This window comes from Cryptomeria japonica, chromosome 8 (assembly GCF_030272615.1).
Source record: "Cryptomeria japonica chromosome 8, Sugi_1.0, whole genome shotgun sequence".
In the NCBI taxonomy this organism is placed as follows: Eukaryota; Viridiplantae; Streptophyta; class Pinopsida; order Cupressales; family Cupressaceae; genus Cryptomeria; species Cryptomeria japonica.
The window spans coordinates 92,555,304-92,699,482 of NC_081412.1; the positions used below are offsets into that span (position 1 = coordinate 92,555,304).

Here is a 144,179-nt window from a genome sequence, read left to right on the forward strand (position 1 = left end):
TAGAGTTTGACTTGAAAAGTTGGAAACACTAAATCTACATGGTCTAATCAAGAAGAAAATAGATCGATCCTTCATTTTTGCTAATGTTTTACTAATGTGGTCAACCATGATTGGAATACAATCAAATTGTGATAAAGCCTCTCCTTTAACTTCAATGATAGTAATATTGTAACAGCATAGACTATCCTAGTATAATATTCTAGGTGTAATATAATATTATACCAACAAGGTTCACAAAAAATATAATGAAAAATAAACCATCTTATATTAATATTTAAATAAATAAAACAATTACTTAACAATTAACCCAATCAAATGAGTTAGGACTAGAAATATCAAATATTATCATTAAGTGCAAAAAAATCAAGTAAATTAAAAGTGATACTTGGCTCAAAATTATTTGATTGAAAATATATTGTTATAGATGTTTGAAACTAATTTGTCAAAGTGTTACAATTTAAGGCTTTCTCTGATGAAGATCTTAGATTTTTCAAAGTGATAGTTCTTCACTCATATTTACTTACATAAGAGTAGTTATAATTGATGTATTGACCTAAATTATAACTCGTAAATCTAAATTGGTATGATTTAGATTGTTAAAATTTGCTTACTATGGTTTTTGATATTTGAATTGTTCTAAGTATTGACAACATGTAGGAACAACTTTGAGAAACTGTTGAATTATAAGGGCCATTTCTCCTTTGTTATAGCTTTTTTAGACCAACTTTATCATTTCTAGTGAAAAACCTAAGACAACTACTAGTCATCTAATGTACCTATGATGATGTCATAAGTAGAGAATGCCCAATACATTCTTCTTTAAGATCTTTGATATAAATGCTCTCTTCAATGTCTTTAAATACAAGTAAGCATATAAATCAACACAAATGTGCAATATATTAAATCACAATAACAAATAGGAGGGGTTCAACAAGATTGAAATTGACTTTGACTTTTAAAAAAATTAGGGTTCATATCTGTGAATGTGAAAGTGGTTTGGACCAAGTTTGCATAATCAAATATGATCAATACTAATAAAAAAATGAATTTAGAAATTACAAACGTATATATAGAAAGGGTAATAATACAATCAAAATATTATAAATAAAATTTATACAAAAATAGCACTTATCATACTTATTAGTACTTGTCTTTAAGCTAGTACTATTGCAATTAGTTTAGTTTAATTGACTATTAAGAAAAAAATATTTGAACAACCAATTAGAAATGATTATTTATGTATTTTTAAAAACAATTCATTTTCCTAAAGCTTATATGCAATTTTTTAAGTTTATAAATTGTAAACATTAATTCTTGACAATTTGATTGGCTAAAACAATTTGGGTCTTATAGGGATCCACTACTATTAAGCAAATGTTTAGGCATTGTTTTAAGACTTAATATATAGATAAATTAAATGTGCAACTTTTATTAATACAAAAAATTGGGAAAAAATAAATGGCATGGTAATTTTTATTACGGGACAAGCACGAGGTTAATATAATCATATTAAATTGGATTACATAGTTATAAATATAATAATTTTAAATTTTAAAATAATAATTAACAAATTAATATTAGATCTTATATATAAATAATTTTATATAAGATATAATTTCAACTTTTTAATTTAAAATTATTATAATTTATCATTATAGGTATTTTGATCAATTAGATTATAACTCTAGATTTATTTATTTTTTTCCAATTTATAATTATTTAAAAATTTTAACATAAATAATTACTAATTAAGATTATTATAATCAAAATAATCAATTATAATTTTAAGTTAATATAATACTTAAATTAAATTATAATTTCTTATTATTATAATTATGAGTAAAGTTAAAATTAAGATTAGATAATAATTATGGTGTAACTATTCAATAATTAAATTATAATAGTGACAATTGCTATATAACAAACGATGACGCAAAGGACGTTTAGGGTTTCATCCATGGCAGAATGGTTGTGTGAACCGGCCTTTAGGTTGGGTTTGAGTGCACTAGATCGAAAGAATGTTGGCTTGGAGACCCCCAGTCTAGACTTGGGAGGATCAATAAAAAAAATCGCTTGAACAAAGATACCTTCAAGCAACCTAGACAACATTCATAGGAGGGAAATCCTCACTCAAAATGGGGCTATGCCAAAATATTTGCACGTCTTGACCCTCTATCCCAAAACATAGATTAAAAGATATGAAAACCAAGAGAGAAGACTACAATAGAGGATGATGCTAAGGTAAGTATCAAAACCAAAGGGAATAAGGTTGTTTCATTAGGTATAGAAAATATTGAATGGAAGGATTTCATTAAGCTTCTTTGAGAGAAAGCATTTGTCATGAAATGGGCGCATGAATGATCGACTTTTCTTAGGGTTAGAAAATGGTGTGATAAAAACTGGGGCACTAATTTTGAACTTAAAACCCTACCGAATGGTTTTACTTAGTAATATGTGACAATGCAAGAGCAAAAAATGGATTCTAAACAATGGGTCGTTCTTAATGGGGAGATGGGGTTTTATATTAAAAATTGGGAATCTAATTTCAACCCACTAAAATCTACCATTGAGGAGGTTGCAATATGGATTTGAATTTACAAGCTCCCAATGGAATATTGGCAATTAGATATTTACAAGATAATAGGTAAAAAGCAAGACAAATTTTAAAAAGCATATGAAGCAGTTGAATGGAAATATTTTAGCATGTATGCCAAGATATGTATTATCTGGAGACCTTTCCTCCCTTTTCCTAAAGAAGTTTAAATATTATTCAATGAAGGGGCCTGGAGACAACAAATTGAAGTGGAAGAAGAAGTTGAGCATTGCAAAGTTTGTAAAGAAGCAGGCCACTCAACGTCAAAGTGTGTGAAGATAAGGAAAGGGAAAGAAATAGTGACAAAAATAATGGCCAATAAAATTATTAGCATCATGGATGAACAAAGGAAGGATCATTCGAACGTTCAATGCGAGAAAAATATGGAAGAAGAGCTTGCAAATGCTAAGAAATTAGTTCCTTCTCTTCTAGAAGAAGCAAAGTTTTGTGCGGTAGAAATAGAGAAGACAAATAAAGATGCTATGATTGTTCAAGCCAATGAAGAAAGGGAGATGTTGAGGATGGTTGTTACATCAAAAGTAGATCCAATAGTTTAAAATTCTTGCATCCTAAGCCCCATGAGAGATATATCGGTATCCCCTACTAATCTCAATCACTAAAAATAGATTAAGAGCATAGAGTATATATTAGAGACTCCCGTAGTAAAAGGAAAGGGAGGGGCTGGCAGTGAACATTTAGATGATGAAGATAGCTTGGATCTGTATGATGAGGAGGACATTTTGGAGAAGAGAACGGTTAGTCAAACCTTATTCACCACTAAAAAATAAAGGTGGGAGAAAGAAAATCAAGGGGAAGGAAATCAAACAAATTCAAACTGGAACTTGCAGGAAGTGAAAAAGGGTAAAGGAAACGAAGATTTGGGAAGGGATTTGACCTTTCTGATGATCGATGAAGGCTTTGTCTTATAATGTTAGGGGTTGTAATTATTTTAACAAAAGGTGTTGGTGCATGAGCACCTCATGACAAAGAGGATAAGAGAAATAAAGGCTAAAGGTCACACGTGGGAATGTGACCTTTCAATCTATGTGATAGGGTAGTCTTGTTTGTTTGATTTTTGTAATAAACCCCACCTTGTCACCCAATGACATGAATTTGGCAAATTGATAAGTCACCATGAGCATATGGGCGTAGGGGTATTTAGTTGAGTATTTTATAGGTGTTTATGTGTTGGAGATGTCTTAGGAAGGTTTATGACATGTTGAAACATCTCTAGGTAGGTGGATTTAACATGTGTCAAAAGTTGCTCAACATGACAACTTTTAATGACAACTTTTGGTTGCAAATAGCAACTTCCTTCCAACAGTCACCTCAATTCAAAAGGTGGTTGATAACCATTGAGGAAGGTATAAAATTTAATTCCCAATCATCATCAGGGAGAGAGGAAGACTTTGTAAACATTTTTGGCATTATTGAAGTAATACAGTTCTAAGAATTTCCTACAATTCTATTATTCTGCACGGTGTACGGTATTGTAATGACATTTTGGGATTACGAAACTAGTGGGATGTGTTAGAGTGGCCAATAACCTTTCATATGCATCAGTTCTGATGGCTTAATCCACTAGGACAAGAGAGAAACCTGCAAATTTCTAGAAGTAGTCTAGATTTGACAGTTTTGCCTAGGGTTTTGCAAAGAAATGGCCTTACCTTGCTGATCCTTCATTGGCGGTTCACGAATTTGGAGGGGATGAAAGTATGGCCAATGTATTTTAGGATTTTGAAGGCCTTTTTCAGGTTAAGATCGGTTAGAGGTGAGGGTTTGATGCATTAAGGTGGGCAACTCCATGTGGCCACCGTGTATGTGTAAGCAAACAGGTCTCACATCAGGGGTTAGAAGTCTGATCATGGCCTAAGACTTAGGAATTGGTGTATTTTCCATGTCCTAAGAGTGTTCCTTGATTTGGTTTGGTGATTTAAGGTCTGTGTCTACACACTCCTTTGTAAAATAGGCCTAATTGGGGTTATTAGGTCCCCTAACCAAGTAGGTTTGGATTCTTGTGTTCCCTACCAGTCAGAACCCTTAGGATATGTTTTGTAACTATAAAAAGGGTATCCAAATATGGTGTTTTTTGTCTGGGTATTTTGGAGAAATAAGGCGTTAAGTGTGGAAAATCGGTCTGGCAGAGCTACTAGAATTAGTAGGCCTTGTTGCAGCAGTTACCCCAAACCGGTAGAAGGAACCTAAATTAATGATTGAAGGGGGTCTCCCTGGTGTAAGGGAATTAAAACCAAATCTTGAATAGCTATCATTACATTAGGGAAGAGGCCAAACCATTGTTGGCCATAGGAGCCTCTTGAAGACCTTATGAGATGCTTAATGAAAGAGACCTTGTGAGGAAGTCTTTTTGGAAGAAAGGGATGTGGGACTTGTCAAAATGATATTCCTTGACCCCTTGTAGTGTTTTGTGATTGCTAGGGTCCCTAGTGTGCTCTTGGATTAGGGGAACCTATCCTATGCCTATACCATGGCTCTGCATCAGATTGGTATCAGAGCATAGGAGGAATCCTTTTGGGAAGAAGAATAGTACATGTCAACAAAAATATCAGAGGGTGAGGTTAGAAGAGTGCCTCCAAAAATGACAAATGTGGAACTTGCTAGGATGGTGCAAGAGAACAAAGAAGAGAATGATCGGCTTAGAAAGTTGATTGAGAACTTGGAGGGCAAACTAGAGAGAGGAGGACCCAATGGCTCGGAGGAAGTGGGAGAAGAAAAGGAGAACCCACAAGGGCAGGAAGTTCCTGCAGAGCATAGGTACCTGGTCAGTGCCTTGAAGTCTGTGGAGAGGAGAACCATGGACCAGAAATCAAACCTTCTTATTTTCAGTGGGAAGATGGATGTTGATGGAGTGATGGACTGGATAGAGTCCTTGAACAACTTCTTTGAATGTGAAGACATTGCTTACAACCAGAAGATTGAGATTGCCAAGTCAAAAATGCAGGGAGCAACCCTGACATCGTGGAATTTTGTGCAAGGAGAAAGAGTAGAAGAGGGAAGAGGAATGATCACCTCTTGGAAGTGATTGTAGAGATCAAGGGATTATATGTACCTGAGGACTATGAAGTCCAATTACACAAGAGAAGGCAGAATCTCAGATAGAAAGAGATGGATGTGTGTGCTTATACTAAAGAATTTCAGAAATTGAGTATAAAGTCTAAGAAGGTGGAAGATAAAAGTGAAAGAGTGGCAAGGTATCTAAATGGCCTAAGGTGGAATATACAAGAAGAGTTGAACCTCTTGTGCCCTGACACTGTTCATAAATGCTATCAACTAGCATTAAAGGCAAAGGAGAAGCTCAAAATAAGACAAGAGCATAGTAGTAGAGGAAGGGGTAAGCAACCAAGAGGAAGGACCAACTTCAGAGGAAGAGGATCAAATTTTGAGTTTCAAGGAGAGAACAGTCAAGACTCGTGAAGAAATGACATCAACAACAAAGGCAACTTCAGAGGGAGAAGGCCTAATTTCAAAGGTAGATCATCAGGAAGAGGAGCAGGACCAATAAAATGTTTTAACTGTAACCAAGAGGGACACATTACCAACAGATGCTCGGAGAAGATGGGGTCTAGTTCCCAAGGAGAAAGGAGAGCCAATCTAACCCAAGAATCAGATTACCAAGGCAATAGTAAACCTGATTCATACGGTTATCCAGAGACCGGAGAGACACTAATGTTGAGAAGAACCCTCTCAAAGGTACCAACACCTATGGAGCCACCTCAGAGGAAGTCTATCTTCCACACCACTTGCCAATCAAGAGGAAAGGTATGTAAAGTTTTGATTGACTCAAGATCTATTGAGATTTTCGTGTCAATAGAAATGGTAGAGAAGTTGAAATTGAGGAGGATACCCCATCCATACCCCTATAAGGTGTCTTGGCTCACAAAGGGGCAACAAACACTTGTAGAGGAGCAGTCATGGGTAGAATTCCAGATAGGTGCATACAAAGATAAGATTTTGTTTGATGTTGTTAACATGGATGCTTTTCACCTCTTGTTTGGAAGACCATGGCAGCATGACCTCAAAGCACACCATTATGGATTTAGGAATACCTACTCCATCACAAAGAATGGCAAGGCCATAGAGCTACTGCCCCTAACTGAAAATAATGAAGAGCAGAAAGAAATTGAGTCCAAAGTGATGATGATGGAGGGAAAACCATTCCTCAAGGAGATAAAGATGGAGGAAGGGATATGCTTTGCATTGCTTCCAATACCAACCTCAAGGGAGAAGCCTGCTGCAGATGATAGGGTAGAAGGAAAGGACAAGGATCTCAGTCTAGAAGTGAAGGAGATCATTGGCAGATACCAAGGAATAGTTGCAAATGGAGTGCCAAGGAGTTTGCCACCAATGAGAGAGATCAGTCACTGCATTGACTTGATCCCAGGGGCCACATTACCTACCAAAGCTGCATACAAACTCACACCACAACAAAATGAGGAGATGGCAAGGCAGATTCGAGAGTTGCTAGAGTCTGTCCTGATTGGAAAGAGCCTTAGCCCATGTGCAGTCCCTACAGTTTTGGCACCCAAAAAGGATGGAATATGGAGGCTTTGTACTGACTCAAGAGCCCTCAACAAGATCACCACGAGGTATAGATTTCCAATGCCTAGAATAGAGGATTTGCTTGATTGTTTGGGGGGGTGCAAAATATTTCTCTAAAATTGATTTAAAGAGTGGATACCACCAAATTAGAATTAGGTTTGGTGATGAGTGGAAAACAACCTTCAAAACAAATAAAGGGTTGTATGAGTGGAAGGTTATGCCACTTGGTTTGTCTAACGCCCCAAGTACATTCATGAGACTCATGAATGAAGTTTTGAAAGAATTCACGGGGAAGTTTGTAATAGTGTATTTGGATGACATCCTAGTATTTAGTAGGACAAAGGAAGAACACTTGAGACATCTAGACATGGTTTTGAAAAAGTTGAGTGAAGAGGAATTGATGATCAATATGGAGAAGTGTTTGTTCATGCAGGAAGAACTCATCTACCTTGGATTTGTGATCTCCAAAGGTCACTTGAAGATGGATCAGGATAAGGTAAATGCAATTCTTTATTGGCCTACTCCTAAGATTATTGGTGAAGTTAGAAGTTTTCATGGATTAGCCATATTTTATAGAAATTTCATAAGAGGTTTTAGTCAGATAAGGTAGCCCAACAACCGGTACTTGCCTTACCTGATTTTAACAAAGTGTTTCAGATTGAATGTGATGCCAGTCATGTGGCCATAGGAGTAGTCATAATCCAAGAAGGCAGACCTATAGCATTCTTTAGTGAAAAGCTCAATGAGGCAAAAAGAAAATATTCTTCTTATGACCTAGAAATGTATGCACTAATTCAAGCTTTGAAAAAATGGAGGCACTATCTGTTACCAAAGGAATTTGTTGTCTATACTGACAACCAAGCCTTGAGTTTCATTAATAGCCAAGAAAAGTTAATCCATAGGCATATGAAGTGGGTAGAATCCCTACAAGCCTATACCTTTTCCACAAAACACAATAAAGGAGTAGCCAACAAAGTGGTTGATGCACTGAGTATGAGAGTGTTAACCATATCTGAAATCCAATTAGAAAGCATTGAGATTGATGCAATGAAAGATATGTATGCTGCAGATGAGGACTTTAAGGAGATCTACAAGGTACACATTGAACTTGGTGAAAGGTATCATGTGGAATTTTCTGATTTTCTAATCCAAGATGGACTTCTTTTCAAAGGTGGCAATTGTGCATACCAAAGTGCTCAATGAGGACTAATATCATCAAGGAAAAGCATAGTGGGGCTATGGCAGGTCATTTTGGCTTGGACAAGACACTTGAATTGTTAAGGAGGCAATACTTTTGGCCCAAATTGTAGGTTGATGTAAGAAAGTTTGTAGATGCATGCACCATTTGCTAAAAGGCAAGAGGAAGAAGCACCAATGTTGGTCTTTATCAACCCTTACCCATTCCCTCAAGACCTTGGGAAAGTGTGTCAATGGACTTTGTAATGGGTTTACCTAGGACCCAAAATGGGTTTGACAGTGTATTTGTGGTAGTGGATAGGTTTAGCAAAATGACACATTTCTTGCCATGTAAGTCCACTAGTGATGCATCATATATAGCAGATTTGTTTTTCAGAGAAGTAGCAAGGATTCATGGACTCCCATTGAACATAGTGTCTAACAGGGATGTCAAACTTGTTGGCCATTTTTGGAGAACTTTATGGAGGAAACTTGGCACCAACCTGTCCTTCTCATCAGCCTATCATCCACAAATGGATGGGCAGACAGAAGTAGTAAATTGATCATTAGGGAATTTGTTGAGATGTCTTACAAGACAACATGGTGAAAAGTGAGATTCAATCTTACCTCAAGCTGAGTTTGCCTACAATGACACTGTAAACAGAAGCATAGTGAAGTCACCATTTCAGATTGTGTGTGGATTGCATCCAAGAGGGGTATTGGACTCGAGAACACTGCCCCATACGGATCCCATAAGTGCGGATGGTGAGAGGTTTGCTAAAGCCATAAAGGAAGTTCATGAGCAGGTCAAAATACAACTTCAAAAGTCATCAGAAAAATACAAAGAACATGCAGATCAAAAAAGGAGAGAGGTACAATTTCAGATTGGAGATTTGGTTTGGGAAAATTTGAAGAAGGAGAGGTTGCCCAAAGGCAAACATACTAAGCTCATGCAAAGGAAAGTAGGACCATGTCAAATCTTGAAGAAGTTTGGCAACAATACCTATGAAATTCAATTACCACTGACTCTTGGCATATCTCCCATTTTTAATGTTTGTGATCTAACTCCTTTTAGAGGTGATTCTAATGCAGGTAACTCACATCAAGTCCTAGAAGATGTAGCAGATATAGGCATTCCCAAACATGAGCCACCTAGACTTGAGAAAGTATTGGACACCAAGATTGTAAAGAAGACCAAGAACAATGAGTACAAACAATACTTGGTCAAATGGAAAGGAAAACTAGACTATGAAGCCATTTGGTTGGATGAAGATCAGATCAAGAAGCACGACAGTACATTACATGACCTCATCTCAAGTGGACTTGAGATTCATTCACCCTAGGAGTATGGTGCAGGAGAACCTCATGACTAAGAGGATAAGAGTAATAAAGACTAAAGGTCACACATGGGAATTTGGCCTTTCAATCTATGTGATAGGGTAGTCTTGTTTGTTTTATTTTTGTAATAAACCCCACCTTGTCACCCAATGACATGGATTTGGCAAATTGATAAGCCACCACGGGCATATGGGCCTAGGGGTATTTAGTTGAGTATTTTATAGGTGTTTATGTGTTGGAGATGTCTTAGGAAGGTTTAGGACATGTTGAAACATCTCTAGGTAGGCGGATTTAACATGTGTCAAAAGTTGCTCAACATGACAACTTTTGTTAACTTTTAATGACAACTTTTGGTTGCAAATAACAATTTCCTTCCAACAGTCACCTTAGTTCAAAAGGTGGTTGATAACTGTTGAGAAAGGTATAAAATTTCATTCCCAATCATCATTGGGGAGAGAGGAATACTTTGTAAATATTTTTGGCATCATTGAAGTAATACAATTATGAGAAATTCCTGTAATTCTGTTATTCTGCACGGTGTACGGTATTGTACAGACATTTTGGGATTAGGAAACTAGTGGGATGTGTTAGAGTGGCCAATAACCTTTCATTTACATCAATTCTGAGGTCTTAATCCACTAGGACAAGAGAGAAACCTGCAAATTTCTGGAAGTGGTCTAGATTTGACAGTTTTGCCTAGGGTTTTGCAAAGAAATGGCCTTACCTTGTTGATCCTTCATTGGCGGTTCACGGATTTGGAGGGGATGCAAGTATGGACAATTTATTTTAGTATTTTTAAGGCCTTTTTTAGGTTAATATCAGTTGGAGGCAAGGTTTTGATGCATTAAGGTGGGCAACTCCATGTGGCCACTGTGTATGTGTAAGCAAACGGGTCTCACATCAGGGGTTAGAGGTCTGATCATGGCCTAAGACTTAGGAATTAGTGTATTTTCCATGTCCTAAGAGTGTTACTTGAGTTTTTTTGGTGAGTTAAGGTCTGTTTCTACACACTCCTTTGTAAAATAGGCCTAATTAGGGCTATTAGGTCCCCTAACCAAGTAGGTTTGGATTCTTGTGTTCCCTACCGGTCAGAACCCTTACGATATGTTTTGTAACTCTAAAAAGGGCATCCAAATCTTGGATTTTTTGTCTAGGTATTTTGGAGAAACAAGGAGTTAAGTGTGGAAAACCGGTTTGGCAGGGCTACTAGGACTAGTAGGCCTTGTTGCAGCAGTTACCCCAAACTGGTAGAAGGAACCTAAATTAATGATTGAAGGGGGTCTCCCTGGCCTAAGGGACTCCAAGCCAAAGCTTGGATAGCTATTTTTGCATTGGGGAAGGGACCAAACCATTGTTGGCCATAGGATCCTTAGGAGCCTCTTGAAGACCTTATGAGATGCTCAATGAAAGAGACCTTGTGAGGAAGTCTTTTTGGAAGAAAGGGATGTGGGACTTGTCAAACTGATATTCCTTGACTCCTTTTAGTTTTTTGTGATTTATAGGGTCCTTGGTGTGCTCTTGGATTAGGGGAACCTATCCTATGCCTATACTAGGGCTCTGCATCAGGTGTTTGATCAAGCAATATTTTAATTAGGCATGCTCAGATGTTATTTTGCTCCAAGAAAATAAAATTAATGAGGAAGAGATAAACATTTTTCTCAAGAAATGGAAATAGTAGAATGGTTGCTTTGTGGTTCAAGCTTCAGGAGCTTCAAACACACTTGATTTTATATGGATTCCTCTAAAGGTTTATGTATAAGTGGTGCAAAATAAAAGTTGGTAGTTGGTTAAGGTTAACTCAGAGAAAGGTGGGTTGTTCTTCATCAATATTTAAGGCCCAACAAGTTTGAGATAGAAAAGATAAGTGTGAGGTTAGTTTTCAAGTGTCATTTAAAATGTGGGAGATGCCCTAATGATAGTTGGGTGTGATTTTAATGCCACTTTAGAAAGGACAAAAAAGAAAGGTGGTCAACGTCAAATTGGTGTACAATTCAATAATAATGGTTTAAAGAAAGTGCATACAAAGAATGAAACATTCACATGGACAAATCAAAGGAAAAGATTCTTAAATGTTATTGAAAAATTGGATTTATTTTTCGTTGTTGGAATATGGGCTGAAAGCCCCTTTGTCTTTGAGTTTGCTATCCTTCCATTCTTGGGGTATGACCATTACCCTATTTTGTTGATTATACAAAATAATTTTGTTCCTATTAGATGTCCATTTTAATTTGAAGCAATGTGACCAAGGAATGAAGAGATCAAAAATCTCAATGACACTTGGTCAAACTGTGCCCTACCTTTGGATGGCAATAAGTCTTTTCAATTCTCTAAGAAGTTAATATTTATCAATAATAACTTGACGAAATAGAATCAACTTCATTTTAAGAACATCTTCACAGAAAAACTAAGGATTGAAGAGGAATTAGAGTAGCTGTATGAGAATGTGATCGGTCAAGGTATGTCAAAACTGGAATTCAATTATTAAAAGAGCCCGAATAGTCAAAATTCAAAAATCTTAGTGAGGAAATATATTGGCATCAGAAATCAAGGGAATGTTTGCTAAGAGAGGGCGATAGAAACACAAAATTCTTTCACAATTCAGTGAAAGCAAGAAGATTACGAAATATAATTTTTGAGATGAAATTTTTTGTAGGGGTTCCTTTCATAGACAAATAGGACATTAACAAGATAACTATTAGATTCTCTAAGGATCTATTTAATTCAGAAGTGAAGTGGAGGCGGATAGTAACAATGAGGTCCTTGACATCATTCCCAGTGTTCTAATTGAGCAACAAAATATAATGCTTCATAACCCAATTCAATTGGAGGAAGTTAGAATTGTCATTTTTTAATAGAAAGGGATCAAGCTCTAGGTCCAGACAGCTTCCCCACTTATTTTTTTCCAATTTTTTTGGGAGACTATTAGGGATGATTTTTGGGATGTAGTTGAGGAATCTTGAGTAGAATCTTATATGGCTAGGGATTTGAATAATAATTTTATCACACTCACACCCAAGAAATTGGAAGTGAAATCCTTTGAAGGCTTTAGGTTGATTTATTTATGTAATATTGTGTATAAGGTGATTTTGAAAGTTATGGTAAAAAGATTGAAAAGGGTTTTAAGCAACATTATTGCGGAGGAGCATAGTTGCTTCGTCCTGCAAAGGTCTATTGTAGAAGGAACTATAATAGAACATGAAGCAATTCATTCAATAAGGTGAGCTAAAATAGATTGAATATTGGTGAAATTAGACATTCACAAGGCATATGACCAAGTGGACAAAACTTTCCTTTTGAAAGTTTTAGAACGTTTTGGGTTTTTTGTAGGTTGGATTTCATGGGTTAGGAGCTATATTTGCACTCCAATATTTTCCATCATGGTGAATGGGAGTTTGCAAAGCTTTTTTAATTGATCCCAGGGGCTAAGGCAAGACGACCTTTTATCTCCATTGTTGTTCATAATTATGGTTGAAGCACTTGGGAGATATATTAAGAAGTTGAGTCAAGAAGGGAAATGAAATGGTGAGAATATTGCTTCGGGAATGGAGGCTACAACTCATCAACAATTTGCTGATGGCATGCTCTTGATGGATGAATCGACTTTTAGAGAAGCTCAATGTATTAAAGCAACCTTAGAAAAATATTGTAGGCTATTGGGTCAGAATATTAATTGGCACAAATTAGAGGTCTTTTTCTTCAACACCAAACTAGATAAGCAAGAGAATTAGTTAGAATCCTTAGCATCAAACTTGGCAAGCTCCTTGGTGGAATTTTGGGAATACCTTTTTTTTTTTTTTTTTTTTCAGGAGCTTGTCACAAAAAAACTTTGGACTAAACTAGTGGAGCCTAAGTAGAATGGAAGGGCGAAAGATCAAAGGACTGACTTTTGTTGGTTACATCATGATGCTTAAATTTGTTATTTCTATGATTCCAATCTATTCTATGTTGCGTCTTAGAATACTAACCAAGAATATAACAATTTGTAATAGGTTACAAGATGGGTATTCACTAATTTAGCTATGTAAACGAGGAATCAACCCTATTTTCAACCCTAGTTACATTAAAAGGGATGAAATCAATAGATTCAATCCCAAATATTTGTAGAGGATTGAATGCTAATTGACTTCTATTCCTTCTTTGATTGAGTTGAAAATGAACTATGGAAATGCAAGATCTAGGGCTAATGATGTAGAATTGATAAGAATTAGTATGCACAAGCAGTATTAGATCAAATATGCAAACACAATGTATATATTTGGAAATAGGAAGTAGGGAAGAACCTATGCTTGAAATCCGGGCTTGAAAATTTCAGACAATATTGTTTGGGGCAACCTTGTCTAGGAGCTTGGACGTGGACAACATAAGTCTTTTCAAAATCAAGATGTTGTTTTGAGTGTTTCCTAAAGTTTAGTCATAAAAGTGTCAGACAATTTTGCTTGGGGTGACCTTGTCCTCCAATTTATGTGTGTCTTAGTTTGCTCTTTCCGAATTTATATTTGCTAACTCTAGATCCTACTGCTTGCACATACAAGGGAGATAAGTTTTGTTGTTGATAGGGGTTGTGAGAGTTGAGAAATACAACACCACATGAGCCCAAATGATCTCTGCAAGCTGAAATAAACCTGTTACAAGGAGAAGTAAGGAAGCAACATAGAAAAACCAAATACACAGAAAAATGCTCAAAAAGGATGAGAGCTCCGTATTCATAAAAAAGTGTAATGTGATAATGATACAAAGAAAAAGAATCCAACCTCTAATAGGTCAAGAAACCCTAAAATGGAAAATCCTAGGCTTGCACATAATAATTAATAAAATAATTAATTATTATGCACCCGATGTTAGCTTAAGTGTAAAAGAGATAAATGGGAACTTAATTAATTAAACAAATACCGTTTAATTAATCAAGTAAAGACCTGATTACTCTAACACCCCCCCTTAACCTAGACTTAGGGAGAAGCCAAAACCTAGAACAACTAATGAAAGCAGGAAAGTTGGGTCCCGACAACAAGGCCTGATCAGGTACCCAAATACAATGAAATCTCTATGAAACGGAGAAAAAAGAGAAAGCCCAGTGGGAAAAAACTCCTCTCCAAAAAGAGATAAAAGAACATGCTGAAAGAAATAGGAAGGAAGGAAGGCCTCATAAAGACCCCCCAAGAACAACTTCCTTCACCCCAATCATAGAGCGCAACTGAAGATAGTGCGGTGATGCAAAAGGTTTCATGAAGATGTCTGCAACTTGCTCGACAGTGGGAATGTACTCCAAAATGAGAGAACCATCCTGAATCAACTGGCAGATGAAATGCACGTGAAGCTCAATGTGCTTTGTCTGCTAATGCTCTACCAGGTTGCGAGAAATGTGAATAGCACTCTAATTGTCACACCAAAGAATAGTGGGACTATTAGGAGGAAAACCAAACTCAGCCATCAACTGTCGAATCCATAAAATCTCCTGATTGGCAAGCATAGTAGCTCGATACTCAGCCTCTGTAGATGATAATACATGAGAAGTCTGCTTCTTGCAAGACCATGTGATAGGACTAGAGCCAAGATAGAAAACAAAGCCAGAAGTAGACTTTCGATCAGTGACATCACCAGCCCAATCGGAGTCAGTGTAGCCAACAATGTGAGTTTCCCCTGATGTGTAGTGAATGCCATGAGAAATAGAGCCCCGAATGTACCACAAAATATGTTTGGCAGCTTGTCAATGACTCTCACGAGGATCATGGGAGAATCGAGAGACAAGGCCAACCGCAAAGGAAAGATCAGGATGAGTGTGTGTCAAGTACAACAAATTGCCAACCAACTGCCTATAAAGTGTAGAATCTACTGAAGGAGTGGAGAAAGTGGTAATCAAAACAACCTTTGACTAAAAAGGAGTGGGACCAAGCTTGCAATCAAGCATGCCAAAGCGCTGAAGCATGTCAAGAGCATACTTCTGCTGGTAAATGAAGATCCCATCAGAAGACTGAATCACCTGAAGACCAAGAAAATAGTGCAGAAGACCGAGATCTGTCATCTCAAACTGGTCCATCAAAGCTCACTGAACATGTTGAATCGTAGAGGATGAGCTATCTGTGATGAGGAGATCATCAACATATAGCACACGAATCAGGATCTCACCCTCAAGAAGCTAAATATACACTATGTGATTATAATGACAAGGTGTGAAACTAGTGGAGATCAAGAAGGAGTCCATCTTCTCATACTAAGCCCGAGGGGCCTATTTGAGACCATACAATGAACGTCGAAGCCTGCAAACCAAAGAAATGTCTTGCACAAATCCTTGAGGCTGCTCCATATAGATTTCCTTCTGTAGGTTTCCATGCAAGAAAGCACTCTTCACATCCATCTGAAAAACGGGCCATCCCCTAGAAGTTGCAAGAGATAGTACAAAGTGAATAGAGTTCATCTTGGCGACAGGGGCAAATGTCTCGGAGTAACCAATACCCTCAACCTGCGGGAAACCCTTCACAACAAGATGTGCTTTGTACTTATCAATCAAACCATCAACAACATACTTAGTGCAATACAACCAACGACACCGAACCATCTTTCTGCCCTCAGAAAGAGGACAAAGATCCCAAGTATTATTCCTCATCAAAGAAGAATACTCCTCCTCCATAGCATAATCCCACTCATGGTGTCCTGTAGCCTCTGAAGACTTCTGAGGATCATCTGAAATGGCATGACTCAAAAGACTAGAACCCATAGTATGAGAATGGGTGCGACGAGTATCTGAAGGATCACTGACCATAGATCCTGTCGCCTCAATAGTAAAGCGAGCCCACTTGGGCATCTGAGGTGGAGCAGGCGGAGGTGGAGATGGTGGATCATCAACAACATCATCAGAATCATCCTCAAAATAATCTTGAAGAGATGCAGTGGGAGGAGTGGGAAGAGGGGTAGACACTAGAGACAGGGTATCCACTGTGGGAAGGTGCTCATCAAACTGAACATACCGTCGAAACAGGACCTCTCTGGAATCAAGATCAAACAACTTGTATGCCTTAACATCCTCATAGTAGCCAACAAAAATGAGGGGTCAAATCTTCCACTCCATTGCTTTCCTCTGAGCATCGAGAATAAATGCCCATGCCTCAATGCCAAATACTCGAAAAAAATAAACATCAGGCTTGTCATGAAACCAAGCCTCCTCAGGAGTCATATGTCAAATCGCCTTGTGAGGCATTCGATTCTGAATGTAGTTGGCACAATTAAATGCCTCAGCCCAAAAAGACGAATCCATGGACCTGGACTGAATCATACAATTCGCCATCTCCCGTAAAGTTTCGTTCTTTCACTCAGCGACACCATTCTATTGAGGGGTGTAGGGAACAGTAAACTAATGCTACAAACCATGCTTAGTGCAAAAATATTTGAAAGCCTGATTCACATACTCCCCCCCATTATCTGTACGTATCCACCGAATAGAACAATCAGCCTGCTTCTCTACAAATGTCTTGAAGATTCTAAATGAATCAAGGACATCCGACTTGTACTTAAGAAAGTACACCCATGTGCATCTGGAGAAGTCGTCAATAAAAGTGAGTACATACTTGGCCCCAGAAAAAGAAGGAGTAGGTAATGACATGAGGTCATTGTGAATCAACTCCAAAGGTGACAAAGCATGAGGGGCTCTTCCCTTCAGAAAGGGATCTCGGTGATGCTTGCCAAGCACACAACCATGACAAACACCATCAGTGCAAGAAATATGTGGGAGCCCAAGAACAAGTGCCCGTGTACTCATCTGCTGAAGATATATGTAATTGACATGGGCCAAGCGCTCATGCCAAAGCTTACTCATTGAATTTGTATGTGCTATAAGAGAAGAACCTGCACCCGCAGGGGCTCAAATCCATCAAATCTGTAAAGATGAGATGCAGTATCAACACTCCCAGTAGCCACAACCAAATCAGAGTCATGGAGGTCCTGAATAACCATATCATGTGGTGAGAACTCAACTGTCTTACCAGAGCCAGAATGGAAAATTTGATAAATGGACAGGAGGTTCGTCGAGATGTCAAGAATAATCAGAACATCTTGTAGAGTACCCCCATCCAAAGAGACAAAACCTGAACCCAAGACTGAAAGCTGAATTGGGTCACCCACTGCAATCTGTGAAGTACCACAAGAGGCAAGAGAAGTAACCAACTGTTGAGTGTGAGTTATATGGTGAGAAGCGCTAGAATGTAAAATCCAAGTGGACCCATAGGTCGAAGCTCAAACAGTGAGAGCATGACCTTTCCCCATGGAAGGAGAAGAGGCATGAGGTGAGGAGATGTGATGTTGCTGCATGGCTTCCATTAAAGCCTCTAATCGTTTCCAACATCGGGAAATTGGATGTCCTTCCTTGCCACAAAAACTGCAAGTATCTCCTGATTTCTTCTTAGTCTTGGAGGAAGACTCACCAGACTGTGAAGATTTCTCATGTTTCAGAGGAAATGGTGGTTTAGAATCAAACTTAGGAGGTGGCTTGGAGGAATGCTCACTACCTGCAGAATTCTTCTTTGGCTTCGGTTTCTGCTTTTTCTTCTCCTTAGAGGACTGAGCAACCGATGCTTTGTTCTTGGATCCTGAGAGCGTGTCCAGTTGAGAAAGGTGAGACTGCTCACGAGACAAATGCTCACAAAACACATCAAAGGTAGGCATGGTGAAATGAGCACCCAAGCCATCCATGGTGGAGTAGAAAGTAGAGGCAAAGAACTGAAAAGGACCCGAAGCTTCGAAAGGATCAAGTGAATGCACTCTGTGTTTGTCTTGGTCTTTCCACACCCCTGGAGAACAGATCTAGTAGTCTTGAATTTGTTCAAAAAATCCTCAATGGTGGGAAAGGAATCAGGTGACAAGGAAACCAGCTCTGCCTCAATTTGTAATGCCTGGATCTCATTAAATCGCTCGAAGAGAGTCTCAAACTTCAACCACATAGCATTAGGAGTGAGCAACTCATCAAAGTGAAACAAAAGACTATCAGAAACATGTAAAGAGAGCAAACCCATGGCTTCATCCATCTCATTTTTGTGCTGTAGAAGCTCATAAGGATACTGCAACAGAGGCTGAACCTCATCCAAATAAGACCACAAACCTCGTGCCTTAAGAAGCCACGTCATGCGAGGCTTCCAGGTGTGATAGTTGTGTGATTTCAACAACTCAACTGAAGAATCTGCCATGAAACTCTGCACCTGTACCTACTTGTGTGTTTTTTTTATTATGTGATCTTTCAAAATAGATAGAAGATGCAGAAGGGTTTGTTTGTTTTGAGAGTTTTGGTGTTCTAGATTTTTGATATAAATGACAAAAAGCAAAAAAAAACACCCCCACAAGAGATAAATGCAAACCCTAGTACATACTGATGAGAAGGAAGTAGTGCATAAGCAAAAAAAATTCAAACTAAAATCTCATGTACTTGATGAAACATCTAATAAAAAAGATCACATATTTGAATATAGCATGCTGATAGCTTTCCAACGCCTATTCGTTTTTGAAAAACGGACTCCGTTTGCCCATTCTACGGCCCCAAAAGTGCATAAAAGAGACCCCACTTTGACTGGAAAAAAGTAGAGTAAAAAAATAAAATTAGAAAAAAATTCCGATACCACGAGGTCCAGCTCAAAACCAGCTTTCCGATGCCTATTTGTTTTCGAAAAACGGACTCCGTTTGCCCATTCTACGGCCCCAAAAGTGCATAAAAGAGACCCCACTTTGATTGAAAAAAAAAGAGTAAAACAACAAAATTGGAAAAAAATTGCAATACCACGAGGTCCAGCTCGGAACCAGCTTTTCGATGCCTATTTGTTTTCGAAAAAATGACTCCGTATGCTCAAGATATGATGAAAAAACCAACCCCCCCTTCAAAGGCAAGAGAGAGGGGCAACGATGGCTTAGTGGCAGGGCCGAGCGAAGGTGGCACTTCGGTGGTGGAGTGGTGGCGAGGCGGCCATGGGAACGAGAGCCGATGGGGACCGGCGGGCGGGGCCCGCTTCGACAGGGCCAGCAGGGGTCGGACTATTAGGCCGATGGCCAGACTGTCAGCACGGCGGGGACCAAACAAACCCCAAAATTTTGATTTTTTTGTAAAAAACTTTGCTGAGTTTTTTTAATATTGTTTTTTTGATTTTTTTTGCAAAAAATCAAATTTCTGTTTGCATGTCGTAAAAAGGCATAATTTTTTTTTCTCAAACTACATGTCAAGGATGTATGACCTGATACAGAAAAAAATATACCTCCAGAGGCTCAGGTGTTGAAATTGGTAAAGTTTTATATGACCATAGGGGTTTTTGGGCCTTCTGAGCATGATGGTGAGGTCTGTTTAGGCCCAAAGTGCTCAGAAAAAAGGCCTATCCCTGGGTGCACACAAAAACTTCTGAAAAACCCCAGATCTGCTTCCAATGCAAAATAATCAAAACAAGAACAGGTAGTTGTAGATCTGAAGCTCTGATACCATGTGAGAGTTGAGAAATACAACACCATAGGAGCCCAAATGATTTCTTCAAGCTAAAATAAACCTGTTACAAGGAGAAGCAATAGAGAAAAATCAAATACACAGAAAAATGCTGAAAAAGGATGAGAGCTTTGTATTCACAAAAAAGTGTAATGTGATAATGATACAAAGAAAAATAATCCAACCTCTAATAAGTCAAGAAACCCTAAAAGGGAAAACCCTAGGCTTGCACATAATAATTAATAAAAGAATTAATTATTATGCACCTAATGTTAGCTTAAGTGTAAAAGAGATAAAGGGGAACTTAATTAATTAAACAAATATCGTTTAATTAATCAAGTAAAGACCCAATTACTCTAGCAGGGGTTTTCCTAGGTTAAATCTCGGGTTTGGAATTAACACTATAATTGAATTGAAATTGAAAGGAAAATGACGAAGTAAAATTAACCCTATAATTGAATTGAAATTGAAAGGAAAATGATGAAGTAAAATATTGAATATCATACATTAAGCTTGTTGAAGTTGATGATGCAATGATCTTTGAATGTGATCACAAGTGTTGATGCAATAACATGACATGGAATGACAAGACATAAACAAATCAATCATGAAAACATGCTTGCACAAAGATTATTGTAAGTTGTTTCCCATAATGCTCAGATATAAAGAATGGTTGAAGGATATGTTGGGATGAAATGTTACCTTGATGCTTGATGGATGTGAGTGGGTTATAACGAATGTGGATGGATTATAGTGAAAATGGATCTATGAAAATGAATGAAAGAATTCTCTTATACATGATTATCAAGGTATTTCTCAAATTAGGGGAACCTCCAATGGTCATATTGATGCATCGAGATCAAGAATCAATTGGTGGGAACTAGACATTGACATATTTAAATTTGGGCCTAATTTTGAGGGACAAGGGTGCCCCACACACCTTATCCACCCAAAATAGGGTGAATAAGTTGTGGATTAGTCTAGGGTAGAGGTTCAGATCACCATGTAGACATAAGACATCAATTTTGTAGTATAAAGGCTAGAAATAGGCTTGGATAAGAGCTAGGAGAAAATGCACTAAGGCAAGGGCACAAAAAGTAGTGTTTAATATTATACGAGATTACAATTTACCATACTACACAATCATTAAACAAAAATGATGATTTTTTTTTGGAATGGAAGTCACAAACAAGACAAGATTCCTTTACTGACATGGGACAAGATCTATCAACCAAAAAAGGCTGGGGGTGATGGACTTAGGAATTGGAATCGAATGAATGAAGCAATGGGCACTAAGCTCGTATGAAATATTTTTGGTAAACTTGGTAAAAAAAGGGGCAAATTTTTTAAAGAATAAGCATTTGGATTGTCAAAGTAAGGAGCACGTTCTCATAATAAAAAAAGTGTCAAAAGGGTCGACAATACAAAATTTCATGTTATCTTGTAGACTAGTGATAACTGATCATATAACATGACAACTAGGCAATGGAGAATCTATGAAGTTTTGGGATGATTCCTGGGAAGGTTTTTTCTCTTTAAAGGGGGATGCAAGGTTGAGAGAATTAATAATAGGTCACCAAATCTAGTTGGGGCAACAAGGTGGTATATTTTTCTAGAAAGAGAAGTGGTGAATCGACATTAAAAATGGAGCTAGAAATTTACAATCACTAAATCTAAACAGAGAGAAAAAGACTTCTTCAAAGATATCCTTAAGGTCACAAAGGTGGTACTAACATGGGAGAAATATGAATTAATTTGGTGTGGGTCAAAATAAGGTAGACACTCTATCAAAATTGGTTACAAATTGCTAGAGTCAGTGTGAAAAAAAGAAGGTTGGCCAAATCAGTTATTCTAGAACAAGAATTGTCTTTCTAAGGCAAGTTCATATGCATGGTTGGCACTGAGAGGATATATACTTACAAGGGAAAGACTTAAAAGGATTGGATTTCAAGGACCTTTTAGATGCATGTTGTGTACAAAGAAAATGAAGAAACTTTGGATCACTTATTCTTACATTGTGATTTACCAATCAATGCTAGAAATTCATTCTTCAAAAGTTTGGTTGGCATATTCCTTGCTCTACTTCTTTAAAGGCGATGCTAAAGGGGTGAAAAATGGATAATAAGAAATCATCTTTCTCCAATATTTGGCAGGTTAGCCCTTTAGTACTGGTTTGGGAAATTTGGAAGGAGAGAAAACATTGATTTTTTCAGGAGAAGGAAGCTAAGCTAGAGTATATGTTCATAAGAATCGAGAATGTAATTTCAGAATGAGTCAATATTTTAGTAGCGAGACAAAATCTAGCTAAATTTTTATTTGTCAATTAGATAGTCTAATTTAGAAGTAGTGGACATTGCTTAAAATCCCACATGTTAATGGGCATTCATGGGTTCATCCATCCTCTTGTAAAGAAGGCAATGTTGATTGGATAAAACTGGAGGAATGATGGGTTAAAATTAATTTTGATGGAACATCAAAAGGCAATCCCAGGCCCTCAGGGGTGAGTTGTGTGGCTTGGGACTAGACAGGTAATATTTTGGCAATTAGAGCTCAAAAACTTGAGGACGAAACAAATAATGAAACAAAGGTTAAAGTGACATTGCTTGCCATAAACTTGTTGAGCAAATTATTGATCCTAAAAATTCACTTGGAAGGGGACTCCCAAATCATTGTCAATGCAATAATAAATGGAGAGGATCAAGTGTGAAAAATCAACAAATACATTAAACTAATTAAAGCTAAATTATCCTCTTTTAATGATTTCAAAATCTCCCATACATATTTGTCGTAATGGGGTACTAGACACATTATCGAAATGGGAAACTACATTTAATTCTTGTAATGAATGTGAAGTATGAGAGGATTTTTAAGGTATTAGTTTTGATGAAGAGTTAGTATGGTGTGTCAATGAAAGTTAGAGGAAATTTGAGCAATTGATCATGACGAGAGATTTAAGATAGGTGAAGCATGCTATGGGTACTACTTGGAGGTTGCGTTGGTGGTGGACATTATTATTTTCACTCGTTGTTGTTAGCAGTGAGCAAGTGAGGTGCACAAAGGATATGAAGACAAATCTCACTCTTTGGAAGAAGAAGCAACAACTCGCTTTCTTGGGAAAGATTTATGACGAGAGGCTAATTTTTTTTTTTCTTTATAGACAACCCCATTTTCTTTCAAATAGTTAAGATGTTACTTACGGATGAATTTATGGTGGCAAAAAAAAGGATGAATGTAGATGTAAGGTCCATGGTTTTGGCCTAGTGTCTTGAATTTGGAGGTGAAGACGACGTTCAATGGATAATGAACTCGTTCATGAAGGGGCAAAGGTGTTATGGGTTGGAAGCTTTCATTGACATAGCCATTTAGAGAGAGGGGTTTAAAGCCAGAGGTGGAGATTGGCTTCGTGTTGCGGAATTCACACCATTGCGACCTTTTCTACTGTAGAGTGCGTCGACTGAAAAGGAAGGTAGGAGAGCTCAAGCTCAGGCAGGGTGGTGCCATATCAAGGAATATTTGTAGGAACGAGAGGTGAAGCTAAGGACGAAGAACAATTTCAAGCAAGTGCAATGTAAAAAAAAGGTGGAAATTCAACAAGAACAATTACTATAAAGTGTAGTAAGGGAAGACATTATAAGCATTTTAATATATTGTTAATAGTATAGTCTTTTGTTTATATTTAGATACATATATTGTATATTCTGTCTAGTGGGCTGTTTAGACAAATTCTCAGTAATTAGAGACACATTTTTTGTATAAACGAGGAATCTAGGAATGATAGAAATCATATGCATATTAATAATAATCAACCATAATTTTGATTTTTATATTAATTTTGAGAAACAATATAAGACTATATATCCCACCTTCATCCAAAAAAAAATAATAACAATTTTTATTACATAAAACAATCTTAATTAAAAATGAATGCAAAACACACATATAATTTTGGACGGTATGTGTTTATCCTTACACCACCAACACCACTTATATACGGCCTTGTATGTTAATTCTACCATGATTATCCAAATCAATTCCTCATTTAATAATAATAAAAAAAAGGTCTACCACTCAAAGCCTTGGAAGGTAAAAAAATAACTATCAACCACTTCAATTACTCTCTGTTTAGAACTTAAAAAAAATAAAAATGAAATACCCACATGGAAATCATCGAAGTAGGTGGACAATTTTCAATGCTTCTCCACTTTGGTTTTTCCGAGGAGGATTGGGACTACCTCTCATTTTGCTGGGGAAAATAACTTTCACTGAAAAATAAAAAATATCAAACATTGCAGTCGCAGCAAAGATGGCATTAATGGCTTCTTCATCTCTGCCCGCTTTGAGCAAAACTAATGGTAATTATTTTCTTGTAGCATTTCTGTCCAATTTCTCGAATTAGTTTTTGTTTCGGCACTTATGCAGTTTATCCATTCTCAAAAGGTTGTAGGATTTGTTTATACTGTAAGGGGCTTCAAATGCAATAATTTGGAAGATCTTAGGTTTTGTTTTTTCAAGAATTGGTTGATAAGGATTTGGATCCACTTCTGGTAGTTTAAAGGGATGTCGCGACAGTTTCTACCGTCGTTTTAGGAATAATACAAAAAATTAAAAACTCCTTTCTCTCCGGGGCGACCGCGTTGGTTCTGTTTAAAGAATAGTGTTTCTTTCACCTTTTCTTAGAATTACCATGGTATCTGACATCTTTCAAACGGATTCTTAGTGTGCTCCTATAATGCAAGAAATCTGGTTTTTTGGTTTTATTGTATCGTTTGAAGTCAAAATCTGATTGGGTTGGAAATAATACCCGAAGATGAGGAATTGCGTAACTTTATAGAGTACATCTATGTTACACCATATTGACCTTGAGAAAGTCCAATCTCATAAACATATACTTTAAGTGACGAAACTATTGATTTTTTTATCAATCACAGGTCTCACTCCAATGAAAGCTCTAATTGTAGGGTCATTAGGGTCACTTGAGGAATTTCTCCCTCATTTGAACTCAGGCATTCTAATAAGCAACATCAGCAGATCCTTAAGGTGTACAAGATCAAAATCACTAACATGCTACCCACATTTGTGATTCTTGTAGTCAATTTAATTATAATATTGCGACTGAAAGAGGCTATGAAGAATATGCCATACGCTAAGGTTAGTCGACCAGAATGAGTCATTTTGGCTTCGCTTGCGAGTTGGGGTGATTCTGGATGAGTCTGGAAAATCTCACAGTTCCACTGAAAGTTTTTGCTATGTTTTATATTCATTAATTTTCTGAGTTTCGCTAAGTATGAACTTATGAGTGGTTTTCTTAGTTTTAGCTCAAAAGGGGTCTGCCAAGTCTGAGCTCAAATGAGATTTGCGGACTCTAAGACTGAGTGTCAACAGTATGGAACTTTTAATCCACCTGAGACTTTCTACCATACGTATTTTTAGTCTTCTTTTCAGTTAGTTGTTTTCCAAGCTTCAATTCAAGTTCGGACGGTTCAATTCTGCAGGGGTTTTATTCTCGTGGGCTTTTCTAGGTGGCCAACAGGACAATAGTGTGATTTTGTTGAACCCTATGTTAATTATGCTTAGAAAATAACTCGAACTGTCGTTATTTAACTCTCACACATGAATTTGAATAAAGGACTTAATAACCATGTTTGGTTGGTGTTTTTCTGGACAATTCATTACATTTGAGTTATTTGTTATTTGTCTTCGAAAAGTAGGGGAGTAAAATTGTTTGCCGTCATATTTTGGATTTTTATTGCTTAGTGTTAGTAATTCTTTATAATTCAGCACAGAATGTAGTAAATTTGGACTTTTATCATTTTGACATTTTCATTACAACCTGTTATCGCTCTTCTATGTAGTATCATGTTGGCCGTGTATATGTAATTTTATTTTGCATCACCAACAAAATCCCTGAATAGAAGGAATCACCTTTTTATTTTATTTGAACACTTCGAAAATCATTTGTAAGCAATTTAATTTCCTAGAGTAGTTAAAGTGGGGTTTTCTATCATTAGGTTGCAATTTGGTGTTTTCCACACCTTTGGTTTATCAGGAAACTGTTTCATCTGTGTTTGACTCCAGGGTGCCCTGATCACCTTAAAACCAACCTCTGTAGATCCCCATGCAAACTTCCATACTTTGGCCCTGCTAAATAGTCATCATTTCAGAGTGTTTCAATTTACATAGTTGATTTGACTATTGAATGGGAATAGTGGGTTAGTAAGCTGAAATTACCAATTAATATTTTTTCATGATCGAACTTGGATCATGATTTTAGCAAGAATCTCAATTTTTGGATCAAATTGCAGGGAGTCAACATATAATGTCCTCTCTTTTGATGCCCTAGTTTTTGCCCTAAAATCACAATTCCAAGTAAAATAAGGAATGAAATAGAGAGACCATTTACCAATTAGATCCCGATTGAGACCCCTTAAACGAGTTAGATATAAAATCAATCATTCCTGCTAGGGTTAGGGACATTATCTTAATCATTATAATATACATGTGGGATTTCTTTAAGGTTCTGCCCTAACAACCCATCATCATTATGGAGTACCAGTTGGGAGATCATACAAGGTGCCTCGAGTTGTTCCGTCCAGCCCAGGAGCACTAAATGACAACCATCATTTGGCCTCCCAGCCCCACTTGGGGTGTCTCTACCGGAATAGCCTCCTAGCTACTTGCCTTCCTCATATGCATTATCTCCCCTCCATAATGGAATGGCGGATTGGATACAAGCTTTATAAGAATCTTCATCATCATTAATTATGCACACACACACAAACATAGTAATGATAGAAATATATAAATATATAATTTAACAATAATATGTTAATTACATCCATTTCTACATGGACGACAAAATAGCAAATCAGTAAGATCACGGTTCATGCATTATGCATCGGACCCAAACAGTTATATAATACAGTGGGACTGTATGCTGAATATTATTTATTTATTCAGATTCCTACTTCACTGATCTCTTCTTATTTAAATCTGCATATACTTCTTTCAATCATGATTTGCTATAATAAGTCTTGCTCAATATCTGCCCTAGATCTGCCTTAATTCTGTATTATGTCCTTAACGATTTTCACAAAATGATTTTATATCTTTCCCAAGAGGGTCAATTCCCTAGGGACATTTCTTTTCATTAATAAATATGACCCAAAATAGGTTCCATTACTTACTAGATGTTTGTTGCTGCCATTTAAAGATCACTGCTTTTGGTAGTTACCTCCCTAAACAAATTGCCACCTTTTTTCTATATGATAATTGCTGCTTTTCTTATAACAATAATCTCTGCTGCGAACATAGGAGTTAATCAAGTCTTATAGAAGTTAACTACTTCTCTTACCATAGAAGTTAGTTGCTGTTATAGAATTAAGTTAATCACTGCTCTTGACACGTTAATTGTTGTCTTCTATATCTAATACTTGTCTTGGACGATTATATATATGAATATCTTTGAATATCCACATTGTTTGTCAGCCCTAATTTAAACTTCTATATTGTTTGTCTTATCAAAACCCTAGGCCGGCTTCTTGAAGAAATTATTCCAGGTCGGCTCTAAGCTTAGTACTATGTTAGGTATTTAAACCCTACTTAGGCCGGGCATGATACAACGATTTTTCAGAAGCCTTTATTGTAGACGTGATGTCAAAATACATATGCTCTAATATGAAAAAATACTTACTGAGGCCTCTTATATCATTGAGTAGTGTACAAAATTATAAGTTTAATCTGCTTGGATGCATTATTTCCTCCCGTTCTATCATTGATTTAATTTTTTGAGCCTTGTTCTTGGAAGGGCAAAACAAGCTAAATTAAACATTTGGTGTGCTGCCCAAATTCTTTATGATAGTTGTGAATTTAAACTTGGCGTGCTACTCAAATCCTTTCAACAATTGTCAGTTTGCCTGCCTGAAAAAAGGATTCGAACAAGCAGTTTTTTAATTTTTCTCTTAAACTAACACTCACTTTGGAAGGTTATACCTAGGCATCTAATAGTTTGGCTTGGCTTAACAGTTAATTTTCTTCCAATATCTGTTTATCTGGACAAGTAATTTGTGACTGGCAGTACTGAAAGATTCAGTATTTTTGATGCTGATTACTGTATCAAAGACTTTGATGAAGATACCTAACCTGGAGTGAGTTTTGTGCTCAGTGCTGAACCATCTGTCAAGTGCCCGTCAAGAAGTTACCATCCTTTACAAGAGAGAGTTCTTGGATTTGTCCTTAAGTCTGTCTGGCTTTAAGTTTCAGTAGGTACCCAAGGCACAATTGCATTGACTGCTAAGACATACAAAGAACCAATAGAATCTTTAGTGTATGAGTCTTTATAGTTGAATGGTCTCTCAGAGGTTGCTGCTAATACCAATTTTTTTGAATTGTGAGAGAAAATAGCCATAATCTTCGTTGAACACTGCTCAAATTATTAATACTATCACATATCCAGTATGAAATCTGATTCTATCCTGTTATAGGCTTTATTGTCTCCAGAAACAAAGGCTTTTTATCTTTTCCTAGGCCCATTCTATGATCCCAGGCTTTTTAGTGAGGTTTTTAAACACAGATCCTGTCTGCTTCAATATCAACATATTCAAATCTAAGTTGCCGAATCAGGTACCTGGGTACAAAATGCTAGTATGGCAAAATCTTTTTGGGGGGTTGGGTACATTCTTACAAAAATTAAATTATGTGTGTGTGTGCACGCGTGCTGCTAAAAAACAGAATTAAGTTTAGAATGTCATATATCAATACATATGCTAAACAAAATGTTAAATCCATTATAAATGATAACCAATAACAGTTAGAATATCAAAACAGTTAGATGATTGTCAGTTCTGAGTTGACTAATCAGCACCATATGGGTCATCATCAATATCAAGATTGTCATCAACATTAATATTAGATGATGGAACCCCATTGTCACTTGTACTAAAAATATGCTGGCTACTCAACTCCTCAACAACTGAAGATTGTGCAACGATAGAAAGATCCAAGTCAGCATGCTCCGGGTCTACATCCCACAACTTTGTTGCCCCTTGCTTGTACTCATCACTTTTGTCCGTAAGAAGGCACAAGTTGGAATGCACGTAGACTGGATACTCTGCTTTGCTTGATACCAATCGATTGCGCTTTATTGAGTGGATGAAGGAGTATGTACTCCAATTCTGTTCAGCTGAAGAAGAACTAGCAACCTATTGAAGCAAAGGGAGATCTCGTTAGAGTCTTTAAATTAAAAATTTTGTAAATCAAACTTCCAACTTTGAAAATAGTAATTTTTAAATGACAACCAAATTTAGGGGGTGGTTAAAACTAAAAATTCATAACCTTGTGATAAAACTTTGATAGCGAGAATTTGGAGGTGTGGCGATTTGTAGCCATTGAGGTACCACCAAGAGTGAGCATCCTTCTTATTCTTGTTCATGAAGAGCAGCATGATTGTGACCAATGGAGGCTGCAAAATCAGCAAATTCACTTGAAACTGCATCTTCCATTTCAATATCAGGGTAAAGTTTAGTAAGAGCTTTCCTAAACCCTTCACCAACTTCGGTATCATGATATGGTGGCACCCTTGTTGGCATAGCAAGAATCTCTTCACTATAATATTTTGGAGTCAATGAGAAGGCAAGAAGTTGGATTTGGGTGGTCATTTTGTTCCATTGCTCAACACAAATTGATTGCACCTCATTGAATAAGGTTTCTTCAGGGTCTTGCTCTTTTGCAATTATGATGAATTTTATTTTCTCAATCATTGAGTCTATCTCATCATAAACCTCCCCCAAACATGGCTTATCCATGTTAGTATAGTGGATCAAACTGAGGATGGGCTCAATGAAACTAAGAAGATATTCCACACGATCCCACCAAGCGTCATCTAGAATCTTTGAAGCAAAAGAACTCTGCTAGGGATTTTGCCTTTTGTCTATGTACTTTGGTTTTCTAGTGTTGCTTTTCCTTGCATCATACCACATTTATTGCAGGACCTTCAGTTTTAAATGGCCTCGGCCAACTTCCACCTGATTGTTTCTACTAGTTGATGGTTTGGTGACTATGAACAATGGCTCGTCGAAGCAAGCATCCTTGAAAATTTTTGTTGAAAGTCTTTCACGAGGTATGCCTTCTAAGACCCCTGCGGATGTGGTTTACTCCAGATTTTGTTTTTTCATGTCAATGGTTAGACCAGCATATTGTTATTGGCTATTTTGTTGTGAGGTCCTGTTGACGTGTATTTTATACACAATCATACACAGAATAAAATACCAATAGGCATCTTATCCTCTCTTGAGAAAATAGTCTCTAACTGCTGAAGATCTGCAAAAAAAGGATCAGTTAGGTAGACTCCAAGGTTCTTTTAGTAGGGTCTCTATGTGTGGACAAGCTTTTTTAGTGGTATGATGTGATTTGCTGTTTCCTCCAAGGGGTCTTACGCATTCTAAAGCTCGAAGATTTTACTAAACTAAAAGGAACTTTCAAAAAATAGCAAAAAGATAGGGTTTAAAGAGGTCTAATCTAGCCTAACCCTATGAATGACTTAGTATGGACGAGACTTGGCAAGATTCAACCAACTTCAATTTTGCCATAAGATAACAACTCAATTGAAATTAGTGCGATCTTCTAAGGTAATATAATGGTATTCAATGCATCAAAGATCAAGGACACTACTACGAAGGTACATATCCAAGACACAATGATAATTGAAGATTAAGGACTCAAAGTGTTCTCCAGTCGACCACTCAAGGCGTTCCTACAATCAGCAAGAAGCTAGTGGTTTGGATTACGAATCCTACCAAATATCAAATCTCACACTTAGTCTTTCAAATTAACAAACTACTTCGATTGAGCACGATTCAAGTGTATCAAACAACCATGAAGATAACTCAAGAAATTTGCAACAAAACACCATAACTTCAATATTTTATTGATTTCCAAGTCATCATGTACAACAATTGCTTGAATTTCTCTCTTCAAGACTCAATCTTGCTACAAAATAAAATTGCTTCTAACTCTAATCTCTCTTACATCAACTATTGACTATTATCTGACTATCACTCTATTATCTCTTACCCAATGAAATGAAAAATGGGGGTATAAATAGCATCCCCAGTTACAATGAAAGGTCCAGATTGAAAGTAAATCAACGGACAAGATCATGACACCTAAACCCTAATTAGGGTTTGTTACAAATGACCTCCTTTTTACTGAACAATATTAAATACATAGCCAAATATTAAATTCGGCACAAAAACCTAGGAGGTATCAACCAATGAGAAATAAGATGTCATGTCATCTGTAACAACCTTTCATCTAGAATCTTATTCCCTTTCCAATTCTCTTTCTTAGCATATGCAATGAATTTTGTCACGATTCCTTCGATTTCTGTGATTGGAATCTCGGGAAGATTCTTGATACTCTCTTCCAAGTGGATGACCTGATCGAATGCATCTAGAAGAGCTGCGTCCCAAGTAGGTTCAAGTTCCTTCGTTCTATCAATCAGGAGCATGGTGGCAAACATCTGATCATACTGCTCATCTGTAACATCTGCGTCTTTGCGAAAGATGATCTTGATTCTATCCTCAAATTCCTGCATATCCACATCTGTCTCGACCTCGATCCTTCTGCCAAGAATGGTACGAAGTACCTCAAATACTCTGTCCTGGATCGGATTGATCACTTCCTCAACCTGACTACATCTAACACTGATGTCCTCGAAGAGAACACTCTTTATATGGAGTAAGGTTGACCACTGAAATAAACTGTGAGAATCACCTTCCAAGATCCTCTCCTGCGCTAAAATTCTTCTGGATGTATGTCTTATTACTTTCAAGACAGGGATGATAACGTCCTTGGTATGGGCAAATGCAGCTACTGTTACCATCAATCTGTGGATTATCTCAAGAACTTGGATAGCCTGATGAATGATCTTCGTCATCCTTGTAACAAACTCTATGGCCACTGTATGAGATCTATCCATCCAACTACATGTACGCTGGACCAGGTTCCTGAATCTTTCTGCTTCATTGATCGATTGAAGGGGCAATGCCTGCACTGGTGATCTAACTGGATCCTGACGTCCCAAAGGTTCATTGATGTGACTGAAATATGTCCTCCATGCACCGACCTCTCTCTCAAGCTTTCTATTCTTTTCCACTTCTTCTCTAAGCTTGTCCTTCAATGCCTCAAATGTGTCGGTGGCATCATCTAAAGTCTGCTCTGCTGTGGATGGTCCTAACTCAATAGTCTGTATATCATAATCCTCTGCTAGGATCTCACCCTCATATTTATCTGCTGCCAGTGTAGCTATCTGTAGTTTTCTAGATCCAGTCTCATCTCGAATCATCTTGGACATCTTTGTAGCCTTCTTCTTCTCTGTTATCACATGTGAATGTCCAACAAGGCTCTCTAAATCAATTGCATTGTCCTCGTCCTCAACTACGATCACCCTAGTCAATCTTTCCTTCAACCAATCTGGGATATTCGATCTTGTCTCTTGAACTTGAATCTCTTTATGTACTATTTCTTCTTGCCTGGGAGGAGATGTTATTTCATTATCTTCTTCTAAATCATAGTCTTGGAGAGATCCATCCGATGAAACATGCTGTGCCTGTCCTTCCTCCTGCCTGTCATTCTGTACCATCGACTCCATGGACTCTTCCACTCGAATTGTTCTATCCTCTGGTCTGGAAGAAGTACCTGGTGTTTGATCTTTGTTGGCACCTTGCTTTTTCTTGGAAGGCTCTTTCTTTTCTGATCTTTCCTTTCTCTTCGAACCTCTCGGATGGAGATTGCCCTCACTGGCACATCGAAGGTTACCTTCACCTGAATTCCTAGGATTAGGATTGCCTTCACTCACACTTGCTCCACCTTCGTCTGGTTTCTCTTCCAAAGTAAAAGACATAGCTATGCCTTGTTCTCTCAACTTCTGATGCTGAACGTCTACCCATCTGCGAGTACAAGACAAAACTGGTGCCATCAAAGCATCTAAATCCACGACCTCGGGCTCATTCCAATCCAACCTTATTGTTTTGCTTTCTCTATCATAGGAAGACTGGATATGCCTGCCATTGTCCTGAGCTTGGTCGGCCACTCTGTAAATCCTGCATTTCCTGATGAAATCCAAAGGCAATCTAGAATGTATCTTTCGTTTCACTTCAAGATCATCTAGGAGGTTCATCATAAAATCTTCAATTTGATGCTCATGTCTAAATCTTCTACCGATCGTCTCCTCTAAATGTCCATGCGGATCAAAACTCTCTCTCCAAGCAAAAGATGAAAAAGAATACAAGGCTAACTCCTTCTCTGCGTCATCCATGGCTAAGACATTAGGACATACCTCAACTGAATTACCCAAAATAATAGGTACTTGGACTCCATTCTGATGTCTGTGTCTGAATGCCTTCACATATGCTGCCAACAGCCTTGTTACTTCAAGTAACACAATTCTGTCTGTCGGATATCTCGGCAACATGTATGGTGGTAAAGGACATCCATGCACTCTAATGTAAGTAAACTTGGGAAACTGAATGAACCAAGCACCGTACCTCTTGATGAATTCCTGGGCGTCCTGAGATAATCTATTGTGAATCCCTCCTTGCAACGTCCTTGTGATGTTCATCGTGAAGGTATCATTGACTAACTTGTAGTTTTTCCCTGGCGGATGATGCAAGTAGGTATAGGATTCACAAGCTCTGACCTCGTCGGGTCCTCTTCCAATCACTCCTCTGTGAGGTAGTCCTGCGTACTCAACACTCCTGATCAAAGCATAGATGACGTATGAACTCATGTGGAAGGACTTAGTAGCCCTGAGTCTCCTCAACTGTACGTCTAAGCAATGGCTAATTATCCTAGCCCAATGTATTGTACCCTTTCCTTGGACAATCACCTGGATGAAGTAAAACATCCACTTCTCAAAATAGAAGGCATGAGGTGCTCCTGTAACTCTGTTGAGCATAGTAATCAAATCTCTGTACTCCTCCTGGAAATCAATCCTGTGCGGTGTGTTCGGTACCTTGCTTAGACGAGGACGACTCTTAAGTAGCCAGTTCTTATTGATTATGCTTAAGCAAGCATCTGGATCATCATCGTACACTGATCTGGCTCCTTCAATGCTCTTGTATATTATGTCCCTGTGCTCTGGAAGATGGAAAGCTTCACTTATAGCTTCCTCTGAAAGGTACGCCAAAGTGTTTCCCTCATTGGACACAATTGTCCTGGACTGTGGATTGTAGTGACGGGCACACTCGATCATCAACTCGTGGCACTGAATAGCTGGAGGAAAACCGGCCGCCTTGATGATGCCACTCTCTATTATTCTCCGGGCGACAGGTGATGGCTTGCCAATGTAAGGGACCTCTCGAAACTTCTTCGTGCTAAAGTTCCCCAAGTTTGTATCTCCAATGTTGCTCCACTTCGACACGATCTTGGTCTCCACTTCTTCGGTCTTCTGATCTTCTTTCATGAGAGCCGAGCGGCTGGTGGATGCTCCCGTCTTCGGAGTCGCCATACCTACACAACATTTCATTATAAGAACTTGATTTTGCAATAAATAACATAGATTAGAGAGATAAAGTTTTTAGGAAACCTCATGATAAGTCTCTAGAGTTATCATTTCCTAAAAACAAAAGATTGAGCAATGAAATTCAAAATTCAAAACTTCAAAACTTAAAATATGACGATGAATGAATAAAGCAATAAAATCAAATCGCCATACCTCAATAGAGAGCTAGCTCTAGAATGCAAAAAGACAAAAGATCGCTTAGGCAAAATTGATGTATATAAATGATCTTCAAAGTTATCTCCTCAAAAGATCAACTTCGCCACCTTTGGATTGAACGTGATCTTCAAGTTCGCCTTTGATGTGGTCTTCAACTCTTGGCAAATTCACTCAAATGAAGTATCGCACCACCTTTGATGTATTAGCGCCACCTTTGGTTTGAATGGAATTCGCACCCCTTCAAGCACACTTCGCACTATCTTCTTTCTCCTTAATTCGCATGTAGAGGGATAAAAATAATGATGTGAAAATAATAGTTTTCACCCCCCTATATATAGCGCTTGCACCTCAATTCATCCCTTAGGCCGACTTGATAAAATATAGCAATTTTGAACGATTTTTAAATGATTTTTAATTAAATAACAAGGCCGACCTCCATATATGAGCGCTCAAATTCGATTTTTTATTAATTAATTAATTATTAAATGCCTTTCGTTTTAATTTATAAATTTCGATTTTTAAATAAAGGCAAAATAATTAATAAATGATCAACGCCATATTAAATGCTAATTTAAATAGGATTTTCAAATTTATCGAACTTAGCATTTAAGGAAAATTTGAAATGTTTATTTGGCGCCAAAATTATGAAAATGAAAGGGACGTACCTCATCGCCCTGGTCCCTTGGAGAGGGACAGGAGCGATTCATGATTTTTGTCTTGATTCTTGCAACTTCAACGTTCATCTCCTTCCTTTCCATGTTCAATATCGATCATTTTGATGGGTCCTTCGAATTTGATTGCCTTGCATGTGCGCATAAGTGCCTTTGGGTGTTCATCGCCCTGGTCCTTGTCCAAAGGACAGGAGCGATCTCCATGTTTTCACGTAGACCTTGCATTTTTGATCTTCGATCCTTCATTGTAGAGCGAATAACTTCATTGCTTGCTTCTTCTACGCTTGTTCCATTTGTTTTCATGAAGTTGTTCGGACATTTTAGAGGATCATCGCCCTTGTCCCTTGGAGAGGGACAGGAGCGATCCATGTCTTTCTCTTTAATCTTAGCAACTTTAAACTTCGATCTTTGTTGTGATGTCTTCCAAACGCCGTCCTTTACCTTGTCCATCCTTGCCTTGCCTCAACTTTGAAGGAATATGAGTGTTTTTGATGGGATCGCTTTGGTCCTTGTCCAAAGGACAGGAGCGATATGAGCTCTTTAGCATGTTTGACGATGTTTGGACGTTCAAGACTCTTGCACGTGATCTTCAAACGATGTCTCGAACCTTGTATGATCTTGTGGAGTATTTGACTTGGCATGAACTCGAAACAAAACGAAGAGTCCAAGGCAAATCGCCCTGGTCCCTTGGAGAGGGACAGGAGCGATATGGTCCATACGTTCATTTTGGTGATTATTTTACGTTTGAAATCTTCATGCATCACCTCCCTATCATACCATGGACCCTCTAAGATCTTGCAAAATCTTGACCTTACGTAAATCTTGCATGAAGTGGCCAATATACCTAATATCGCTCTGGTCCCTTCCTGAGGGACAGGAGCGAACTTCATCATTTTAAGCTTATTCTTGTTTATTTCAACTTGCAATCATCTTCATTACGTGAAATGATGTCCTTTCGACCCTCTTGGTTGCTCGAAACTTGTTTGTCCTTTGAATTTTATGCCATTATGGAGATATCGCTCTGGGCCCTTCCTGAGGGACAGGAGCGATCTGGGTCTTAGAGTGTAAATCTCTTCATTGTGATGACCTTTAAGTGCTTGTGCTCGATGAAGATGTCTTGAAATGTCTTTGCCACCCTTTGTCTTGACTTGGATCGGTTTTAAACTTGAGTGAGAAGCAACATAACCACTGTATCGCCCTGGTCCCTTGGAGAGGGACAGGAGCGATCCATCTCTTGTGGCCTTCATTTCATTTTGTCAGGTTCCAAATTTATATTCAACGGATTCGTCATGCTCCACTCCATTCATCCATGCCTTGATATCGTCTGCAACTCGGCAAGAAAATTAATTATAACAAAAATCGCTCTGGTCCCTTCCTGAGGGACAGGAGCGAACTGGACATTTTGGGACCCTTGTGGACGTTTAAAAATCTTCAATTCGTATTCAATGAGTTCATCTCACGTTCTTCCTTGCCTTTGGACGTAAACTTGTCTTGATTTTTGCCTGGATTTTGCCCAATGAAGGACATCGCTCTAGTCCTTGGGAGAGGGACAGGAGCTATAAGGTACTTCGCCCTGGTCCCTTGGAGAGGGACAGGAGCGAACTTTGCATTCTGGACCATTCTCCTTTGTGATAGCACTTCAAATTATATTCATTTGGTAAAGCATCTTCCTTTGGACCTCTTCAAATCATCAAGTCAACGAAATCTTGCAAGGACAAGGCAAAATTTGATTTGTAGCTCCGGTCCTTCACTGAGGGACAGGAGCGATTTTTCTCCTAGAGGCGTTTCGGTGGTCATGAAAATCTTCAATTTATATTCAATGGAAAGATCTCGCCGTTCTCCATCACTTCCAATTTGAAATTCGTCTTGACTCTGCAGGAATAGTGAAATATTTGAAAATGAGCTCCCGTCCTTCACTGAGGGACAGGAGCGATTTTGCTCCTACAGGCCAAAATAACATGATTTTTCACATTTTAACACTTCACAAGGCAAAAACAAATCATTTCCAATGCCCAGGACCAAAAATCAAAAAGGTCAAAATTTAGTCAAAATATTCAATCGGACAAAAATTCACACTTCACTCTCAACACTTAGACAAATTTAAGCTCTGCATCAACATTCCAATTGAACATTAAACCATTCTGGCGAATTCATTGCATTCAAAATTTGCATCCTAGAAAAGGAAGCTCAAAAGCTCTCAAAAAAAAACGACTGGATTTTGGCCTGAAAAGACAAAAATAAAAACCCTAAGGCTTGACCCTAAATCCAGACAACTAACCGACTAACAAAATCCTAAAAAACGAAGCAAAAGGCGAGCAAAAAGAGGGGGTCCCCATTTGCGATGGGGCGATGTGTGAAATGGTCACAACAGGTCCCCACCTTGAAAGCATGCTACGAGATTAGGTTGCCAAGACATGTGCTCCTCATGGGGTCCAAAACCTCACTAAGGGGTTTTTTTTTTTTCTTTTTTCTGAAGTTAGCCATGTCCAAGCTATTTTTCAGCATAACTGTTGGTATGTTTGGTTGTCTCTTTTGGTTTTTCAACCTTGGACTCGAAACTTCTTATTCTCAGACGATAAAAAGCTGTGTGTGCCTGCCTAGCTTGAATTCCCTAGTCTCCCTTTGCCATGTTGCCATTTTCTTCCTTGCCATTGCTTCTTGGCTGAGGAAGATTTTTTGTGTTGAGTTAGACTGTTTTTACCATGCTCAACTTCAAAAATGGGTTTGTGTAGGAGTGGATTTATTTTGAGACCTCAAGGGATCGATAGATATTTAGATTGGCAGCCTTCACCATTCTCAGTGAGTGCTCAATCGGAACTTGTCAAACACTTGTTTTGGTGCCAGTCATTGGACCATAAAATTAAGGATTGCCTGCTGGCTGCTCCTAGGATTAAGACCTCCCCATGGGTTCTTGACCCTGTGTATGCTCTTGAGGCTTCTAAACTAGTGGAGAAATGGACTATGGTGACTCACAAGGGGAAGAATGCCTCATCTAGTAGTGTACAAAGCAAACCCTAGGTGTTTGTTGTGCAACTACAACAAGCTGGTTCAGACCCTTCTTCGAAGGGAAAGGAAAGTGTTATTCCCACCACCCTTGATACTCAACGTTTCCAATTGCTTCATGAGGGATGTGATGATGGTGAGAGATATTCCCAAATTGCGTCATCTTATCTGATTCGATCACTTTCACTTATCCTTCTTCATACTTGGGAATTCACTTTATGATGTGTCTCACCTTTCAACCTTGGAATCCTTCACCTTGACTGCTCTTGACCTTGATCATTGTATTGATATAGGAATATCTCCATGGTGTACTAATCTTGAATCTTGGATTTCCGAAGGAAATTAAGATAATTGCAATGTTTCCTCACGTTGAAACATTTGAACTTACCACCTCCTGTATTTTATATTGAAAGTTCGAGGCATAAGTGTGATCTGTTTTACTTCTTGAAGTCTTGACATCCTCAGGTTGCCATGATACAATGAAAGCTTGGAATGCAATGTGCTCCTCATGTTGCAATGCTAACCTTGAATGCTTTGATTCTTCTCCTTGTGTTGATGTGATGAAAGCCTTGAATGTGATCAGTTCCTCATATGAAATATCCCCAAATAGGGGTGCTAAAAAAAATATAAAAAATTCTGCAAACCAGGGCAAAACTGACAAAAGAAAATACCTATACAAACTAGGGCACAAATCTGGAAATTTATTTGCATGTAAATATGTTTATTTCAAACCCAGAATTCTGATCAGATTTCAGATCTGATTTGTGCAGCTAAAAATATAGATATTAGATTATTTCTGAGCTTAGGAAAATACAATAAAAACCCTCATTACTGCCCAGAATTTTCAGAAATGAAATACATTGAATTTCCTTCAACTTTTGAGGAAAAAGTAGAGATAAATATGCAGATTTCAATACCAAAATACCTCAGAGTGGTTCAGAATGATTTCCAAACCCTAGCCGACCCTCAAAGTGGCTCTAGGCTCCCCAAAATGGTCAATGCTGGGTCTTTTTTATGTGCTCCTCAGTAGCTGTCCACAAAGTACTCAGAAATTGATGGTTTGCAGCTGTAGATGATTCCAGATCTGAGTCTTCAGCACTGAGTTTGTCCTCCAATTTGGTCTCCAACCCGATCTATACTTGCAGCTCTGAATGATAGTGAGCTAGGGCTTCACAAACCTGAGGTTATTCTGCCAAAACACACTCTTCTGCCTAGGGTGAACCCATGTGTCACACCAAAAACAGGGATACTCAAGGTTTTAACTCCTCAAGCCAAGTTGCTGTAGCAATACTCAGAATAATTCATCACATAATGCCCTCAAAAATTGAAAAATAAATTGAATGAATGATTCAATAATCGGATAATGTATTCAACAATATACAAGTGTATATATAGAGATTACAAGATGACATTCTAAATTAAGAACAAGTCGTTTAAAGTGAACTACTAAAAAGCTAAACGCTAAATAAAGCTTAAAAGCTAATTAACTAAAAAGCTAAATGACCATTAAACAAGGAACTAAATATAGGTGATTAAAATATAATCAAATATTCTAATAAAAATGAGCCCTTAGGGTGATTTATAACAACTTCTAAAAAGATGAATCGATCTCCACCCTTGATAGTCCATCTCTTAATCCAAGGCTCCAAAATAAAAACCTAAAATGTGCACCAATTAGAACTCTTGAAGCTGGGACCCACCTTGGCTTTTGTCACATGTTTTAATTAAGTCACTTAAGTACATAAAAGAGGGGACAACTTAAGTCCCTTGGTTAGGCATCACTTAAAATTGCCTAAAAAGACGTGCCCAAATTAAAATAACTTAAATTCACTTAAAATAACCTAAGTTCACTTAAGTTGCATCAAAAGACGTGCACTCAACTTAAAATTAGAAATTACAACAAGCCAAGGATTCCATATTTTACCCAATGACGCTTTATGTCCTCTTCCTCTTGGGTAATCCAAGGAAAGGACAGCCAAACTGTTGTTAAGCATTTTGATTTGAGTTGGGGACATTACAGTCAGACCTGCTCCTCCAAATGATTTGCTTGTGCTTGAACTATGCTGGGCGCATTATCTGTGTTGCTGTTACAGTGTTCAGCATCATCATTAAGCCTTACCATCTTCTCTTCCCTTCCTCTTTCATACCTACAAAACAAACAGGTACTGCATCAAACATTTGTGAAAATAATAAACTTTCTCTCAGACCTCCATTTCTCATTTGAAGTGATGAATATTATAATCTCTCTTGAGGTCTGATAATTTTACTGTTTAGGTGTGGTTCCATATTTTTACCCTATAGACTGATAAAATTCGCTTTTGAAGTTGCAAGGGGATGATGAATTATCTCAGGTCTGCGCCTTCAATTATCTGCCTTAAATCAAATTGGATTGATGTTCAAATGAATGAATGATTCAATCCTCTCTCTCTATATGCTTCTTTACCCTTAAATTGACTTTACCTCCTCCAGCCGACTTGAACACTTATTTGTTTGGAATTAAATTAATTGAATGTCCAAATAGGTTGGCTGGCATCAAGCTTCTTTTATTTTGCCTTTTAAACTTTGTATTTCTTCCTTAACGAGGCCAACTTAGGCCTCTTTTCCCCTTGGGCAGGTTTAAGGATGCCTTAGGGATAAGTTGCCAGCGCATTTTGGTAATGCCGAGGATAATGTTTAGGCACTGATTAAAAATTCAAATGGACAGATTTGAAGTCGGCCTTAGGTGATTAGCCTTTTCCTTGTGCAACATCAGGTCGGCTCGGTTAGAGAATCATCACATGAACATGTATAAATAAGAGTCAAGTTCTCCCCTCCAAAATGCAATTTCACCTGATTATTCATTTATTTTGCTCTGGATATCAGAATTAGGCTTGCATCTTCAGGTCTGAGCGAATTTTAATATGCAATAGGACTGACTTTTCAGGTCTGATGCGAATTCCTGATTTGCATTCTAATGTCTTCCCACTTTAAAGTTGTGCATTTTGTGGAGGTGTGGGATTTTTCTGGTTGTGAATTTTTGCAAGCCAAGGACAAGTGTTGCTTTCCATCTTCAAGTCACGGATTTAGGAGGCCCAAGGATAAAATCATGAATTGCATCATACTTCTTCTCATTTTCCTTCCATTCCTCAATTGTTCCTCACCTTCATTCCTTAATCACTTCTCACCCTTCTTTCCTTAACTTGCTTCACTTAGGCATTCATTTGGTCAAACATGGGATATTTCTCTTATCTCCACAGGGTTGTGGATTTGAGCAAGTCAAGGACAAGTGTTGATCTTCCACCCTCAAGTCGTGGATTTGAGAGAGTCATGGATAAAATTATTGCATTCCACCTCAAAGTCATGGATTTTTGCTAGGCGTGGAAAACAGGAGGTCGTGGATTTTTTGACCTCATGGAAAAACTCTATCTCCTCTCCTCCATTCATGGATTAAGTTGATCATACCAGCCTTTTCTTGCCTTCCTCATTAAAGGTACTTTGTTTGCCAATTTTGAAATCTCAAAGGTGGATTTGATTAGTGCAACATTCACTCAACATCACCCTCTTAGCTTGGGCATGGATTCCTTGAGGTTATGGATTTTGCTTGGGCGTGGATTCCTTGAGGTCACTTCCTCTCGAACCCATTGATTTCGCCAAGTGAAAAAGTTGTTGCAAGGTTGATTGAAGGTGATCTTCTCATTAATTAAGCCATTCTAAGCATTAACTCACCAATCTTATGTATCGCCCAACCCTTGGAAAGTTGATCATCTCATCAATTCGCTAAAGTCGTGGATTTGGGCAACTCAAGCACTAGTTGGAGATATCATCCCAAGGTCATGGATTTTGGCTAGGCGTGGACAAACTTGGCACATCATTACAAAGTCATGGATTTCCTCTAGGCGTGGATTTGCCAAGGTCGTGGATTTTGTTCACTTATGGATAAAGTTGATCATCTCCAAGAAGGTCGTGGGTTTTTTGATTAATCATGAAAAAATTCAACTCTTTGCAAGAATTGCATGGATCTTGATGAGTTATAGAGCTTTACTCATACTTTCCTTGACTTTTCCTTTGTTCTCGTGTATCCTTCTTGGAGAGAGGTTTTATCGTGAGTTGCACTCGTGCTCTTTCTCATTCCATCATTCAATCTTGACTTCCTTTCATTCATTCCCATGTCACTTCTTGTCCTCTACTCTCCTGACCTTCATCTATCATTCCTTTTTGATAACACCTCATATACATTTCACTAATTTACTAAGTCAAATGGAGCTAGGGATTTTCAATTTTACCTAGGGTTTATCCATCTAATCTTTGATTAGGTCTTAAGAAAGGGGGTGATGTTTGGCCAAGGACTCATCCTTGGATTTCCTCCTAGAGGAAATCCAAGGAGTCTTGCCACTTCTAGCTTATCTCTCTGGTTCACTTGACATTGTCATACTCTTGACATCATTCCACAACTTGATCATATTTAAGCAACCTTGACAACACCTAAGCAACCCTTTGACAACTTATACTTATGACAACTTTTGGGGCAATTGTGGGCAGCTTAAGATTTCATGATTTTCAACCATGGAATTGGTTGATTGCCCCTTGTCATTCATTCAAGAGAGGTTATTAGCAGATTTGCTTGAGGATTATTCTCTAAACTTCTATTCTCATCATTGAACTTCAAAACTCAACCCAGTCACTGGCAACGTGTGAATGGTATCCTCTTAGAGGCTAAGAGTCTAGAAACTGTTGCTAGAGACCTAAACACTACTCAAGAAGCAAAAAGTGGGGGTCCCCATTTGCAATGGGGCGATGTGTGAAAATGTCACAACACGTCGCCTAGGCCCTAGGCTCTTCATCGCCACTCTAGTAGTAGGAATGGTTTGACTAGACACAACTTTGCCTCACCTCCTCCAAGGGGTGCCACTTCTAGGTGGCCTTCGAGTGGAGTGAGGCCATCGATTGGTAGAGATTGTGTTTGGTTTGCCAGATTCTTCTAAGTGGTTCCCTTGGCCGGCCTTGGCGATTTCTCCGACGCCGAATGAAGATAGAGATAAGAAGGATGAAGAAGATAAAAGTGATGAAGGGTGGTCTATTCTCGATGTCACCCCAAACATGTTGATGTGTGGGGTAAACTAGATTGACTGGGACCCCTCGCCTCCCCCTACTAGTGTTGCCATCACCACTTAGTGTTTTTTATGTTGTTATTGCTAGCTTTTTGGGCTATGCCTGTGTAAGCTCTAGGGTGTGATCTTGTACCCACTCGTCCTTTTTTTGTGAATATGTGTAATTTTAAATGTTAATAGATTTGATACACTTATTCATAAATAAAAAATATTGTTCTTTTGTAATTATTATTTTTTGATTGATTAATTGAGGGTATTGATGAACCTTGGCTGGAATTTGGGCGTTAATCAAGTCGATTAATTGCGGGACTGCAAATGGGACACCTGTTGTGACGTTTTCACACATCGCCCCATTGCAAATGGGGACCCCCCTTCTTTTTAGGCCTTCCCGGTTTTTTGGCTTGCGTTTTTGTGGTCTTTTTGCAGCAGTCTCATCAGTCTCTCTGCTTTGCAAGTGTTTGGGGGTCATATTGATCAAGTCTGCTCTTCGTTTGGGCGAGTTTTATGAAGTCGAGGGCCTGTTTTGTTCCTTTTCAAGGTTTCTGCCTTTTGTCCTTGATTTTAGGGGTTTCTGTTAGGGTTTTGAAGAAACTAAGCATGCAGTTGGAATCGGGACCTTTCAAGGAACCTCCTAGTAAAATTTGAGCCAAAACGGAGCAACTTTCTATTTTTAGAAAGTTCCTATTTTTTAGGGATTATACTGAGTCCCAGATTGGTCTAGTTTTGCCAAAAATCAAACTTACTATTTTTAGTAAGTTTCTATTTTTAGTAAGTGCTTCTGACCTATTTTGCCCAAACCTTGACATTTTGAAACACTTACCATTTGGGAAAATCTATTTTTGGCAGGATCTTCACAGGAAAACACTGAAAGCTGAATATCTCTGAAGATTGAACGTTCCTAAAGACCATTTCTAAATCCGGAAAAGTCAGAAGGCAGACAAGTTGGATAAAAAATGGTTAAGTTTGGAACTCTTATTCCAGAAGAGGAAAGCATGCAAAATCAACCAAGTCCATAAATTCATATCAATCCACCAATGTCATCCTGATCCGAAAATGGCCTGAAATTTGACTAAGTTTGGAAATTTGGAAGATCTTCCAAATCCAGAATTTGCATTATGATTCCTATGGACCTGAAACCACTCTCAAACATCCTGACAATATATATGAAATATAACTTAAAGTATAAGTGGCATCTTCAATATGTCTTTTTCGCATCTTCAATATGTCTTCAATATGTCTTTTTCGCATCTTCAATATGTCTTTTTCTTTTCTTATACTTAAATGTTATATTTCATATATATATCCTGACGAAGAGCCTGAAATGATGGAAAAATCCATGAATCCATGAACATGGTGAAAATGCGCCCAAGACTGGGCTGGGGCGCTAATTTCAAAAATGCATTCACAAGTGGAAAAATCCACTAGTCCATGGACAGGGCCCAAATGCGCCCAAGACTGGATTGGGGCGCTAATTTCAAAAATGCATTCACAAGTGGAAAAATCCACTAGTCCATGGACAGGGCCAAAATGCGCCCAAGATTGGGCTAGGGTGCTGAATTCAAGAAGGCATTCACAAGAGGGAAATCCATGAATCCTTGGCATGGTGAAAATTTCACCCAAGCTAAAAATTGAAATTTTGCCTAAGGCACGAAATCCAAGGAGTCAAGGAGGAATAAAAAGCAGAATTCCCCTTGGGCCAATTTTCGATTATCCTATTTTTAGACACCAAATCCCGACCAAATGTGGAAAATTTTATAGATTCAGAATTGGGGTGAAATTCTGTTAGGGTTTCAAGAAGACCCGAAGCAAATATGAACTAACAATTATATGCAGATTTAAATACAAAAGATAAAGAAATAAAACAGGACACGGATAACACAAAGATTTAACGTGGTTCACCCAGAATGGGTTACGTCCACCATACACAGCTGTCCAATCTTTCTTATTATCCAGCAAAAACAATACATCAACCTTACAATGCCTTAAGCATCCCAGTCGCTTATAACATGCGTTTTTAGGGCAACAAACAAAGTCGGCCTTTTTAGGGTTTTATTACAATGTCGGTTTTCATCAATGAAAAACGGCAAATTTTTTTTTCGGGGGAACCCCTGCTTTTCTTGCAACCCCCCCCGAACCCCTGCCCGGGGCCCAGTCCAGCCCAGCCCCGGACCCCGGCGAGGATATGTGCTGAGTGTACAGTACTTTACTGATCAGTCGCCACATTTCAACAATCTCCCACTTGGAGACCGATACTACACGACACCACTGTACATGCAACATCCGCTGGATAAAACACTAGGACTTGACTGATATAAATTCCACAATTATCAATCAAGAAGACCAACATAAACTGATGAAGAAATCAGCTTCTCCTGTGGAACTGCCTTTGTGAACATATCGGCAGGATTCTCACTTGTGTGAATCTTCTCAAGCCGTAACTGACCCTCCTCCAAAATAGTCCAGATGAAGTGGTACCTGAGCTGAATGTGCTTTGTCCTTGAATGAAAAGTAGAGTTCTTTGCAAGATGAATGGCACTCTGGCTATCAGTATACAATGGGCTATCTTCTTGTGTCTGACCCAATTCCTTTAGAAAACATTGCAACCAAATCATCTCCTTGCTGGCTTCTGTAGCAGCAACATACTCAGCTTCAGTGGTTGAAAGTGCAACAACCTTTTGCAGCCTAGAAATCCAACTGACTGCAGTTCCCCCTATAGTAAAAACATACCCTGTAGTACTCCTCCGTGAATCAATATCACCCGCCAGATCAGAGTCAACAAATCCACTCAGAGCAGCATTAGATCCTTTGAAACATAATGCCTTCGTAGTAGTTCCTTTCAAATACCGAAGAATCCATTTCACAGTATTCCAATGTTCCATACCCGGATTACTCATAAACCTGCTCACAACTCCCACTGCATGTGCAATAGCTGGCCTTGTGCATACCATTGCATACATCAGACTGCCAACAGCTGATGAATACGGGATGTTAGACATTTTATTAACCTCTTCCTGTGCCTTTGGGCACATCTCCTTAGTCAATTTGAAATGACTAGCCAAAGGTGTACTAACTGCTTTTGCATCCTGCATGTTAAATCTTTTCAACACCTTCTTTATATACTCACTTTGGGACAAATTCAAGGTTCTATTTTTCCTGTCCCGTGTAATTCTCATACCGAGAATTTGCTTAGCTCCACCCTAATCCTTCATAGCAAATGACCTGGCTAATTTCTGTTTAAGATCATTTATATGTTGCATGTTAGACCCAGCAACAAGCATGTCATCAACATAAAGCAACAGGATAATATAACTACCATTATCAAATCTCTTAAAATATACACAATGATCAGAATGACATCTATGATAACCGTGTTCAGCCATGAAACTATCAAATTTTAAATACCATTGTCGGGGTGCTTGCTTTAGGCCATACAGACTTTTCTTCAACCTGCACACCAAGTTCTCCTTACCTTTGACCTCATATCCCTGTGGTTGCAACATGTAAATTTCCTCCTCCAAATCTCCATAGAGAAAAGCTGTTTTGACATCTAAATGTTCAAGATGTAAATCATCTGCAGCCACAAGACTAAGTACAGTTCTAATTGAAGTCATTTTTACAACTGGAGAAAATATTTCATCATAATCTATACCCTTTTTCTATGCAAAACCTTTTACCACAAGTCTGGCCTTATATCTTTTCTGACCTCCTTCCTCCTCCTTCAGCCGATAAACCCATTTGTTAGGCAAGGCTCGTTTTTCTGCAGGTAAAGGGACTAAGTCCCAAGTCTTATTTTTCATCAAGGAGTCCATCTCCTCTTTCATGCCTAGCTCCCACTATTGTTTGGTATCTACCTGCATTGCTTCTTCATATTCTTCTGGTTCACCAGAATCCGTTAATAAAATAGAATACAAAGAAGGAGAAAATCTTTCAGGGGGTCTACTTGTCTTCGTAGAACGTCTAACACTTGAAGGAGTTTGTGGGACAATCTGTTGTTGCTGAGCATCAGGTACCTGTGGCATTTCATTTTCAGGAATCTCATCCAACACCACATATTCTTGTTTGCCCTGTTCATGCTTCTTTTCCTGCATCTGTTCTTTATACATAACCTTCTCATTAAATATAACATCTCTACTTCTAATTATTTTCTTATTTTCAAAATCCCATAACCGATAGCCATATTCATCTATCCCATATTCAATGAAGGTACATTTCTGAGATTTAGCATCAAGCTTGGTTCTGTTTTCTTTATCAACATGGACAAATTCGCAACCAAAAGTTTTTAGAAAAGAATAATTTACCTTTTTACCAGTCCATGCCTCCTCTGGAATACCACCATCCAAAGGGGTTGAAGGTCCTCTATTTATCAAATAGACAGCAGTATGTACAGCATCTGCCCAAAAATGTAAGGGCAATCCAGCATGCAATCTCATGCTCCTCGCACGTTCCATGATAGTCCTATTCATTCTCTCTGACACACCATTTTCCTGTGGAGTTCCTGGAACTGTCTTCTGCTTTCGAATCCCATTTAAGGAACAATAATCTTCAAATGTTTTGCTGCAATACTCACTTCCATTATCCGATCTGAGACACTTCAACTTTTTTCCTGTCTCATTCTCAACCAAAGCTTTTCATTTCTTAAAAGTTTCAAAAACATCTGATTTTTGTTTTAGGAAATATACCCATGTTTTTTCTGGTTGAGTCATCAATAAAAATAACATAATAACAAGAGCCACCAAGAGATGATACCTGAGCCGGTCCCCATACATCTGAATGTACAAGCTCTAACTTCTCACTCTTCTTCTCTTTCCCAACCTTGAGAAATCTGACTCTTTTCTGTTTACCATAAACACAGTTTTCACATAACTCTAAATCAATCTTCTTTAGTCCTGGCAATAGATTTTTGGAGTGAAGGATTTTCATCCCTTTCTCACTCATGTGCCCAAGCCTATGGTGCCACATTATTGAATCTGTTCTTGCAACATTTATTGTTGTTGTCCCTGCAGTAACTTTATTTGTAGCAGCTAAAGTAGAGTAAGTGTTACCAGTACACAGATATAATGTGCCTACCTTCGCACCTTTAGCTACTACTAATGATCCTTTAGTGACCTTCCACATACTGTCTGAGAAGGTAACTATGCAACCTTCACTACCTAGTTGCCCTGTAGAAATTAAATTTCTTCTTAAATTAGGAACATGTCTTACCTCCTGCAGAAACCAGTCATTACCATTCTGCAACTTGATCTTTATCTTTCCTTTTCCAACAATTTGACAGGGCTCATCATCACCCAAATATACCTGTCCAAAATCACCTTGAACATAATCTAGAAAATATTTTCTATGGGGTGTAGCATGAAATGAAGCCCCAGAATCTATTACTCAAGAATCATTAACATTATCCAAACATAAGATTAAAGCATCTTGTAAAGTATTACTTGCAATATTAGCTTCCTTACTATCATTTTCATTTAGATGACCAGGCTTTCCGCAGTACCAGCAATCTTTCTTTCCTCTAGATTGAGAGCGTCCTTTCTTTGACTTCCCTCGTGACTTCTCATTCCCAGGGCCTTTTCCTCTTTGCTTTGATCTTCCTCTGTTCTCCACATTCAAAACACTACCTGATGATGTTGAAGTCTCACCTGTGCTTTTCCTTAGCATTTCCTTGCTTAGGATAACACCAACAATATCATCAAATACCAAAGTATTTTTACCAGAGACAGAGTTACTTACAGCCATAACCAAGCTATTCTAGCTTTCTGGCAAAGAACATAAAATCAAGAGAGCCCTAACCTCTTCTGCAAAGGTAATTTTTACCGAAGACAATTGACTAGTAATTGTATTAAATTCATTTAAGTGCTCCGCTACAGATCCTCCCTCACTCATTTTCAAATTAAACAAACGCTTCATAAGAAATACCTTATTCGAAGCTGAGGGTTTCTCATACAACTTAGCCAATGTTGCCATCAAATCTACAGTCGTTTTTGCTTCTGTTATATTGAATGCTATAGACGACGCAAGGCACAATCGAATGGATCCCAGTGCCTTTCTATCTAAAATGTCCCACTCTTCATCTGATATTGTGGTTGGTTTCTTTGCCTTTCCTTCCAATGGCCGCCACAAATCCTTTTGATAGAGGTAATCCTCCATCTGCATTTTCCATAACTGATAATTCTGGCTGTTAAACTTTTCGACCTTGAATTTGGAATCCTCCATTGTTCCCACTCAAATCTGAAAGTCCTGCCAATTTACTGAAAACCTCGCTCTGATACCAATTGTTAGGGTTTCAAGCAGATCTGAAGCAAATATGAACTAACAATTATATGCAGATTTAAATACAAAAGATAAAGAAATAAAACAGGACACAGATAACACAAAGATTTAACGTGGTTCACCCAGAATGGGTTACGTCCACCATACACAGCCGTCGAATCTCTCTTATTATCCAGCAAAAACAGTACATCAACCTTACAATGCTTTAAGCATCCCAGTCGCTTATAACATGCGTTTTTAGGGCAACAAACAAAGTCGGCCTTTTTAGGGTTTTATTACAATGTCGGTTTTCATCAACAAAAAACTGCAAAATAATTTTTCTTGAGGGCTGCCGCCCCCGAACCCCTGCCCGGGGCCCAGCCCGGCCCCGAACCCCGGAGAGGATACGTGCTAAGTGTACAGTACTTTACTGATCAGTCGCCACATTTCAACAAATTCTTCATCCAATGAACCTGGCTCCTAAATTTTAGGAGGATCCCTAAAAAATAGGGATGTTGAAAAAGAGACATGGACAATTCACGAAGTAATGGAAATTCCTTTCTTCAGAACATAATTCCAGGAAAGGTAAAAAATTGACTAAGTGTTGGAAATTCATTCCTTCATGACAGAGTTCCTGAAAAACATGAAAATTTGGTTAAGTGTTGGAAATTCCTTCCTTCACGACAGAATTCCAGGAAAGATGAAAATTTGGCTAAGTATTGGAATCAGGGATGAACTGAACAAGAAATTTCCCCTCCAGGGAAAAATTTGAAAAATCCATTCTCGGGCATCAAATCACATCCAAATTTCAAAAGTTTTACAGATTTGGATTTGTAGGAGAATTTTCTCTCTCCTGGACCGTGGAACCCTAATTTGGAAATTTTCCTAAAAAACAGGAAATGTGCAAAATTGATGAAAAACCTTCTTCAAACAAGGAAAGTTGAGGAGACTTAAAGAAAATTCTTCCTGAATCGAATTTTCCCTCTCCAACAATTCCAGATGTGCAAGATCGGATATACGACGACAGAGTCCATTTGCATGGCGAGGATCTATTGAACGCATGGCAGTATGGTGGTGCATTCATTGCCGGAATATTTGACCAAATGGCAACCTGGTCATTGCATGTTGAATTTATGGCAGATTCCTTTTGCATGCAGCCGCCGCATGTGGAAATGATGGAGCATTTATGACATAATGGGGTGATTTTTGCATGGATGAATATTCAATGCATGTTGGGCGAATTTGAAGGAGGTGGTGCATTTAATGCGCAGTGGATGCTATTTTGGGTACTTTTGAATTAATTGTATATGGGCATGATGGGTTATTAATTGGAGATTCCCACCTTGTTGCATCTTGAGTGGAGAATCTTTTAGGGAAAACGATGCACACGTAAGGACCCTTGGATTACCAGCAATCACATCAGCCAACTGAGTCACGTCCACGCATTGAAGGAACTTTGGAGTCGATTGTTTGAACTTCTTGCAATCTTAGCATGCAATCGTACTTTGATCAAGAGAGAGTGAAGTGACTGTTAGGCAACTTTATTCTGTGTTAGACATTGTCCTAAAAAACACGTCAACAACACCCATCCTTGAAAGTGGAGATCTAAAGTTAAATCTATGAGCATAATGACCTAGTAAGATCATAAAGCTTGCGAGCACATCAACCATGTAAAAGCTTGAACTTGGGTGGGTGTTTAAACAACCCAATACCTTAACCATTGCAATATGGCCTTAATGATAGTTCTTTTATAATTATTTATAACTTTTTCTTTTTGATTGGTGACAAGGAATTTTTCGCTTGGCACATAACTAGGTGAGACCACAAATGGGGGATCTCATCCATGGCATTAACACAACAACAACAATCTAGACCTGCGAGAATGGTAGCCTAGCAGGGACAAAAAGCTCATGAGCACACCAGCCCAGCAAGGTTCAGGCATGAGCATGAATACCTGTGATACTACCGGCATGAATGCCACAACAATTCACAATCCGGGAGCACATTGGATCAGCAAGGGCACATGCCTGCGGTCATGGTAGTCCAGCAGGGATTCGAACCTTGGTGGCAATATCAATGATGCCACAACTTAACCATCACACTGCGGGATGAACTCCCCATAATTATTAATAACAATTATTTTAATAGAAAATTCTATCTATTTTCATCCAAGAGGTTAACTACTTTGTGTTCTCCCCTCTTTTTGAAAGGAAACAAGACTTTTCTTATGCTAATTCAATGAAAGAAGCAATGCAAATAAATTCAGATCTACACAATATTTAATAGAGAAATAACATACAACACAAGTTATACCATAGGAAAACCCTTATAGAAAAATCTAGCCTCCAAATCACACTATGTTTTAATCAACAATAACATGATTACAATACATTAAAAGTTTCGATACACTCAATAGGAGATATAAGAGATCTTCAACATTGTGTTTGAAATCAATTTGGTAGCATTACCATGCTCTGCAATTACCATACAAACTCCACCCCGAACATCTATTAGAAAGGCCAAGACAATCCAAAACCATAGGCCAAACCAAGGGAACTGATTTGGGCTCTCAAATTGGTCTCCTCAAATCCTGATACCCATCATGATGAGTCCACCTTTGGGAATAGCATGTAACTCCTAAGGTCAAATATTCTGCCAACCAAACTTGGGCACTCCAATTTGGTCTATTCAAACCTCTTATAAGATTCTCTCACACATGCTACTATTAGCTGATTAAAGGTGCTCCACCTAGCTCACTATGTAACTCCTTTTACATGTTCTTTCATGCTCTCACATGTGTCACATATTCTATTACGCATCTTACAATGTCATTATGCTTGCACACATCTTACATGACATAGATACTCTCTGACATGTTATAATACAAATGCCAAGTGGGGTAGTGTATCATTTATGGCATCTCAAGATTCCTCCCAAGTGTAGCGGCCTTTTCCATGAGGGCCCAAATATTACAACATATATTAAATGAATACAATGTTACATGGATTTGCAAGGTGTGCAAAACCTAATTGTAGCACTTTTTTCTTTAGCTTCCATGTCTTCTTTTGCATCTCTTTTTAAGGGCCATTTCTACAATCCTGTTATCATTTACTTTTATCCCAATGATCAATCAAGAGTGTGATATGAAATGTTGATGTAAACAAAAAATTACAGTTTTTGCCAGAAGCTCTAATTTATAATGTAATGGAATGTGAAAGCATTCAGTATATTATTGATTTTTATCCAGGTTTAGATTCAACAGTTCTATGGAACAGTTTAATCAGTTTGGAGACATTCAAAAACTAAAACAATAGCCTTTTCTGTTGCATTTCATAGGTGCTGCTATGAAGCCTTCGGTGAAAATTGCTCCTAGACGCTCACCTTCAACTTTAGTGCGGCAGAGAACAGATAAATCTTTTGGACAGACAGGCCACAGAAGTCGAGCTTCTGTGTGTGCTCAATACAAGTAAGGCCTTTTTGGTTTCTGTATGTTGGATTTTTCATCTTGTTTTCATACCAAAATTTATCTTCATAACTTCATATATCATGATGATTCTAAGGATATTAGCTGCTATAGTCTTCTTGATAATAATTAATTCAAGTAGGACATGCCAAATAGAAGAAAGTGGCATTACTTTATACACATTAGAATCAAAGTGAAATGCTGCTCATTGAGACTTATGTATCCGAGTCATATACTAGTTAATTTGAAACAATTTCACTGTTGGGTTTACATTTGGCATATTTGGGGAATAATTACATTTGTTAAATTTTTAATTACGTTATGCATATTTGAGAGTACGTTAATATTTTTAACTTCAACAGCAAATAAAGACTCAAAGTAGCTATTGAGCTTGTGTCAAGTTTTATGTTCTTTTATTTATTTTATAAAATCTACCAAGCAAATCGAACTGAAGTTGACAGAAAACTGGAAATTGTCATCTTGTACATTTATAAATGTGCCAAAAGAAATTAACATTTGTGTACTGAATGATTATAATCATCTCCACATTCCTTTATTTCTGAGTCTGGAAATGCAAATATTTGTGTGGTGTTTTTTCTTGAATTAAATAACTAGAAACAGCAATAGACAAAACCAGGAAAGGATTGAAATTTTTGAACAAACGAAAGAGAATGATGCATGGACCATACTTTTGGCCTGAGGGTTTGTCTAACATTTTTGTTGATGTTTTTTCTTACAACTTTGTTCAAGTATAGCTATCATAGATTTTTTGTTGTTGAACATTTGATGTGATTCACTGTTGTAGACATTTATATGTTTGTAAATGTTTTTTAATGCTATCTGCATGGGCTTGGCCTTATCCAACCAGCACATATTACCATCATTGTAATGTATTTAACCTATACTTGTGAAGAGTGTAAAGTTGGAATCTGATAGTGCTTATTTCTTATGATTTATTCTACCAACCTTCACCATTCACCCTGACATCATCAAGTAGATATGTTGAAATTTTTATAGATCTCTAATTTTTTGAAGTTTTAGATATCTTTAATTGTCAGCTTAGATGCCATGACCAGGGAGGTACATCTTTTCTCAAATTCATCCAGAACTTGCAGCTGGCCTCGTCTGTTGTGGTATGCCACACCTTCAGTTGGATGTGGTAGTTTTTCAGATTCAGCATCTAATATTTGATTTTGTACATTTTAAAGCATATAACATATCTCATAGGCATTTGAACATGGTTTGCCATTATGAAACTCTTGACGATTTTTTTGTTTTAGCTCATTCCATTTATTGACAAGTCCATCCAATATTTTTGCAGATGGATTTTTCTTGCAACTTTCTTCAAGTCCAGTTATCATGGATATTTTTTTTAAGACTTGATAAGATCTGGCTTTTTTTTTTTATAAATATTTTGTATGCGTTCTGCACATGCTCGGCCTTATCCAAACCATGCACAGGCTCACCATTGTAATCATATTGTACATGCCAATAGTAGTGTAAAGTGGTGCTGATTTCCTATGATCACTCATTCAAATCTATGACATCCACCATTGATATCACAAAGTAGATGTATATGGTTTTTTAAATAAATTTATTCTTTTATTGAGCTTATGAGATTTGAAATATTCTTTTGAATAACTTCTCTCTCTATAGTGAAGAAATGCATCAACCCCTGCCAAAAAAACGTATAATAGATCTTTCTAGAATTTCCTAGATTAAGTTCTAGATGGTCGTCTTGTGGGTCTTATATTGTATTTTTCAATTAAGAAAGAAACAATAAAATTATATTTATTAATACATATGATCAATGTAGGTCAATGGGACTTGGAAGAACAATTGAGAGAAAGAAAATGAGGGTAAGAAAAGAAGTTTCAAAAAAAGCTACTTGATAGGAGCTAAACTACCATGAGCACAACATTAAAAGATTCTAGCTAATAAGGGCACCAGGTGTGGTTGATGAATGCCATGAGAAAGGTGTAAAAGATGTCCAATTTACATTCAATATGCAAGTTATATTCTATTATCTAATTCTATGATTACCTTAATGTATATATCTGAATATCTTCTTATTTGTGGCAGGTGAGAGGAGCATTTTATATTTTCTATGTCCTATCTCACGAATGCCACTTGCTATAAGTATACGACAAACAAGGCACGGTCAAGCAATGCCTTGATCGGTCATGACCGATCAAGACATTGCTTGATCGTGTCTTATTGTTAACACTAATAAACTGCATGTTACGTAGATGTTAATCGGTGTGGAGTATAACCGATGATTATCGGTATTTACCAAGCGCTGCCACCGGATAGTATATTGATGGCTGTCAATGCTAACAGCCGATAGTTATCGGTGTGTTAGCCTTGACAACCGATAACTATCGGTGTAGACTAACACACCGATAACTATCGGTGAATAACATAATACTAACCGATAACTATGCATTCGATACATATACTATGTGCACCCCGATATAATATGCAACCCGGTCTAATGCAATCCGATAATAATATATTAATCGGAGTTATCATTATATTAGATCGATATTCATCTAGATATAAGATTCATTAAATAGATGAATATGAGGAAGATGCAAAGTATGGTTTAATCAATAGTTTGATCATATACAAATATATAATGACTATCAAGGATGATTCAATTGCTTGATGGTTTTATCATAGTTATCAATATGATAAATGATTGAATGAGAGACTTCATTTATCTCTTATTCAATCATTTATCTTACCGAAGCTATTATGCATTAACACTCCCTCTTAGCTAGGTAAGATGAATGTAGACAATATATTCAAGCATCATAATCTAATTGATAGTTATTCTTTTAGTCATTCATGGGAATCACACCACTTAAACATTTGGTATGATGTATCACCTATATACGTGATACTAGAGTTCATTATGTCAATCTTGCATTTGACAGGATATCACCCAAGCATGTGATATTAGTATTGCCTAAACACGCAATACTTAAGGATAATCATATGAGAAAGATTTAAATTCTCATCTTATCCAAGTTGTGGTATGTGCATTAACACTTATGTTTTACCACAACACAATCATGGCTTCATTCATGATCCACCAGAGATCCACCATGATAACTCGTTTGGGCATTATAAGATCGTTTGGACAATGCCAACAAAGATATTTAATCAAGGGCCAATCGGTTATACCCATACCGATTTAAATAATATTACTTTGCTTATTAATGCATATAAGGATTGAACGAATAATGTATAAAGCATGGTGATAGTAAATAATCAGTTTACCAAATATGTAAGGCCGATAGGCTATTTACATATTTGGTTTCAGTTAGTCGGCCTGTAGGATTACTATCGACACTATATATATTATGAACACTCCCTCTTAGCTAGGGAAGATAAAGTTACCATATCTATCATCTCGTTTCTTATGATAGTCAGGATTCCTTATGAGGTTTCATAATCTTACTCTACATAGGATTATACCATTCAAATATGAAGTATCACCTAAACACGTGATACAAGGGGTTAGTCATATTGTAATGACATGATATCACCTAAGCACGTGATATCAGTATTGCCTACACGCGCAATACTTAAAGATAATCATATGAAAATAATTAAATTTTCAACATATCCAAGTTGTGATAAGTGCACTAGCATTCTATTTCAAATGTAATATCACAACACAATCATGGCACATCCATGACATACCAGAGATCCAACATGATAACTGGTTTGGACATTATAAGATCGTCACCTTATAATGTCCCCATACAAGTGTTTACTATCTTGAGAGATCGTCACCTCTTAGATATGAACCCAGGGGATAAAATCCAAAAATGTCCTGTCATGACAAAGAAGTTTACACATTAAACATGCAAATATGGATTACAAAGCAAATTACCTTTATATCATACCTAAACCTTTTCTGAAGTGATCAACCTTCACTCTAAAAGAGGTTTGGCTAGAATATCTGCAGTTTGATCTCCAAGGGAAAACCCTCCTACTCGAGGGAGAAACACCCAGCATAAAAATTTCTTCTTTATATATCAAATATGTCTAGCAATAATGCAAGATAGGGGCCCAATATATGTTGCTTCACTCCTTGAAGCAAATTTCACAAGAACAAATCTGATTGGCCTTCTTCACAGGATCGATCTGCTCTAACTAATATATAAACTGCTCTTCACATAAATTGAATGGATCAGAGAATGAGTTTGCATCTTCTATATATATGAGGGAGGCACCCTTTCACAAGGGGTCGGTCCTCAATGACACCATCTGTCTCTTTACAAGGGTGGCCACTACAACATCAACACTCCCTCTTAACTAGGGAGGAATCCTTGTTAATAATATAGTTATGAAATGACATCCACCATGGCTACTCCTAGAGGGTGGAACACGATTCATCACGATACCCAACATGCTGACATTCATCATGGCTATTCCCAGAGGGTGGAACATGGGCCTTCTCCTCAAACTTCTCCCTCACAGAGAAGAGTGTATTAACAAGGGCTTGCTCCTCAAACTTCTCTCTCACAGAGAAGAATGCATTAAGCAAGGACTTGCTCCTCAAACTTCTCTCTCACAGAGAAGGATGAATTAAGCATATCTTCATGATGGTGTGGCTCCCTCTGAGCCTGATATCAACCTTCTGACCTCTTTGTCTAATGTTGCTTTTGATGAAATGTTAGACTCCCTCTGAATCTAATATCAACCATCTGACCTCCTCTTCGAAGAACCAGATCGCAAGGACAAATTGTATGGGTTCTTCTTCTTCGATGAATACTTATCGCCATCAACTCAATCCTATGACTACAAGCATCGAGTTCTTTCTCCCTTGAATGAAATCTCTTATGCTTCTTGGTTTGTCCTTTCTTTATCTCGAAAGATCACCTGCAAAACATGACTTATAGAACTCTGGTATGTACTTAGTAAATTCACCACTAGTAGCATAAACAAGAGCCCCTATGGTCAACATTGCTTCCTCATGGACTGTTGCACTTCTACAGGCAAATACTTGTTTATAGATGGAAATGAGAAATCTCAGAATCTCCACTAAAGTCCCCTCCATATTCTTCTTGAATTCTTCATCACAAATAGTACATCAAAACTCTATAGCCTAAAGAGCAACAAGCTCTTCATCTCTTTTAACTGCTTTTGTTGTGATTCCAAAGAAGTCCTGCATGTAGGGGGTAAGTTTCTCATAGTACGTTGAAGAAATTGAAACAAGATATTCAAATGTACTTGTCCTGTGCGTACACCTACTGATAATGTTGATTCACAAATAACATGCATAATGTAATTGCATGAATTAATAACTACATATGAAATTCATGATCATTAATCAAACATGGATTACTTATCTCTTTGTTTATTAGTCTTCCTTGCAATCCAGCAATTGTTCATTCCTGATTCTTTGCACTTGAAGATTTAGATCTCATTTGATGGTTGCTCTTTGACACACATACATTTAGTTGTTGTGTTCATCTGACATAACCAGGATCTTGTGAGATGTTGAGCCCATATGCCACGCACAAGATACTCAGCAGTATCAATGTGGCATCGATCTTCCTCGATAATCTTCCCAACCATACATTCAAATGAAGACCCTTCTCTGCAAATCTGTACATGCTATAAGAGAGCATCGAATTGGTTTTGTCTATAGTAAGACCGTTGCTTCTTATGTCGCTCTCTGACTGGCAAATATATGAGCATTGTTTCCAATGTTGTGGCGCTAGCGCCAAACAATATTAAAGAGCCACAACATTAAAGATAAACCTTAATGCCCAATTCAATAGATGGAACTACTAATCACAAAAACTTGCTAAGTGTTTCGATACACAGACAATCCATCAGATTTATGTCCGATTGAGATCTTGCCGCCTCCCTTGAACTTTATGTCAATGCATTATCTATTAATTAGACTGATCCAACCCGAGCTTCGCAATCTAATAAATTCATTACTGTCAATATAACATGTCCTGCCCCTTTTTTTTTTTTTTCAACCGACTAGGAGCATGGCCACCGGCTACAACGATTAGAAGCTTGTTTAGAAGATCATAATTTCTGATCTGGTTGTTGCTCTTCCACATTGCTTTGCTTTGCAGTGTCTGTTTGGAACATGGAAGATTATCTCTCCCGTATTTTGATGCTACATACTCTATCATCTTTGTAGCACAACTGTATCTGTAACTGTGTTCATGGGGTGTGTGTACTATGTCATCGCCTCTGCAAAAACCAGCCTGCGATAATATTCATCAACTTATGTTTCATTACTCTATGAATGTGATAGACCTCTTCATGCAACATGTTCAGACCCATCCTCGTACAGAAAGGCACTTGACAAGATAATCTTGTCTCATGGTAGAAATGCCTGACAATTGATCACACAGTCGTTGTTGTCTGATAATAACAAGGCACTGCGAACAAGTGTTCATCCAGAGTGCACTGGTTACTCCCGTGATCTTATGGACATTTAGAGACACATATCTGCCATCAAACTTTGACTTGCAACCTTCCTTATTGCCTTGTTCAATTCACATAGAATCACTCCCTCGTGATTCCATAAAGAACTTGGCTCTTAATGTGCAAACTGTAGTTGATTTCTTGAGAGTAGAGTTGATCTCCTGTAATGGCTAACCCTAAACCACAAAAATGGTTTAGGTAGCACTTATGGTTAGTAAATTAGTATAGATTTACTTTTTAAAATAAAAAACCCTAGCATTTAAGTTTTAACATTAAATTGCTAGGGTTTAACATTATAACCCTAATTGGAAGGTTTTTTAATGTTAAAAAACCCATTTGGGTTTAAAACTTCAAATATAAAGCTACACTTCACAATTAAAAAAAATACTTTAAAATAAAAAAGCAAAGAATACCCTTTTAGGGCTTTACCAAAAATATTGGATACAGATGTGAAGCCATTGAAAATCCTAATTGATTTTCTTTGTCGAACTTCAAATCTCCCTCAAAATTAACTTCTGAAAATTCAAATTTTTACATGCATAAATGAACATCACAAATGAAACAACTAAAATTGATAAATATTTTCTATGAAGTTGAAAAATAATGATTTTTTTATTTTTATTTTTTAGTAAGTTTGTGCAAAATTGTGATTTATGATTTATCATCAATATTTTTCACTATATATTGTGATTTGTCAATTTTTGAAAATTGAATTCAAGTTGCCTTGGATTGTCAAACCTATTGATGATTATTGCAATTTTATCCCAATTTCTTCTTCATTGGGTAATAACATCTAGTGGATTTCTTGGAATGTGGATAAGGATTGATAGTTGTCCCCATAGACCAAGGAACCGTGAATCTACCATGCAAGATCTTATTGTCATGCGATATTTCAATATGGTCAAGTCACTAGAAGAAAGAAAAAAAGTTGGACCATGTTGTAAGACTAGAATGGTAGATGTTCTAATGGAATTTTTTCAGACTACAGGCTGGTATGATACATATGGAGTTGGAGTATTTTCCACACAGGCAAATGAAAGAAAAGGAAGACACCATATCAAATTAGAAAAATTGATTATTTCCAGCTAATGCACCTTGACTAACACACAAATCAAGGCTGGTGTTAATGATTTTACTCTTTATGATCATTGTTCTATCATGCTGGGAACTTTGAAAGCAGTTTGCACCAGAGCTTGTCATACCCACGCTGAAATTCAAATCTAGATTGCAGCATGCGAGCCGCTAAGAAGTCAATGGAAAGTGACACCAATATCATTGATGAGAGAATGCTAATAAAGTAACACTAGTTTTACACTAGCAATTTAAGATAAACATAGTCAAAATAAAATAAAACTATAATTTACGAAGGTAGCAGTTGTGTAAGGTAGCTGTTTTAATGTAATGTCCCCGTTTGGGATTGCCCTAAATCTTGCCCTTGTAAATATCAAAGTCTGCTAATTTTCACCCTTATTATTTCTGACGTTAGATATTGATCCATTGACTTCCTGTCTTCTTTGATCTTATGGACAGTTTCTCCGATTCTCCCTTCTCAATTGAATTAATCTCTTCTTTATATCTTCATTTGTGGGAAGTCACACCTCTTTATAAGAAATGAGTCATCACTCTTCATTGCTGCCCTTTGAGAATAATAAATTATTCTTCAAATTGATCTCCCTTGGATGTCCTCCTCAAACGAGACTTTCTCCTTTTTACATCCTCCAATGTGAGGGAGAGGTCACACCTCTTTATCATGTATGCCCCTTTGGTAAGAGACACACCCTTTCCACCTTTAGCACCCTTTGAAAGAGTGCAACTCTTCATTATTTCTGCATTTTGAAAGGAACACAACCTTTCACATATGGATCTGTAATTCTTATTAATATCAGATCTGCACTTCCGATTCCCCAAATTATCCCCTCAAATGAGGTTCTCTTCTCCCTTTTATATCTCATGTTTAAGGGAGTCACAACTTTTCATTTCATGTCTTTGACCATTTTTAATTTAATTAAAATTTAATTATATTTAATTGTATTCTTTTATAATTTAATTTTAATATTACTATTATCATTTATCATTAAATTGTATTTCATAGTGGGGACATTACAGAGGGTCGAAGCAGAAACTGATTACATTGTTAGGATGATCAATGGCTAGAGATTACAAATCTACAAGGTTGATTTGGCATTTTGGTAATATCAAAAGCATCCTAGCATGTGATTGCTTGAGGACAAGCAATCTTGTGAAGGGCGGACTGTCATGCCCCTAGTGAAATCAAATCTAGATCACAACATGTGAGCTGCTAGGAAATTGATGAAAAGTGATGCCAATATTATTGATGAGATAATGCTAATAGAGTGGCACTAGTTTTATACAGGCAATATAAGATAAATATAGTCAAATTAAAATTAAGCTATAATTCACGAAAGGGTAGTGATTGTGTGAGAATGGTTGTGAATCTTTGAGAAATAAGATACACATGGGAGATCATTCCATGAGAAGAAGGAAGGAATCAATTAATTGGGAATAAATATTATGTGACTTTGCAAGTAAATATTATAGCAAAAGAGGACGAAAACCCTCCAAGGAAATTAAGAGATTTAAGGATGAAATCCTTAATTTCTTGTATTTTTGGATGGAAACCTTTAACTTGTCTAGAAATCAAGGACGTACATTTAAGGAAAAATAGCTACAAATTGGGAGAAGAAACTTACTAGAAAATCAAGATAAGATTATTTTTAGAATTATGTTGAAGAGAAAAATCTGAATATTATATAAAAAATTCATGATTTTGATATAAGTTATATTTATAAATATGTGTGCAATTATCATTTTAGAATTAGAAATATTGTTTTCAGGCAAAAATAAGAAATGTTCTAGAAAGGGACATTACAAAGCTCAATTCAAATTTCAAATCATATTACTCATTCTTGATTTTTCTACAAAGGATATCATAGGACATGCAATGCACAATTACAATTTTTTTTTATATTCTAGATCGTTTACAAATATTTTCCTCATATGAGCATCAACTTGAGACCATTACATGACACTAATATTTGCTCATTTTGAGCAACCACAACCATGACACTAATACTAGCTCATTTTGAGCAACCACACTAGAATCAAACTGTGGAAGACCAAGAGTCCAAATTAGAATCCACTTATTAGAAACCACCATTAGCTCATTTCGAGCAACCACACTAGAATCAACCTGTGGAAGACCAAGAGTCACAAACTAGAATCCACTGATTAGAATCCACCTAGAAGCCAACTGTGGAAGACTAAGAGTCACAACTTTGAATTCCATATTAGATGTCCCTTTGGGATTTGAACTTTGATCTCCACAATGAGAACTCAATGCTTTAACCAATAGAACACAACCCCTTTGACAAACTATATCATTATAAATATGAATGATAGGGTTGAATATAAATGAACTTGACAATATCTTTGTTTAATCCTATCATATGGATTAGGATTGAAATAGGTTGATAATACTTAATTAGGAAATAGAACTAATACAAAAGTAATAACTAAAATAGGAATTGCAAAATATATAGAGATCAACACATTTACAATATATGATGTGGGGAAAACCCTTTTGGGTAAATAATCCTGCAAAGCATCATTCATTTATTAATAAGGAAACTTACAACAAATCTATACATGTATAGACACAACAAGAACTTGGATTTTACAATATCTCCTTCCTTTCCGTACTTTTAGTGGCCTCACAAGATCCTATAGATCTATGTATTATTGAAATGCACACCTCTCATATTTTGTAGACTTGGCTCTTACACATACCCAATGTATATGCAAATCATACAATACATTTTGAATGTTTTCTTTCCTTTTTAAGGTAAACTATAAAGAATGTTGTTGATATATTTTTCAACTGTTCACATAGGATTAGGCGAATTTTTACCAAATAACTAATTAAGGCTAATTAAGTTAATAAACTAATTAAGGTTTATAAAGTAACACATATAATCCACCCCTAATTATTATGACTAATGTCATATTTTATATTATGAGGCTACACTTTATAAGTAAAAAACGTCATTTAGACCCATTTATGTTAAGTGTGGACCCCTAGTAAACATTATGTTCTAATATCCCCCTTAATATTTCTAGGGTGATTGTGTGGTCAATTTGTAAAAAAAGAAGAGACCGAGCTCCTTTATAATGCAAAACTTTTTGACGATGCCATAGGGATAAAATCTATGCCAAGATGAAGATCATCCATTCCAAACTCATGATAAACCTCTTGGCATAATTTAGATTCCATTTTCCTCAAAACAATGCTAAAATAGGTCTGTAAAGTTTCTTATTGGATCCTAAGGTTATTAATAACTAATTAATAACAAAATAATTATTTAAGGTTATTTAAGTTAATTAATAAACCTATTAAGGTTTATAAATTAACACTTTATAATTCACCCCTAATTTATTATGACTAATACCATATTTTATACGATAAGGCTAAACTATATAAGTTAAATCCTTAAAAATGTTATTTAAGCCCATTTATGTTAAGTGTGAACTCCTTGTAAACATTATGTTCTAACATTCCCCCTTAATATTTATAGGGGTTTCATGTTGTCAATTTTTTTAAAAGAAAAAATGAAGTTCCTTAGTAGTGCAAAACTTTTTGACAACCATGCCATAGGGCCATAGGGATAAAGTATATGACAGGATGAAGATCACCACTCTAGATTAGATGATAAATCTCTTGTCATAATTTAGATTCTAGTTTCCTCAAAACAATGCTAAAAGAGGTGCTATAAGGTTTCTTATTGGATCTTGGTCTCCTCAAAATAGCCCCCCAATTCTTGTTACAATACATAATTCCAGTAGCTATTCCTTACAATGCTTGTAGGTCTCACATGTGCATGTAAGTCGTATATACATTGCTTTTTACAAATTGAATTTAGAGGAAGAGATATGACATACCCTTAGGTCTTACACGTGCCAAGTTAGGTATTACATATAATGCATGTAGGTCTTAAAAGTGCCAAGTCAAGCCTCACATACAAAGTTAACCTCTAGGAGTTGTCATTGTCATTGTCATGAATGCTCCCCCCTAATGGCAACTCCTTGAGGCCAAGTGTTGTAATAGAGGAATTGCACAGAGAGTTGGTAAATATATTTGCTATTTGATCATCAAATTGTACCGTTGAGAACTTTTCTCTAATGAAATGTGCATGGATTTCTATGTGCTTTGTAATATGATGTTGAATAGGGTTCATGGCAAGAGCAGTACAACTTTGGCTATTACATAACATGATGCTCAACTAGTAATCTCTCAAGCTACATTGTTCCATTATTGCTTCCATTGTAATTTTGTACTGAATTTTTGTAGACAAAAGAGCCACAATAGACTATTTCTTACCATTTTATGTGATAGCACCTGCACCTATCATGCCCACATTTTACATGTGGACATGAAACACAAACTAACAATTTTTTTCCTTAAAAATTTTAAACATGAACTATTATCATGCTTAACACAATATAATATTGAGCATACTTGTTGATGTTGGTCATGCAACTTTATCATAGGCACATTGCCCAAGAGCGAGGGAAGGAAGCTAATGTGTGTGGGTGTTGTGGAACCCATTCGACACACCCTGTGATGGTGGTTAACCCATAGTTGGACTACTCGCGACTCGGCTCGACTCGCCAAGCCCCTCGGAAAAAAACTCGGCAAAAACTTGACAACTTAAAAACACGCTTAAATTTAATAAAAAATGCATTTTTTTTGGCAAAATTTAGTGAGAAGATGCATCCAATGAGTCAATAAATGATAACACAAAAGAAGCAAGCTGATTCTAGATATATTTAAATGCAAAGTGTCTACAAAATCGCATCCTCATGAGGAATGTTGATGGCTGGAAGCAAAATAGTAAATAGTTTTTGTAAAACCAAAAGTAAATACATCATTACAAATTACAATTACAACTTCCTCTTCTCAGCTCTAGCAAAAAGTAGGGGAGAGGTAGAACTAGAGGGCCTAGTCCTAGAAGTCTGTAGTGGGCGTGACTGTGCCTCCTCGCTCGGTATGGTTGGCTCATCCTCCATCCTGGATGAAGCCATGTCTCCACCTGCTTGTGGCACTGGCATTGACTCCTCATCCTCATCCTCTTCCTCCTCAATGTCATCCAGCGTGAAACCAAATCCACCCCCCTCCTCCTCCATAGCTTGCCTCTCCAAATCAATGATGTCATCCTCGGAAAACAATGGAGGCTGCTCCTGTGATGTCTAATCTTTGTAAGGATCTATATCATCCAAGTCAAGTGGACCACCTACTACTTCCTCTACCTTCCTTACGCGCAATTGAAGATTATATTGCACAAAGACAAGGTCACGGAGGCATTTTTGAGCTAACTTGCTCCTCTTCTTCATGTTGATGGCTTCAAACAAGCTCTAATTGTGCTCACAACTGGATGAACTACAAGGTTGACATAAGATTCTGAGGGCAAATTTTTTGAGATTTGGGGTGTTTCCACCCCAACTTTGCCACCAAGCATCTGCAAATTAAAATTAGGTTGAGTAGCACCCCTCGTCGGGGTCTGAGGGTGAGAAAAAGAGGGGTAGAGAGATAGGTCTAGATCTTGGGGGAGAGAGGAGAGAGTGAGATGGAGTGTGGTAGAGAGGGGGATAGAGGAAGAGTGATAGGGAGGTAGATAGGTCTAAAATTCGAGGCAGATAAAGTGAGTGAGATAGAGAGAGTGAGATAATGTTGATAGGAACATAATGATTACTGAAATTTGACTAAGTCTGAAAAATTAAAAGATCTTCTAAAACCTAGAATTTGCATTATAACTCCTAGAGATCTGAAACCACTCTCAAACATCCTGCCAATATATACATGAAATATAACTTAAAGTATAAGAAAGGAAAAAGACATATTGAAATGCCACATATATTCTGATGAAGAAAATGAAACTGACCTGAAAAAACAAAAATAGATAATTTTTTTGACATGTTTGGGCCTCTTTTTTCAGTCTAGCTGGCGATTTTTTGCTGCAAGTTAAAGTGGTAAAAACTTGCAGAGCTCAAAAACTCGGCGAGTTTTTAAAACTCGCCGAGTACTCTGCGAGTGTTCCAAACCTAATCAGGGTTTGGTGTATCTATGCGAGACACCTCAAGGGAGCCACAATAGACTATTTCTTACCATTTCATGTGATAGCACCTGCACCTATCATGCCCACATTTTACATGTGGACATGAAACACACTAACATTTTTTTCCTCAAAAATTCTAAACACGAACTATTATCATGCTCAACACAATATAATAATGAGCACACTTCTTGATGTTGGTCATGCAACTTTATCATAGGCACATTGGCCAAGAGTGAGGGAAGGAAGTTAATGTGTGTGGGTGTCGCGGAACCCATTTCACACACCTTGTGATGGCGGTTAACCTAATCGGGGTTTGGTGTCCCTATTGGAGACACCTCAAGGGAGGCCCTCGCAAGTATCAATCCCTTTAGGATTATTGCATGGAAGTGGGGTTGTGTAAGAACCTCAAAAGGCCCTCAACTGAGACAACTAGCGTTTTGCTGAACCTGTTGCGTTTCAAGTGTGTTCTTTGCAAATAATGACAGCAAATAGAATTTTGACAATCTTAAGCACAAAAAAACAACTAATGGTATTTGCTGGAAATCAATCTATATTCAACAACACTGATCAAACCCTCATTACATCCGTTCATCATTTATTTAATACTCAAATAAATATAACAAGCAGCTAGAGAAGAACTGATAAATACCAGTATATTCTGTTAAAACCTTTATTTTCCTATTGCTGGTCATGCACAGATTTTATGACAGCAAGCTGCAATTTATTTTAAACTGACCCGAAATACTCGCATGTTAGCCCGATGGAAAGACATTGGCAAGGCGTCCCTTCTGGCATTTGTTTTGGAGTTTTTGGACGACTCCTCAGCAAAAATCGTACCCTTTCAAGGAAGAAAGGTACGGCAGATCAGCAAGCTGTACATGCACAAAACCCCCATCTGTCACACACTTATTTTTGCCTCTGTTCTGACTCTGCGGCTGCAATCAATCTTTTGCATAAAAATTAATAAACCCCTTTCCAATCTGTCCAATCTTGGTTTCTGGATGAAACCAACTGAAAGAGCAAGATCAGCTGATATTTCACAACCTCTGATGCTGGTGCACAAGAATCCCACGTTTTCCTGTACCGATACCTCTGATCATTGCAGAAGAATCTTCTGCTGAAACCTTAGGCCAAAACTCCTCTCAGAGCTCCAAACAAAAATATCAAAACTTAGCATAATGAAAAAGAAGACCTAAAATCTTCTTTAATCTTCTCCATTTAGGGTTGGCGCGATTCCCAAGAAAGGTGCAACTTGGCCTTTAATGATGTTTTAACTTTTATTATTTATTTTTGACTATTGAAGTGTCAAAAATAAATCATCTTCCATTTAATATAAAAACTGGCCCCATCTGATGAGAAATAGACCCTCACTTAAGTTATAACTTAAAGTGACTTTTTTAAAAACATTAAAACATTAAAGTTCGCCATTTAATATTTAATTAAAAATAATTAAATATTAATATCTCTCTAAGTATTCATCAGAAATGCGTACCGTCTGAACTGGAGACTGCCAAACCATAATCTGTCCTTGCCCAACCTACTGGCTATAAATAGCAGGGCTGCTAAAAATAGAAAGTATCTCAAACGGAGTCCTGGAGACCTCAAACGAAGACCAGACCTGGAGTGCTTGCTCTGAAGGTGGTGAATCAAACTCTGGAGGACCCTCTACCCAACCTCATCAACCTACGAGGGTCAGTGATAGGCTAATCTACTCAGCTGACATATGTCAACTAGAAGGGGACATCACAGTCTATCAAGTCGCCAAGACAAGACCTAACTCCTAGAGTTAACTAAATCTAGCTAGGCTATTCACATTTAATAAATGTTTATTCCAATGTGACTAACGCCAATCTTACATTAAATTAAAACCTCTAACTAAGAAATCAAACTTAACACATTGAATTGCTCTTATATAATTAATCTAAGTTGCCGGTTTGGATTCTGGTTTGAGATTCGGGTTCGCAAATTTGTTCATTTTGTTTTGGGGGTGGGTTCGGGTTCGTCCATACAAAAACATAGAGAAATAAAAAAATAAAAATATATACATATATGCAGCAGCAAGTAAATAGCAAAATACACTACTATATATATTAATGTTGTAGTCTTTTAGTCCAAATGGCAAATAACATAGCAAAAATGCCAAAATACACCACCATATCAATGTTTATGTTCAAAAATAATAATGTCAATATTAACAATCAGCCATCAGTGAACAAATGAGATAGGTTTTACCTATTTGACCTTTTTAGTGGTCTAATTTAGGGTTGGAGGGTCGAATAGACTAAATTAGGCAAAAAAAAAACTTAAAAAAAGTTATAAAAAATGTCTTTTTCACCCAGATTCTTCCCGGGTTCTGCCGCTGGCACTGAAATTCGTCCAAAATACGTCAAAATTCGGCCAAGGTTCCTTTGAGAGAATTTCTTGGGCCAAACGAACCTTGATAGATTTTGGGGAGAATTTGTAACAGACCAGTATTTGGTGCGAACCGAACCAGGACCCGTGGGAATTTTTGCAGAATCTGGCAACTTAGTAATTAATCAATAACTTTCAAAAACTAATCCGAAAATAACTAGTTTAACCCTTAATTCAAGTAAGGAGTAATTCAATGATACCCTTTTTCCCTAACATTTTAATTGATTAAATAAAATAGGATTAATTACGAACTTTGTCCAAAACCTATTTGATTATTTTTCTCCAAGGATTGATTTAATTAATTGAAAGAGTGACTTTTAAATCACAAACGTTCACCCAAATGAAATCAAAGATACATGTTTTTTGAAAATTAATTACATTGACTTTTAAGTCACAACTTTAAGGGTCCTGGACTCATGGTCCTGCCACCATGGTCTAATTTGCCATTTGATTATAATTAGTTCGATAAATTAAATCTTAACAGGTTCAAGACTTCTCATGAGTTGTGTATAGAATCTCATCCATTGGATTTTTATATTCACATTTTCATTTCAAGCATTAAAGAAAAACCCTATTCCATAAAGAATCGAAACAAAAGAACTCTTCTTTCCTTCCTTGCCATCACTTTGAGAGGGTGAAGAAGGTCATGAATCCACAAGGGTTTGAGGAAGCCTCCAAGATGATGTATGTACCGTTCAATTATTTTCTTGCTTCTTGCTTTTCTTTTGATATCCTTTTGGATACTGTATATATAAATGTCTTCTCTTAAACTAATCTATATAAATAAATTTCCACACAGAGAGAGAGAGAGAGAGAGAGAGAGAGAGAGAGAGATTTGAGGGGTCGTGCATATTTGAGGGGTCATTGGCACGATTGTTGTGGCTGGGTCAAAACCCCATAGAGTCGTATAAATAACATAGACATTCCTTTTCATTACAACGTAGACATAATCAGAGTCAAAATAAATATATGTATATAAATCAAATATACATTCATGACATAGGAATCAAATGAAAATAACACAGACATTCCTTTTCATTACAATACCCTTAGATAATTGAATCTTTTCCAATCCTAATTGAATAACATAGAATTAGTATGATTTAAAGGATACCTTCATAACATAAGAATTTAATGGAATAATTCCTTGAAGATTATCACCATCATATGCAATTACTTTTAATTACTTTAATCCTAACATCATTGTCTAATATAGTATATCAGAAGGGTCATAAGCCCATACCTAAACGTCCAATGTCTAGGTGTATCAAAATATTAATTGGTCCATTAGAGCACAATGGCACGTAATTTCAACACACTAAGGTGGGCCTGACAGCACAATTCATCAATATAATTTGGCTAACTAGCAATAATGGAACCCACCAAAGGTGAAAGCAGTTACAATAGTTACACGGAAGGTTGGGCCTTGCAACACGTATTTAAAGATATAGCTAGAGGTGGATTTCTTATCATTGAATCACTAGCATAGTCAGCATTATATTAACCAAATAAATTAGCATTTTTTGTGCAGAAATAATAAAAACCATAATTTAATGTTCCTTTGATCTACCTTAATATTAATTCAGCCATTTTCCAATAGTCCACATATGGATCTTGCATGAATCTAGATGCATAATTAGTGCATTGATAATGCTAGGTCTAGATATAGAAAGAAAAATGAAAATGTTTTACTAATTGTTTATGCGAAGTAGGATGGATCTTTTCACATGTGTGATATCCCCAACCCAAGGAGGGCAGCCTTGATGACCATTTTTAAGTAGTTAGGAAATAATAAATGTACATAGAACGAATATGAAGAAAACATCACACTATTCCAATTTCATGTGGACAAAAGACAAATAAATAATGGATAGATCATAGATGAGTTATCCATCCCGGCATAGAGACTTGCAAGCATTTAAGGCATACACAGCTAACCTTCAATCAAAGATGTATCCAAGAATATGAAATGGTAAGATCTGAATCAGATATTTATAAGGTGATCCAATGACATCATCAACACCACAAGCAGAAAGATCCGATAAATCATGAAGATGATCAGAACTAGACTATCCCTTGAAGGAAGGCTCAATGCCTTGTTTGGGCAAATCATCAACATCCGTTCAGAGTGCATATAACAAAGATAACTATGATCATTAGAATCGATGATAATCAGATCAAATGAATAATATAAACGGTATTTCAAGCAGAAAATTGAACCCATAAATATCAAGTGATTTCGTCTACCAAAATACAAGAAGATCGATCGTCATTAAGGCAGACGCTTAACTGATCAAAATGATTCATCAAATTGTGACTAATGACAGCAATTAGTTAAAGAATAACAAACAACCATTTAGGATGAAAGATCATTAAGAATCCTGCCATCCTTATTTGTGCCCAAAAAACAAGTTATGGTCGACTTTGTTGGTCAAATCTCTATGTGCCCAGCAATGTAATATGAACGCAGCGGGTTTATTAGATAAAACGTGGCAGCCATAATTTCTGGAAAAGTATCGATTGTATTTGTTATAATAAGCCAGTGATTATACAACGATTAGTTTGAAGCGATTTATTTTAAGAGAAGTTGCCTTGTTTAATGATGCGATTTGTAAAAGGTGAGAGGTGCGATCACAAGAGAGCAATTGTAATTAGTTCAGAATAGAAACAAAGAACAGAAAGAGTCATAACTCTTTGAAAGATCAAGGAACATAAGAATAGATATATATGTAGATTGAATGGGAAGAAGAGGGGGGCATTGAATCCTTAATCTCTTTATACATATCCTGTTTGATTGCTCAGTTGAGCAATTGGCCTTGTGTCAATCGGCTGCACATATACCAAACTCGAAATCAGGGAAAGCACCAGCTTTGTAAGCTTATAAAGTCAGATCAAGTATAACATTCATCACCATAAGCGATTGGGAAGATCATTCATAGTGTATATATATATATATACCAAATCTTTTTGCATAAACTTAATTGATTGAATTAGAGATAGCAGTGTCATTGACTCATATTGTACAAGATAAGAACAATCTTTTGAAGTGGCATCACAATCTAGTAATCTTACTTAAATCATTGTTCTTTTAAGTGCTATTAGAGACTTTAAGGAAAGAAGTCTCTTGCAATTGATCTTTGCAAGATAATTGTTCCAATTTTATAAGTTCCAACATAAGGGGATGTTACAACATGGCAGTTTAGATGTTGTGTGGTAAATCAAAACTTTCTACAAATTGTTTGTACAAAGTAGGATTGGCCTTTTCACTTGGTGGCTGGTGGATCTAATTTGATACTTAAATAGGTTTAACAAAAGGTTTATGGTTCATTAATACAGTGATGATCCTAGAATAGAGATGTGACCAAGAAATGATGAAGGCAGCCCAAGTCAGCCATTTGAAAGATTGATTCAATTTGCTCTTCTACTTGTGGATTGGAGAGTTATTGGAGAGTTAAGACCACTTGTAGTGAGTAAGTTATCCCTATTCAACACAATTATAACAATTCAATCAGCTTCTATTTTAAAATAAAAATCCTTGTTAAAATAATACATAGAGGATCCAAGAGAATTGAAAAAAACTAATTATCTTTGCATACCTAGCTCTAGGAACTTGTTTAAAATTAAGACCAAAAAGATATTTTATGAGTTTATATAGTTTTTTATTATTGGACTATTCAAAAACTTTTGATTGAGACATATAAAACTCCTCTTGAAGATCATTACTTAGGAATGTATTTTTGACAACCATCAGGTGTATTACCGGACCATTATAACAATCCAACAGTCTTCTATTTTAATGAAATAAATCATTGTTAGAACAACACAGAGGATCCAAGATATTTGGTAAAAAATCTATTGATCTTTAAAACAATGCGAGACACTAAAACAATGCGAGACACGCAATGGATTTCAAAGAATTGATTCAATATCAAAATGAGCAAGACGCTCATAAATAATACAAGGATATTTACAAGAATAGCAAGTTTCTAATAAGAAACTGCTGAGAAGATCGAAGACGATCTAACTAAAATAGAATATACACTATTGAGCATTAATACTAAAATTAACATTATTTTAATATTCTATTACCCTCCCTTAATGCTCAATCTATTAACTACACCTATAGACCCCCTGAATTTTACAAATTTATCAGGACCAAGGGGCTTGGTGAAGATGTCTGCTGGCTGCTCCGAGGTAGGAACATACAGCAACTGGATGGATCCGTCTTCAACCAGCTGTCGACTATAGTGACAATGAGTTTCCAAATGCTTGGTTCATTCATGGAAGACTGGATTCTTGGCGAGTTTGAGCACTCCCTGATTATCATAGAACAAGGGAGTAGGACCTGCCTGGGAGACATGCATATCCGCAAGCATTCGTCGAAGCCAAACCGCCTCACAAGATGCCGTAACTGCTCCCCGATACTCTGCTTCTGTCGAGGAGAGAGCCACTGTCTGCTGCTTCTTACTAGTCCATGTGACAGCACCAGATCCCAAACTAAACACATACCCTGCTGTAGACTTACGGTCATCAACCGAACCTGCCCAGTCAGAATCTGTGTAACCACTGAGTATAGGATCAGAACTCCGAGTGTACAGAAGTCCATAATCAGGAGTGCCACTCACATAACGCAGCACATGCTTCGCTGCTATCCAATGATCAGCCTTGGGAGCTATCATGAAGCGTGAAATGTAGCTCACTGAAAAACTGATGTCAGGTCTAGTGGCAGTAAGATAGATGAGGCTGCCCACTAGTTGCCTGAACAGAGATTCATCCACAACTGGTGAAGATGACTGAGCTGAAAGTTTGAGCCCGGGTTCCATAGGAGTAGAGGCAGGTTTGCAATCCTGCATTCTGAACCTGTCCACAAGACTTCTGGCATACTTGGACTGAGAGAGAAAGATACTGTTCTCAGTCTGCCAGACTTCAACTCCTAAGCAGTAATGTAGAAGTCCCAAATCTGTCATATCAAAGGTGCGGCACAAATCCTGTTTGATCCCAGTGATCAAATGTGCTGAACTGCCAGTAATGATTAAGTCATCCACATAGACAACCACAAACAGAATATCATTACTAGAATGCTTGATATACAAGTTTGCATCAGATGGACTCCACTGAAAGTTATGATCTGTCAGGTACTTATCAATTTTCATGTACCAAGCCCGAGGAGCTTGTTTCAGACCATAGAGTGCTTTGACTAGTCTACAGACCTTCTGTTCTTGACTAGCAACCTTGAATCCTAGGGGTTGCGTCATGTAGACTTCTTCCTGTAAGTCGCCATTCAAAAAAGCACTCTTGATGTCCATCTGATGGACTTTCCAACTGAACTGGGCTGCCAAGGCAAGAACGAGCCGTATGGTACTCATTTTGGCTGTAGGAGCAAAAGTCTCCTCGTAGTCAATGCCTTCTTTCTGTGAGAACCCACGAGCAACAAGACGAGCCTTATACTTGTCTAGGGTTCCATCAGCTTTGTATTTTACTTTGTACACCCATTTGCAGCTAATGGGCTTCTTCCCTGAAGGAAGATCAGAAAGGGCCCAAGTGTGATTCTTTTGAAGACTCTGGAACTCAGCTTCCATAGCCTGTTCCCACTCAGGTATACCTTTAGCCTCTGAGTATGTTTGAGGCTCAAAAACACTGTGTATGTTAGTCATGAGAGCAAAATTGACTGTATGCTGCTGTTTGCTCTTATTACGGGAGGTTCTACCCTCAATGAGCTCAGTATCCCTGAGATCACCAATGGTCTTGGCCCACCATTTAGGCCGGAGAGTAGAAGTGCGAACATCTGGAGGAGCTGGAAGAGGCTCAGGATCAGGAGCAGGAGGAGGATTGTTCTCCGGAGGAAACTCAGGTAGTGCATCATCGAAAATAGATTCTGTATCATCCCTCCCATCAGGCGAACCTAATGGAATAAGAACACTGTGAGGCTGATCCTCAGAACTCTGCTCAGAAGAAGGGGACTGAAAGAATCCTCTGTTTTCATCAAATACAACATCACGACTGAAGATAAGACGTTCAGTGTCTATATCTATCAGTCTGTAGGCCTTATGGTGATCACTGTATCCTGTCATCATGAGTTTCTGACTTTTAGAATCCAACTTGGAGCGCTTAGCATCTGGAATCCAAACATAGGCAACAGAGCCAAAAACCTTCAGGTGGCTGATCTTAGGCTTCCGACCAGACCAAACCTCTTCTGGAGTCTTCCCCTTAACAGCCTGAGTAGGAGAACGGTTAAGAAGGTAGACAGCAGTAAACATTGCTTCAGCCCAATACTTATTCGGAACACTCCTGTTGTAACATAGAGCGAGCCATCTCAACAACCGTACGATTGCGACGCTCGACAACACTGTTTTGCTGAGGAGTGTAGGGTGTAGTCAACTGGCGTTTGATGCCATGGGTATCACAGAAGTTGGAGAATGCAGAAGAACAAAATTCCCCCCCGTTATCTGTCCTAAGAGTAATGATACTATGTCCAGACTCTTTTTCAACAAAGGACTTAAACTTCTGAAAGATACTAAATACATCTGATTTATGTTTAAGAAAGTACACCCACATCTTTCTACTAAAATCATCTACAATAAGCAAAAAATATTTGCAACCAGTAACAGAAGATGTATTCATAGGACCACAAATATCAGCATGAAGTAATTGAAGTACCTTAGATGCGCGCCAAGACTTTCCATGTGTGAATGAAGTCCGATGCTGTTTGCTAGCTTGACAGGCGCCACATACTCCAAGATGCTGGGTCTGAATATCAAGTAACCCTGAAACAAGTCCCTCCCGAGATAGCTGAGAGAGATATTGAATGTTGAGATGTCCATATCTCTGATGCCACAAAGTGCTGAGAGGAGAAACACGAGCTGCCAGAGCCACTTCAGGAGAATCACCAGTGTCAAGAAGCCTATACAGGCCATGATCCTCTAGACCAACAGTAACAGTAAGACGAGTCTCCCGATCAATGATGGAGCACTTGTGAGCACTGAACACCACATCTAGTTGAGGAGAATTCCTCATAATCTGGCTGACAGAGAGCAGATTAAGTTCCATTCCAGGAACATAGTACACATTCAGAAAAAGGAGAGTCCTTCCACCAGACTGTATCTGAACAGTGCCTCTGCCAACAACTATATATTCCTCACCGCCGCCAAATACAACGGAATCACTGAAAGGTGAGAAGTCTGTAAACCAGTCACGCTTATGAGAAAAGTGACGTGATGCACCAGAGTCGATGTACCAAGCAAAAGACCTGGCATGATTTGAAGACCTCTAAGCCATAAAGGCATAAAAGGCAGACTCTTTCTGCTCGGAATGTTCAGCAACATGCGCCTTCTGGTGTGACCCTCCCTGCTTCTTTTGTTCAGAAGCGAGCCTCTGACGACAATCTTTCTTCATATGGCCGTACTTGTGACAGTAATTGCACTGCACATTCTTCTTCTTAGCTCTATCCTGTGTCTGAGAAGAGCCTTTCTGTTGAGAAGACTGAGAGGACTGAAATTTGCCTTTATCCTTCTGAAAGGATTGAGCTGTGAAGGCATTTTCCGAGGAGGCTGATGTAGTACCACTACCAAACTGTTGTTTCCAGCGATCCTGCTGTAGAAGTTTGGTGCACAATTCTGAAAACTTCAGATCAACATTAGTGGAAGTAATATTGAGGGTCTCAATGAAGTGTTCATACGATTTTGGAAGACTTTTCAGAGTGATTACTACCATGTCTTCTTCCTCCATAGTCCGACCAATAGCTTCGAGCTGATCTCGAATGTCCTTAATCCTCGTGAGGTGTTCCTGTAAGGACATACGTTCGTCCATCATAATGGAGAACAACTGATTCTTTAGAAAGAATGCTCGGCTCTTGTTGGATGTCTCATGCAATTCCTTCAGATACTTCCAGATGTCAGAAGCTGTCTTGCCGGAAGGAATCTGCGGTAACTGATCATCAGTCATTGAGAGTTTGAGAAGCATAACTGCCTCCCGATTGCGTTCATCAAACTTATCTTGATCTGCACCAGGTGTACCAGGATTGAGCTCTTTTCCCAAAACAAGCTGGTCAAGACGCCTATATTAAAAAATGGTCAACATACGCTGTTTCCAGATGTTGTAATTGTGACCATTAAAGCGTTGACTGCCTTCTAACATCAGGTTGGTGAGAGAAGCCATTTGCACGTTTCCCAAAATTTTTTTTTGGCTGACCCAGAAAAATCCAAAGACAACCCAGAAATGCGTGCGAAAAACCCAGAAGGAATCTGTTGTCAGAATTTGGATCCACGGGCTCAAAAATTGAGGCACAAAAATCGAGACACCCAGAAAAAACGGACAACTACCCAGATTGGTGTTCGAAAAACCCACCAAGAATCTGCAAGAAAAATTGATTTTCGATAAAAACTGAAAGGTAACACCTTAATCGAAAAATTACAGGGTCGTGGAAGCCATGATACGCCTAGAAAATCTGCAGACCGAAAAAAAACTTGGCACGGGGAAGAAGACACAGTCCCGCCACTAGTAAAGATGGCCTCACGCGGTTTGTTTTAACCCACAGAAACAAGCCCAGAGCACGCACAGAGCCGCGGATGCCGCCAGAGACAGAGCCGCGGTCGCCGAGGGTTGAGGTCGCGACGCGGAGGGAACGTTGCAGGTCGCGCGTTGCAGGTCGCGCGGGACGTTGCAGGTCATGGAACGTTGCAGGTCGCACGGGAGTTACAGTGCGGGCACAAACGCACAGAAAAACCAGGCGATAGCCCCCACACAAAAACGTGAATTATAGGTCCTCACACGAAAATGTGTATTACAGGTCCTCACACGAAAATGTGAATTACAGGGAAAAAATTCGCTCAAGATCACTATCGCTCTGATACCATAAAACAATGCGAGACACACAATGGATTTCAAAGAATTGATTCAATATCAGAATGAGCAAGACGCTCATAAATAATACAAGGATATTTACAAGAATAGCAAGTTTCTAATAAGAAACTGCGGAGAAGATCGAAGACGATTTAACTAAAATAGAATATACACTATTGAGCATTAATACTAAAATTAACATTATTTTAATATTCTATTAATCTTTCCATACCAAGCTCTAGGAAGGTGCTTAAAATTAAGGCCATAAAGATATTTTATGAGTTTATGTAGTTTTTTAATGTTGGACTGTTCTAAAACTTTTGATTGAGACATGTCAATTTCCTCTTGAAGATCAACATTTAGGAATGCATTTTTGACAATCATCAAGTGTATTCGAGTTGCAAGAGCAAGAAGCATTCCAATGTTGCTTTTCTATGCAATTGAGGCAAAGGTTCTGTCATAATTTATACCATGCCACTAGATAAATTTTTTAGTGATTCACGTTCCCTTATATTTGTCTATTTCATTGTTGGACTTATATTTGACTTTGTACAGCCAATGAGATTCAACATTTTTTTTGAAGGTGGATAAACAAAATCCCATGTCTTGTATTTAATTAGAGCATTATACTGTAATTTCATCATAGCCCTCTGCTTTTCATCTCTATTAGCATTTTCAAAGAATTGAGGTTTACATTCATATAAAGTTATTAAGGCATGATATTTTCACAAATATAAGTAGTTATAAACTTTTCATGCTTCAAGTAGTAAACAATCACCCTATTGAACATATGCAGTGAATGCATTTTCTGAAAAAATTCTTTTTGTTATGGGTGATCCATCCTCTCAAAGCTTTCTCCCTGCACAGTTTTGTAAGTTGACAGCCACCCATTACAAATAGGTGCATTATACCTAAGAGGATTTAGGGGATTTTGTTTATACAGGAAGCTCATAAAAATGTTAAATGCCTGCAAAAGCAACCATTTTGGTGGGTCTGGAATAATATGATAAATTTATGCCTTCCTCCTCCCACATAATCCAAATGTTGCAACTACTAGTTTTAGCATTAACCAAATGGTATTACAATGACCATTGTTTTGGACGATAATATCACTGAATTTCAATCCATTATTCCAAATAAGTGCTTCTAAAATAAAGGGTCAATTACAGTTGCTCTCTATTTAGAACTTTACCCAAAGATATGTAAGCATATTGAATCTCATAAATTTGTAGAAAATGCTCTTTACAGCTGCAGGGATCTCAATCAAGCAGTGAGTAGATGATTAGTTCATTTACATTGTTCAAAAAATAATACTAACACAGAAACAGGGTGGAGCTAATCCTTCTCATCCCTTTTCAAGGTGAAAATTTGAGACCAATTAATCTCAATACTTTTCTTGCATAAACCATGGCACATTATAATAAATAATTTCTTTGTCAATTTCAATGTCATTTGTTTAGGGTTCAAGTACAGAGGTTCAATTTTTTTTTGGGGCGGTTTGTTTCATTTTGAGCCCATCCATATAAACAACTTATAAAAATCTGAAATATATATATATTTCATATTTGCAGCCTAAAACCAGGAATTAAGTAAAAAATGCTACATTGCATCATATAATAAACAAAGCCAGTCCATCGTAAAATCAAAAAGTACTACTTCAATATCAATTAGTCAAATTTGAATGTTGTGATAAATATTTCATTATTTAATACTAAAATAATAATATCATTTTTTAATAGTAAATCATAAAAGACTCTTAGTTAATTACAAATAAATAAATCCTTATCATCAATGTAATAATAGTCATAGAAAATAAACTCTTAATAATTCAATAATAAAGCCCTTTATTGATTTAATAGTTAAAAATTTATTAAATGATAGGCTTTTATTATCGATTGAAAGATTAAAAGATTAAATAGGCTATTAGCCAATAGAAATTAAGGTTGCGGAACTGCCCTACCTCCATAGCATAGTGCTGCTAATAGGAAATTGATTGCACTCAATAGGTTGAGGAATGGGGTGAGTATCTTTCCATCTCGAGTAAATGCTCATGTCTTACTAGCAAATTAATTAAAAGGTGCTTGTGTTTTACTATTTTAAACAAAGATTGTTGAAAAAATGTGGCCTTGGGTGCAGAAAATTTTGACATAACTCACAAAGATGCTGAAATTGTATCAGCTGTTATAGGTGCCTTTACAGCCATGGAACCCAATTCTGTGGACTTTCAGTGCTATGCACACAACAAAATAGCTAAGTGATTACATTTTTGTTTTGTATAAATGTTCTCCAAAATGACAACCATTATATAATATATTGTGCAACAAGACAAGCAATATCCACGGGCAGCATGACTGTTTAAGAAAAACATAGGTACATTGCTTACATAAATTCAACAAAATAATAGCAGCTTATCAACATTCAGTGATCTAATGGGTGAAGGATGGTAATGGGAAAACACACTCTAATTTCAAGTTTTGTTATAATATTTCTTATCTTCAGTTTTAACACCTCAGAGAGCTGCAAAAAACCTCAGCTTTGAAGGCCCTATACATTTTGTTATTTTCTTGTTGATTGCAGACAATGAATCTGTAATGCAATTTTAAGTTGATATTTTCTAATTTTGTGCTTGCTGTATGCATGATTCATAACAGAAATGGTTGGATTCAAGAAGTTTCGTTAAAATTCAGACCATGGCGAGGAGATTCTGCACTCAGAAAATAACCTGATCAGAAAACTGAAACTTCAATCAAAACTGCTGCCTTCTGAGTATATTTACCTGCAAAACATATCTGCTGAAACCTGAAAGTACAGAAAACAAGCGGATAAATGAAATCAGAATAATACTACTTGTTCTTTCAATACTCTTCTATTCTGAATTTTCCTGTGTTTTAGAAAAGAGAGCACCCATGGTTGTTAAATATACTGGCTGACTTGGGCACCCAAAATAGAACCAAAGTGCTCATTAAAGCTGAAGCCTTGTCACATTTTCCATCACTTAGAATCTCTCTAAAAATAGGACAAATTTTAGAACAGAAATAAAACAAACTAAAAAAGTCCAAGAGTTGACTAGACACTTGTGCTTAAATTTAGGAAAGCTAACACTAAATACAAGTGTCTATCTGGAGCAGTTTAATTTGCTAAAATATAATGTTTCTGTGCAGCTTTAAAACTCTTTATTGCTGCAGTAGCTGGAAAATAATAGCTGAGCAATAAAAAAATTAACAGTTTCATACATTGAATCCATTAAACAAATATGGAAAAAGCCATTATCATTACGCTCTATAAGCTCTCCGTAGGTAAATGGCCAATTGTTTGGATGCCAATGTTTAAACTTTAGTTCATTATAAAATTTTTACTAGTACTTTTTGCTGGGGCTTAAGTCCAAAACCTGTCTTAACAAAGCTCCATGTAAGAGAATTCTGAGCATAATAAATTTAGCACCTTTTTCTCACTGCAAGTACAAGTATTACCTGTTTGTAATATCTTAGTTGCTTTTTCAAGCTGCCATTTTGTTTCTTTGAACAAAACCTCAGCATTGCGTCCTTTCCATAGAATGCTTCTGAACATTTTCCATTACGACCCTAAAATATGGAAGGCTAATCATGTAAAAACATAAGAATAATTTGATTGTATTTGAGTTCAGTATTAGTGTCTCTGTGTATTATAGGTGCCATCTTGTTTTTATTTCATTTGTCTGCATTTGTTAATCACGGTAGTTCATTTGTATTTTCTTGTAATTTATTTCTGGTATGTCTTGCTTCATTTTTAATGCAGCAATAACAGAGGTGGCGTAGGAGATTTTGTTGGTGGGTTTTTTGTTGGAGGCCTAGTATTTGGAGCACTTGGTTACTTGCTTGCACCTCAGGTGATCGCATATCGAACTTGTTTGCTTTCTGGAAGCTTTGATATTTCTTCTTTGAAATTGTAATTTGTAACTATAGGTAAATAGAGATGAAAGAACACATTAATTTTTGATATTTGTAATAACAAACTTACAGGGGAATGATGCAGTCTGTCCCAGTTTCATAACTTTTTTAGTAATTAACACTATCAATATTTGATCCTTTGCACATTCATAGTCTTTCACTACTGCTCTCTGCTATTTAGAGAGAGACTTTCTTTTCTTAGTCTCACATTTTCTTAGGTTTTATGCTAGTGTATCTAAAAAAGTCTCTGGCAATGTACTCTTCTTGGTGATACCCTGAAGGAATAATTTTCTATGTAACAGTCCAGAAAGGATTAATGAAACTGCTAAATACAAGAGCAATAATTGTGGGAGAGTGCATGAAAAAACTTTGAAATATGAAGAGTGCTTAAAATTTGTGTAGCAGCCAGCTAAGAGGATCTTGGTTCTAATGAAAGTGGTGGATAGCCCATAAAGAGAAGGCTCTTCTGATTAAAGCTTCCATCCTCAATTCTGATCACGTAGTCATGTTTTTAATGGGATTCACGCTCTGTAACTTGATGAAGTGCCACAAATCTTCTGACCAGTTGATCAAGGTGCTAAATTACACTACAGGCAATGTACTTATAAGTCCTCGAGTTGAATAACTTCATGGGTTTCTGACTAGTTTTATTTGAGTTGTATGCTATAATATATATGGTAAGGGACTGTCATAGTATAGATAAGAACCTTGGATAGGATTGCCATGAAAGCCTGCTTTTGGAAGCATGAGGAATCAGTAGTTATCTCACTTTGACTTTACAATCATGACATTAAGCAATTAGAATATCTACAACAGTAAACAATATCTTTTATAGCAGAAAAGAATGTGTTCTCAAAGTTCAAAGTAATGGTTCAGATCACCACATTAAGAAGAGAGTGAAAAAAGCACTGGAACAAGACAAAATTTGGAAATGTTAGATTATAATAATTAGCATCAAGTTTCCATGATAAGTTTTATTTGAAGAGTTTAGGGGAAAAACAGTGTAATTTTGCCTCCTCATGTCTGTTGTTCATAATTTGTGATCTTGATGATGAACCATGGAGTGATCCAAAATGTTGATACCAAAATTAATTACAGTTTTTTTTCCAGAAGCTCTTCAAACAAAAAGATAATTTTAAAATTAGTTTGAACTTTTTGTTATTAGTTTTTTCATGTAAAAAGATTTTATTAGAATATTTTTTTTTCAAGTTTATCTCTTGAACTATGTATGCTGTAATGAATTACACATCCAGATTGCAATTATAAACTAAAAGTTGTTTTCTGACAGATAAGCAAAAACTTGTGGGCTGAAGAGGCGGTAAAGAAGAAGGTGCTAAAACTCATAGATGATGGTGAAGAAGGCTTGGAGGTAAATGTTAAGCCATTCCACGAATTTCAGAGCTATTTAAGTTGCTTAATTTAGCCAACTTTGTTAATTAATGCAATTCATTGACTTGGACATTTTTTAGAATATAACTGGTGGATTGAACTACAAGCAATATTTTGATGCCTAGAACACATTTGGACCAGATGCTTGTGTAGTCTGCAATTTGCCTCTCTCTCAACTTTCATATGCATCTGTTTTAAATTTTTTGTTGTTAGTTTGCTGTATAATTTGTCTAATTATGAAATTAAAATATGAAAGAGATCATAGTTGTAAATAACTTTTTAAGACAATTGAAAATTTTCAAGGTTAGAGACTTAGAGTAATTCCAGTAATGCCATTTTAGTAATATTTAGTAATGTGCGTTGTGAGGAATCCAGATTATTTAGTAAGAGATCATAACTATGTTTACCATTTTGACATGATATTCAGAAAGATTGTGGTTTTGCTTCTTTTATGGTGGGCATCACTGCAAATGTGGGGCTGAAGGAGAGCTTAATATTAGTATAGATATTAAAAAACCATGTTTTATAATGACTGCTTGCACATGTAGCTTAAATCTTTGTAGAGCTTTATGTGTATGTTGTCATTTGACTTTGTACTTCTGGATTGAATAAAACATTAACCAAGCTCCCCACAAATAACCAAGTTTCAAACCTCAGAGGATCAGCAAAAGAGCCGTGTGTTCTGGGGCACAGGTTTGACATGGTACCCTTTGATTCAATAATTTAAAATTGGTCAGCATATCACAAGAAGGTAACCTTGTTATAAATTGCAATTAGGAACGTTATGAAATGGAATGAACTGACGGTTGACAAACAGGAACCGGATAACTGGGGCTGCTCTGCAAGATTTTACTTGAAGTGCTCAAAGTTTATGATAGCTTCTGAAACTTGTTTTTCCAGATGCTTTAGTTGTGGGTTCTATAGTGTCTTACGCGCATCAGAAAAATCATATTCATTTCACCATTAAGCCGTAATAGTAAAGACAACTGAGATATAAACACCATACAACCTAGAGAGCATGGGTACCTGTATACAAAGCAAAACTTAAAATAGCAGAAGACAACTAAATAGCAGCAGGTGCTGCAACCATTTCACCATCCTTTGCAATCACTAAGATATGTAGTTTGATAAATCCTGCTTTGCAGCATGAAAAACCCCTGCAGATGACAGAAAGGGAGGAGTTAGAAGACTTGAAATTTCTAAATGATCATTCTTAGAAATCTAGAATAACTCTAAGCTTGTCCATGTACAAAGCAAGATCTTGACAAAACATTGCTGCATCATCACAAATGTAAAATGGAGCTGAGGTGAGACCAACGGAGCCTTCCAACACAGTGCCATCATCACTGTCATATCCCCATAATTCATAATATTAATTATTTATTTATTGATAATAATAATTAATGTGTTGATAATAATGATAATTAATATTTTTATTAATAATTGTTTATTCATTAATATTTGGAAGGAATTAATAAGAATTGATTCCTATTGTCAACACTAGCAATCGGTTATCACTAGCATTCTAACTGCTGACATCTCTTGTAACGCGTCACACAAAGGATGTGATGAGTCAATTTAGAAAAAGGCAATGGTTTAAGAGGCAACAGTCAGACTAGGAGACACCTCTTTTAGGAGGGACGTGGCTTTTAAGACAGCCATTGGGTGCTACTTAAGGAAAACAATGACAAAGGAAATAAGGCATCGAATGCTGAAGGAGAAAGGCAGTCACCAACTTTATCGGTAAGGGTTGATCACCATTGATCAGATGAAGTCAGAACTGTTATTAAGTTACAGGCAGTAACATCCTTGTTCTTGGTGGTATGCATGGGGATGTGCTTAATACATATGCTTAATATATGAAGCCCGATAATGTTTATATGCAGAATTTAATAGTGATATAAATATGGACTGCAATATGTATGACAGTCATACTTAATTTCATATACAGTGGCAGACCAGATCTGATGCATGTCAGATCTGTCTGCCCTTACAGCCACTAAATATACTAATAATTAATGTTTTTAAGGCAGCGATGGTGTTAATAATTTATATATTTAGTAATTAGCAAATACATAAATAATTGGTAATATAATTTAATTCATTCATTTATTTATGTATATTCAAATAAAAATAAGGATAATAGATTTATATATGATAATGATGTTACCAAAATTTATATTCGCTTGATATACATACATATATACTTGAAAATTTGAAATAATATGAAAAAGATTATATTTATATATTTATAAAAAAAATGAATTATAAATAAATATATATATATATATATATATATATATATATATATATATATATATATATATATATATATTATGGATATAATGAATAAATTGCTTTGATATTTTCTTAGATTATTTATACATGTGTCTTATCTCATAATCAACCAAAGGAATGAATGGAGGATGTAAGTTAGGGAATGTCAGTTTACCGGTTCTCCCAAGCTAAGTAGGCCATCCCAAGGGATGGAATTGTCATAGTGGGACATTCTTGCCTCTTGTGGGCCAAGAGGTGAGTTGTCATAGTGGGATGTTGCGTGCTCTTGGGCTTAGTTGGGTTGAGCAGTTTACTAGCACCGTCGCGAGGCTTTCCTACCAAAATAAACTATGATTGGTTATGGGTAGAAAGACATGTTTATCATTCTATGTAATATATTTGCTATTAATCCATATATTCATTTGTCTATTCCTAAGTTTATTGAATGACTAGATGAAGTTACTCTTATATATTGAAAAAATGATAAACTATATTGTGGAATTACTAATTTAGGGCAAAATTTAGGTAGTCACTAGCTGGGGACATTACAATCACCACCTCCAATACATGTCTTCCCCTCTTCCCCTCATTTGAGCTTGCCTCTACATACATTTTTGCTGCTTCGGGTGAAACGAGATTGGTGAAATGTTAGTTATTAATTTTGGCCTCTGATTTAGTTTTCATCCAAGAAACTAGCATGTTGATAAGCATTTGCTAAATAGTTAATGGAAGTTTTTGCACGGTTTTACAATTGATGTTGAAGGCACTTCAGGGAGTTCATGCATTCTTTGGAACCCCAAAAAGATCCATATATCTCCCTCTTCAAATGGTATCTAGTTGGATGGCTTGTAGGCTCACTTCTTTTTAGGGGAACATAGAAGCTCTTTGTATTAATGTAGACAACCCCAGTAGCCTAATGCAGAAGAATCATATTCTTGATCAACTTTCTTTTCTTCTAGCATCTGAGGAGGATATATGTAAAGGCAACATCATTAATAGGAAGAAGAATCATGTAATGTCCCTTTTCATGCCTAGTTCAGTATGAGATTTCCATTAGCCTATTCCTAGGTTCCCGTAGGCTAACTGGCTAAGTGGACGTGGTTAGGGAACTTAGTGTCTAGAGGAGAGCTCTAGTGGATGTTTTTTGAATATTCCAACAGAGTTTCTATTTTTAGCCTATGGCTACTTTTAGTAAGTGCTATTTTTAGCCCTTGATCTTGACTTCTATCTCCTATCAGTTTAGAGTTCAATGCTTTCTAGTTTTGTGACTTGGTGAGTTCTAAGGTTTTCAGGTTGATATTTGATTTATGTTACTTGTGTCTTTTATTAAGTTACTTTATAGTTTAAGTGAGGATGATGGGTTCATGAAGTGTTCCCCTTGTTCATTGCCTAGGAAAGTGGTGACTTAAAGTTGTTTATAAAAAGTAAGATTGGACTTCCTTTTGTGATGCCAAGGAAAGGGGGTGTGTTTTAATTTTTTAAAAGATTAATATATTGCCTCCTAAAGTGACGCCAAGATTGTAGGGTGAGATAAAGTGATTTTTAAATGTTATATTGTGAGCCCAAGGAATGGGTCAAACCTTTAGGATTATTTTATGTTGCTTTTAAAAGTGAAATGAGAGGGAAATTAATTAAAATTCAAATGAGAGTTGTTTTAACTTTTCCCTCACATTATATATTTTTGTTTGAGCTCTCATTTGTGCATAGATGATTTGACAACTTGATGAAATGCTGCTGGAATGAGCTCAAGGATTTCTTTTGTTGGTTGAGAAGGAAAACCTTCTTCTTGTTTGCTGGTTTCGGTGGTGAGAGACCCACCCTAGCTGGTTGGTGTACTTGGTTTGAGACTTACAGTGATTTGGTTTGTTGGGATATTGTAATCAGCCATGAGGTGTTGGAAAACCTTAGCTACTTGAGGTGCTCTAAATTTTGTGGATATTGCCATGAAGTGGGCATATTTTGTTCGTCGATCAACCACCACATAAATGTAGTCTTTCCCTTGTACTTTGGGCAACCCCGTTATAAAATCCATGGATATGCTTTCCCATTTTTGGTTAGGCATAGGCAAAGGTTGAAGAATCTCTCTTTGATCTGCTTATAGGTTTTGTGGTATCCCTAATGGCCTACTGAGGGATTGTCATGATTATCTTTCAAGATCTTCTTTTTTACCTTTGACCTTGGTGCGATGAATACTCGATCTTTATAGAGGATGAGATCATCCATAAACCTATGTCTTTCATCTTGTATTTTTCCCTGAATTAGATTTCTCGAGAATGTATCTTTAGCATACTTTGTGAGTATAGATGTTTTCCAATCAGTAGATACTATTGTTATTGCATTAAGATGGGGTCTTCGAGATAAAGCATTTGCCACGATGTTATTCTTGCCCTTCATATACACAATGTCAAAGTCATACGTTTGCAACTTACTTACCCACTTTTGTTGTTTATCATTTAGGTCCTTCTTACGAAAAACCTCAAGCTGTTGTGATTAGTTTTTACAATGAACCTTGCACAAAGCAAATATTGCCTAAATTTTGCTAGGGCATGCATAATTGCCAACATTTCCTTATATCATAAACTGTAATGTCCCTACTAGTTAGAGATCACTGTCCTGCAAAACGGACTGTTAGAATGCAACAAATATATATATATATATATATATATATATATATATATATAACTAATCTAATTTGCAATTAAACTTCAGTTACTTAATTAAAACTAATCTCAATTCTTATTTAATAAAAAGGATACGAATGCAGTATTGGGACATGTCCTTAGGTGGTTGTAATGCCCGCCTTCTTGGAACCCATCATGGTTCCAAGCCTTACCAGGAAATCGATGGATAATTCAATTCCTGTCTTGGATGTAACATCTTACATCCAAGCCTACCAAGGAAGATCGTCATATATGATCAATTCCTTGCCTTGGATGATACATCTTATCATCCAAGTCTAACAGAGTGGACCAGCCAGATCCGTCTCTTCTTGGGTGAGCTTTTGACACCCAAGCCTTTAACATATATGCATATGAATACTTAGTATATACTGCCTACCAGGGATTATCGAAATCCTGAATTAGGCTAAGGGGATTTTCTCCCAATAGCCTCCATCTCATAGCCAAATCATTATTATTCATAAAACATTTTATACTCCATTATCATTTTTAATCTATAATTTATGCCTGCCTCTACATATATTTTAATTACTATTATTGATCCTACATACATACATATATTCTGCATACATACATATATATATATATATATATATATATACTGCATACATACATATATAAATACCGCATACATACATATATATATGTTGCATACATACATACATATATATATATATACCGCATACATACATATATATATATATATATATACCGCATACATACATATATATATACCGGTACATATACCCGAGACAAATTTATTAAAAGACTACAACTCTGTCAACGTGATTTGTGATTTATCACATAGACAGTGCTATTTATACCATATATGTGTGTGTGTGGCACACACGTCCACACACATATTTCCCTGTGACCTACAGATTGACCGCTTACCTTTTCCGCCGTCTGTGGTGCAGCCTTCCCGTTTTCCTCCTTACTCCTCGTGCTTGGCTTTGGTTTGCGGTTTGTCTCCCTTAATACTCGTGGAGGGAGGGGTTGCGTCCCACCACGGGATCCCTTCCATGGGAAGGGGTGTGACGGTGGTCGCAGCCCAATACCCGTGGAGGGAGGGGTTGCGTCCCACCACGGGATCCCTTCCGTGGGAAGGGGTGGGACGGTGGTCGCAGCCCAGGGCTGTGACTCTCGTCCCACCACTTCCTGTGGGGGGGGGGGGGTAATACCCATGGCTTGTATTAAATCTTTCTTTCTTTTTTTTTAAATAAACTTTAGCTTTATATAATATGTCAATACTAATTAATAATTAACATTATCTAATTATTAATAATTCATTTCTTCATCATTTAGGATATTAAATATATTACATTATTTAATAATTTATTTCTTATATTAACCTTGTTTAATATATTAACATTATTTAATAATTTATTTCCTCATTTAATATATTAACATTATTTAATACATTAACATTATTTTAATAATTGATTTCTTCATTTTATATATTTCTACTAAACTCGGTAATGAATTCAAAAATAAAGAGTAGATTTCTATGATACCGAGGTAAGATCTACATCAGGTGATACAGTAAAGGTAAGATTTCTATGATACCGAGGTATGTTCTTTCTTTTTATTGATTTTCTTGCTTTTAAAAGCTATGGGGCGTTTAATCTGCATCAACATTGCTCCAATACCTTCCCCTGAAGCATCAGAATATAGCTCAAAGTGTGAGGAGAAGTCTGGTATGGGTAGTATAGGGCAGGAACTCATAACTTCCTTGAGTCGCTTGACGACTGCTTGGGCCCCTTCACTCCATGTGAAAGCTCCTTTGTTAGTTAGATGAGTAAGTGGTGCCGTGAGTTTTGAGAAACCCTTTACAAACCTCTTGTAATAATTGTAGAGCCCCAAAAATCCTCAAGGGTGTGTAAGGGTTTTGGGCTTTGACCAACTTTGGATTGCCTCTATCTTTTCTTCATCTACTGTGCTCCCTATGCACTAATTTTGTGTCCTAAGTATAGGATCTACTCCATACCGAATTCACATTTGGACAGTTTGGCATATAGGGAGTTTTGCTCAAGTATTCCTAACACATCATCAATATGTTTTAGATGCTCTTCCCAGATTTGCTATAGATTAGGATGTCATCAAAGAAAACCAGTAAGGACTTCGTTAGTTGGCCCCTAAAAACGTGGTTCATGCAAGATTGGAAAGTGGCAGTAGCATTGGTTAAGCCAAATGGTAGGACAAGGAATTCAAAATGTCCATAATGGCATCTAAAAGCCGCCTTTGGTATATCTTCTTCACTTAGCCTGATTTGGTGATATCCTAACCTTAAGTCTATCTTGGAGAAGTAAACTACTCCATTAAGTTCATCAATGAGTTCATCAATTCGGGGAATGGGGTATTTGTTCTTGATTTTCTTTTTATTCAGTGCCCTATAATCGATGCACATCCTCATCGTGCCATCTTTTTTCTTGGAGAGTACAACAGATGGGGCAAATGGGCTGCAACTTGGCTGAATGTGCCCCATCTCTGATAACTCCTTTATGGTTTTTTCGATTTCGGTAGGGTGTGGTGACCATAGGCTTTGTTCCTCCTTTTAACTTGATGGAATGTTCAAAGCCTCTCTTGGGAGGTAGACCTAGAGGGATATTATCAAAAAACCATTTTGTGTTTTCTTAGCAATGGCTGGATATTCGCATGGACTATTTTTCCTTTCAGTAGTCTTGTCTAAGATTAAGCATTGGGCCACCCACTCTGCTTGGTTATGACTAAGAATTTTCCCCATCTTTTTTGCTGAAACTACCCTAGGAGATCCATCAGAGAGTCCTTGCAATACAATCCTTTCCCCGTTGTCTTCAAAACTTAGTTCTAACTTTGAGAAGTTTAGATTGCTATCTCCTAATGAATCTAGCCAAGGGATTCCCAAAATTAAATCAGTGTCTCCTAGCATCACAATATAGAATTTGTTCTTGATCTCGTATTTTCCTCTAGAGATTAAGTTGAGGAACCCTCTTTGTACATGAAGCTGTAAATCCATCAGCTAGTGCTACCTTAAATCCCTTGAAGTCTTGTGCCTCCGATCCCAATCTTGTGGTTAAGTCCTCGTCTATAAAATTGTGTATAGCTCAATTGTCTATAAGAGCTGTCACCTTTTTTCCTTTAACCACTTCTCAGATTCTAAAAGGGCGGTGTTTTCATGCTTTTAAGATGGATGCTAATGCTCCACCCTTCTCTTCATCTTCACTATATTTTACCTTTTTACAAGGGGCCTTCCTATCTTCATTAGGTATGGTTTCTATGGTGAGCTTGGCCCCTTTTTACACAATTATGACCAAGCTCCCAATTTTCTCCACATTTGAAGCACATTTTATTCCTTCTTGGGTTCTTTCTTTTACATTCATGCTTTGGATTCCATTCCTCATTACATCTGTAGCATAAATTTTGCTTCTTGCTCCCACCTTGCTCACATTTGTGATCTCTCTCCCATTTCTTCTTGCCATTAAAACATAGACCCTTCTTCCTTAGTTCCTCTCGTTCATTGTGAGAAATAAAGGCCCTCTTCGGGCCATCCTTGTCATGGAAGTGCTTATTTTTTGATGTTGTCTTTTTAGAGTGATCTCGTCCTTTGGTTTGAGCAGCCTCCAACTGGGTAGCCTTAAGGATTGATTCTTGGAGAGTAGAGGGATCCAAAGCACTCACTAGCCCTTGGGTAGTATCTGTTAATCCCTCTATGAATAGGTAGGTGAGCCTTTCTTCGGATATCCCAGGAACCATAACAGCTAATCTTTGAAAGACTGATGTATTCCTCAATAGTTCCCCTCTGTCTGATCCTTGTGAGTTACTTAAAATGTTTTTGTGGATGATCAAATCTTTCTATTAGTTTTTTGTTTGAAGGTATCACAGTTTCTTATATTCTTGTGGTCTTGGGTAACCAGGCCATGATGCCACCAATCATGTGCCATTGCTTCTAAGTGTAAAATGGCAAATGTGATGGCATACCATTCTGTTATGGGACAAAGAGTTAGGTATGTTTCTAGTTCTTGCAGCCATGCATATGCTGTAATCTTCCCTAACCCATCAAAATTTGGGATCCAACAATTTCCCTATTTTATTTTGTACACTTTAGTTAGGTTGGTTATCTCCTTTTTCTATGGATGCTCCTCATTAGAGCCTCACAATATGCTGTGAATGGGATACTTCTTTTTACCTCGGGGTCTAATCTTGCATATTCCATGGCAAGTTCCCTCATAGTTGGGTTATTGATTTCTCTATTTTCCCTTGATGATCCCTCCTCGTTTAAGAAGGGGGGTCTATTTGTGCTTTGGTTTGACCTTATTGTAGTTCCATGATTGCTCTCAGATTGGCTGGGGGTATCTTCCATTTCATGCCTTTGGTTTGGTTTAAGAGTATTGTTTATGTTTTGAAGGGCTTGAAGTAATGCTTGCGTTTGTTTGTTCGTTTCTTTCCATGAAACCCCTCAATTCATACTCCATTTGTGAGTCCTTTGTGTTGTTTTGGTGGGTAGTCTTCCTCTTTTCCCTTTCTAGAGTCCTAATTGCTCACTGACTGAGTTGCATTAATTGTTTTCCCTCAGGTTGGCAGGAACATGCTCGATACCAATTGTAATGCCCCCTTTTGTAAAATGCCCTAGTTTATCCCCAGGATGGCAGGAACATGCTCTGATACCACTTGTAATGCCCCCTTTGTAAAATGCCCTAGTTTTCCCTAGATTACAATTCTTAGCTATTAAGGGTGGTTTAGAGAGGGAATACCTTTATCTCTTTAATAGAAAAACCCTGCAAACAAGTTTGGAAATTAATCTACCAATTATAACATATAAGTGACTAATAATTACAAACATACTAACTATGATGATACATAAAATAAAGAATGAGTGATCATGATCCATAAAGTAAAGAAAGACTAACTATGATTCATAAAGTAAAGTAGAAAGACTATAAAGTAAAGAAAGACCAATTATTGATGAAACTTAAAGCAATTTGCAATTACAAACAACTGTAAATGTAGAGATCAGAATCATAGGTCATAACTAAGGGAATCCTAATCATAGCAAGCTAGGATAGGTAACTTGATAGGGTGTCTTAACAACCGTTCCCCCTCAATCAAGCCACACTTGATAGGGTGTCTTAACAGCCGTTCTCCCTCAATCCAACCACCTTCTCCTACTCACATGATCCCATCTATCACGATGGTGGAGAGGATGAGGATTTCCTCAATAGGGTGTCCTAATTCTAATCCTTCTAAGCCCAAAGGCAGAGAACCCTCGCCCCCCTTTGGCCTCATGTGGACCCTGCCATACATATGAGGTGGCATGCTTAGAGGTGACCCTAACACTGTTCTCCCTATTGCAATCCTTCATCTCCTAACCATGGCTGATTACAATAATCAGACAGAATATATATATAAAACATCATATTATATCACATATCCATGTTAAATAGCCATAAGCAATCACATAGTATGAATTGGAAATGAGCAGAGTGGAGATAACATGCAGTATACCATATTGAATAATCATAACAGTGATCTGTTATTAATAGTAGTATGCAGAAAGTATTATCAGATATATGCACAGAGACCTCATACCAGAGTATTGCCTTGTCTTAATGATAATTGCAGATTCGATCTTTCCTTTTATGCTCCCTTCTTCAAGGACTGTTTTATCACCTCCTGTAGGAGCCCAACCCTATTTAAGTCGGGTGAAGAGTTGGGAGGAAGAAACATGCCTCTTCGAAAAGACTGGCCTTGTCCAGTGCATGTTTCTTTTGGGTTAAACCATTCCTTAACAGACATTAATTAAAATGTATACTAATTAAACATTTAATACATCAGGTCGATATTATGCCATTGATCATTAATAAATCAGATCGATATTATGCTATTAATCATTAGACCGATAGTATGCTATTAATCATTAATAAATCAGATCGATATTATGCTATTAATCATTAGACCAATACTATGCTATTAATCATTAATAAATCAGATCGATATTAAGTCATCAGACTGATACTATGCTATTAATCATTGATAAACCAGATCGATGAACAGTAAACAAATCGGATTGATATGGTTAAATAGATCAGGTCAATAATATTAAATGTAAGCAAATCAGATCAACAATATAGAGCGGATTAGGTACAGCTCCTAACACTACTTGTGTCCATGATACTTGAAGAAATTTGGAGAGGTTGTTGATTTCATGAAGAACTGAAAAAATACACTTCTTGGCATGTATACCATCTCTGCAAATTGATTTAATAAATCTGATTTCAGATTACTGTTTGTTGCTATCTGATTTGTATTGGTATCCAAGTTGATTTGAATGCAAGAATATGTTTTAACACTTTCTATGCAATGCTATTTTCAATGTATGCAAACATCATGATAAATGAAACATGAAATACAAAACACTTCTACATTTCCGTCTCTTTCTATCAATAAACCAAAAAAATAAATCATTCCGTCTCTTTCTATCAATAAACCAAAAAAATAAATCAAATCAGGGGCGGATATTTTAAATGGCAACAATCATCTCATATGAAGTGCAACTATCATTTGGAAGAGTGTGTGTTGCAGAAAAAATGCCTCCGAAATGTCAATGTAGATGTTGAAGAGGGTTGGGAAGAGAGGACACCCTTGTTTAACCCCAGTGGTGTTCATGAAATGCAATGATTTTTTTAAAAGAATTTATATGTACATATAGCATTCATGAAGACGATGTTTCTATTATGAAACAATCGTAAATAGAAGAAAAATAGAAACTACCTACTATGTACAATATTTTACATAATTGACCATTAATAATTAATAATAAGATATTATTCTAATACCCTCCCTTAATGGTCAATCTATCAACTACACCAAGTTGCCCCCTAAATTTTACAAACTTGTTCGGGCTCAGATACTTGGTGAGAATATCTGCTGTCTGATCTGCCGTCGGAACATACAGCAACTGAACTGATCCATGTTCAACCAGCTTCCGAATGAAGCGACAATGAAGTTCAACATGCTTGGTTTTCTCGTGGAAGACCGGATTCTTGGCTAGTTTGAGCACCCCTTGATTGTCATAGTAAAGGGGAGTAGGACCTACTTGAGACATTTGCATGTCTGAAAGCATCCTTTGAAGCCAAACTGCCTCACATGCTGCCTTAACTGTTCCTCGATACTCATCTTATGTCGAGGAAAGAGCCACGACCTGCTGCTTCTTGCTAGTCCATGTGATAGTACCGGATCCCAAACTAAAGCTTTACCCAGAAGTTGATTTTCTGTCATCAACGAAACCTGCCCAATCTGAGTCTGTGTAACTAGAAAGTCTAGGATCGTGACTCTTGCTGTATAGAATTCCGAAATCAAAAGTCCCCTTAACATAACGTAGCACACGCTTCGGTGCTGCCCAATGACCAGCCTTTGGAGCTGTCATGAAGCGTGAAATGTAGCTCATTGCAAAACTAAGATCAGGCCTAGTAGCAGTAAGATAGATGGGACTGCCCACCAGTTGCCTGAATGTTGATTCGTTCACCACCAGCGAATCTGATTTGTCTGTCAGCTTCAGCTCTTTCTCTATAGGTGTAGATGTAGGTTTGCAGTCTTACATCTAAAACTTGTCCAGCAAACTGCAAGCATACTTGGACTGAGATATGAAGATACTACCCTCAGTCTGTCAAACTTCAACACCTAAGAAATAGTGCAGAAGTCCCAAGTCTGTCATGTCAAAGGATTGGCACAAACTCTGTTGGATCTGATCAATCAAAGTTGCCAAACTACCAGTGATAATCAGGTCAACAACATAGGCAACAAGAATAAGATATATCATCAGTAGTGTTTTTGACATACAAATTAGAATCAGATGGACTCCTCTGAAAGCCATTAGCTATGAGGTACTTGTCAATTTTTAAGTACCAAGCTCGAGGAGCCTGTTACAGGCCATCGAGTGCTTTCATGAGTCTGCACACCTGATGTTCTTTTCCAGCAACCTTAAACCCTGGAGGCTGCGTCATGTAGACCTCTTCTTGCAACTCACAGTTGAGGAATGTACTCTTAACATCCATCTGATGGACTTTCCAACCAAGTTGAGCTGCTAAGGCAAGGACAAGCCGTATGGTGCTCATTTTGGCTATAGGAGCAAAAGTTTCCTCATAGTCAATGGCTTCCTTCTGTGAGAAACCCCTAGGAATGAGACAAGCTTTGTTCTTGTCAAGGGTTCCATCAACTTTGTACTTAACTTTATACACCCATTTGTAGCTAATGGGATTCTTCTCTGGTGGAAGATCAAAGAGGACCCAAGTGTTTTTTTTTAGAAGACTCTGGTGTTTAGCTTCCATAGCCTTTTCCCACTCAGGAATCCCTTTAGCCTCAGAATATGTTTGAGGCTCAAAAACACTATGAATGTTGGCCATGAGAGCATAGTTAACTGTATTTTGCTGCTTGCTCTTATTTCGAGAAGATCTACCCTCAATGAGTTCATCGGGACGAAGATCATGATGGTCTTAGCCCACCATTTAGGTTTAGGTCGGAGAGTAGAAGAGCCAACATTAGATGCAGGATGAATGACTGGAATTGGATTTGGAATAGGTGGAAGATTGGCATCATACAGAGGAAATTTAGGTAGTGCATCATCAAATTCAGAATCAGCATCATCCCTCCCATCAAGTGAACCAAATGGAAGACGAACACCTAAATCAGAAGCCTTAAAAGGCCGATCCTCATAATTCTGCTCAGCTGAGGAAAGCTGAAAAGATCCTCGTTCTTCATCAAAGACAACATCACGACTAAAGATAAGACGATTAGTGTCTACATCAATCACCTAGTAAGCCTTGTTTGTTACTGTACCCTATAAACATAAGTTTTTGACTCCTGGAATCCAACTTGGAGCACTTGGCATCTGGAATCCATACATGTGCTAAAGAGCCAAAGACTTTCAAATGATTGATCCTGGGTTTGCAACCAATCCAGGCTTCCTCAAGAATCTTCCCCTTAACAGCTTGTGTGGGAGACTGAGTAGAGAGAGACTGCAGTGTATACTACTTCTGCCCAATATTTCTTAGGAACAGTCTTGTGTTCCAACATTGACCTAGCCATTTTAGTGATAGTGCAATTGCGACGTTCTACAATGCCGTTTTGTTGAGGAATGTACGGTGTGTTTAACTGGCGTTTGATGCCATGTGTATCACAAAAGCTGGAGGAAGCAGTAGAACAAAACTCCCCCCCATTATTTGACCTAAGAGTGACAATAGGACAACCAAACTCTTTCTCTGCTAAGGCCTTAAACTTCTGAAATATAGTCAACACATCTGATTTCTAGATAAGAAAGTGCACCCACATTTTATGACTGAAATCATCAACAAAAAGCAAGAAATACCTGCAACCAGTAACAAAAGGTGTATTCATTGGACCACATACATCAGCGTGAACCAACTGCAATACCTTTGAGGCTCACCATGAGTCACCATCCTTGAATGGTGTCATGTGCTACTTCCCAGCCTGACAAGCTCCACAAACTCGCTGATTCTGAGTCTAGATCTCAGGTAAGCCAAGAACAAGTTACTCTCGAACAAGCTGAGCAAGGTAATGAATGTTCAGTTGACCATACCGCTAGTGCCAGAGACTGTTGACAAAAGATGATTTAGCTTCGAAGGCATGCTCAAGAGAATCACCCGTATCCACAAGTCTGTAAAGGTCATGATCCTCGATGCCAACAGCCACAGTAGTGCGAGTCGCACGATCAACAATCAAACACTTGTGTGAATTGAATACCGCATCAAGCTGAGGAGAGTGCCTCATAATCTAGCTCACTTTCAGAAGGTTTAGTTCCATGCTAGGAACGTAATATACATTGAGGAAAATGAGATTCCTCCCACTAGACTGTATCTGGACGTTGCCCTTGCCGACAACAGTACACTCTTTACCTCCAAAAATGACTAAATTGGTGCAAGGTGAGAAGTTTGTGAACCAATCATGTCGATGAGTGAAATGTCGAGAGGCACTAGAGTCTATGTACCAAGCAGGAGATTTCACATGATCTCCAGGACACTTTGCCATGAAAGCGTAGAATGTAGATTCTTTCTGCTCTGCGACGTTGGCTTTAGGCTGAGACCCCCCTTGCTTTCGTTGTTCGGAAGCCATCCGATTCCGATAGTCCTTTATCAAGTGGCCGTATTTGTGACAACAGTTACATTGCACATTCTTCTTCGAGCTATCCCGAGTCTAACTGGGGCCTTTTTGTTGAGATGACTAAGATCTGCCTTTATCCTTGTGAAAGGATTTGACTGCGAAGGCTTACTCAAAGGAGGAAGAAGTGGCATTGCTACCAAACTCTTGTTTCCAGTGATCCTGCTGAAAAGTTTGGTGCATGACTTTGGAAATTTCAGATCAACATTTGTTGAAGTAATGTTGAGAGTTTCTATGAAGTGCTCATAGGATTTAGGTAGACACTTCAGGGTTATAACTTATAACTACCATATCCTTTTTCTCTAATTTCCTGCCGATTGTTTCAAGGTGATCCTGAATGTCCTTAATCTTTGTCAGATGCTTCTCATCCATCATAATAGAAAATAGTTGGTTCTTCAGGAAGAAAGCACGACTTTTATTAGATGTCTCATGGAGATCCTTTAGAATGGTCCAGATCTCAGCAACTGTCTTGTCGTATAGCACTTGAGGCAACTAATGATTAGTAACAAAAAGCTTGATAAGCCTGATCACTTCCTGGTTGCGCTCGTCAAACTTATCTTGTTCTTGTCTAGCTATAATTGGACGAGTCTCTTTACCCAAAACGAGATCATCAATGCAGTGATATTCAAAAATGGTCATCATCCGTTGCTTCCATGTGTTATAATTTTTGTTGTTAAATCGCTAATTGCCCTCCAACACGATGTTGGTCAATGATGCCATTATGCACACTTTTCGAGACACAAAAAACGAGAAATTTTGAAAAGGCGTAAAATTGAATACAAAATCCGAGACACGAATCCCGATGTAGAAATTGAGGTAAATCAGGTACAAACTTTGAAAAGCGAAGTATAGTTGGCATGAATCCCAAGGTAAAAATTTTCGTCGAAGAGGTAGAAAAATATGTGAAAATCCCACAAGGAATCTACTGTCAAAAATCAATTCCAGCAAAAATCTGCAGAGAATCGCGTAGTTGCAGAGGAGAAAATTGCGTGCAGAGAAGTGACGCGACGGGTGCGAAAATGCTACAAAGAATCGTGCCACGGATTTGCACAGATTGGAAAAATACAAAGAAGCCATTGCGGATGAAGGTTGCGGGTTGTAGGAGAAATTTCCATCGCCAGAAAGAAAAAACCACCACAAACATGAAAAATCGTGTTGCGTAGGAAAAGGAGTCGTGGGGTGCGGAATGCACACAGATTGCACGCAAGATTGGGAACGAAAAATTGCTAAATGAATGTCATGATAACTAGAAGTTGCACGAAAAATCGTGTGAAAAAAATCATGAGCTTCAAAAACGCGGGTTGCAGAAAGATTGAGGTTGGGGGAGGTCGTGGAATGCAGACTCCCACAAAAATCTAACGCGAGCCTGAAAAAAAGAGTAAACCTAGGAATCAACAGGCACAATTTTTTTTTTTTTGCAGGCCCTTAAAGAAAACTCGTTTTCAAAGAAAGAAAACTTAAAAATTTCTTTCGAAATTTTAGAAAAATGAATTTATTGTCTTTCTTGCTCTGATACCATGTTCATGAAACACAATGATTTTATTAAAAGAATTCATATGTACATATAGCATTCATGGAGACAATGTTTCTATTACGAAAAAATTGTAAACAAAAGAAAAATGGAAACTACCTACTATGTACAATAGTTTACATAATTGACCATTAATAATTAATAATAAGATATTATTCTAATAAGTGGTACTCCCCACAAAGTCATAGAGACCGTGAGAGATACAAAACTGCCCAATGACTGTCTCATAAATCCTCTAAACAGTGGTAACGAGAGAATTAGAAACACCGATAACATGTATCAGCTGGAAAAGTAGGTGCCTTGGGTTTGAGTCAAAGGTCTTCTTGAAGTCTATGAAACAACAAAAGATTGTGAAAGACTGGTGGCAAGCTTCTGTTGTGCGTTGCACATGCTCCCTGTCGTTGATAGGGTCCCCCTTTCTTTTTGTCTTTTTGCCTTTGCCCTGTTGAGTTCTGCGCAGGGTGTCTCGCGTCCTTTTTTGAGCGTGCCCGTAGTCAGTCCAAGAGATGATGATGTCATGAGCGGAAGCTTGGGAATCCGCAAGATGAGTTTAACGTTTGGGCGTTAAAATTCCAAGAGATCGTTTAAACTTGTAAAATCGCCTAAGCTAGGTAAGGAATGGCAGAAGCTTGCAAAATCCCCCGAATAAAAAATGAAACGTCTAAAGGTCGCAGAAGGACCCAAAGTGCCGATTTTCGCCAAAGGATATAGAAGGGAGAAAAAATTGTTAAAGTGTCAAAAGTTGACTAAACCTCCCAAAATCCCAAAATTCGCACTAAGGGGGAAAATTACAAGAGTTTCTAAAAAGTTTGCAAAATGGGTGAAAATCCCGATTTTCGCCAATCAGGGGTAAATTGCAAAGAGTTTTTTGAAAGTTTGCTAAAACCTCCAAAACCCCGAAAATCGCATTATGGAGGAAAAGTGATAGAAAATGAAAAGTTTGAAAAAGCCTCTTAAAACCCGAAGTTTTCACCAAAGAGGTAAGTCGCTATTTTTGAAAAGTTTAAAAAAGCTCTCCAAATGCTGAAAATCGCGATCCAAAAGGGTAAGTGCCAAAAGTTTAAAAAGTTTTCAAACCCTCTCCATTTGTCGAAGTTCGCATTAAGGGCTAGAGTTTTAAAGTTTGCAAACCACGTTATAATCCCGAAATTCGCCATCTAAGGCAAAATCGTGATTCTTTTTTCATGAAACTTGCAAACCTCCCTAAATGCCGAAGTTCAGCGACTTCAAAGTTTGCAAACCATGTCATAATCTCGAAATTCGCAGGCCAGATTGTGCGGATTGACACCATTTATTTCACCAGGTAAGTTTGCTTTGTCTCTCTTAGAATCGTTTAAAATGTATGCAAAATTGGATAGATGTGTTTGCGCAAAATTGATCAAATGATTAAATCCTTAAACCGCATCTTTTCCCATTTGAAAGGCGTCAGGCAAAACAATTGAAATAAGAGTTTGTTCCCAGGAGTTAACCAGAAAACGCATTTTTCAGACTTAGGGAATATTTAAGCCTCATCCATCTTTGAAATTGACCTTAAAATGTCTAAGTGCAAATTTAGCAGTTGAAATCGCCTAAGCCCTTGAACTGCAACCGAATAAGTAATTTTTTTTTAAATCAAAGAGCTTAGTAATGTTCATGTCTAAATCAATCAAGCTCTTTCGCTGAAGTATCGTGCTCTCTTTAAAATTCGATTTTCAATTGATCCTTGTGTGCTAACGTATCCCTTTTACCTAACTCATTTTGTTTCCTTTATCTCGTCTCGTAATCCGTGTCCGGTTGTGCAGGATAGATGCCTAAATCTGCGGAAGAGTCCTCAAAGACACCTGGTGCAGGCGAAATGTCCCGAACATCCAAATCAGACATCCCTCGCAGAGTCGAAAAGATGAAATATCAGTATCAGAGAGGAGGACTGAGGGAATCAAAAGTTCAAAGTATATGGGAAAATGTAGGTGATATTGACCTAGGCCACATTGATATTCAAGATTTCAGAAACAAAGTATTCTCCCCTAATGCCTATGGCAGGCCTAGGCGGATGATGGAAAGTGGTATCGCCTAGGCAGCAGGATTTCCCCTGTCAGTGCAAAATTATGAACTGGTAGTAGACGCTGCCCGACATTACCAACCAAACACCAGATTGGTGCTCCTTGAGAATATGGTCCTCGCTGACTTCACTCCTGAAGCCATGGACGTGTTTGACATCCCCTTCCCGAACAACCCCATAGCAACAACTATAGATGAAGCGCAAGTGGCGTATGATATGAACCTTGCCAAATGCAGAACATTGATAAATGAGGAGTGGTACAAGGAGAGAAGACCTCCAAGCATCAAAATTGGGAAAAAGATCCCCAGAAGTGACTTTCACAATGAGCATGGAGATATGGTCACATTGCTCAGCAGGGTTATGGGACTCCCCCAATCTAACTACTTTGAAGAGTGGATGTTCTACTTTACAGAGCAGGTCTTCGCTGGGAAATCCAAGTTCGACTGGGCCCAGATCATAAGTGACAACATCCATACCCAGTTGGTCGAACTTGAGGAGAAAAAGTACTTTACCATGACATCCTATCTAGTCTATATGTTCGCCAGAAACCAGCCACTGCCAGGTTTAATCATGAAGGGTGAAATTGGGAATGGGCCCAATCAGGTGAAGGTGTACGATTGTTATCCACAATTACACTATCAGGACATAGCTTAGAGGGAAAAGAACAACCCTGCCTATGCGGTTGGCCAGTATGAGCGTGTCAATGATGCCTTCACAATGCGCCTGGTCAGGCTGATGCAAGGGGGACTACACATAAGGCTTTCAGAGCAAGCTACGATTCTGGTACAGAGGTATGGCGCCTAGTTCATTCCGTTCCCAAGATTCTCCTACATCCGAATAGCTGGCTTTGAAGGCGCTCCTTTCCGACTTCCGCGATACCCAATTGACAAAATAGTTCTTCTGGAAGTTGCGAGGTAGGCATGTCCGGTGAACAGTTTACTCAGAGACAAGAAGCAGTCTGGATTCGTCTTCCCTATGATTATAGGTAACCTCGATGTCCATTTGAAGAATCCAGCTCATGCCGAAGAATCCCTTGCTGAGTTAGCCTCCTGTGGCCTACAGGAACATTTCCCAAGGAAATGTTTCGATCATGACAATCTGGCGAAGAGAGTCTATGGCAGGCGCTACAGAGCAAAGGAGTCAGTTGAAGATTATTGGAAGAATTGCTTTGATGACTATGAAGTCCGACGACGCGAGTATTCAAGGCTAAGAGTGCAGCAAATGCGACTCTATGAATACCATTGGGTCTCGGATCAGCTATAACGGATTCTGGAAATTGCTTACAAGTCCGGGAATTTGAGGCAATAAGACATCTCTTGCCAGGCATCGATTGGTCACAAGATCCAATCACTGATTTTGAGGCAATTATGGCAGCCCCAGGAAGATACACTGATCAGTGGTTGCACCAGCAGATTGAGCGGCCGATTCATGAGGAAGTCCAGTTCACCTACCACATGATGGGTAGCCTTGATTCTCAGTCTTCTGAAGATAAGGGAACCTCCAGTGCACCAAAGGAAGAGGTTGAAAAGCCCGAAAAAAGGAAGAAGGCTAAAGCTGGCAGAGGGACTCGGACATCTAAAAGAACAAGAAGGGAGAAGATCCCTATTAGGAGACCGAAGGTCACTTCATCATCAAAAGACCCCAGTTCATCTGATGATGTAATTGAACTAGATTATATACCTGCTCCGCCTTCTCAGAGTGATATTGATGCATTCGGAGCTGATGATCCTCCTGCACAAGACATGCTAAATATAGAGGTGAGGGTCATTGAGGCTGCCGAACCTGAGAATCAAGTTGAGGAAGGAGAAATTCCGTCTACTGAAGGGGTTGAATTGCATGAACCCACCCAGGGGAGTCTCCATGAATTACAACTGCATAGTACTGCCAAGGATGACTCCATTGTTGAGGGAGAGCAAAGGACAGATGAGACCCGCGAGCCTGAAAGGACTGAAGGACAACCATCACATGAAGATACCGGACAGTTGTTCAGTGAAGAAGGAGAGAATTTAGCTGCAAGCAAAGGACTTGACACTTCCTCCACTCCTGTAATAGAGCAGCTACAAATATGCAATGAGTTAGCTGAAAACATTAAAGAGCAGAGTGGGAATTTAACCACAGCATCTGGGCAGACCATACCTCAAGATTGGTTAGTTGCTTGAGCTCAACGAAAGGCAGCCACCAAGCCACCCATCGACTTGGAGGACATTTTCTCGCGCATAGACGAAGCCAAAGGGAAGAAAAAGCCCAAAGCATATTCTCGAATAACCAAGGATGAACAAAGGAACCGTACCCTCCATATCGCCACCCCGCCTGTCGATAAGCCAGCAGATCAAGTTACACTGGCTGATTATAGTATCACAACCGTCCCGATCGGACGAGCCACCAAGGAACATGAAAGGGAGGAGTTCAAGGCCTCCGTGCAAAACATGCTCAGACAACTCGAAGATATAACTGCTGAGAAGGACATGTATCGAGTTCGTGCTGAGCAGGCCGACGGGTACGTTGGTCAACTACTGAGACCATTGCATAATGCCCCCGAATCCCATATTCCCCCGACAACATTGGCGCAAAGGACCACCACAGAATTTGAAGGAGTACGAGATACCTCCAAGGCCGTCAAGGAATGGATGCGAAACATTAAAGAGAGGGAAGAACAAATCATTGGAGAGGTAAAGGAAATGGCCCACTACCAAGAGACCATTTTGGTCAAGCTGCTCGAGGTAAAGCGGGAGTGCCTCAAAGTTCATGAGGTAGTCGCTACAACTCTTCCTCTCGTAAGGGCTCTTTTTTGGACCCAAGCACAGATTCCTACATTGCCCGCCATCCTGGACCTCCACGACATCAACATTTTTAAAGAATGGTACTGGACCATCACTATGAAGAGGGAGACAAGAGAAACCATTGGCAAAGAACAGGCGGAATGCGACCAAATTTTGAAGAACATGGAGGAACTCGGCAAGATAATCCTCTGATCAATGGTTTTTGGTTGGAAGAATGATCTATTCGATGACGTAGTGCAACCGGACTGGGAGGAAAGATTGAGAACATATAAGATTGCCTACTCCATTGAGGACCTGAATTTTGCCGGTAAATTACATTCAGACATTTTGCATTTTGAGGTTAATCGGTCCAGCTGGCAAGATGGTTTAAAACATGTAGATTGTCATCTGGAGGGCATGCAGTATAAAATACGTCATCCCCCTATGCCTCAGTTCACGGTGCTGTTCCAGTTGTGCATCAGGTTCCAAGAGTATGTCCGTGAAGAACGTGCAGCAGGTTGGGACCTTTGGAAAGAGTATTTGCATGGCGAAGATGAATTTTCAGTAAGGGAATATGCAGCTGGAAAGGAAAAAGTGCTTTCTTAAAATACATTTTTCTTTTAAAAATTGAAAAAGCACTTTTTGGCCAAAAGTTCATATTTGACTGCCAAGTCAACTGTAAACTTTAAACTCTGTGCATGTGCACTTTTTGAATTGTTATGGATAGTTTTTAATTATCTTTTTTTTAGGTAGTTATTGCTCCCCTTTGGGTGGTTGTTGATATTTACCTTCCATTTATGGGTATGGGTACCTTTTGTATAGATGGATCTAGGCCACTTGTTTAGTTTAAATCTTGGCCATTCATCTATTTCTGGAAGTCTATTTAAAGGGACTGGTTTTCCCTTATTTTTGTAAGAAGTTCAAGGATTGTTGTTGAAGCTCTGGCGAAATTTACACAGGATTAATGGAAAATTAATGCTGTTTTCATTTATTTGTGAGTGCATGGTCTCCTTCTTCACCATTTAAATTATTCTGTTATGTCTTTATTTCTCAATAGCATTTTTAGGATAAACATCTGATAGAATCCTCGCTGTTCATACCATTAAGGACTGACTGATTGTCATTCCCTTTGCATGGTTAATCTGAACCCTCTCATATGCTCAGTTCGGTTATTAAACAATTAGTGAATGAATGTTAAAATTCAGAATTTATGTTTAATAGCATGAAAATCTAGTTTTCCTTGAAGATCGCACTAGATTCTTACAAACATTGTGCTTAAATAGCTGATAGTGTTAAATCTGGTTATTTGGAGGTGTCTGTCTATTTTTCTTGAGCATGTTGTCTTAGTTAAGTAATTAGATTTTCTGTATCTCTTTTCCCTATCCCTCTTTTTTCATTTTTTTACCAAGAACCCCCACAGTCTAGCTGAATTAGTATCAATCCAACTGAAATCAACCGATAACGAGACCGTTAAATTTCAGGGAACTCACCCGAAAGTTATTCATCTCACCGTAAGTCCCCTTTGTGTTTCCAGCAAAACACATCAAACCACTGAGTTATCCCGTAGTCAAGACCTGACAATCAAAACCTTGAGGTTGTCCCCATTGATCAAAGAAACAGTATTAGGGATTTCCTTATCTCAAGAGAGGATAGGATACTCGGCGAGATCATTCTATTCTGCGTTGGCCGGATGGAGTTTGCAGGGATGCGACTTTAGACACATCAACAACTTCCTCAATCCAGCCTGGAGTCTGAAGATGTGGTAAAAAAGATAACATGCTGATATGGACACTGTAATGATGTTTAGAAAATTGAAGCATGTATCATAGTTTGTTAATAAATAGATTTATGATTTATTGTTGCACGAGAATGTCTTGGGAGGATATCTAAAAGGGGCTGACTTGGTTTGCCATTCAGAGTTGTGTGATCTCTAAATTAGTCATCAATATTAATTTAATCACCATACGATGAGTCTAAGATACTCTGAAGAGAGCCTTAGTTATTGTGACTTTATTTTATACTTCTATTTTAGCTTACCTAGCCTTGGAGGAGGATCTCTGGAAAGCTGATTGAAAGGGTTCATCTTCAAAACTGTAGATTGAATATTACTTAAAAACTGTGTGGAAGTTGAACAATGGTTTACTATTGAAATTCTTTAGAATTCAAAGAAACATTATTTCAATCTACAAGTGCATACCATTGATGAAATAAATGTTTTGGCATATACTAGTTTACACATCAGCCCTTCCCATGGCAATTTATTTATTTTTGAAATTTCTTCCAAGATGGAAATGCTACATAATCCTCAAGTGCCTGACATAGATATCAACGAAAAACTCTAAGAACCAACAAATATATGAATTTGACTTGTGCAAAATGGTCTACAAATTTTGAATTAAAACTCTAGTATACAACTTACAATTTCCTAAATGTTTTGAAACCATAATAAACTGTAAAGTTGAATAGTCTTTCAGTATGAGGTAGCAATGGTCAAATTTAAGATAGCTAGCTTCTCTGCATAAACCGTCGAGTTTGAACTGCAATATCAAGCTTTGACATATTCTATCTGTAGACATATATTGTTGATTCCATTGTTGGCATCTTTTAATTACTAATAGAAATTTTTTATCATTTTGTCTGCAAGTGAATCTGTAGGATCTATAAGATGATAGTTGAAACAGGTTATAACACTTTTCACTGAAGGTTTTCACAACGTAGGTGCCATTTGACATCATTACATAAGCAATGAAGCTGCTATTTAAAATCGTCCAGGAAATTTGGATGGAAATTGAGAAGCCCTCATCTCTTACCAACATATCAAGAGGACAAAAAAATTGGTGGCAGCACTTATGGTCAGTTGAGAGGTGAAAAAGTCAGGCTAGATGGTTTGCATTTGTCCTTTTCCCTCTGACATTAAAGCTATTACCAGAAAACTTTGCCAAAGTGGGACAGTCACTCTTCCTTAAAAGTTATAAATCTTGATCAAAATGACAAAAATGAGTAAACGCGTCGATAAAGGGAGGTCTTTATGTCCATTCATTAGTACTTTTTAATGTTTGAATCAATCAGAGTAGAAGGATAAACGAAGATTGTTATTTTTTCCTACTTACAGTTGTAATATGCTTGGATCAGAAAAAGGGGGATTGAAAGCAGATGCTAAAATTTGAATTTTGAAATTCAAGTCATATTTTTATTTTGGAGTTGGAATATCTGCCCAAAAACGTTTTTGGCTCTAGGGTACCTTCAGCCAAAAAAACTGTAGTTTAATAGGACATAAAAATGCACCAAGTTAGAAGAAGAGGTAGGAGTGCTAAAAGAACTTCAAGAACTGAAAAAAAATAAAGCAAGAAATGAAAGACCTCAACCAAAAAAAAAAGGTTGAGAAGATTGACATTATTTTGTGATATTGGGCTTATGGAATAATTTATGAATTTGTATGATCTAATCCTTCTGTTTGGGAAATATTCCAGGACATGACTGAGGATTTGAGTGCTAAAGTAAGGATAGTTGCCAATATATTTGCACATGGAAAATGTATTCTGCATCTGGAGTTTTAATTTGTGAATAGGCACTTTCAATAACTATATTTGCCTTTTTGTAATGTCCCTGTTTTAGCTCGTCCCTGTCTGGATGGTTTCTGTTTGGGAAATATTCCAGGACATGACTGAGGATTTGAGTGCTAAAGTAAGGATAGTTGCCAATATATTTGCACATGGAAAATGTATTCTGCATCTGGAGTTTTAATTTGTTAATAGGCACTTTCAATAACTATATTTGCCTTTTTGTAATGTCCCCGTTTTAGCTCGTTCCTGTCTGGATGGTTTAGCCTATTATTTTGACCCTTGTAGGCTAATAAGGATGGATAGAGGGTCCTTTGAGGCAGAGACTTGGTCAGGGAATGTGTAATTATTCTCCTCCAAAGCTTGGTAATTTTGGATTTGGCATTTGCGTGGGCTTCAAGGCTTAATTTTTCATACTTACTATTTATAGCAAGTCAGGGGATGCTGGGGAGGGACCCTTACTGTCTTTAGTAAGACAGTCAGATGAACAATGAGTTGACCCCCGAGTTTAGATAGAATTGGGAAATAATGAATATTTGAGAAATTATTAATGTTTAATTGGCCAAGATGATAATTATTTATTAAAAGGTGATAATATAAGTTATAACTTAATGTTATAACTTGAGGGTCAATTCATCATGAAAAGGGGGCCATTTGAGGAATTAATTATGAATGTCAGACTTAATGAAATATTAAATGTTTTCCCTAAGTCTTAATGAAATAACATTTTAAATGTTATTAATACGTCTTTTATGGGAAATCGAGCCCTAAGGAGGAATTATAAATACTCCCTCAATGAAATTGATTTCATTCTATTGTGCATCTTTTTTCATGAATTTTCTCTGTGAGAAGAAGCCAAGGGTTTATGTCTTCAGCCAGCCATTGGAGAGCGAGAATTCTTTAGTGTTGCAGCCATTTGAGGTGGTGAAATAACCATTGAATTTGGCATATAGGAGAACTTCATACAGAGGTTCTAATAGAGCTAAATTTGGGCGAATTCATAAGGGGTTCAAACAGATTGAAAGAGAAAATAACTGCACATCGAATGGCAGAGTTTTGGTGACAATTTTTCAATCATTAGCTCAACTAATCAGGCCATACAGCAGCTACTATTCCCTGCTGTACCTATACATGCTGGTCACAGCAAGGGCTGGTGCGATTTCTATTAAGGAGGCATTCAAAAATCAGTAAACATTGTGCGTAGCTTGGAAGGACTTCAAGGAGGAGAAACGCATCCTTTATTTGGTCATTTGAAAATCGTTGAAGGAGATTGGAAGTGATATCTGTACACTGCAACAGTCGAATGAGGTTTCCTAAGTCACCAGTGTTATTGCTTTTTAGTCATTCAGTAATAAGAAGTTTCAGTTTGTGGTTCAACTCATTGCAATTTAAATTCCTATCATTTTAAATGCATTTCATTTGAGTTTTTCATAGTTACTTGCAATTGGTTTATGCTTGCATTCTATATATTTGTCAAAAATTCCAAAAAAACAAAAAAACTCAGAGAAAACCAAAACAAAGTAAACTTGCAACTTACACACAAACTGAAAATCTCCGGTAAAGAAGACTTGGGGTCTTCACACTTTTCAGTACAATTCTGTAGTTTTAATACACAATATATCACTAAATAGCCTGCTTAAAAGACCACTTTATGACAAAACAAATCTTATGTAGATAGAAATAAAACTTTCCTGTTGAGGCACATGCCATACCTCTGCTAAGACATTGTGGATTGAAGCCGTCAACTTGAAGACCTTATCTGCTTGAGAGACTGGTATTTTATAGGATTTGGATTGCACCTGTGAAAGATGTTTAGTACAAAATTTATCCTTTAAGGGTTCAATAACAATGTGTATAGTTAATTAAGACGTGTGATTAGTTATTTCTTAATATGATGTTGCTAACCAGTCTGTAGGTGCTTAGGTGTAATATTAGTTGCCTTCTCAAATGCATTTATGTTGCAATCATTGGATTTTTGAAGATCATCCCTTGCTATGAATGGAAAAGTTATGATCCTGAAATATGTTACATTGTTCTGATGCCTTCCACCACAAACTTGCATCTTCTCACTAGACTCATGAAGGTACTAACGTTTTGTACTTGTACTAGAGAATATATATGGCCTTATGCTGTTTGTTGTCAATATGATGTTATATGTAAATAATAATCTTCTTGTAAATGTAGCAGAGTGCTTTCTGCTTGTTGCAAAATGGTTATATCACAAAGACAATCTTTAATGGGCATTGTAATTGATGTATGTGTTTGAATGACTCAAGATGTGTATAGTTCTGAACATATTCAATACCTCAACTGCTTCTTTATATACACGGTTTTAGTAAATTTTTGCCAGGAGAACGAAAAGTAATATTATCATAATATGTCATAGCCAGAAACAAAATGTCTACAGTCTTTAGCTGTGGTGGATTTGAAATTTAATATTTGGAGAGAGGGATTCTGTTTGTGTTACTATGTCTAAGCAAAAGTAATTGATTGTATCCTTTAGGTCCTCGCTATGCAAAGTGTCAATCCTAGTGGTTTTTTGGCTAAGAAAAAGACTGGTATATCATTATATTGGATGATCCGTAAACTAAAAGGATATTCCTTAATTAGCTTGTTAAAAATGGATATTATTAGTCTTAAAATGTGAGAGCGAATGGCTTTAATATCTAAGCAAATATAATGAAAAACAAGAACCAATATGAAAGATCCAAATGCCATGAAAATGAGAGCAAGAAACCATGGGAAAACAAACCCCTTGTGAGTAAAAACTTAAGAAAATATCTTAGTGCACGCTCACCTATTACTAAAAAATGGCTTAAAAAGATTGATTCCACAGCCCCTTGGGCCTTATACAGAGTTTCAACAAAATGTTTAATTCCTCAAGAACCAAATCAGTGACAACTCTTAAACTCTATGCCCTTGTATCTTTTATGAGTCATGAACATGAGAGATTACAATACATGAATCTTGCTAAGTAGCTCACAACCAAGAGAGTTTGGACTCCAGCATTTTGGATAGTCATTCCAGATTTCCTATGGCAGGAGAGGCTAGGCAAGAGACCTTAACTAAGAAATTAAAAAAAAAGAATTTAAAATGAAAGACCTTAACTAAGAAAAAAAAAATGAATTTAAAATTAAAATGATAACAAAAGTGCAATCTTACCTTGTTGCATTGAAGTGAATATTACAAAAATATTGAAGTTACTTGCCACACTCATTGCTGCCATGTGTTTGTCCTCGTTCCAAACTAGGCTTTCCAGTGATGATCAAGAACCAAAAACATTGCATGGTACCAACCAACTCCTGGAATTACAAGGTTTAGGCACAATGCTACTTGAACTTATTGTAGACATTGGAGAAGCGAAAGAGGCAGCTCTGTTGGTTTTGCCTTATCCTTTGCTCATTTTATTGAAAGGTGTACAATTGGCTATCACTTCTTTCACAACCTCTCGCTCAACAATTTGCAAAATGAAAAATGATGTTTTAAGTTTGTGGGCAAGGTAGTATTCAAGGGGTGATTAATGTCTTCTCGTAGATACTCTGCACAACAATATTTATTAAAACTTTGCCCCTTCAATCCTGTTGTGTGTATTGCACACACACACCTTTGCTTCGTAGGGGACCCTCGTGTCTGAGGTTTTCCTATGAACGGAGAAAGAGAAGAGACTATGAATGTCGAGAGAAAGAAAAATCACGTGTTTTCTCGGAAAGCTCGAGTCTCCTGAGCCATCTCCAGTGACGATGTGATTCCAAAAGCAAAATCACGCAGTTGCTCTAGAAAGTTCGAGTCATACGGAAATCGCACAACTCTCAAAGTGCCGAAGTAACAAGGGTTAGACATTCAAAATGTCTAAGTTTATAGTCACCCATTCCAAGCTGAATATCCGAATTTGCAGAGCAAACGAAAGCCCCAAGTCCTGTATTTCGACCCGAATAGCCGAATTTTATTAGAATAATATCTTTCGCTTTGTGTTATTAATGGTCATTTAAGTTGTTTCTAACTTCGCCTCTAGTTAACGATTGTTTCTTTTAGAAACATCGTCTTTGTAACTCTATTTAAAGGAGCTTTGTCTCCTTGATTAATTGAACAACATTGATTCTTTGAAATCCATATGCTTTTGCATCTGTATTATCATATTATGGTATCAGAGCATTAACAAAAATTCGTAGAGATTTTCTTCAAAACAAATAAAAATTGAAAAATTAAGTTTTAATCTCTTTTGTTCTTAAGATTTTTTGGGTCTGTTTCGTGTTAGGGTTTTTTGTAGATTTCACAAGTTTTTTTTGTGGATTTTGGCTTCCTAGCTCGAAAACTTTTCTAGGCATTTGTTATTTTCATGGCCGCCTAAGGCTTCTGCAATTTTCGACTAGGGTTTTGACCCTTCAGTTCAAGTTGAAATTTTATTTTGATTGTAGATTCTTGGTGAGTTTTTTAAACCCTCAACTGGGTCGTCGTTAGATTTTTTTGGGTGCCTCGTTTTTTGCGTTTCAAATTGTGAGCGAATTTATCTTGGAATTTGTGCTTGTACTTGTTTCAGTGCATTGAACTTTGCACATCGGGTTTCGTGCATTCAACATCTTCTCAATACCTTTTTTTTTGTGCCTCGAAAAGCATGAAGATGGCTTCTGGGCATCAATGTTTGTTTCGGTTTTTAATATTTTTTACCTGAATTTTTTTTTGATGGGTTTTAATATTTTTTTCCCTTAAAAAAATCTGTGGGTTTTAATAATTTTTTCCTCAAAAATTGTACTTTGCTGCAATCCATTTTTAATCGCACCTGGAGTGTTGTGTGAACATTTGCACCAGTCTCTTGTTTGCAGTCTATTTTCGGGCATCATGCTCATCTGCAATAGTTTGGAGGTTTTGCCGATTTTTTCCTCAAAATCGTGACGGCTGTTCTTGGTGTGTCTCTGGTTACAAGGAAGGACAGTTCTCCAACATCAGGTTGGACGGTTGTTGTTGTTTTGGCTATCTCTGGAGGTTCTGCAGTTTCTGGGAGGGTTGGTGGCAGACTCATCTCAAGTGGGAGAGTCAGTGGCAGGCTCTTGTCTTCTGTTGCAGCGTGTTCTGAGAAGAAGGGGGCAACCTTCTCTGTTATTTCTCTTGGTAGTTAGCACGATGACCATTAAGGGAGGGTATTAGAATAATATCTTTCTCTTTGTGTTATTAATGGTCATTTAAGTTATTTATAACTTTGCCTCTAGTTAACAATTGTTTCTTTTAGAAACATTGTCTTTGTAACCCTATTTAAGGGAGCTTTGTCTCCTTGATTAATTGAACAACATTGATTCTTTGAAATCCATATGCTTTTGCATCTGTATTAAATTTTAGGATGTCTTTTTCAAAGAAACGAGCTAAGTCTAAATCATAGACAAGTTCACAAAATCGCCCAATGAGCCGAAAAGGTGAAAAGGCATTAAGTTCACAAGATAACTTCATAGGCCGAAAATGTCTAAATTCGCGCAAAACCAGCATTTAGGCCGAAAATGGAGTAAGAGTCTAAATTCGTGCAAAAAGCTCCATTTAGCCGAAAAAGTTCTAAATCGTGCAAAATAGTCCAATGAGCCGAAAAGGGGACTAAGTGGCATTTTAAACTTAAAGGCCAAAAACTGAGAAGAAGGGCGAAGTCGCACATATCACCTCAAAAGGCCGAAAAGATGTAAAAGTCCAAATCGTGCCATTAGCTCATTTGGCCGAAAACTTAGGAAAGTGTAAAATCGCACAAAGCTACCTCATTGAGCCGAAAACCAAAAGATGTTGAGTTCGCCAAATGACCTCATGAGCCGAAAAACTTCAAAGGTGAAAATTGTGCTATTGAACCAAAAGACTGAAAAACTTAAAAAGTAAGAATCGCACAAAAGAGGTCAATAAGCCAAAAATCATAAAAAAGAGTTCCAAATCGCACGAAAGAGAGCTAAATGGCCGAATTCCCAAGGCAAAAAGGGTCGTTCATTTTAGCCAAAGGTGTTGAGTTTTATAAGGGGGAACATTTTAAAGTTTGGCTATTTTATTAAAATTGTAAAGCAAAATATAAGTCTTTTGTTCTTCTTCAAAGCCCGAATTTCACCAAGTAAAGATGGTGTTTTAAGTTCAAAGTCACCCAAACGTCATCAAGGACCGAATTTCATATTAGAGAAGAGGGGCATTTAAAGTTAAATTTAATATTTCATTAAATTGATTTATTTAATTTTTTTCAAATGATTGATGCGGGTCGAAATTGATTATTGACAGAATTGATGATGTCGCTGGAAGGAGATAGGAGGAAACCTAAAAGCTCAGATTGAAGACCTAATCGCAATCAAAGCCAGGAAGCGGAGATGTAAGAGCACAAGATCAAAACGAAGCATGGGGAAGCATGCCACCACCTGAACCGCAAAGTTGAAGTCCACCAGCCAGACCGAAGACGATGAACACTCAAAATGCTACAAAATATGCATTCTCAAAAATACACAGCTAGAATTAATTCCAGAAAATCAATTGCAAAACTGAATTGTTTAATATAAAGAATTGTCTGTGGGCCCCGTTCCAGATATTTTAAAACAAAGGAACACAAGACAGTTATTTCCAACTATCATATTGACTCGAATTGATGTCAAATAGTGGTCGGCAGTTGAGAAAGTGGTTGGGAGGATAACTAAGGATTAAATGGGCATGGGTTAAAGCTGCCAAGTTCTAGAAGGCAAATCAGGACTGTTCATGGGTTAAAGCTGCCAGTCAATGTTGGCCTCTGGTTCAATTTGTAAAATCTATAAAAGGCAGGAGCCTTCTCTTGTAAAGGGGTTAGATTCTAGTTAGATTGTTACAAGGTTTGAATTTAGTAGTTAGGAATAGAGTAGAACTGCTACATAAATTGTTGTAATGGCAGCGAAAATCAATATATGAACATTGAAGTATGGTGTTTGTTATCTTGGTTTTCATTTGTTTTTATGGTTTCCTTCAGCAAGTTTATAATTATATAGATCCTTTTTGGTATGTAGGTATTTGATGGATTCGGGTTCATACCATTGGGGATATGCTGATTGTGTATCTTTGTGTATGGTTAGTCTGAGCCTTTAAAATCATGCTTAGTTCAATTACAGGTGTCTGTCTGAGTTGCGCCAAAATTGGGTGTTTAGGCATGCACTTGCAGTCTGAAAATCTTCTGAGTCTCCCTTGAAGATTGCACTGTTTTTGCAAGGTTGTGAGTTATTTTGGTCAAGCAGGGATTGGTTATGTCGAATCCGTCTACTCGCACACCCTTCTTGTTAATTTTAGGTCTCTTAACCCTCTTTTTTTGCATTTACTTTTCCCACAACATCTTAGGATGCAGACCAACTTGTTGCAAACGTAAGGCCCCCTGTGTTCCCAACAAAACACATCAAATCACTGAGTTATCCTGCAGTCATGAACTGACATTTGGAAGCTTGAGGTTGTCCCCTTTGATCAACTAAAACAGCATTAGGGATTCCCTATGCACAACGAGAACATTCTATTTTGCATTGGCCGGAGAGAGTTGTAGCAATACGATTTTAGCCACGTCAACAAATCCTATATCATGGGGAGAAATAATATTCAAAGAAAAATGTAAGGAAAAAATTCATAAAACTAAAACAAGAAAGAAAAAAAATTAAGGTTTGTTTTTATCTTTTATCTTTTTAAAAAGATTTTGACTTAATAATTTATAAAAATTAATATATAAATACAGAACATAAAGAATGAAAGAGAAAAAAACGAGAGAGAATGAAAATTGTCAATTTACCTTGATGGACTTTTATCTTTCTTCTATTTTATATTTGAAATTTAAATATTTATAAAAGTTAATAAAGAGGAAAAATATAAACTATGAAGAAGAATGGAGGAGAAAAAGAGTAAAACAAAGAAGTAAGAAAGAGAACAGAAACTTTCAATTTACCTTCCTTGATTTTTGAAGTTGAAAGTTGAAAGTGTGTGTAACTCAAATCCAAGTCTTTATATCAACGCCTACTTACACAACGACCATCAGTCCAACCATGCTATCCCGTTGTACAAGAAAGATCAGCTCCGTTGAAGAGAACAAAAAACTAAGCAGAGTTAGCCAACATGAAAGATTGCGAATGCAATGGGCAAATCAAAAAGGGTCCAAAGTAATCATAGGAAGGTTCTTATGCCTTTATGAAAATTTAGGCTAGGCAATTTTCTTCTTTCTTCGTGTTTAAAGTGTTTTATTACTGAGACTTTCTATTGCAGAATTAGGAGCTACAATTCTGGGCAGATTCTGTGAGTCCTGATTGTGGACTAGCCAATTCTGTAAGTCAAGGTTCTGGCATCGTCACATGTGCCTCAGATCCATCATTTCAAATTTGTCCAGGTCCTTGGCAATTTTCATAACAGTACTGACTGATTTTGCAAGTAAAGGTATTTCTTTGCCACATGCGGCTCAGATCTGGCTGGATCCATGGCTGTTCTCATAGCACAACATTAGCATGATTAATACTTAAGAGAAAGTGGGAAATTTGAATATAATCATTTTTTCTCATTTCCAGTTTCCAGTATGGTGCTGTTGTCAGATAGATTTTACCCTGTTTGATAAACATTCAAGTGCATTAGTTTTTCATGCTTTCATTATCAGAATTTTCTTTTTCCTTTAGGTTTTATGCAAAGTGATTATTTTGATTAACGATGTTAAAGCTTTTCTAAAATTTTGTTAGCCTGATCTACTGTGACTGAACACTCTAGGATCAGTCTCTTTCGGGAAAAGGACATGGTTCCTTATATGGTTTATGCTGATGTATGATATCTGTGTTAACATGTGACCGTGAACAGGTTGCTCGGAAGAGTTTGAGTGAAAAGATAGCTCAGCTAAATTCTGCCATTGATGGTATTTCTGACAAATTGAAAGCAGATAAAGGAGTCAAGTTACCAAAGAATATTATTCGTGAAGGGCAACCTGTAGATTATATCTAAACTGTAGGTAGTTATGGGCAATAAGAAAATTTATTTGGTGAAGCATAAATGTCTGGTAATTTTCATGGATACCATTTAAACCAGATGTATGATTTGTATGAGTGGGTATTGAAATTTGGATATTAGTTGTGCTCACAATGACAATTTTAACTGAAGTAACAGCAGTGTGTGCTTCCCCACATGCCATGGTTTTAAGTCTTTTGACTTGCCTGGTAGTCTGTTACTCATGAACTCCTCAATAATTTTATATCTGATTGTTTTCTTTCCGAGAAGAGAATGTAAGAAGACAAAGAAACAGAGCACTTTTATTTTTAATGCTTGTTTTACGATAGCTGCTTTATCTTTTAATTGGTGATGGCTGGGAATCTATTTATTGCAAACACAATTAACATGAAAATCAGGAAATATTGAGTCGTACTGTATTCGTACACAAGACAAGGATGCTTGAGTTACTTCTAAATCTATCTATCTTATTTACTCTTTATTGGACTACAAAGAAACAAAATTTATCTTCTTCATAAGGACATTAGCTCGTCAAGTTTTTTTACATTACCGTGAGCTAAGCAAGCAAGAACCACTTCTGAAATATTCTACAACCTTGATTCTCTTAAGATTAATTGTAATTATAAAAATTATCATTTTCAAAGCTTGTCTCGCCCCATTCTATATTCTGATAAAATATTGTAGCAATTCCTATGCGAAGCGTATTCAAGTTCTTCTTAGAGCTTCTATCAAATTTCAATTTGTAAAGGTTATCTCTAAGTTAAAGGGCTGGGAGTTGGACCCATAAAGGCTGTTCTAAACACTAATTTTTTCAGGAACTTTATGATAGGCTTCAGCCTCGTTTGTGCTACCCTGTGGATTTTAGAATGATATGAGACTTAAGAGATGCATGGTTTTTTATTTTTTGTTGTTGTTCGTTTAACTCTGCCCGGTAAAACTTATGTATCAACTATTTGAGAGGTAATGACGCATAGTATTTTAAACCTGTTATTGAGAATGGAAGATATATCTGAGTTGCACGATTATTGTAGTTGAATAAAATTTATAATTTGTTTTCTTATGAATAATGGCCTTTATTATTAACAATAAAATAAAATTACACATTCACCAAAAAAGGTGGGTGAAAAAAAAGCCACATCTCTAAAGTTCATATGGGGAGGAACATTGAAGAGGTTACCGTGCAGCAAGAGGAAGAACAATAGTTAGAGGAGTTTGGTCACCTGGTTTACCCTATATATCAAAAAGGTCTGGAGTGACGTTAGGGGCTCCCAACCATCATTACCATCTTCATTCTTGTTTTCTTCATTAAAGGGGTTTGAGTGTTATGAGTAGACGGATATAGCAAGAGTGAGGCAAGGGAATTTGCTAGTGTCAAACCAATCACTAAACCTATGAATATGAGCTTGGGGAGAAGCAAAGTGGTGGTGGGTAGGTTGTGAGACTAACCTCACTAAGATTGGTCCCTAGCATAATGGCGTTGGCTAGAGGCAAGAGTTGGAAGGATCATGGCAACAATGCATAGGGCATTATCCTAGTGATCCAAAAGAACTTAAAGATGTGTTAGCTGCAATGCACCCTTGTTGGTTTGCACCTAAATTTGCACAATCACATTAGAACAAATCATAGCATTATTGTAAAGCAAGAAATTCAGATCAACAAAATTTATAGAAAATAAAACAAAATTTGTCCTTCCAAAGCATGTCAAACTTGTGTATACCCAAAAGATATTCTAGGCTAATACCCTAATAAAACCATGTGCCACGAGAACAACTCAGTCTGAAAAGGTTTATGTAAATCATGAATTCAGGTTCATGCAACTTGAGCTCTGGGACAAAACAAGAACATGTGTTTGAGAGATTTGTAATGACCACAAAATAGGCATTGAGGATTTTTTTTTTCTTCCAATATGATTTAGTTTAGAACCAATAGGAAGGCCTTGGAAAATAATACACTAGACAAAATGAGCAAGCTTGAGCTCTAAAATAGCAATGCCCTAAGAGGACTGAAAAATCCATCTCTAGTTAAAGATGACGTCATAGGCAAGTGTTGAGAGAGCCAAGAATAGCCCTTGCGAGGCTTATAGTTGCAAAATGGCATGTTTGGCAACTATTTGGAATTTTTTCTCTAAGGCTTGAAATGACCAGCTCTAATTTTATGAAGAGTCTCTGGAGGCGCAGAATCATTAACATGAAAAGTTATTAAGTCTTGATTGGCCAAACAAAACTTATTGTTGCCTTCAGGCCAAGTAAGAATATTATTGGCTCTTTCGAAAAATAGATTTGGAAGGATCTTTATCCCCTTCTTAAAAAACCTCAAAGAACAAGCCCAAGTAGTCTTAAGAGGCCAACCTTGATAGGAGATAACAAGAGGCCAGTAGGGAATGTTGATTAATTGAAAGCTCGGTGCAAAAGTCATTGCCATTCCAAACAAAGATGTAAAGGATAAAAAATTTAACTTCTATGAAAGAAATCTTCCTTGATTGTTAACCTCACTCTTTACACTAGAGTTTTGATTAGATAAACATGGGAAAAGGGCCTAGACCTAATAAAAAACAACCATAGAGGCAAATAGGACAAGTCTCACTAGTAGTGAGATTGTGGAACCCGGATAAAGACCAACAATGCTTTTGATTGGAACGTAGAACCGATGAGAGATAAGGGTTCCAACCTTAAACAATTGACTTATCGCCCAAGGCACGACAATGACAAAGGGAAGAGGTAGAAGAACCTTTCCACCTTTTATGAACAATAGTCCAAGCAATACTATCATCCAAGTTCCCATAGTAAGGGGAAATAAGAGGTGACACTTGAATGCGAGGTGGTACAACACATGAGGGGGGAACAAATGGGTGACAAAGTGAACGACAATCATCTTCCACATGAGAAGTTTGGAGCTGAGCATAAGTCGTTGATGACACTGATTGTGAGCATAGAATAGGAGGAAACACAAAAGGGTCCTTAGGACATGACAAAGAAACACTAGAAGCATGACACTCAACAATGTCCTAAGAGGAGCCAATTGTTAAAGTTCTCTAAACTAGAGTTAGCTAAACGTAGTTTCACTAAATCTAATTCTAAGATTTTAGCGATTAACTCTTTTGGATGTTTTATTATAAATAGAAATACAACTGATAAATAATCAAACCAAAAGTGATTAGAAGAAAAGAGCTAGTGAAAATGTCTAACAACAAAGATTCAAAGATCACTTGTTGACTATAGAAATGAAAAATACAGATAATAAGGAACTTGGTATACGAATCTGGAGGTCTTTGCTTCAGATACAAATATGATGCAAGGATGTTCACATGATGGATTATCATCTAATCATGACCTAAAATCAAATGTATGGTCTGGTATGAAAAATTTACTTGTACGCATAGATTATAAAAAAAGAATTTAAAGTAAAAAGAAATTACAAATACAAAGGTGACTTTGACAAAACCTATTTAAAAATAAAAATAAAAAGATTGAAAATACAATATAAGTTAGGAAAGAGATCACCAAATGGAGTTGCTTCTCCAACAAAACTTGCAACAAAGAGAATATATTTTTGTGGTTGTTTAGGGGCTTGTCTTAGTCAAACCCCCATTTTGGTATTTCTACTTCCACAAACAACTTTGTTTTTGACATATTTGAAAATAAATGAAATTCTTGATCTAAAATGATAATAATAGGGATGAAAATGATTTTAAATATATTATGCTGGCACTTACGATTCATAAACTATGATAAAATGTGAATAACAATGAGAGAAGGAACAATATCACAAGAATAAAGTCACCTGGAAGCTTTTGAAAAAACTCAAGAAGACCGATGTTGCTTTGCTTCAACTATTGCCTCAATCTTGTGAATATTTTTTCTTGAAATGAAATAGTGATCACATAAGTGATCGGTAAAGGTACATAGCTTAGCTTTTTCCTTCACAATTAGACTTTCAAGAAAGATTTTCCAAGTGATAGAATGAGTTCAAGATTCAAAATTGGAAACCGAAGGGAAAAGTTATTGGTTAGACGATTGTGCGAATGCGCACGTAGAGTTGCTCCTTTTTGAAATTTCAGTAAGACCAATGAAAAGTAATGCTCAAATGGCCATTGGATTTGTAAATTTTTATGGTATGATAGCGTGTCGCATGGACATCCTCACATTGCGCTATTGTTAAAAAAAAAAAAGATTCAAAAGCTCAAATTATCACAAAAAATAAGAAACATGAAACAAAAGTTCTAAGATTTTACATTTGAGATAATTCATATAAGGATATCAAACTAAGGACCAAATGTAGTGTGGAATTGCAAGGATATACAATTTTCAACATTACACAAGGTTTGATGGATTCCCAAGCTCTCTAAATACTTTTTTATGACAAAAGTTCCTTGAATTTGAACAAGCTCCTTTATGATGAGAAGGGTATGAAGGCCAATCGCTTTGAAGATGTGTCTCCAATAGGGAATGACAAAATAAATGTACCGACACTTCAAGATTTTCTTGGCCTTGTTTCTTTCTAAAGATTGGATAATTCACTTTGCACATAAGGTTAAACCTTGTTGAATGGAAATCAAGCACAATCCTCTAGAGTCGTGAGAGAGATGACAAAACTCCCAAGCCACCTGAAGAAAACCTCTCTATGATTTTTAGTGGAAGCCCAAAGAAATTCCTCGACAAGTTTTTCTAGCTTCTAATAGAAAGCTTTAGAAGGAACACAACAAGAGTTAATAAACATGAATAGTTGTCAAAATCATTGAACAACCTTGAATTTTCCTTGTAAGAGAAAGATGCTTAGTAATCTAGCAATTTTTTTTCAATTCAAATATGGAAATAACTTTCCATAGAGAGGATGAGGATATTTGAAATGTGTTATAGCTTTGCAAAATACTAGGATTTTAGGTTTGTTTTTAGTCTACAGTCTCCCAAAACTCGAAACCCTCTAATTTTCTTTTAAAGCTCCGTGTTCTATTTTTGTGTTGACTATTGTTTAGATACATCAAATTTCCACAGTCCATGCTTAATGAGTGTAGTTTCTAGATTCAACCGTGCGATTTTTTTTTTGCATTAGCAGTTCAGATCACACTGTGATTTTTTTTTTGCATTAGCATTTCAGATCACACTGTGTGATCCATTGACTCTTGTTTTTGGTTGCCAGTTGAGTAAGTTGTAACTTGAACCCTTAGCACATTGTGGCAATCAACCCTATGTCCTAGCGGTCTTGTGTCTTACCGAGTATTTAAACTTTGCTCTCATTGGCTGCGTGGTTGCACATGTTGACTGCTGGCCCAAATTATAGAACTAACACATGCTTTGTGTAGGTATGAAGAAGTCAACGACTCGTGTATTGTGCGATTGCACATAATAAAAAAGATCTTCAACTTACTTTTGATAGTTCTGATACTTAATGTAAGTACAGATCCAATAGCCAACAAGATGAGAGGGGGGAGGGGGGCGGGGGGTGAATCATACAAACTTAATCTTCCATAAAAACATTAGATTCAACCTCGGTAATATATACTTCAGTAATATAACCAAAACTGCTAAACATGCAAACTCAAAAGCATATAAACATCATATCACTCATAACACCAGATTTAACGTGGAAACCCAAATAGGGAAAAACCACTGTGAGATTTCGGACCCACTAAGAAATATACTCTTCTAGAGTATGCTCAGTTAAAAGCAAATCCTGTTAAAGATTACAAACACATTGCTAGATGTGACCCGGTTAAGCGATTTCCCTCAGATCTATTAGGATCTTCACCTTGTTAGAAGTGACCTTGGTAAAAGATTTCAAACACTCAATCAGAATGTCACCTTGCTAGAGGGTTTTACAAATAAGACGGTTAAGTCCACTCGGTTAAGAGATTTTCTGTCACTTTCACAAAATAACAGTAATAAAAATCTACCTGTAACTTCATCTAAAATGCTAAAGCAGATTCTTATTTGCTCAATACAATCTAGACATAGAACTAATCTTGTCCATCTGCTGAGCTTCTATACTCTGTTATTCAAACAGGTCTTCAAGCTTCTGTGCTCGGTAATCACTATGTAGCATCCCTGTGCATACATTTGCCAGCATACATTGTTTATCAACAGTTCCCTATTTATAAACAATTCGCCAACTGCTTAATCTCCTTGATCACACTTCCCATGATCAATCATAGCCATCAGACCTTCAATCTTGTCTAGGTTCAATGTATCATTCGATCTGAAAAACGTTTTACCCTGCCTTGGAACTTGCATACATTTCTTGGGAATTGTGCTAGGGTAATGCGGTTCAATTTGCACTGTAGATCTTCATGCCGATTTTCCTTTGCCATAGATTCATTAACAAACTTCATGCACGACATACCAATCATTTAATCAGTTCTAGCTCATCAGCTTCCTTCATTAAATAACGCATGCAACCATTTAATGTATTCGGTTACAACTCGGTAACAACTCGGTAAATACTAAACTTTACTCGGTAGACATTCTGCCTTCATTAAACGATAGCGATAACCTTAGGGTTTACCAACTAGGTTCCTTAGGATTTACCGACTAGGTTCTTTGCTCGGTAACATAGTATAGTATTAACCTTACAATTTACAACATATGTATGATGTTAAAACAATCTAAACATCATGATCTCATCATTGTCTGACTCGCTAATAGTTGCCCATTGAATACCTTATTCATCCTCTTATTCATCATATTCTTTCTGTGTCTTTTACCGACATCTTTATACTCATCAAATCATACTTCTCAAGATATGGCAACATCATACTAAATTAGAAAATCAATTTCTTGACATCAATGACAAAATAATAATATTAAGACAATTAACATCCTTAATCAGTTATATCCATAATCATCAACAACCTTCTCAATATCCTTATTGAAATGCCAATAATCTCCCATTGTCTGTTATAATGCCAAATGCCAACAATCTTCCCCTTTGGCATTGATGGCAAAACCAATTGATTTGACTTAATTGATTCGGATTGCTGTGAGTTGTTTGTGAGATTCTGAAATGCTCTCTTCCTGTCATCAGAATTCTCCCCCATACATTAGACTTCTCCTCTTTTTTCAATCTTTCTTTTCTATTTTTTTTTCAGTCTTCTCCCCCTTTGACAACAATGGCAAAAAGTAAAGAAGTAAGACATAATTTCTTACTGTATGAAGTGCATTCTTACTGTAATGTGTCAACTTAGTCTTGGTCAGAGCATTTTGTCTTCAATTCCTGTTTCCTGTATTGTATCCTGCACTATTTCCTGCACACCTTTAGAAAACATCCTAAAGTGTGTAAACCAGCATCAACTCTTAAAAGATATTCTGTAGAGTCATCGAATTGATGCTTTCACCGAACTCAGTCAGTGAGTAGAAGATAGGGGTAGGACCCCTAACTTACTTCTGAGATACTCAAAAGTGTCCCTTGGTAGTGGCTTGGTGAAGATATCTGCTATTTGTTCCTTTGTGCTAACATACTCCAACACCACTTTCTTCTCTTGAGCTTCTTCTGTAAGATAATGATATTTGATAGAGATGTGCTTTGTCTTAGAGTGCATAACAGGATTCTTCAAAATGTTAATGGCACTAGTATTGTCACAGAATATAGTTACTGGCTCGGTAACTTTCTCATTTATACCTTCCAACAGTTGTTTGATCCATGCTTTGTTGGTACAATTCAATGCTGCAACAACGTATTCAACTTCTGTTGTTGACTGTGAAACACATCCTTGTTTCTTTCTAAGCCAACTTACTAGTCTTTCTCCTAAAAAGAAAGCTCCTCCACTTGTGCTTTTTCTGTCATCAATGTTGCCTGCCCAATCAGCATCATTATAAACTTTTAAATCAAAATCATTCTTTTTCTGATATACTAAGCCATAATCCTCGGTGCCTTTCAAGTATCTAAAAATTATTTTGATTGCTGTCATGTGTGTTTCCTTAGGATCTGTAGAGAATCTTGCAACTATACCTACTGCATGTGCTATGTCTGGTCTGCTGTGAACAACATATTGCAACTTTCCAATCATGGATCGCTAAAGTGTCTCATCAACAGATGCAGATTCATCATTCTTTGATAGTTTACAGTTGGCAGTCATAGGAGTACTTACTGGTTTTGAATCCTCCATTCCAAATTTCTTCAAGATTTCCTTTATGTACTTGGATTGAGTAATGAAAATCTCATTTTTCATTTGCAGTATCTGTAAACCTATAAAATACTTTATCTCACCGATTAATGACATCTCAAATTCTTTGCTCATTTCATTTCCAAAGTTCTTGCATAAAGAGTCATTTCCATAAAATATAATATCATCAACAAATATGGTTGAGATCAGTATTCCATTTTCATCATTCTTCATGTACATATTGTTGTTCTCACTTGTCCTTATAAAACCAATCTTAATCAAATAAGAGTGCAATCTTTCATACCATGCTCTAAGTGCTTGTTTCAGACCATATAATGCTTTGTTCAATTTACATACCTGATCTTTACTCTTGTCTTCAACAAATCCTTCAGGTTGTTCAATAAAAACTTCTTCTAATATTCCATTTAGAAATGCAGATTTGACATCCATTTGATATACCTTGAAGTTTTTGAAAGCAGCATATGCCAACAATGTTTTTACCCCTTCAAGTCTAGCCACAGGTGCAAAAGTTTCACCATAATCAATTCCTTCTTCTTGAGCATAACCTTTGCATACTAGTCTTGCTTTATTTCGAATGACCTCACCTTTTTCATTTAGCTTGTTTCTGAAAATCCACTTTGTACCGATTACATTTTTGTCCTTTGGTCTTGGGATTAGTGTCCATCTGTCATTCTTCTTGATTTGATCAATCTCTTCTGTCATAGCATTTATCTAATCTTCACTATTAAATGCTTGTTTCACTATTCTCGGTTCAAATTCAGATATCAGACATGTGTTCTGTCTCAGTTTGTTCCTTGTCATCACTAGATCATCCTTATCTCCAATAATCTGACTTGGTGCATGATGTCTTCTGACATATTTGGCTAATACAGGCTCGGTAGGCTCTGTATGATCTTCTTCATCATTCGGTAATTGGATATTCTCTTCATTTTCTTCAACAGTTTTCTCGGTAAGACTTGTCGGTTGAACATAGACAAATTCATCATAATCTTCTGGTTCTTTGGAATTTCCTTCATCATTTCTTTCTGCAAATTCATCAAATTTCACATTTGCACTTTCTACTATTTTGTTAGATGATTTGATCAGACATTTAAATGCTTTGCTTCTAGAAGAATAACCTAGAAATGTTCCTTCTTCACTTTTTTGATCAAACTTGCCATTTCTATCATCTTTGTGTACATAGCATCTACTTCCAAAGATTTTAAAATAACTTACATGAGGTTTCTTGTCATACCAGATTTCATATGGTGTCTTCAAAGTACCTTTCTTCAGTTGTACTCGGTTTAGGGTGTAAACTGCTGTGCTTATTGCTTCTCTCCAAACTATTTGTGGCACTTTCTTTTCAATCATCAGGGTTCTAACACAATCCACAATAGATCTGTTTCTTCTCTCAGCTATTCCATTTTGTTGTGGAGTTCTCGGTGCAGAGACTTGTCTTTTAATACCATGATCATTGCAGAATAAGTTGAACTCATCAGATGTGAACTCTCCTCCTCTATCTGATCTAAGACATTTCAGTTGTCTTCCTGTTTCATTTTCAACTCTTGCCTTGTACCATTTAAACATTTGAAAAGCTTCTGATTTTTTTTTTTAAAACATTACTGACATCATCCTTGAGTAATCATCCACAAATAATATGAAATATTTGTCACCATAATAACTTTGAACTTTCATAGGACCACAAAGATCAGTATGCACAAGATCTAAAATTCCCTTAGAGGTGTAAGACTTACTTGTAAAGCTTGATCTTGTCATTTTACCCATTTGGCATCCTCGACACATAGCATTCTCAGGTTTTTCAAGACTCGATAGACCTCTTACTAGGTGTTTCTTACTTATTTTGATCAGATTATCAAAATTTACATGACAAAACCTTTTATGCCATAACCAGGTATCATCTATCTTTGCATACAGAAATTTGTTCCGAGTTAAGTCAAGGTGAAATGTGTTACCTTTTGTTTGTGTCCCGGTAGCAGCTAACTTTCCATGTTTGTCATGAACTTTGACAATTCCTTTCTGAAATTCTATTCAGTAACCTGTATTGTTTAGCTATGCTACACTCAACAAATTGTATTTCAAACCTTCAACCCAATAAACATTATTGCATCTTGCATTGTCAAGAAGTGTTATAGATCCTTTACCTCTTACTGGACATGGTGCATCATTACCAAATGTTACATAGCCTCCATCATAATCTTCTAACATAACAAACTTGTGTTTATCACCTGTCATATGATGTGAGCATCCACTATCTATGATCCAAGAATCATTAGTATTTATGTGAGATATTAGGGCTTTTTCTTCATACCTTTCTTCATCTGATCCATCTTTGATAGCCACATAAACTACTTCCTCTATATCATTTTCATCTGATTTATTATCGTTGGATTCCTCATCGGCTATTAAGCATGTCTTTCTATCTTTCTTCTGAAGTCTCGATGTCCTCTGTAATGATTATCTTTCTGTCTGTCACTTCGGTAATCTCTCTTTTCAGTAGAATCTTTGTCAGGACAGTTAGAAGCCATATGTCCTATTTTATCACAATTGAAACATTTCAAAGATAGTGTTTCTTTATACTTACCTTTGCCTCTCGGTAACCTTCTGGCTAATAGTGCTTCAAACTCTTCCTGCTTTCTGATTTCCTCATACAGTTTTGTACTTCTTCCATGTTCTTACAAAATCTTGCACTTGCTCCACTGTGATCTCCTTCAGAGTACTTGTACTTTCTTTCATTGTAATCATTAGATTCATCAAGATGAAAAGAACTAAATGCAGATTTAACTTTATTTACCAAAGATCCACTGTTATCAAAGTTACTTAACTCAAATGCATGTAGCTTACCAATAGTAGCATCTAAAGAAACTGACATATTAGGTACAGACCTCAATTCATTGATTGCAGAGACTCGGATTGCATAAGCCGGTAGAAGGGTTCTTAACAACTTACTTGTTATATCCTTTTCTTCAATAGTTCCACCTGCTCCTTTGATTTGATTGACAATCTCCTTTAGTCTTGTACTGTACTGGGTTATGTTCTCACCTTCATTCATCCTTATAGATTCAAGTTGTCCTCTTAGATTGTCTACTTTTGCTCTTTGAACATGTTCATCACCGCCATATACAGATATGAGCTTGTCCCACATTGCCTTTGCATCATTGCAGCCTTCTAGATCATTAAACTCTGAGTTGGTCAATGCAGATGTTATTTCAATCATTGCTTGGATATGTTCTTGCTTTGCCTTTATTTCTTCCATAGTCAATGAATAGGTGCTCGGTGTGATGAAATCATTCTCCAGATAATATACAACATATTCTCCAATTCCTGATAGGTGCAGCTTCATCCTTTTCTGCCATGTAGAGAAACTTGACTTGTTCAGCTTCGGTGCATCCCTCTTATACATCTTTGGATCTTTGCCTCAAGTATTTTTAAACTTTTCTTCTTGAGTCCAAAGCTTTGATACCAATTGATAGTTCTGATACTTAATGTAAGTACAGATCTAATAGCCAACAAGATGTGGGGGGGGGGCTGAATCATACAAACTTAATCTTCCATAAAAACATCAGATTCAACCTCGGTAACATATACTTCAGTAATATAACCAAAACTGCTAAACATGCAAACTCAAAAGCATATAAATATCATATTACTCATAACACCAGATTTAACGTGGAAACCCAAATAGGGAAAAACCACTGTGGGATTTCAGACCCACTAAGAAATATACTCTTTGAGAGTATGCTCGGTTAAAATCAAATCCTGTTAAAGATTACAAACACATTGCTAGATGTGAGCCGGTTAAGGGATTTCCCTCAGATCTGTTAGGATCTTCACCTTGTTAGAAGTGACCTTGTTAAAGGATTTCAAACACTCAATTAGAATGTCACCTTGCTAGAGGGTTTTACAAATAAGACTGTTAAGTCCACTCGGTTAAGAGATTTTCTGTCACTTTCACAAAATAATAGTAATAAAAATCTACCTGCAACTTGACATCTAAAATGCTAAAGCAGATTCTTATTTGCTCAATGCAATCTAGACATAGAACTAATCTTGTCCATCTGCTGGGCTTCTATACTCTGTTATTCAAACAGGTCTTCAAGCTTCTGTGCTTAGTAATCACTATGTAGCATCCCTGTGCATACATTTGCCCACATACATTGTTTATCAACAGTTCCCTATTTATAAACAATTCACCAATCGCTTAATCTCCTTGATCACACTTTCCATGATTAATCATAGCCATCAGATCTTCAATCTTGTCCAGGTTCAATGTATCATTCGATCTGAAAAAATGTTTTACCCTGCCTTGGAACTTGCATACATTTCTTGGAACTTGCGCTAGGGTAATGCGGTTCAATCTGCGCTGTAGATCTTCATGCCGATTTTCCTTTGCCATAGATTCATTAACAAATTTCATGCATGACATACAAATCATTTAATCAGTTCCAGCTCATCAGCTTCCTTCATTAAATAACACATGTAACCATTTAATGTATTCTGTTACAGCTCGGTAACAACTCGGTAACAACTTGGTAAATACTAAGCTTTACTTGATAGACATTCTGCTTTCATTAATTGATAGCGATAACCTTAGGGTTTACCGACTAGGTTCTTTGCTCGATAACATAGTATAGTATTAACCTTACAATTTACAACATATGTATGATGTTAAAACAATCTAAACATCATGATCTCATCATTGTCTGACTCGCTAATAGTTGCCCATTGAATACCTTATTCATCCCCTTATTCATCATATTCTTTTTGTGTCTTTTACCGACATCTTTATACTCATCAAATCATACTTCTCAAGATATGGCAACATCATATTGAATTAGAAAATCAATTTCTTGACATCAATGACAAAATAATAATATTAAGACAATAAACATCCTTAATCAGTTATATCCATAATCATCAACAACCTTCTCAATATCCTTATTGAAATGCCAACAATCTCCCATTGTCTGTTATAATGCCAAATGCCAACAACTTCTTGAGAAGTGCCACACAAGGAAAAGTAAAAGGAGTTAATCCTTGTTCAATTGCCATGAAATCGATGGTCGAGAGTTCTTGCACAATTGCGCAAGATTGAAATGATCAAGTTGCAAATTGTGCAATCGTGGACAAAGGTTTATAGAAAGCATAATTGCTCACCAGTTTCAAAACAATCTATGACTAATAGGTTGCATGATTGTGCAAGATCTTGATATCAGTAAAGTTCCTTCTTGCACACCCATGCAAAGCTTGGTCCCACTAACAAGCACTTTTTACACTTGGAGCCTAGATGTCTAAACCATGAGGTATGATTGGTTGCACTATTTTGCATAAAATAGCATGGTTTTACAAATGCAAAGTGGTTATTGTCTCTTTTGGGCCTCAATTCAAAACAAAACAAGTAGTTTGTAGCAAAGAAGTGGCAACAAATTCTTTAGTAGAAAACTTACCAACAAAATTAATATGGGCTAACGGGGAGGTAGACTCAACTTGGAGTCTTACATGCCAACACAAATAACAATCAATACCTACCGAGGTTTCTCTAAGTCTAGTTTGTCCGAATTGTAGAGGTACCCTTGGAGACGTGGACCTGGGCTAGGGTCTATCGTGGAGGATAGAGACATTGTCTCGTAGAAACTCATGAGCGTGAAGGGTGCAAGACATCTTTGTTTGAAGGGTATTTGAGGATGGCAATGTGGAACAAGGTAGTAGGGAATGGCAAAGGTCATAGGGGTATTATGATCTTAGTGAAGGAAAAAGAAGGGCATTTGAGTTAGCTAGAAAGAGAAGACTCAAATAAACAATTCATTTGGTTTAAAATCGCAGAAAATGGTAATCTCATTCGAATTGCAACATGTTACTTTGCTCCACAAGTTTCAAAAACTTACAAGAATAGAGGTCTTGACCACAAAGATCCTTTTGTAGCTTTAAAAAAGGATATTGCAATGTATTCTCAGCTTGGTGAAGTACTTTTGGTGGGGGATTTTAGTGCTAGGACAACAAGTGAACAAGCTAACATTTTGTGTTGTAAGGAAGATTGCAATCCCATTTGGCTTACAAAAGAAAGTATTCATTAGTGGGCCAGGGTTTCATAAGACAAAGGTTGGAGTACTTTTGGGGAGTAACTACTCACTTTATGTGGGTCTTTCAATTTAGTCATCTGCAATGATTTGGCTGGATGGGTGAGGTTTGACAATTTTACTTGTAATACCTATAATGGTGCAAGTGTAATATGCTCACATTGTTTGTGCGAGAAAATGAAGGAAGTCTTGATTGATGAACAACTTTGGGATTTAAATTATGAACATAAACCAATTTATCTAAGTTTCTCTTGGACTGAAAAGGAACAACTTGGGAGGAAATCCGTATGTATTCCACAATCTCCTTCAAAGGGAAGATTTTTGTTGACTCAAAAAAATTGTAATACCTTCCAAATAGCACTTGAAAGGATTTTTAAGAAGGAGAGAATTCCTATTCATGGGATTCATAGTCCTCAACTTATAAATATAATTCATAGGGAACTTGTTGAATGCAAAAGAGCTAAAAATAGAAAAGCTGAAACAAATTCTTTTATGATCAATGTTGGGTTTGATGAAGAATGCAAAAAGGCAAGGAGAACGTTGAAAGAGATAAATAATAGACAAATTAATCTCAAACTTTACAAGCAAATTTTAAGAAAGAAAAAGGTTGAATTCATGGTCATAAGGAGTGAGACTTAATCTTCCTTGGGAAAAAGAACCCCAAGCTATTTTGGAAAGAAGTTTAGTTGAGAAAGAAGCAAAATAAAAACACTATTACAACATCTCAATGGTTTGATTATGCAAAGAACATTTATGCGCATGATTCTCAAGTTGCCTCCCCCCCTTTAGTCAATAGTACCACTAAGCTTTTCACCATTCAAGAGATCAAGATGGGTATTAAGAAGTTGGCTATTGGTAAAGCAAAAGACTTAGTTGAACTTTAGGCAGAGTATCTAAAGTGGGGCACAAAAATTCTTGCACCTCACATCACAATTGTTTTCAATAATATCATTCAACTAGGGCTCCCTGCTTATTGGACTACTACCTCAACAATACCTCTTTTCAAGAGTGGGGATGTCAATTATCCCTCCAATTATAGAACCATTATGATAAATATTTTTTTTGCAAAGTTATTTGGTAGTATGATAGAAAACAAAATTACCAAATAGGCAGAAGAAAGTGATAAAGGTTTTAGACCTAAGCATTCCACGGTTGATCATGGTATTACTCTAAGGCACATCATTGAAAAAGTTTGGAAGCAAAAAGTGGAAGTTTTTTGTTGCTTTTTGGATTTTAAAAAGACTTTTGACGCGGTCCCTAGAGATAAGCTTTGGCAAAGAATGAAGGAAATAGGGGTTCCTATGCATCTTAGAGTAGTTGTTTATTGACTATATGAGGATATTAAAGTCAAAATCAGAACTTCAGCTAGCATCTTCGAAAGTTTTAGGAGTGATATCGGGGTCAAGAAAGGGTGCCCTTTGTCCCCTACACTCTTTGGTTTACACATTGACAAATTTGAAGAATGGTATAACCTACAAGAAGGTGACAATGTTCATTTGGGTGAGTTTGTTATAAGGCTCCTTTTGCATGCAGATGACCTTATTTTGATTGCTAGGTTTTCTATTGGCTTACAAGAGGACTTACACTCTCTGAATTGTTTTGTAGAACAATAGGGATGTAAGTCAACATCAGCAAGATGAAAGTGATTGTTTTCTCCAACAAAAGAAAGCATAACCAACATAAATTATTTTTTGAAGGTAGTATTCTTGAAGAAGTGGTAGATTACAAGAACCTCGATATTGACTTCAACAAAAATCTAAGTTGGGAAGGTTGTAATAAGAAGAGAATGCTGGGAGGTTGGAAAGCATTCAAAATAGGTGTAGATAGGTAGAGTTATGGGATTGGAAGACTACCCAAACTTTCTTTGGGCTTTTAGTGCTTTTGGTTGTACTTTAAGGTTGCGAAGTGTGGGCTAGCAACACCTTTGACTTTCAATGGAAGCAAATTGAGCAAATCCAAAAATGCTTGATTTCAAACAAGTTCAAACTCAAAAGTTCAGTCCTCTATGATATTGTTGGCATGATTGGCATAACTGATGCTGATGGAAAATGTTGATGAACCAGTAAAGGATTGATGGTAATGATATAGTGATGAAGAGATTGAGATTATTGGCTTAATGACTTTGATCATTTATTTGTGTTGTCATTGATGGAAAACTATGTGGAAACTATGTTTTTCATGTTTATTTTGTCATCTATGTCTTTTTGGTCTACGGGAAATGTCTTACCGGTAATGAAGACAGTGAACTGGGAATTAGGACCTTAACTGGTAAACGTAGAAATGTTTTGATTGCTGGAGATTGGTGATGAGTCAAGTGTTGCAGTTTGGACCATGTATTTGTATCATTGTAATGTATCTTTGATCAGAACCGCAACATGTTTTGATTACCGAAAGTCATGTTTATAATTTCTGTTGTATTTTCTGTAGGGTTTAAGAAGGGTTTTAGAACCAGTATTCAAATCTTATAACCGGTAATGATTTTGAGTTCGACGGTGTATTACATTATGTTTGTAAGTTGGTGATGACGTGGTTGGATCCACGTGAAGTTTCAAATTGTTGTTTTGGCGCGATTAAAGAAGGAATCTCTTGGGAAACAACAAAGAGTATAGAAGAATGTTTCAAGGGCTTGACTGCTTATCAGATCGAACTGTGGTGATGATTTATGATTAGTCAACGATTGTAATTGATTTGTAATTTATTGTAATAATCCATATGATGATCTATAATGATTTGTAAAGATCTGTGACGATTCATGATGTAAATCTTAGTATGAGGTTAGGGTTTTGTAACCGACTAAGTTGTAAAGTCTATTTAGGGTAAGTCTGTGATGATTTACTGTGTCAGTGATTTGAGAAAAGAGTGTGAAGTTGAACTAGTGTGGTGTATCTGCCAGAGTGTAGCAGATTGGAGCTGAATTGGATCTGAACAAGAAAGCAGTTAGTGTTATTCTTGAATCATTCATCTGTTGTTCCCTAAAAGTTGTAGCAGACAAAATCCGTTAACCGGGTAGGTCCTAACATGCCTTAAATTGTAAATCCCTTCACCGGGTAGCTCAACATCTAAGTCTTAAATCCTTTTGCGAGGTTGCTTCTAACAGGACAAAGCTCCTAATAAGGCTCATTATAGAAATCCCTTAACCGGGTGACTCCTAACAGGGTATCATTGTCAGCTCCTAACCAGACTAGGCTCCTAACAGGGCACATTCTGAAAGAGTGCACAATTCTTGTGGGTACCAATTCCCATCGTGGTTTTTCCCTATTTAGGTTTCCACGTGAAAATCCTAGTGTTCATATGGTGAATGTTTATGATGCGTTGATTTGATTTACTTTTAGTTTATGCATGTTGATGAACACTTAATGAGCAGTTCTGATAAATCAGTTTAACAGTTGTATATCAGTGATTATCAGTACTGGTAAATAGTTTATTACTGGTTTGTGATTGATTTGGTGAAGTTTTATCAGTTTAAGTTTAAAGTTATGATTTTTTGTTAATACTGATTCACCCCCCCTCTCAGTATTAATTGGATCCTCTCAGATTAACAATTGGTATCAGAGAATTAGGTCCTCTGTGTGCAGAAGCTTACTAGCTTGAGGAAAAGATCCTAAGAAAGATGATGGAGGGTCCCAAGTTTACCAAGGACAACTACCGGATATGGAGTGATCGGATGAAGATATATATCAAAAGAATGGGCTCTCAGTTTTGGCATCATGTGACAAACAAGTATGTAGCTCCTACTACTAGTCCTTTGACTCCTTATCAGCTTAAAGAACAACAAGAGAACATCCAAGCATTGGAAGAAATCATAAGTACCTTGTCTGATTTTGAATACATTGATGTACATGGATTAGAGACTGCACAAGAAGTATGGGAGAAATTAGAAGTAATTTATGGTGGTGACAAACATGTTCAGAAAGATAAGGAAGAAAGTCTTAAAGGTAAATTTGATGATATGAGAATGGTAGAAGGTGAAAATATAGCTCAGTATGGACAAAGGATTAAGGGAGTTGTCGGTGGTATTAAAAGTGTTGGAGGAAAGATTGAAGATGACACTGTTGTAAGTAAGATGTTAAGAACTCTTTTACCTGCTTATGCAATCACAGTTTCTGCTATTCAAGAGTTAAGGTCAGTGGGTAGTGATAAGGTCACTGTTGATACTCTGATTGGTAAACTGACTGCATTTGAATTAAATAGTTTTGAAAATAGTGTTTCTAAGTCATTTGAATCAGCTTTAAGGCATTTGTAACCAGTACTCCTGTGAGAAAAGGGAAATATGTATGTCATAGTAATGATTGCAAATCTAGTCATGATGGTAGCAGAGGAGATGGTGACGATGAAGATCATCTGATGGAACTTGAGGCATTATTGGCTAAAAGATTTCGTAGAGGCACCAGTAAGTACAAAGGTAAACTTCCTCTGAAGTGTTTTTCTTGCAATAAGATTGGACACATTGCTGCAAATTGTCCTAATGGTGATAAAAAGGAAAAGTTCAGGAAATTTAAAGGAAAAGGAAAGAAACATTTCTATGTTGTAGTGGATGAAGGTGTGACAGATGACGAATCTGAGGAAGAGGACAATGAGGAAATTGTCTTTGTTGCTGTGAAGGAAGAATGTACTGATGAAAAAGCTTTGGTATCACACATGGATAAAAGTGATGAATGGATAATAGATAGTGGCTGCTCACACCACATGATCAGTGATAGAAACAAGTTCATATCTCTTGAAGAATTTGATGGCAGTGTGGTAAGGTTTGGTAACAACTCACCCTGCATGGTTAAAGGTAAATGACCTATTTCATTGAATGTAAAAAGTAATGCAAAAGATGTATTTTGGGTAGATGGATTAAAACATAACTTATTGAGTGTTGGACAACTAAATGATAAAGGATATCATCTTGAATCTAAGAGTGAAGTGTGAAAGACCCTTGGAAGTAAAGGAGAGTTGATTGCTACTGCAAAGCAGACTAGAGGTAACCTTTTTCATCTGAATACTAATGTGAATAGTTGTTTGGTAGCTAAGATTGAAGACAACTGGTTATGGCACAAGAGGTTTTTTCATGTGAACTTTGATAATTTGATAAAGGTTAGCAAATCAAGTATTGTGCGAGGTATCCCCCAGCTTATGAAACTGGACAATGTGTTGTGTAAGGAGTGTCAGATGGGTAAGATGACTTCTATATCTTTTAAGAGTAAAACTTTTTCTTCAGAGCATATCCTTGATTTAGTTCACACTGATCTTTGTGGTCCTATGAGGACTAGAAGCTATTGGTGATAAGTACTTTATGATTTTTATTGATGATTTTTCAAAGATGATGTGGGTAACTTTTCTAAGAGAAAAGTCTGAGGCTTTCAGTAAATTCAAGGCATTTAAAGCTTTAGTTGAAAAGGAAACTGGGAGGAGTTTGAAATGTGTGATATCTGATTGGAGAGGCGAGTTAACTTCTGATGAGTTTGTGAAGTTTTGTGATGAACATGAAATTAAGAGGAAGATGTCAGCACCTAGAACTCCACAACAAAATGAAATTGCTGAGAGAAGGAACAACGCAATTGTGGAAGTTGCTAGAATAATGTTGATACAAGGTGAAGTACCAAAGATGTTTTGGAGGGAAGTAGTTAGTACAACTATTTATACTTTGAACCAGGTACTTGTTAAGAAAGGTAATGATAAAACACCTTTTGAACTTTGGAATGGTAAGATTCCTAATGTCAGCTACTTTAAAAAATTTCGGAGTAAATGTTTTATTAAGAGAGATGATGTTACTGAAAAATTTGATGCTAAGTGTGATGAAGGGATATTTCTTGGATACTCTACCAAGAGTAAAGCATTCGGATTTTATAACAAGAGAACTAAGAATATAGTTGAAAGTGTAAATGTTAAGGTTGATGAATTCTTTGAGAAATCTGATGAGACCAACAGATTTGAGCCTAAAAATGATGAAGAAAAACTTGTGTTTATAGAACCAGAAGTGCTGAAGAATGATGAATAGAACAATACAGAAATGGGCGCCTTACCGATAAATGAACAAAGTGATGAAGAAGATGATGAGCATGAAGCAAAAGGCACAACATCAAAACCGGTAATACCAAGGTCTGTTAGATTTGTTGGTGTAAATAATTATTCATCATGGATATTATTACACTTTACTTAAGTTAACTTAGGATAATGCATCTCATCGTAGTTTGGATATGAGACACTTAGGGAAGTGTGCACATAGGGATATAGCTTGTAGGAGAAATTCCACCTTTTGTGGTCTTATCTTGTTGTTACACTCCATATTTGGTGGGTCATCCACCTCTTGTGGAATATTATATTATTTCTCCTACCTACCCCTACTTTTTCTTACCTACCCTTGTTTCTCATTGAGCCACATGTCATGATTGTGTGCTCACATATCCATATGGCCTTGCCTATATAAGCATACCCATATTCATTGTATTGGTTAATCCAGTTGATCATTTGCATATTGATGAGAATACAGTCTGTTCTTGTCATACTTTTGTCTTGTTTTGTGCTTTTCATTGTGCCCTTGGTCTTGGCAAAAACTCACAAGATTAAATCATTCAGAAGACCAAATTATAGGAGATAAGAATGTTGGTGTATAAACTAGAAGGAAAATCAAAGAAAATTCCTATCTGATTTATATTGTTGAGCCTAAAATAGTAAGAGAAGCATTGAAGGATGATGACTGGATCAATGCTATGAATGAGGAATTGGATCAGATAGAGAAAAACAAGACCTGGACACTTGTTCCTAGACTAGAAGACAAGAATGTTATAGGTACAAAATGGGTTTTAGAAACAAGTTAAATGAAGATGGCAAGGTTGTAGGGAATAAAGAAAGAGTTGTATGCAAGGCTATGCACAAGAAGAAGGAGAAGACTATGGTGAAACCTTTGCACCATTGGAAAGATTGGAAGGTGTAAGAATGTTACTTGCCTTTGCTACTTTTAAAGGATTTAAGGTATATCAGATGGACGTTAAATCAACTTTTCTGAATAGTATCCTAGAAGAAGAAGTATATATAGAACAAATAGATGGATTTGCATTAAGTGAAGATGAAAATATGGTTTGCAAATTACACAAGGCACTATATGGTTTGAAGCAAGCACCAAGAGCATGGTTTGAAAGATTGCATGCACATTTGATCAAAATAGGATTCCAGTGTACCAGTGAGGACAATAACATTTATTTAAAGATTGATGGAGACAAAATGTTTGTAGTAGAAGTTTTTGTTGATGATATAATTATTGGTGGTGATGAAGATTTATGTATGGCTTTTGCTAAGGAAATGAAGAAAGAATTTGAAATGTCTCTTATTGGTGAGATTAAATTTTTCATTGGGTTGCAGGTCCAACAACTGGATGGTGGAATATTTATCTGTCAGACTAAATATATAAAAGAAGTATTGAAAACTTTTGGCATCGAAGATTGTAAACCGGTTGGTACTCCGATGGTGATAGGTTGTAAGTTGTCTAAATAGGATGATTCATCCTCTGTAGATGAAAAGGAATACAGGTCCATGATTGGCAAGTTGCATTATGTTGTTCACAATAGACCGAATATTGCACATGTTGTTGGCTTGGTTGCTATATTTCAGAAGAATCCCAAGGAGACTCACTTGGTAGCGATGAAAAGGATATTCGGATATCTAAAAGGCACAGTGGATTATGGCTTATGGTATTCTTATAAAGGTGACTTTTCTTTTAAAGTGTTTATTAATGTAAATTGGACAGGCAATGTTGATGATTGGAAAAGAACTACCGGTGGAGCTTTTCTTCTTGGAGGTAGATTGGTTGCTTGGACAAGTAAAAAGAAAACATGGGTATCACAATCTACAACTGAACCAAAATATGTTGCAACATCTATGAATTGTACACAGACAATCTGAATGAGATATGTGTTGGAAGGTTTTAAGAAAGATATGACTGAATCTGTGGTTATTTATTATGACAATACTAGTGCTATTAATATTTCAAAAAATCTTGTGTTACATGCAAGGAAAAAGCATATAGAACTGAAATTTCACTTTCTGAGGGAGAGAGTACAGAAGAAGCAAGTCAGAATGGAATATGTGACAAGCAAAGAGTAGTTAGCATACATCTTCACTAAACCTTTGCCTAAGACAACCTTTGAGTACCTCAAAGATAAATTACGGGTCAGACCCCTACATAAGATCAACTAAGATGCAGGAGATGCATCAATCCAGTGAGCTTAATGAATATTTTTCATTGTGGATTGATGAAATATTGGCTACTCTGTAGGGGAAGCAACTTAGATGAGATTTGTAGAGATTTTGGAGATAGCAGCAACAAGAATGAAGACCGATGATGCATTTGCACCTTTCTCATTGTTGTCAAAGGGGGAGAAGAACTGTAATAGAAAGGGGGAGTAATATGATCCAGAGGAGAAGAATTAGAGAAAGTGAAGAAGTGTAACCGACCGATGAAGTGCAACAAAAGAAGAGCGAGTGAAGGCAACAAAGAAGTTCATAGTTGACAATTGAATATGTTGGTGTTGCCATCAATGCCAAAGGGGGAGAATGTTGGCATGATTGGCATAACTGATGTTGATGGAGAATGTTGATGAATCGGTAAAGGATTGATGCTAATGATATAGTGATGGAGAGATCAAAATTATTGGCTTAGTGACTTTGATCAGTTATTTGTGTTGTCATTGATGGCAAACTATGTGGCAACTATGTTTTTTCATGTTTATTTTGTCATCTAAGTCTTTTTGGTCTACCGAAAATGTCTTACCAATAATGAATACAATGAACAGGGAATTAGGACCTTAACCGATAAACATGGAAATGTTTTGATTGGTTCTAGAGATTGGTGATGAGTCAAGTGTTGCGGTTTGGAACATGCATTTATATCATTGTAATGTACCTTTGATCAGAACCGTGTTTTGATTACCAGAAGTCATGTTTATGATTTCTTATGTATTTTATGTAGGGTTTAAGAAGGGTTTTAGAACCAGTATTCAAATCTTATAACTGGTAATGATTTTGAGTTCGACGGTGTATTACATTATGTTTGTAAGTTGGTGATGACGTGGCTGGATCCGTGTGAAGTTTCAAATTGTTGTTTTGGCATGATTAAAGAAGGAATCTCTTGGGAAACAACGAAGAGTATAGAAGAATGTTTCAAGGGCTTGACTGCTTATCAGATCGAAGTGTGGTGATGATTTATGATCATTCAACAACTGTAATTGATTTGTAATTTATTGTAATGATCCATATGATTATCTGTAATGATTTGTAAAGATCTGTGATGATCTATGATGTAAATATTAGTACTAGGTTAGGGTTTTGTAACTGACTAAGTTGTAAAGTCTATTTAGGGTAAGTCTATGATGATTTACTGTGTCGGTGATTTGAGAAAAGAGTGTGAAGCCGAACCAATGTGGTGTATTTTCTAGAGTGTAGTAGATTGGATCTGAATTAGATCTGAACAAGCAAACAGTTAATGTTATTCCCAGATCATTCATTTGCTGTTCCCTAACAATTGCAGCAGACAAAATCCCTTAACCGGGTGGTCCTAAGAGGCCTTAAATTGTAAATCCCTTAACTAGGTAGATCAACATCCGAGTCTTAAATCCTCTTACGAGGTTGCTTCTAACAAGGCAAAGCTCCTAACAGGGCTCATCATAGCAATCCCTTAACCAGGTGACTCCTAATAGGGTCTGCTCCTAACAAGGCACCATTGTAAGCTCTTAACCGGGTTAGGCTCCTAACAGAGCGCATTCTGAAAGAGTGCACAATTCTTGTGGGTACCAATTCCCACTGTGGTTTTTCCCTATTTGGGTTTCCATGTGAAAATCCTGGTGTTCATATGGTGAATGTTTTTGATGTGTTGATTTGATTTACTTTCAGTTTATGCATGTTGATGAACACTTAATGAGCAGTTCTGATAAATCAGTTTAATAGTTGTATATCAGTGATTACCAGTATAGGTAAATAGTTTATTATTGGTTTGTGATTGATTTGGTGAAGTTTTATCAATTTAAGTTTAAAGTTATGAATTGTTGTTAATACTAATTCACCCCCCTCTCAGTATTAACCAGGTCCTCTCAGATTAACAGATATCATGTTGAGTGAAGTGGGGTCTACGCCTATAGAAGCAATTGCTTTGGCGAGACTCACAAGTTATTTGAAAAGTATTGGGAAAATGGAAGAGGGTGATGACCTAAGGTCCTCTTCAATGACACATTATGCGTAAGAAAGAAGTCTTGGATGCGGCAAAATAGTGCTCAAATGGTTTAGAAAATGGGATATATACTTGAACATGTGCCCAACAAATAATAAGGAGATCAAGGCTTATGTTATGGGTAAATTTCACAAGCATACTTGGGATAAAAAGCTAGGAAGAATGAAAAAACAATATATTGAAGAGTTTAACCCCTCTTGTAACCATCATTAAAAAGCGTACATAGGGGCCAATATACTATGGAAAGCCAAAATCCTCATTTCTCAATTACGAACTAATTCACATCAACTCCACTAGAAAACCGGATGTTGGAAAAGACCAAAAAAAGCTTGGAAGGAAAGAGTGCATTTTTTCCACTTGAAGTAAAGTTGAAACTGAAAAAAACCTCATTCTTGAATGTGATGCTTTCAAGGCCAACATAGACAACTATGAAAACATCCTAGCAGCTAGCTGTTGGGATAATTTATACATCAAGGGGTTTGTGGAGAAGTTAGGGGCACTCATCATCACACTACACAAAAAAAGAGTCATAATGCAGAAGTTGGTTTGTGAAGGGGTTTGTCTCATAGGCTATATTTAGCCTTGTGGATGTTAAAATAATTTATTTATTTCTTTCTAAACCAAGGTGGGCCCAAATGTGAATCCACGCACTTGTGCAACTTGCAAGTGATGATCCCACTCAAAAGGAACTTCTTAGTTGGATCTTATCTTTCTTAATACTTGCTAACTATTGGTTGCGTGATTGTAGAAAATTACAAGTGAGACTAAAAGGGAAATTTTTTTACATGCGTAATATTTAAATTTTAAAAAAGCAACAAATGACTACGATGCAGACTACTTGCTTGCTTGCATTAATGGTGAAAGCCCATTGACATAAAGGCTAATTTATGTTCATTTTCCACACAACCGCAACAATTCTCCTTCTTAGAGATCTAAAAATCTTCAAAGTGATCGTGTGTGATACTTTCAAGTTGTCATGCCATTGTTTCCTCTACGACTTAGGGTTTTTTGAGCATAGTAAACGATTGAGTTACAAGATTCTCTTTGTTCTCCTTACTCTGCAGACAATTTCCTCAAATCATTGAAAGTGCATAGGGTGTTTTCTCTTCACTTTAGGGTTTCAATTGTGTATAATTGTGATCACTTAGGGTTCTTCCCTTGAAAACCTAGCTTGCAATTCAAGAACCCTATTCTCCAAAAACCATACCCTAGTAAAATGGTTTGAAAATGCAAAGGGAAAGAAAAGAGAAAGAGAGTTTCATGACGATATTATCGCCCAATTGTTTGGCTCTTCAAAAACTACAAAGAAAGCTAGGGGGACAAGTTCTATATATGATTTCTTCATTGATGGCTGCAGTAACTATAGGCACCCTATCATCACCCCAACATGCTTCCAATTGTTTAGAAGGTGCTACAACAAAGCCAAAGAAAAGGTTCCTGTTAGAAACATTTGGAGTTATAATCTTGAAAGACTGATTGTACTAAATGTCTTTGTAAATGTTGATTTGCTTAGGGGAATTGCTAAGGCATATGACTTTAGTACAAGGGCTTTGATGAGTAAGGATGGGAGAAAACTTGTGACCATTGATAAAATGAAAATTGAATATATTTTCATGGGTAAGTGCACCAATATGGTGAACAAAAAGGGGGTATAAGTGGCCACTTTTTTTTTGAAAACAGGTAAACCTGAACTTCAAAGAGATATTTGAAGGTCATGCACTCGAAACTAGGAGTTAAGAAAATAATAAGAATTGTATTACTCTGAATCTAGTTTCTAAACTACTATTTTTTTTAAAAATTGGATAAGATTAAGAGGGTCAAACCTTTCATGCACGAAAAATTGTTCCTGATTTTTTCAGAAAAATATAACATAGCTATTTTCGTGCGCTGCATGAAATATATAGTTATATTTAGTATTTTTCAAAACTCTTTGTAGGATGATAGGTAAGAGTGAGATCTAGAAGTTGTGTATTTTTTTGTAATTTTTCGTTGAGTATTTTTTTTTTATTATTTTTTGAAGTGACCAGATCCTGAAAATTTGGTACCTGTTCGTACGCTGGGCATAACTTGCATCAAAATAATAAAAAATGCAAACTTTTTTTAAAAAAGTGTATAGAATCTAGTTTAGAACAATAATATGTAATTTATTTTGAATTTGGTCAAGTATATCAAAAGTTATTAAAAAAATGGTAGACATATGTCTGTGAGGACTGTCAAGGCACTGATAAAGAAAATTAAAGTTTACTATGCTAATGTTGTCCAAAAATAGAAAAATTTATATGGTCAAAAAACTAAGAAGATGTGTGAGATTATGGTGGTAATTCTAGAGATACCCACTTGATCATTTGTAAAAGTGATGACGATGAAGTCAAGAAATCATGTTGGAGGATGAAAAAACGTGTAAAGGGACAAAAAAG

General features: G+C 37.0%; 1 protein-coding gene across 1 annotated transcript; it reads left to right on the forward strand.

The window, feature by feature from the left end:
- The first annotated feature begins 24,272 nt into the window (after positions 1-24,272).
- Positions 24,273-117,696, forward strand: LOC131037023 (uncharacterized). Its single transcript, XM_057969059.2, has 5 exons — positions 24,273-24,457; positions 53,162-53,291; positions 81,911-82,001; positions 83,351-83,431; positions 117,225-117,696. Exons 1-5 carry the CDS (start codon positions 24,409-24,411, stop codon positions 117,363-117,365), a joined length of 492 nt encoding a protein of 163 aa, XP_057825042.2. The 5' UTR covers positions 24,273-24,408; the 3' UTR covers positions 117,366-117,696.
- The last annotated feature ends 26,483 nt before the right edge of the window (positions 117,697-144,179 follow it).

Bases quoted from the DNA above. Each gene is read 5' to 3' on its own strand.
- LOC131037023 (XM_057969059.2), top strand. From the start codon at position 24,409: ATGGCATTAATGGCTTCTTCATCTCTGCCCGCTTTGAGCAAAACTAAT. The intron at 53,292-81,910 runs GTAAGGCCTTTT...TTTTTAATGCAG, and splicing joins TCTGTGTGTGCTCAATACAA to CAATAACAGAGGTGGCGTAG. The intron at 83,432-117,224 runs GTAAATGTTAAG...GACCGTGAACAG, and splicing joins ATGGTGAAGAAGGCTTGGAG to GTTGCTCGGAAGAGTTTGAG.